Raw genomic sequence first — 144,179 nt, 5'->3', positions numbered from 1 at the left:
TTATAGAATAGGATATCACAAAAATTCCAAAAGTATGTCTTTGGCTTTGAGAAATGTTTTCTGGAGTCATTACTCTGTGCAGTAGAATGGTGGAAATGTTACCTGAACTCAATCAATCTCTTTGAGCATTCAACTGTCTATGAACTTGTATGTAAGTATATGTTATACGTAAAATATGTTATACGTAATTTATGTAACATACGTAAATATGTTTTATGTGATGTGTAATACATACACATAATACATATAATATATAATATCATATGTAAAATATGTTATGTGTAAAAGTGAATTCTATTATAAAATTGTTATTATATAGAGTAGATGTTCTTAGATTGTGTCTGTTTCTGTATGAACAAAGTTGAAGATTATTATATAACTTGTGAGGGTATTTCTGTTGGTGAGTGAACTTGTAAAATGGTCACGATGTCTGGTAGGAGATGAACAGGCAAAGGAAAAGTAAAATAATACAGTATATTTTTAAAAAAATATTTTACTTTTAGTTCAGTCATATAATAGCTATGCATGACTTTGGGCTTCTTAGTTGCATCTGGACATTCTCTTATCTTTTTTTTAACAGAAAATTTCCAAATAATATACACAAGGAATTGAACAATACTTAGTATTATATGTACTAGCATATTCAAAGTGCAATGAGAAATCTATAAAGTTACTCTTCTTAAGACGGAGACTATTGAAAATTTGGACAACTGTGTGCTCATGTAGTTATTAATAAAAAAATTCAGATGCCCATAATTTGCTGTATTCCTAAGACAAAAGGAAGTAAAACAGGACTTTTTTTTTTTTAAGAATGTACCTTTAGTCAAACTATTTTAAGCCCCATTACATAAACGTCAGGATAAAGAAAAGGTATCATCACATTGACTGGTGCTTATGGGGAAATTATACCATATTTCTTGCCAGAAATGCACATTTAGTGAACAAATAAAGTGCTAAAATACTATAGCAGAGGTATGAGTATATTTTATTAAAAATAAAAAACTCCTATCTCCAAAGCACACAGAATCTGAATATTTTTATTAGTATCACTGTCTACATATTCAAAGTGCTTTCTCAGCTCATCCTTCCACATAGTATGCATGTGTATCAAATCATCCCATTGTATACTTTACATAGCTCACAGTTTTATTAGTTAACTACGCCTCAAAAAACTGAATGAAAGAAAAGAAAATGGGAATTCACACAGAGAGAACTTCAAGAATTTGGCCAATACCACAGACTTCATCAGTGACCCACGGCGGACTAAAAATCTCTTTCTCCCTTCCTTCTCGCTCTCCTCTTGTCTCCCCCACCCCTTCCTCCTTCACAGGATATTCATTCATGGGCCTGTCACCTGAACACCGTGCTGGGAAATGCACGCATAAATGAGAACCTCCAGAAAATGACCAGATCTACTGCCTGTCCTGCTTTGGTAAGTGAAATAAAGCCTCTGAAAGGTAGGACTGAAGGCGGACTCATCAACAAGAAGGTTCAGTCTCCAACAAAAAAGGCATGACGTCGACAAATATGGAGATGAAAAGAGAACTCATGGTACACATGTTACAAATCTCACTGCGGAAAGCACACGTGGCCAGGTATGATGGATATGTTCCCTTGACAAAATAAATAAACCAAAGTGATTAAGCTTCACTTGGTAGGACTTCATGGCCCAGCCCCTACAGAAGTCAAGGAAAGAGGCCAGGATTACAAAATATATATACTTCTTCCTTTTTTTTTTTTTTTTTTTTTTTTTTTTTTTACGTATTTGTTCTCAAAATAACCATCTTCTTTTCTAACGCGTGTTCTGGAGTTTAGAACATCGCCTTCGTCAATAAAGAATGTTTATAAAATGCAATAACACACCTTTACTGAGCAAATTTGCTTAAAATGATATTATCTGCTATTTGTCTTATTTTATATTGCTGGTTTCCACCGAGTGCTAATAAGTGCTTGCCATTGAAGAGTGTCGCATTCCACATCTGTCACCAGCATCCAGCAACGGCACCTGGGGGGAACTGTCAGGGAGATCGCTGCTCTCCTTTATAACACCCCGAATCTGTCTCACATCATTTACACAGAGATAGGTACAGGCATTCATCATTTCATTATGCTGACGACTTCACTATTCTGATGTATAATGTCTCTTTAATGAGCCTCAAAAAATACAATATTCCTTGATTTATGACTGCTTAACTGAAAAATTATACAAATTGGCAGAAAAAAATACCCTCATAATGTATTTTCCTTTTTCTTCCACATTACACTTATATTTAACAGTGACTCATGAGTTAAGATCATGCTTCTTTGACAAAAGAAATGATCAGAACTTGACTTCCCATGTTTTTAGTGCCACGGCATTTTATGTGCATATTTCAAGCCGTACAGTAAAGCCAAGCTGACACTAAAAGGTAGGAAATTAAAATCGATCCTTTTTTTTTTTCTCCCCAAGAAAGAATGTGTGTTGTACACCCACTTCCAAAATCACTCTACGTTTCATAAGGCTTCTTCAGTATTCATTTTCCCTTCTACAAGTAAATATTAAGAACCTTGATACCAGAGAGAGCTCTGTCAACCAACAAAGAAGTCGTAAAGAGAGAAGGAAAAAAAAAAAATCCAAAAGGAAATCTGAAATGGGAACAGAAGCTTGGGAAAAGGTGAAGTTGCTATTTCTTTCACTGACTGCTAAATTGCAGCCCCCTCTCGAGATGCCGAGCCCCCAAAAAAGTGTCATCAGCCTTGTGTCCTATTCTCTTAAAGCCTATGCCATTGAAGGTGATGAAAAGTGTCCTATTTATTAATTAAAAATCGTTTCCCAAAAGGATCTGGTTATGCCTCAAACAGGCAAGAGTTCCAAAGAAGTATAAATTGTTCATGTGCTGCAAGTTTTTGCTAAAGAAAGCCTTTGAGTGTAGTGTAAATCGTATCAGAGTGAACACTACATACAATTAAGAATAAAAACAGATCTTGAATCTCAGAAGAGCTCATAAATCAGCATGAGTAAGGCATACAGAAATAGAACAAAATTTAAGAACTTGCATACTCAGATTTGATATCAGCCTCTCTTAGGCTTAGCTTGCATTCAACGTACCTGAGATTACTGGTAGCTTTCAGTTTAAAAAAGAAAGGAAGGAAGGAAGGAAGAAAACCAAGCTAAATTAACCCAGAATCATCAGGAAAAGAGTGGTTCAGGTTGAATGGAAGTAAGCACAGGACTATTCTCACGTAGAACAAGTGACAGGATTGCATATAGAAATCCCAATAAAATACATATGACGTATGGAGACATAAATACCCCGTAAGAAAATGCCCTTTTATAAATAGAGACAAGAAAATTGGTTCTATTACTTTAACACTACCTTTTTATTCCCAAGCTTGATTACTGCCTCTCAGGCTCATGATAAATTACCTTTGGTTGTATTTAAATATATGACTCACCACAGAGAAAAGATAATAACCAAAGTTGAGGGGGGGGGAATGTAATGTGATTACATTTATTTGGGTATTCTTAAATAGAAGCATTCTAAAATATATTTAAACCAATTTAGCACTATTCACAAAAAGACTTTTTAACTCCTTCTAGTAACTACATGGAAGGTGGGGGGATGGAGGGTGGGAAGGGTGTTAATGGTTTTCCTACTCTTTATATGTAGAAACTGTTTCAGGAGGGATTCCTTAAAGGGCCATAGAAGTTGTTGGCCTGTGGTAAAGAAAGAATACAAGTTGTACGTTTAAATTTGAATAATAGAAGATTCTCACCTCACTTACTGAAAAGCAAGATGTATCATACAAGGTATATATAAAAATACTCCCAATCAGATGCTTATATTTCTAGGATAAAATGGGTCTTAATGCCAAACATCTTTGAACTGACCAGGAGTTTATACTTCCAAGGTCAAAACAGGCCCTTGTTTCTTACTTTTAGTTTTTGCTTTAAAAAAAAAAAAAAAATCCAAAGGCACTGAAATAGTAATCTCCCTGAGCATCGTATTTACAAAACTGCCTAAAGAAATATCGATCATTTCCTCTTTATTCGAGTCTGGGATGATGTGCTCATGTACGGGCCTCTTCATCAATGAGATCAACTAGTTTACCCTAAATAAAAACAACATCAAACACGATAATGAGGTCTCACTGTCAATTACTTGCACAGGTACCGTAACCTGTTGTCTTCACAGTAACCCTCTTAGATGGGCATGATTTTATCTGCGTTTTAAGGATGAGAAAGCTTAAGTCTTGGGAGCTTACATGACATCGCCAAACGGGTCTAGTGGTGCAGCTGGCCTTGCAGTTGCCATGGCCCTTGGTCTCAATCTCAGATCCCGTGGGAATCCGGCTTTCTGCCTTTCCCCATATCTAAGCTTCGTATCACGCCCATTAACAACAACAGCAACAACAACAAAAATCCAACTGACCAACAAGTTCATGAACAATAAGAAAGCCAACTTCCATTCCTTCATCTCCTTCCAGTCCCACCTAGACCGCGTCTGTCCCATTGTCTTCTAAGCACTCTTCAATCCCATGCCACCTGGCCTGGGCCTCACTGCTCTGCTAAGCCTGCCCTTGCCAAATGGTGGAAACTGGGGGCCTCTTGGCTTCAAGAATCAGGTCAGCTTTGATCTTCACTGATATCTCTCTTTTGCACTGAGCTCCTCCTCATGATGGATTTCTCCTTCAAATTCATGCCACAATGACTTTACCAGCTCCCCTATGTCACCCCTTCTGACCTTTCCCCAGATGCCTCATTTGGGGGCTCCCTTTTCTCTACCTTCTCATTAGGTATCATCCTACCTGGGGTTCCATTTCTCTTCCAATCATTGACTCACTTTTTATTTTATTGAAATTCAATTAGCCAACGCACAGTACAGCATTAGTCTCAGATGTAATGTTCAACGATTCATCAGTGGCAAATAACACCCCTGACTCACATTTTTAACTGTCTGCAAACTACTTTTACCCAGGAGTTCCGCAGGCACGTGTTCGAGATCCCCAAGGCAAGACATATCATTTTTGTAGACCTCCTTTTACATCACGACCTCAGGATGAGGCAGCAGCATCCAACCAAAATGAAAAGACATGCAGGCCACGTTCTTGTTTCTCCTCTCCCCAGTTCTAGCTCACGAACACCCAGTATAAAACGGTGAGCCATGTGCTTGCGATCTCGCCGTCCCCATATTTCCATCTAGTCTCCATCCATCCCTTCCTACGTTCTCAGCCTCCGTTGTATTGCTCACTGTTTCACTTATCTTCTGAGACACTCAAAAGCTGCTTTGAACCCAGCGCCTGCTCCATCACACACTCCGCGTCTGCTCAGCTTAGGTAATGCTCGCTACTTCCCATGGAAACCCAGTGCCTCTTTTCAGTTCCCTCCTGACAGGTTACGCATGCCTCCAGCCTTCGGATGTATTTAAAGAGAAGAAAATGCAGGGGTCACGTGTGTGGCCTCTAGACTCGGCTTTACCACTCACCTACGGGTCACTTAACCTCTCTGAACCTTGCTTAATGGCTACCTCACAAGCACACAATGGAAGACAACCAGAATACATAATAACAGAGTAGTTGTGAGGATAAAGCAGGCCATTTTGAGCAAGGCTGGCATATATTAAGTGACTCTACAATATTGTTACAGTCATTTATAAATATCGCCCAGACTCCCTAGTAGACACCACGCTCCTGGGAGGTGGGACTTATCTAGGTACAACCAGCACCTCACACCAGGCCCAGAGGAAGGGCTTGGACTGAATAAGGCGATGTGACACAGTGTTTCAAATAAAGGACAAATATTACTGGCTTTTGCTCCCTAATTTAAATTCAAAGTGAATTAAGCAAGTAAGATGATAATCAATGAGGACTTTCACTCCGGATCAGAGCCGATGTGTGATTTTTCAGGACTGACCATAGGCAATTATGTGGGTCTTTCCTGGAGTGCCTCAAAGGGGACAGCAGCTGCCATCTTCCCACTTGACTGGATGCACAGCTGGTGCGCCCCATCTCTCCAGGGAGGTTCAGGACACCCTCCCCACCCCTCACCAGCCTTGCTTTTACACACATCCACAATTCTAGACCATATGCTTTCAGCCAGAAACCTCTTCACGTGGTGTCTTTGGCAGAAGCCCTCCTCCAGCGGCTCTGCCATGACCTCCTTATGGAGGAAACTTGAATGCACATCTCTCCTCTCTGACTCCGTACCTTCCACTCCTAGCTCTACCTCCTTTACCTCCCCAGCACCCTGGTCCTCTGAACTGATGGAGCTTTTCGTCCAGAGCTCTAATCGGCATAAATAAGCCCCACATCTGTGCTGATCCCCCTGACTCCCAACCAGTGTATCCCATGAATGGAAGTGAATTAGGGAGGAATCAGGGCTTCCTCCAAATGAGCTTCCTCCTTATATCACCCCAGCAAGTGAGGGAAGGCTTGACTGTTACTTTCCTTTTAGCTTTCTGTCTTAATTGACCACTCAGACACCTGGCAGCTCAGTCCTCTCCAGATCAGCCCAAATCCTGACAACTAAAGAAGAGACTCAAGAAGGTAGGAGATTGCAAAAGGAAAATATCCTGAAATACAATTTTTTTTTAATACCCCTCACCTTATAGGAAGATCCCTTTGATTGCTTCCATGATTTAGAAACAGGACGCTCTTAGATTACAAGACATGTTAGAGATTTCATAATATAATTTGTTCATGGATATTATGGACCTGGAATTCTATTTGACCCTAAAGCACAGTTCAGAGTGATGACAAGGCTTTACTGACTCCTAGTTTAAGAATCAAACTTCCATAGTGCTATGTATTATATCGGGTTGAATCTGGAAATATACCAACTTCCAGAATATTCTGTATTTTGTGTTCCCTTTTTGGAGTAGGTGTCTGTGATGTCCCTAAATCACCCATCGTGAAGATACTCCAAACCCCAGTGGTTGGAGGAAAATAAAATCAGAATAATCTGAAAGCAGAAATGTAACTAACTCCATGCGTTTGGGTCACACAAGTCTGACACATCAGCTTCTTCGGGTTTCCAAATGAATTTACCTCAGAGTGAAAGCTAAAGATTTAAGAATCCATCTATCACCAGAGATTTAAAATTGTCTAGATTTAGACAGAGGAAGAGTAGATATATTGGCTGACAGGATTTCGTATCCTGTTTTTAATCGGTTTTATTTGGAGACTTCTAAGAACCAGGGGACACAAACAGGAAGAAAGAGAGATGGGTGCACCTTCATGTGTGTGAATCCCTTGATGAGAAGCAGGGACAATACACACATTTCCCAAAGAACAGTCACCAGCCAGGCAGTGCCCGTGGGACGGATAAGGCAGGACGACGAGGACTCACCTCACAATAAAGAACTTCGAATGAGTCTGAGAAATAAGGCAGACCTTCAAAAACCTAGCACAGCACCTTCTACAACAGCTAATTGGCAGCTCCACTCTGGGTCTAATTTCGGAGTCTAAAACAAAGTTGAAATAAAAGAGAGGACATCAAGGAATTCATCTTTGAGGCTCGATAGTCTCTGAGACTCATCATTGCATCTCAGCGTTTTCCTTATTATTTTTCCATTTCCACTGCTTGGTATACTCAGTTTCCTCTGGCTATGTATGAAGCATTAATATTTTTTTTCTTTTTTAAGAAAGAAATACAAGTCCTGCTGGCATGAAGTTAAAACCTGTTCCTTAATAATTGAAACACACTTTGTAGATCTGCCATTGAAAGCCTCTACGTGCAGGTCTTTGATAATAAGAGCCAAAATTAAAAGAAGGGGGGAAAAAAAACCTCGATGGAAAAAATCCCTAAGTATGAATAAGACCATTTCCTTTAGACTTTAAATAGTATGAAAGAATGAAATATCTCAGTGAGAATTGTGAAGAGTGAGTCATGAGTCATGGTATACTCTTCATTGTGCTGTTTATTTAAATGAAGGTCCTACCTGATGTAGTTTTTCCCTTGAAAACTATTATTATTATTATTATTATTATCATCATCATCAGGCTACCATCATTCATATGGAACATTATAAATATCTTTTAGTATTAGACTTAAGGACAAAAGCAACTGATTCAAAAAAGAAAATGTGACTTATCACCACTGGGCTATTTATTACCTCAGTCTTAAGTCTATGCATTTAAAAATTTTATCCCAAGGTAAAGGTAGAAAAACCACCTGAAGTACAGTACAAATTATATGCCAAACGGAGCAGACAGAAATTTGCAAAAAGCTGATGTCAAGAGAATGTTAAATACCTATACTTGAAGAACAAACAAACAAAACAACTGCTCTTACTAAGCAAACATCACACATCACAATGAAATATTTTATATATTAATACCACTAGAGGGCTTGATACATTTTGCTTAATAGAAAGAATTTCTTACACCAGGCTGTCTTCTTGGTAGAAACGAATTTCTGTATATTCATCCTTCTGATCATAGTTATTAAGAAACACCTGTGTGGTTCATCGATCCAAAATATAATAAAATGTTTAGAGCCAAGGGAATTTTACAGACTGAACATTGTGTTAAACAACTTAAGTGTGTTAAACTCTATGGTTTCCAGTATCACTTAGCCTTAAGTGACACTGAGTAGTATTTCTGGTTCTGATAGATGGCCTAGGACATTTTGGAAGAAGATTGATAGCTTTAAAGCAACTCACAGATTTCTCTCAGTTGCAAGTCATCAACAGTATTAATTAAAAATAATTTGCTTCCAAGTAGTCTCTATATTTTACAGGAATATTTACTTCCATGAAAATTTTTTATGACTCTAAACTAGAAAAATTTTATTACAGAAGACATAAAATTGACTGTCTTTGAATTCCTTTTTTAGTAGAACAAGTAACATGTTTAATAAGTTTGATTTTGTCTCAAGGGATATTTGGTTTTAAATCAATTTCATTATTTAGTATTATTGTGAATATATATTTTTATGAGACAATGAGGGAATAAAAATTATTAGACTCAACCAAAAGAAACCAGTCTTAAGACTGATTGTAAAACTTTTACTTACCCATTTAAAATATGAAGTAGATCCATCATCTTCGAACGATGTAAACTACTACCATTGAAAAAAATGTTCAAATTTTGATGTGAAAAATCTAAGCTATCACTACTTTCTGTGAAATACTTCTGCAATTATGAATAATCAAATGACATATAAATGGTTTCATTTGCAAGAAATTTCCCAAGCTATGGATTCCATTTTAGGGAAAAAAAAAAAAGCTATATGTCATAGAACATTTAAAAAGATCTTTCATTATCTGACTTATTTGGGGGGTGGGTTAATAGCACAAGTCAAAACATAAGACATATCTGAACAGATACTGGGGGTACATTTAAAATGTGTATCCATCTGTAAAGCATGGACCCACCCAATGGGAAGACCCTACCAGTGAGCTCTGAGTATCAGAAGAGATATCTACATGTGATTTTAAAACGTAAAGAAACCCTAGTTGTCTGGAGGTTTTATGATTGAATACAATCTCCCCCAGACCTTATGTTTTTTTGTGTAATTCATGGGACTATCAAAGACATTGCAACCCAAGAGTGACAGCCAATCACCTCTAGTCTGCCAGCAAAATGGCTATCATTCCACCTTCTTTACCAATCATAATAGCACTTGCTAGTGAAATTACAGTAGAATCGCATGGAATATTATGTAGAAAACATATTTCTTCATTTATATGACCAAACCAAGCTCTCAGGACAACTGACAAGGTTTTTGCAAGGTTGTGTCTGCCTTTATCCTTTATGTACAGAATAAGTCTGTATGACTAGACTGCACGTGTGAGGAAAGAGCCCTTTACCTTAATAAGGTCCAGATTAAGCATTCGAAAAACAGAACTCACGGCGATTATCGCTGATAGTTTGATAGATTTTAAAATGTCACCAACATTTAAGCATCCTGCCTTATAAAAGTTTCTCATTTGTTATTCTTCTCATCTTATAACTCAAAATCTATTGATTGTTCATAGGAAGGCTATCATTCTTCCCAGCCTGGATTTATAATTATTTGACTTTCTCATCAGAAAACTGCCACACTACTAAACATCTCCTGGCAAAGATCATCATGACATAGTAAACAACTGTCATGTTGTCCTTCACTTCACATCTGTTTACCCCAAATATTTATATACTTAGAGAAATGAAGAGCTTTTAGATCCAGGATATTTCTTTTTTCTTTCCAAGGAGCTATTCTCTTATCAGGCAGTGTTCTGGGAGATTGTAGGGTCTGCCTATTACTGTTCCCACGTGACACACATTATTCGTAAATTCTGTTAAAGTGTACCACAGAGAACATTATCGAAACACATAAAAAATAAGCATTCTAATGTCATTAGAAAATACTTACTGTTATACACCTCTACAAGTGATCTTAATGCTTCATCCAGAATAAACATCACATGAGAAGACTATTCAGACGTTATTTTTATCTTCCTCTAATTTACATGATCACTGCATTCAAGTCTGAAAAAAAAATTAAATGTCTCACTATTAAATACAATGGCATAATTTCTATGTAATTTGTAAAACAATACGAAAATGCGAGAATATTTTCCCAAACACGGTGAAGTTTCTGAATACTAAATAACTACGAAGAATTTTAGAAATGCAATTTATATATGATGCAAAAATCATCAGGCCTCCCAAAATTATATGAAACGTGCATTGATCGGTGCTAAATATTACTCCTTTTGCTTCTCAGTAAGATGGGAAATGAATCTCTACACACTCCAAGTGATCTCAACTGCATATATTTCTATTCAAGATAAGTATGTTTAGGATACCAAGAAAGGTAGAAAATATATTCTTTTTTTTTTCTACCAGTTAAGTGATTTTCAAACGACCAATCTAGAGTATTTTGCTGAGTTAAACTAACTCTTAGTATCGAGGCAGTCATAGAGAAGTCAATTTTATTCCTCTAAATCCAATTAAGTTATGAATATTCATGTTATATTTAACAAAAAGAATCTATATTTGAACACTGAATGAAAGTGAGTAAGGAGAGGGATTGCCCATAGCTCAGTGATCAGTGAAAATCAAACCAACAGACTTTAATGCAAGGGACTGCCGATGGAAAGACTCTTTAAGGCTACTGACTTCTTTTAAGTTGTTTTAAGGGGAATAAACTTAATATCTAGCAATAAAAGGGACAAAGTTTCAAGATACAGTTGCTATAGTTATTAAACAAATAACAGCTATTTTAGGTGCAAATGCTGTAACACTCTCAACCCCACCACCCAAAGTCAGAATATGGTGCATTCATTGTTTTGGTTTCCATTAAGTTTGGCATTTGAGGTTAGCTGGAAAATTTACAGGTCCACGTGGTGAAATATATTGATATTAAACTTGAATCCACTTAAGCATTCCTTTTCAAGACTATTAGAGATCAATGACAGTGCTATCAGAAATGTTGAGAAAGTTCAGAAATTAGAAACTTCAATTACTATGATGGATTTGACTATTTAAAATGTCAAACTTCTGGGGGCAGCTGGGTGGCTCAGTGGGTTAAGTGTCTGCCTTCAGCTCAGGCCATGATCTCAGGGTCCTGGGATTGAGCCCCGTGTCAGGCTCCCTGATCAGTGGGGAGTCTCCTTCTCCCTCTGTCCCTCCCCCACCCCATACCCCTGCTCCTAAGTAAGGAAGGAAGCAAGGAAGGGGCAAAAACATTTTTAAAAAGAAAGAAAAAGGATACCATTACTCCAAATTTCACAAAACTACAATCAAGTCCTGAATAATTTTGAAACAATTTTTAATCCTGACATTTTGATCCAACTTCGAAGTGCTCAATTGTTTTGTAAGCCTTGAGTGGTACGCTGGTGGAAATATCTACTCCCAACAGCCACTAGAAGAACTTCATGTAAAATCCCTGTACTTGTTTTTTTTGTTTCTTTGGTTTGTTTTTTTCCAGCATGGAAGATCACTTTTCTTGTTAAGAAAACAACCTTATAACCTACGTGGTTACCTGCTGGAAAATGCAAGATTTTAAACTTGGATTCAAGCCCAGAAAAGGTGGAGGAAGACAGGGATTCTTCTGGTTCAACATCTGTGTCCTCTTCCTTGTAGCCCCACATTGTTGCTCATGACTTGTGCTCTAGCCCTGTCTTTCGCTCATGGAGAAGCAATCGATGGAAGTCAAGTCCATTTTGCTCTTCGCAAGGGCCCCCTACCCCCGCCCCCAGCATCCTCTCCTGTTCTTGGAGGACATCATGCTGCCCCACGGGAATGGCTGGGGTAGAACCCAAGTGCTTCCGGATTTGCTACCCACGCCCAAAATGGTTCTTAAAACCCCATGTGCTAAGAATAAGGTTCTTGCCAGTATGTAAACGTCCCCCTTACACCATATTTAGACTTGCCTTCTCTGACCAAAATTAAACAAGCCAAACCAAGACAAAGATGAAAGCCCAGTAGGGTCCGAATCACATTATAAACCAAATACTCTGTGATGTGTCCTTTGATGCTTTGTGCAGCGATTACTGGACCTAGGTTTTTTGCACAAGTAATTGTTGAGAGCGTTATGTACGAGATGAGATGCCTTTTGTCACTAGGCATACATTGCTAATCCTTCCTCATTTGATTAACTCTAAACAAATTATTTAAAAATGACCTGCTTGATTAACCAACATTTAGTGTTACTTGTTAGTTGTTATTTAATTTCAACATTTATTTATCGAGCCATATGGATAAGTGTCTTAATGTGGCCCAGTAGTATTTTTCTGGGTTAAATTTTCTGAAGTTAGTACCCATATTTTATTAAGAAATCTGTAATGTGTAGAAACAAATAAGTAATTTCAGCAGAATTTTAGAATTAGAAGCCCCTATGTTATCATTCAGTAAATTCACATGGAAGAAAGAGATCAGATTTCCAGGACATATTTGCAAGCTGTCTGCCTGATGTTTGGGCATAGTAGATCATCTGCTTGTAACAATGTTCTCAATGGTATTTAAATTACCAGAATATTCGACTAAAGTATCTACAGTTTGGCTTCATTATATTTTGGTAAGCATGTCTGGGAATCCAGCCACCACTGAAACCACAAATATGGTCAGAAATGAACACTGCATTCGACTTCTAATTTGGGATTCAATATGCAGCAACCTACTGTCCATTTTCCGTAGTGACTCCTTGGGGGAAGTCACTGCTATCTTCAAAAGGGTCCTCCCCAGTCGCACCCACTGAAAGGCAAGACAGGAGCCACGAAATGTTTGGCTAAAAGAGATTTTGCACGATCGGTAACAGTAACAACAAAATAATAGTAACTAACACCTATTAATAAGTCATGATATGCCAGGTCAAAAATATATATTCATTTTTTTATTCATATATGAAATAAGAAGTATCATGGTTAACTTCAAGTTACGTATTAGGGAAATGAGGCTAAAGGAGCACTAAGTGGTTTTCTCAAAGTCATGTACCTGGCTAATAGAGTCAAGTCAGTCTCATGACAATGTTAATCCCGCATTTTTTCAATTAAGTTACATTAGTTTGTGACTGAACTGTTTATGACAGAAAATGAAATGGTTTTTAACCAACTTAGTAGGAAATGTCATGATATATAACACATGATAGGCAATGCTTCAATTTTTAAAAATATAGTATACAGATCTATGATGCTTTTTTAACTATTAAGAAAAAAATACTGAATGAAACTTGAAAAGGCTGGGGTCCTATGAAGTATCATATTCACATTAAATTAAGTGATAAGGATATGAGTGTCAACATGTTACTGCTGAATTTCTGAGTTAAGTCATTAGAGAATGTACATGGGAAATAAAAATGAGATATTTATATGACTTGCAGAAAATAAATACAGTTCAAGGTATTCTGAATTTCTTACATTTCCACAAAAATGAGGAATGGTATATATAATATTAAATATACCTATTACGTACATATTTGTATATATTATATAAGTTATATAACATATTGTATAAGTTATATAATATATAATAATATATGTTATGTAATATATAATAATTAAAAATTCCTGATTTTCCAAAAGTAAATGTTAAGGAAGATATAAAACAAAATGTAAATGTATAAAAATGTTTATACATTGAGTAGTTTAAATCCATATCTAAGTAAGGTGATTCTAAGTAATCTGATGTCATTTGTGTTAAAATAAATAAATAAGTCTAATTAATTAGCACTGCACTTGTCCACATTGGATAGATTCCTATTTTGGTCAGGAAACATTTGTAAGATTTCAGATTATTCTTACAAGGTAAACCAGATTAACGGTGTATACTATATATACATGAGAGAAGAAACTGGGTAGACTGATGTAGATTGATTCTTAACGATGCAAATAACTTCATCCTACATGCATTGTTTTCACATCACTATCTCACATAAAATCTATATAGAATATATTTTCATAACCATTAATTACAACTAATTTTACAGAAGGAATGTCTGCTAGCTCTTCCTGGCTATAGTTTCTTGTTTGTCTGTATGTTTACTTTATAATCTCACGATATTTCTTTTAGTTAGTCAAGAAACTCTTGACTAACTAAACTCTCCCCAAACCTGGCATATCAATCAATGATGTAGAGATTTGCAGACAAACTTCAGATGCCATAGAAAAAAAAGAATAACATAAAAATATCTGCCTATTTAAAATCAAAGAATAGGTTAAGAATTTGGAAGAATGCACAAATTATACCCTTAAAAAGGATGTCACTTCCTCAGTAAGAAGTTTTAAAGTTAATCAGGGCTTATTCATGTGAATTTTTCTTTTCTTTTTTTTCTTTCTTTTTTTTTTTTTAAAGTTCTATGCCAGATAGTAGTTTTAAAACCTAAATTTCATCTAATCTTATTATTTAGGATAGAGATTGATAAAATCTTTTAAATGTGGGGGGGATACTTGAAATTTACAGTTTATTTTTAAAGATTAAAGATTTTATTTATTTAAAAGAGAGAGAGCGCACGCGCACAAGCAGGGGGAGGGGCAGAGGCAGAGGGGGAAGCAGTCTCCCCGCTGAGCAGAGAGCCTGATGCAGGGCTCCCGATCCCAGGACCCTGAGATCATGACCAGAGCTGAAGGCTGCGCTTAACCAACAGAGCCACCCAGGCACCCTGAAATTTACAGTTTAGTATCCAAATCAGCACAATAAATTTGTTTGCAAGGATGAGCCTGTAAAGACACAGCACCGACAAGACCTATAAGAGTGGTACGGAAAGGCCAAATGAACATTGGTCCAAAATGATAAAGTTGTCAAATTGTTGAATTGGTTGAAGATGCATTTATTTTATACAGAAAATAATTCAGCGGTTTTAACAAGTTACAGCCAGTGGTGCTTACATGAAAATCAGAATCATTTGAAGGAAGATCATTTCCTTTGTGTGTGTGTGCAGTGTGTGTATGGTTGTGTATGGTTCTGTGATCTTTACGTGTTTGTGCACTCACTAATATTGCTAATATTAATACTGCTAATATTATGCACTAATATTGCATAAGAAGAATGTGTAAATTGTGATTTTGTAGGATTGGGGATATTTTTCAATTTTCATGCAGTTTCCGTCATCTATATTTCATTTTCTGCCAAATATGCCAGCTCAATTTTCTGGATAATGTTGTAACAGAGTTCATAAAAGTTTGGTGACTTCAAGTAATTGCTCCAAAAAAGTTGTTTGAAAATGAATATTTCCAAGTTTCAGTTCATGCAGTGATAAAGTTTTCACATTCTATAGTGAGCTTTGGAAACTGTATTGCTAATTATGCCATTATACCTACTTTTTCGAACGTTTACTTTCAGAAAGAGACAAAAATTTTTATGTCATTTCACGCAATGATGTACGTATTTATCTGTTAACCATATTTCACTCAAATTATGTATTTCTTTTACATTTAATAAAATATTGTCCACATAAAAAATTTTAAAAAGACAATTAAAAAGTACTTCATGAGAAGAATAAAGTGATGTTTAAAATTTTTATCAATTTTCCCACAGAAAATTTTACATATTAAATGTCCTTTGCATGTTAAAATCTGAAATTGGGAAGTGATATTTATCTCAATCATTTAATTTAACTGCACAATGTACTGCTCATATTCAAAATCTTACCTTTTCCTTAACCATACGAATACAAAATTAGATAGCGCTGTTTCTTTTGCGTAGGTAATCCTAGGCATTATTGTGCCGTTTAACCTAAGAACAGAGCCTGCACAATTAGAGAAAGCTATTCCCTTAGTGAGAATGATCATTTGTTTTAAAAGTTACTCAACATTACTGTGTGATCATTATTTTTAATTGTACAGATGACACTAATACTATACTCTGAGTCTGATGAACTCTTTTTTTAAGTATGGACTACTTCTGCAAATCTTCCTAACCAGCACTTAGGAGCCTTAATTTTCTTCCATTTTATAGTTTAAATATTTTGTTTGGGTTGAACAGAATGGTTTGGATCATTTTTAACTAATTCGTGTACTTCAAAAATGATGAAAAAGTTATAAGAATAGAATGACATTTAAAATAAAAAATGCCTAATCTTTTAAATTACAAAAATATACTGTGTCAATTATTCATACAGAATATGAAAGGCAGAGAAGTATACCTTTAAGACTTTGCAATCCAATCGATGAGGAAGGGATGGGAGCCACACTCAAAAAAAAAAAAAAAGGGGGGGCGCCTGGGTGGCTCGGTGGGTTAAAGCCTCTGCCTTCAGCTCAGGTCATGGTCCCAGGGTTCTGGGATCGAGCCCCGAATCAGGCTCTCTGATCAGCAGGGAGCCTGCTTCCTCCTCTCTCTCTGCCTGCCTCTCTGCCTACTTGTGATCTCTATCTGTCAAATAAATAAATAAAATCTTAAAAAAAAAAAAAAGGCTAGGTTCCCTCTTTAAGTGAAATGAGGCATTGTTCCCTACAGGTCAAGATCACAAAGTCTTCCATCCTTATTAAATGCATCATCTGACATCTGACATGACTTACAGACAGCTCTTGACACAGTAGGTAAGTCCTCTCCTGAACCCATCCTGAAAGGGTTTTTTCACTGGACCTATGGAACCACTTCCTCTCTTAGTTCCTGTCGCTCACTGTCATTACTCCTTCCCATCTGCCTCCAGGTTTGCCCATCCTTGAATCTCAGGTCTGAAACTGGAACACCCAGGAACACAGTCCTGGACTACTTCTCCCCTTTTCATCACTACTGCCTGGAGCTGCTCTGTCCAGTATGGTAACAGTAGGCACTGGTGGCTTTTTTTTTTTTAATATTTTATTTATTTATTTGACAGAGAGAGAGAGAGAGAGATCACAAGTAGGCAGAGAGGCAGGCAGAGAGAGAGGGGGGAAGCGGGCTCCCCGCTGAGCAGAGAGCCCCATGCGGGGCTTGATCCCAGGACCCTGAGATCATGACCTGAGCCGAAGGCAGAGGCTTAACCCGCTGAGTCACCCAGGTGCCCCGGCACCGGTGGCTTTTTAAATAAAAATGTAAATGAATTCAACTGAATAAAATTAAGAATATAGCCACTTAAGCCAATGTTGGCTTATTCTTGTTTTTCTTGCATCTCCTACATCCAAAAAAAAAAAAAAAATTAGCATTCCATTTGGAATCTGCATTCAAAATATTTTCAGAATTCTGTCACTTTCCATCACTTTCAAAATTATCAACATGGAACAAGCTGCCATTCTGTCTTGCCTGGAATGATACCGTAGTCTTCTAAAGCTATGAGGAACGGCTCTGTCCTTGTCAGTAAGTCCCGTCCTAAAACACAGCGGTCCATAAGGGCAAGTGGGATCATGACACCCTTTCTGCTAAATCTGTCTAATGACTTCCAATCTCCATTAGTATGGCATGGTAGACCTCACTTTATCAGACCTGAAAGTCTTCCTCTCACTCGCATCTGTCCTCTGAATGCACCTAAATCACAACAAACATGTTTCTGCCACAAAGCCTTTATGCTTGCTTCTCGTTTTTCAAGCACTCTCCTCCACAGTCTCCCCTACTCCCACCCTCATGTCTAACTTCCTGGCTTCTCTTCTGTCTCTGCTCAAATATTCCTCTCTGGGACCCAATCACATTATCATAAAATACGATCTTTCTCCCTTGAACATCTCACCTTGATTTATATTTTGAGTAAAAGTATCCCTTCCCTCAATATTCTGACTTATTCCCTCACTTATCACAGATAATCATATTAATAATCTTACTTTATAAAAATGCAACTATTCTATTTCATGGTGTGTCTTTTTTTTTAAAGTGTAGTGTGCTCATCATTCTAATTTAATGAAGTTTGATCTACATAATCCAGTTAACTAACCTTATAATTGTTTTTATTATGTGTATTTTCTCACATAACATTAAATTTGTTTCTGACCTCAGAGTATTAAAAATAGCATGAAATGGGGGCACCTGTGTGGCTCATGTGGCATCTCTGACTTCTCAGATCATAACCTGAGATCATAACCTGAGTTATGATCTCAGGATCCTGGGATTGAGTCCTGCATCAGATCACTGCTGGGCATGGAGTCTGCATGCCCCTATCCCTCTGCCCCTCTCCCCATTCATGCTCTCTCTCTCCCTCAAATGAATATATGAAAATCTTTTAAAAAATAGCACTGAAATGAACATCCTGGTATATTTTTCTTTGAACACTGATCCAATATTTTACTCATTTCAAACCCAACTAGTAGAATATTCTTGATATGGCAAATAAAATCTATATGTTCAATCTGGATAAAGTATTACAAAATTCAACCTTCTTTCTACTTAAGACAGTAAATACAACCTCATCTTTTAAATCATTACTAGTCACTGTGTTTTTTATTTAATATTTTTGAGGTTCAATATTTTAAATGATGCGGTTCTGTTTTTTTTTTTTTTTTTTACCTTCTTACCCCATTATTCCTCTGCTTATCTTTCTCTTAAGTAATTGGATATTTTTCCATTGTTTTGTGTGAATTATACCTATATTTAGGTCTACAATCACTTTTCTGTACATACACACATACATACATAATGAATTAATACACATACATGTGTGATTTCATTGATCTTTCAAATGTATTTATTATATGTACTGCTTTTTTTCCATAAAGAAGTTTGACATTTTATTTACTTTTTATTTTTTTTATTGTATTCTATCTTATTTTTTATCTTTTTTTTTTTTTAAAGATTTTATTTATTTGACAGAGAGAGATCACAAGCAGGCAGAGAGGCAGGCAGAGAGAGAGGAGGAAGCAGGCTCCCTGCTGAGCAGAGAGCCCAATGCGGGGCTCGATCCCAGGACCCTGAGATCATGACCTGAGCCGAAGGCAGCGGCTTAACCCACTGAGCCACCCAGGCGCCCCTTATTTTTTATCTTTTTAAAGATTTTATTTGAGAAAGAGAGCATGAACAGGAGGGAGGGGCAGGGGGAGAAGGAAAAACAGACTCCTCCCTGAGCAGGGAGCCTGACACAGAGGCTCAATCCTACCACCCTAAGATCATGAAGGGAGCTGAAGGCAGACATTCAACCAACTGAGCTACCCAGGCACCCCCCCGAAATCTGGCATTTTATATAGTCAAATCCATCACAGTAATTTAAGTTTATAATTCCTGAATTATTATAAGCAATGAGTTTTCTCCAGATATTTAAATATAAATTAATTAATATAAATATTCATATAATTTATATAATATAAATTTATTTTATGCATAAGTATGGATTCTAGTTTACAAGTAATATAAGTATAGCATACACTTTACCATTCAAGCTCTTTGGAACTAGCATGCAAGGTGGGGATTCAACACGGTGCATCTTCCCTGCTCACCCTTCCCCAGTGAACAGACAGAAAGGTATCTTGAATATAAACCGAATCTCTCTAAATGCCAGAGCCAATTTCTTGGCTTCCTGTTTTGTTGTTGTTGTTGTTTCCCTAATTTGTCTTTCTACTCCATTTTCAGATTTTTTCTTTTTCTTATTTTATCTTTCTTTTTTCTTAGATTTTTCCTTACTATTCTTAAATAGTAACAGTTTATTTTTCCAGTCCAGAGATTCCCAGTTAGAGCGTGGATGCTGAGGCTAATCTACCCCTATGTTAAGGGTGATGGAAGAGTAAACCACACATGTTCTTCGGAGTTTCGGATACTTTTTTTAGGTACAATTCTTTGAAGTAATCTTGAAATTGGTGATCTCCAGAGGCCCTATTACTTCTTTCTTGAGTAAATTACAAACTGAAACAATATAATCCATATTTTAAAATTTATTAGGAAAGAAGTATTCCAAATTTTCCCAGTATTTTGAAAATACGATTTCCTGTTAATATATTTTAGACCATTGCCATAACCATATATGTTCATATATATTTATATAATATACATATAAAGAAATCTAGAAATTTTAAAAAATGATAAATTAGTAAAAAGTTTCAGAGTACTGCCTTATACAGATCCATTATGTTTCATTATGAAAAGTGTTGATTATAAAACAGAGAGGTTTTACTTAATATAATTAACCAAAACTTTGTAACATCAGTATTAAATGGCTGTGTTACACAAATATAAACTCAATTAACACAAATATTACCTTTAATACTGTGGTCATGTTTAAACAGGAAACAAGAAGCAAACTGGAGAGTAAAATGTAAATTTACAAAATATAAGTTTAACCATCTGCTGTGCTTCTCAATGGAAACATGTAGTTACAAGCGTTAAAACATAAAGGAAAATTTTGTTTTTCTAGTGAATATAATACAGCTAAACTGGATTAAAATATTCTCAACATATATTTTTCGTTTATCCTTTTCATTCTGCTACTTCTTACCGCGGCACTTCCCTGTGTCTGAATACTGTATCATATAATATTTTATTTCTTTTTTAGCCTTGGATATTTGGTTTTTGTTTGTTTTTTGGTAACTGCTATTTCATCACTTTAGTTTTTAATCACAAATCCAAAATACCCTGCTTACACATGCGATCAATAGAAAGAGGTAAAACACGAAAGATGCAATTTTATAATGGTTTTTAGGGAGGAAATCATTTTTAAAAATCCCATTGCTGTGGTATGATATACAATGGAAATAATTCTAAATGTATTTTATAGTGTAGTTGTTTAAAGATATTTAAAATGATCTCTAAAGACTATTATGTAACTTTCACAAAAGATAATCATACACGGGCCCTACATTTTAAAGTGCTAAGTTAAAAAATAGAATGCAAAATCACATTCTCATTAGAAGTAAGCACATATACAGAATACATGTAAATAGAACAAGAAATGAAGGGACATGCAAACAAGAAAATAATTAAGTTACTAATGTCATGGAAAATGAATGGATTTTTCTGTCATTTTTATGATTTCTTTTAATATTAAATTGTTATTTGTAAAGTAACAAAAATTTCTGAAAAATTACTTTTATAAGTAAATGCCCACAAGACTTGGGTTTTGGGTTTTTGTCACTGAGACTTTACTGAGTACACTTCCAAATCTAATATTTATAGGCGTGTGCATATGTGTACACATGTGTGCACACACACAGTATAACCATGACTCACACCAGAAGAAACCACTGAAAGTAATAGCTAGCTACCATCTTTTTGTAAACTCACTGACGTGTACAGACACCCACAGAGGAATTTTAAAAACAACACAACAACAACAACAGCAACAAGAACATCAAATGGTTAGATCAGATATTCATTATGCTACTCTGATGGTCCAGATGTATTTTAAACTTATGTATATCTACTTAAAACTATAAGAAACTTAATTAAGGCTACTTGAATTCATTTCTGCTTGTTTTGCATCTGTCCATAGGATCAAAATAATAGTTTAGTAGCAATTTTGTACCGACACAGAAGATATGTGTATTTATGTATATATTCTAATATATACATATATATTGAAAATTGATTGCATAGTTCAATTTAAACAATCACCTAAAGTAAGCAATGTCATGAGTCTCTAGAAACTGTTATGTGTGTCTCATGTGTAAACCTTGAATTACCATAAAATATTCAAATATCTTATATAAGTATCATATAAATAATACAACCAAGGCAAAAGTAATATGGGTAATCTAGGCCTGTTTCCTACATTTAAAAAAGCTACTTCTCTTATTCCTATAAGTCTCCTTACCCTAATAAACTTGTTTATTCTATTAATAATGTCATTTTTTTTCTTAGTAGTTGACTCTATGCTATGCCAAGTCAAACACCAGGAATGTAACTTTAAATATAACCATTTCACAAAATCAGATTCCATTTTCCACCTAAATTTTATTCATGGCAGACTTTTATTGAGGAGAAAAACACTGGCAGTAGTAATTCATTTTATAATGATGTATTTCTTCTCATGATTTTTATTTCTTCAATGTGTAAACTTCCAATATCCCGAAGGACATTCTTCAGTCATAGAAATAGGAAGCAACTATACAGTGAAATATTTCAGAACATAGTTCATGCATTTACAAACTTGACTACAGAGGGAAAAGTGATCATACAATCACCAATATCAAACTGTATCCACTCATTATTATACACACATTTACAACAACCTCCGCAAAGCTATAATAGCTTTCGGTAAGGGCGTTCATTCTAGATGAAAAGCTGTCAGCTGCAAAATTGTGGGTTTCATATGGAATATCATAGATTGTAAACACACAGATACATTACCACATTTTCTCAATTCTAATACCAACATTTCTTCACATTTTAACAGTTCCTAAATGTGGATGCATCCTACAATGGATTCTAAAAGAAACTTGCCAGCTATCTCTGCCCCCTCCCCTGGAAAGCTGATGTTAAATTGATGGTACCTTTTACAGATACTGGCATCTTAGAAATGAGGAAACACAGTTTAAACTGTGGCTCTCATAATGGCTGATGTTAGCAATAGCATCTAGCATTGAATTATTTCTACTACCACTAATTATTTTATTTTCTTAAATGCACCCATTTTAAAAAATACTTAATTATTTTAGTTTAATTTAGTATTTTATTTAATGTAGTATTTTACTTTAATTTCTTTCTTTCTTTTTTCTTTCTTTCTTCCTTCCTTTCTTTCTATCTTTCTTTCTTATTTATTTATTATTTATTTAAGAGAGAGGGGGCACATGTGCCAAGCCTGGGAAGGGAGAGACACAGCCGACTCCATGTTGAGCCTGGAGCCCAACAGGAGTTTCATCCAAGAACCTTGAGATCTTGATCTGAGCTGAAATCAAGAGTCTGAAGTTTAGCCTAACTGATCAACCAGGCACCTCCTGAATGTGTCCATTTTAAGGACAGTTCAGATGTTTCCAACATACATTTAGAAAAATGCCTTGTTTCAGTAACAATTATTTTTTTAAAGCCTTACCTCTTCTCAAACTATAACTAATGAAAGGTTACCAAAACAATTACCTTCAAAGCAATGTTATCTTAATACAAAGTATCTACATAAGAATTAACAACTCTGCATAACAAAGTGCTTTAAGAAAGGCAGCTTAAAAAGATCTCAGAACCGAATATGGCGGAGAAATAGCAGGCTGAGACTATTTCGGGTAGCGGGAGATCAGCTAAATAGCTTATCTAAAGATTGCAAACACCTACAAATCCAACGGGAGATTGAAGAGAAGAAGAACAGCAATTCCAGAAACAGAAAATCAACCACTTTCTGCAAGGTAGGACTGACGGAGAAGTGAATCCAAAGCGACGGGAAGATAGACCGCAGGGGGAGGGGCCGGCTCCCGGCGAGCGGCGGAGCAACGGAGCAAAATCAGGACTTTTAAAAGTCTGTTCCGCTGAGGGACATCGCTCCAGAGGCTTAACTGGGGTGAAGCCCAGGCGGGGTCAGCGCGGCCTCAGGTCCCGCAGGGTCGCAGAAGGATTGGGGGTGTCTGAGTGTCGCAGAGCTTACCGGTATTAGAACGGGGAAGCCGGCTACAGAGACAGAGCCGAGGAGTTACTCTCAGCTCGGGGTTGCCTTGAACCGGTCCCAGGCTCGGTCAGCTCGAGGCGGCCGGAGGCCAGGGTGACGGGAGTCATTTGGCGCTGTTCTCTGAGGGCGCACTGAGGAGTGGGGCTCCGGGCTCTCGGCTCCTCCGGGCCGGAGACCGGGAGGCCGCCATCTTTATTCCCGTCCTCCGGACTCTACGGAAAGCGCTCAGGGAACAAAAGCTCCCGAAAGCGAACCCGAGCGGATGACTCAGCGCGGCCCCGGGTAAGGGCGGTGCAACTCCGCCTGGGGCAAAGACGCTTGAGAATCACTACAACGGGCCCCTCCCCCAGAAGATCTACGGGAAACCCAGCCAGGACCAAGTTCACCTACCAAGGAGAGTGGCGGAATTCCAGAGGAGAAGAAAGCAAAGCACGGAACTCATGGCTTTCTCCCCATGATTTTTTAGCCTTGCAGTTAATTTAATTTTTTTTTCTTTTTCAATTTTTTTTTCTTTTTCTCTTCTTCTGCAAAATTTTTTTTAACTTTTACCGTTTTCTTTTTTTTAACATTTTTTAAATAGTTTATCTAATATATATATATTTTTTCCTCTTTTTATATTTTTTCTTTATCGGCTTTCTTTTTTTTAATAGTTTTTTTTTCTTCTTTCTTTCTGAACCCCTTTTTATCCCCTTTCTCCCCCCTCACAATTCAGGATCTCTTCTGATTTGGCTAAAGCATATTTTCCTGGGGTTGTTGCCACCCTTTTAGTATTTACTTGCTCCTTCATAAACTCTTATCTGGACAAAATGACAAGGCAGAAAAATTCACAACAAAAAAAAGAACAAGAGGCAATACCAAAGGCTAGGGACCTAATCAATACAGACATTGGTAATATGTCAGATATAGAGTTCAGAATGATGATTCTCAAGGTTCTAGCCGGGCTTGAAAAAGGCATGGAAGATATTAAAGCAACCCTCTCGGGAGATATAAAGCCCTTTCTGGAGAAATAAAAGAACTAAAATCTAACCAAGTTGAAATCAAAAAAGCTATTAATGAGGTGCAATCAAAAATGGAGGCTCTCACTGCTAGGATAAATGAGGCAGAAGAAAGAATTAGCGATATAGAAGACCAAATGACAGAGAATAAAGAAGCTGAGCAAAAGACGGACAAACAGCTACTGGACCACGAGGGGAGAATTCGAGAGATAAGTGACACCATAAGACGAAACAACATCAGAATAATTGGGATTCCAGAAGAAGAGGAAACAGAGAGGGGAGCAGAAGGTATATTGGAGAGAATTATTGGAGAGAATTTCCCCAATATGGCAAAGGGAACAAGCATCAAAATCCAGGAGGTTCAGAGAACCCCCCTCAAAATCAATAAGAATAGGTCTACACCCCGTCACCTAATAGTAAAATTGACAAGTCTAAGTGACAAAGAAAAGATCCTGAAAGCAGCCCGGGAAAAGAAGTCTGTAACGTACAATGGTAAAAATATTAGATTGGCAGCAGACTTATCCACAGAGACCTGGCAGGCCAGAAAGAGCTGGCATGATATATTCAGAGTACTAAATGAGAAAAACATGCAGCCAAGAATACTATATCCAGCTAGGCTATCATTGAAAATAGACGGAGAGATTAAAAGCTTCCAGGACAAACAAAAACTGAAAGAATTTGCAAATACCAAACCAGCTCTACAGGAAATATTGAAAGGGGTCCTCTAAGCAAAGAGAGACCCTCAAAGTAGTAGATCAGAAAGAAACAGAGACAATATACAATAACAGTCACCTTACAGGCAATACAATGGCATTAATTCATATTTCTCAATACTCACCCTGAATGTTAATGGGCTAAAAGCCCCAATCAAAAGACACAGGGTATCAGAATGGATAAAAAAACAAAAACCATCTATATGTTGCCTACAAGAAACTCATCTTACACCCGAAGACACCTCCAGGTTTAAAGTGAGGGGGTGGAAAAGAATTTACCATGCTAATGGACATCAGAAGAAAGCAGGAGTGGCAATCCTTATATCAGATCAATTAGATTTTAAGCCAAAGATTATAATAAGAGATGAGGAGGGACACTATATCATACTCAAAGGAACTGTCCAACAAGAAGATCTAACAATTTTAAATATCTATGCCCCTAACGTGGGAGCAGCCAACTATATAAACCAATTAATAACAAAATCAAAGAAACACATCGACAAGAATACAATAATAGTAGGGGATTTTAACACTCCCCTCACTGAAATGGACAGATCATCCAAGCAAAAGATCAACAAGGAAATCAAGGCCTTAAATGACACACTGGACCAGATGGACATCACAGATCTATTCAGAACATTTCATCCCAAAGCAACAGAATACACATTCTTCTCTAGTGCACATGGAACATTCTCCAGAATAGATCACATTCTTGGTCCTAAATCAAGTCTCAACCGGTATCAAAAGATTGGGATCATTCCCTGCATATTTTCAGACCACAATGCTCTGAAGCTAGAACTCAATCACAAGAGGAAATTTGGAAAGAACCCAAATACATGGAGACTAAACAGCATCCTTCTAAAGAATGAATGGGTCAACCAGGAAATTAAAGAAGAATTGAAAAAATTCATGGAAACAAATGATAATGAAAACACAACGGTTCAGAATCTGTGGGACACAACAAAGGCAGTCCTGAGAGGAAAATATATAGCGGTACAAGCCTTTCTCAAGAAACAAGAAAGGTCTCAGGTACACAACCTAACCCTACACCTAAAGGAGCTGGAGAAAGAACAAGAAAGAAACCCTAAACCCAGCAGGAGAAGAGAAATCATAAAGATCAGAGCAGAAATCAATGAAATAGAAACCAAAAAAACAACAGAACAAATCAACGAAACTAGGAGCTGGTTCTTTGAAAGAATTAATAAGATTGATAAACCCCTGGCCAGACTTATCAAAAAGAAAAGAGAGAGGACCCAAATAAATAAAATCATGAATGAAAGAGGAGAGATCACAACGAACACCAAAGAAATACAGACAATTATAAGAACATACTATGAGCAACTCTACGCCAACAAATTTGACAATCTGGAAGAAATGGATGCATTCCTAGAGACATATAAACTACCACAACTGAACCAGGAAGAAATAGAAAGCCTGAACAGACCCATAACCAGTAAGGAGATTGAAACAGTCATCAAAAATCTCCAAACAAACAAAAGCCCCGGGCCAGACGGCTTCCCGGGGGAATTCTACCAAACATTTAAAGAAGAACTAATTCCTATTCTCCTGAAACTGTTCCAAAAAATAGCAATAGAAGGAAAACTTCCAAACTCATTCTATGAGGCCAGCATCACCTTGATCCCAAAACCAGACAAGGATCCCAACAAAAAAGAGAACTACAGACCAATATCCTTGATGAACACAGATGCAAAAATTCTCGCCAAAATACTAGCCAATAGGATTCAACAGTACGTTAAAAGGATTATTCACCACGACCAAGTGGGATTTATTCCAGGGATGCAAGGCTGGTTCAACATCCCCAAATCAATCAATGTGATGCAACACATTAATAAAAGAAAGAACAAGAACCATATGATACTCTCCATAGATGCTGAAAAAGCATTTGACAAAGTACAGCATCCCTTCCTGATCAAAACTCTTCAAAGTGTAGGGATAGACGGCACATACCTCAATATTATCAAAGCCATCTATGAAAAACCCACCACAAATATCATTCTCAATGGAGAAAAACTGAAAGCTTTTCCGCTAAGGTCAGGAACACGGCAGGGATGTCCGTTATCACCACTGCTATTCAACATAGTACTAGAAGTCCTAGCCTCAGCAATCAGACAACAAAAGGAAATTAAAGGCATCCAAATCGGCAAAGAAGAAGTCAAACTATCACTCTTCGCAGATGATATGATACTCTATGTGGAAAACCCAAAAGACTCCACTCCAAAACTGCTAGAACTTGTACAGGAATTCAGTAAAGTGTCAGGATATAAAATCAATGCACAGAAATCAGTTGCATTTCTCTACACCAACAACAAGACAGAAGAAAGAGAAATTAAGGAGTCCATCCCATTTACAATTGCACCCAAACTATAAGATACCTAGGAATAAACCTAACCAAAGAGACTAAGAATCTATACTCAGAAAACTATAAAGTACTCATGAAAGAAATTGAGGAAGACACAAAGAAATGGAAAAATGTTCCATGCTCCTGGATTGGAAGAATAAATATTGTGAAAATGTCTATGCTACCTAAAGCAATCTACACATTTAATGCAATTCCTATCAAAGTACCATCCATTTTTTTCAAAGAAATGGAACAAATAATCCTAAAATTTATATGGAACCAGAAAAGACCTCGAATAGCCAAAGGAATATTGAAAAAGAAAGCCAAAGTTGGTGGCATCACAATTCCGGACTTCAAGCTCTATTACAAAGCTGTCATCATCAAGACAGCATGGTACTGGCACAAAAACAGACACATAGATCAATGGAACAGAATAGAGAGCCCAGAAATGGACCCTCAACTCTATGGTCAACTCATCTTCGACAAAGCAGGAAAGAATGTCCAATGGAACAAAGACAGCCTCTTCAATAAATGGTGTTGGGAAAATTGGACAGCCACATGCAGAAAAATGAAATTGGATCATTTCCTTACACCACACACGAAAATAGACTCAAAATGGATGAAGGATCTCAATGTGAGAAAGGAATCCATCAAAATCCTCGAGGAGAACACAGGCAGCAACCTCTTCGACGTCAGCCGCAGCAACATCTTCCTAGGAACATCACCAAAGGCAAGGGAAGCAAGGGCAAAAATGAACTTTTGGGATTTTATCAAGATCAAAAGCTTTTGCACAGCAAAGGAAACAGTTAACAAAACCAAAAGACAACTGACAGAATGGGAGAAGATATTTGCAAATGACATATCAGATAAAGGGCTCGTGTCCAAAATCTATAAAGAACTTAGCAAACTCAACACCCAAAGAACAAATAATCCAATCAAGAAATGGGCAGAGGACATGAACAGACATTTCTGCAAAGAAGACATCCAGATGGCCAACAGACACATGAAAAAGTGCTCCATATCACTCGGCATCAGGGAAATACAAATCAAAACCACAATGAGATATCACCTCACACCAGTCAGAATGGCTAAAATTAACAAGTCAGGAAATGACAGATGCTGGCGAGGATGCGGAGAAAGGGGAACCCTCCTACACTGTTGGTGGGAATGCAAGCTGGTGCAACCACTCTGGAAAACAGCATGGAGGTTCCTCAAAATGTTGAAAATAGAACTACCCTATGACCCAGCAATTGCACTGCTGGGTATTTACCCTAAAGATACAAACGTAGTGATCCGAAGGGGCACATGCACCCGAATGTTTATAGCAGCAATGTCTACAATAGCCAAGCTATGGAAAGAACCTAGATGTCCATCTACAGACGAATGGATAAGAAGATGTGGTATATATACACAATGGAATACTATGCAGCCATCAAAAGAAATGAAATCTTGCCATTTGCAACGACGTGGATGGAACTAGAGGGTATCATGCTTAGCGAAATAAGTCAATCGGAGAAAGACAACTATCATATGATCTCCCTGATATGAGGGAGAGGAGATGCAACATGGGGGGTCGAGGGGGTAGGAGAAGAGTAAATGAAACAAGATGGGATTGGGAGGGAGACAAACCATAAGTGACTCTTAATCTCACAAAACAAACTGAGGGTTGATGGGGGGAGGGGGTTGGGAGAGGGGGTGGGGTTATGGATATCGGGGAGGGTATGTGCTATGGTGAGTGTTGTGAAGTGTGTAAACCTGGCGATTCGCAGACCTGTACCCCTGGGGATAAAAATATATGTTTATAAAGCTGTAAAAAAAAAAAAAAAAAAAGAAAGAAAGGATGAATCCCCAAGTTTTGTAGCAACATGGACGGGACTGGAAGAGATTATGCTGAGTGAAATAAGTCAAGCAGAGAGAGTCAATTATCATATGGTTTCACTTATTTGTGGAGCATAACAAATAGCATGGAGGACAAGGGGAGATGGAGAGGAGAAGGGAGTTGAGGGAAATTGGAAGGGGAGGTGAACCATGAGAGACTATGGACTCTGAAAAATGATCTGAGAATTTTGAAGGGGTGGGGGGTGGGAGGTTGGGGGCACCAGGTGGTGGGTATTGTAGAGGGCACGGATTGCATGGAGCACTGGGTGTGGTGCAAAAATAATGAATACTGTTATGGTGAAAAAAATAAAAAAATTAAAGATTAAAAAAAAAAAAAAGGCATTCAATAAACGTTTAGTGAACCAAGCAAAAAAAAAAAAAAAAAAAAAAGATCTCAGAACCCACATGTAATTTATTTTTAATTGTTTAAATTCAAAGCTAGTAATATTTGTTTTTATTTTCAAAAATGGATTTGGTATTAAAACAAATATTATCTTATTACCATCTTAAGTATGATTTATAATGTTAGATACATCACACTCATCATCAAACCCACTACACCAAGAAAGACAGCTTAATTTTAATAAGGATATGTTGGTTCAGTGTTAGAATCAATTTAGAAGAATAATCATGCACAACAAAGGAAATCACCAAGAAAACAAAAAGACAACCTACTGAATGGGAGAAGATATTAAATGATACATCCAATAAGTGGTTAATTTCTAAAATATATAAAGAACTTCTACAACTCAACACCAAAAATAACAACAACAACAAAAAAAAAAAAACAAAAAACCTTAAACAATCCAATTAAGAAATAGGCAGAGGAAATGAATAGTCATTTTTCCAAAGAAGACATATGGGTCTTCTTCTTTCATATATGAAAAGATGCTCAACATCATTAGGAAAATGAAAATCAAACCACAATGGGATATTAACTCACACCTCTTAGTATGACTAAAACCAAAAAGGCAAGAAACATGCTGGCAAGGATATGGAGAAAAAGGAACCGTAGTGCACGGTTAATGAGAATATAAATTGGTATAACCACTGTGAAAACAGTATGGAGATTTCGCAAAATAATTAAAAATAGAAATACAATATGCTCCAGTAATTCCACTACTGGGTATTTACCCAAAGCAAATGAAAACACTAACTTGAAAAGATACATGTACCCCTATGTTTACTGCAGCATTATTTACAATAACCAAGATACAGAAGCAACATAAGTGCCCATCAATAGATGAATGGATAAGGAAAATCTGATACACACACAATTATTACCCAGCCATGAAAGAGATGAGACTGTTCCACTGGAGACAGCATGGTTGGATCCAGAGGGTATTATACTAAGTGAAATAGATCAGAATGAGAAAGACAAAAACTGTATGATTCCACTCATAAATGAAATCTAAAATAATGAATAAACAAAAAGCAAAATAAGAGCTATAAATACAGAGAACAAACTGATGGTTGCCAGAAAGCAGCGGAATAGGGGGTTGTGCAAAATGGGTAAAGCAGAGGGGGAGATACAGGCCTTCAGTTATGGAATGAATAAATCAGGGAATAAAATAGAGCATCAGGAATACAGTTAATTATACAGTAACAGAGATGGAATGGGGCAGATGGTGGTGGTGAATATAGCATAATGTATAAACTGGTCAATTCACTAAGTTGTACAGCTGAAATTAATGTAACATTGTGTATCAACTATATTCAAATGAAAAATCAATCAATCAATAACCAAAGGAAAGAGAACCCTGAGTGTAATTGAAAAATATGAAAAATAAGCATAGTTGAGTCAATACGTGATACCACCTACCACTTTTTAAAAAGTGAACCAACCAAAACTTCACTGAAATAAGTATAATCTTATTCACAAACTATTATTAAAACACTTGTCATTTAAAATGCTTTTTAAAATTTATTAACATGTAAGCACTCATTTCAATAAACCTACCTGGCTTACCAATAATTTGCATGAACCAGTTGTGGTGGATCACAGTTAATTTCTAAGTTTACTATATCAAAAGTAAATTTTTGTTACACATTGTTCCATATGCTGCTGCTTTTTCTCTGTGTAAGCATTAGAAGCTCATGGACAGGAAGTCTGCTCAGTGAGTCAGTTTTTCTATATGCTATCATGAATTTGCAAATTTGATTTGAAAAATCAAGATTGACTTAAACATCTCATAAAATTAAAAGCAGAGTAAAGACACTACTCTGAAATTTTCCATACCACATAATCAGCAACAAGCCTACCTATTACTTTTTAAACTTTCATTACAATAAAAACATTGTTGCCACCAAGCCAACAGTGATATGATTCTACTGTAGCCCAGCCTGGTTCTTGCTGTAATTTTTGTGGAAATGCATGTAGCAAATTCCTACTTTTCCCTAACACCTTTTGGTAGTTTCATCATTATTACATTCTAAACAAGACTGGTCCATAGACATAATGGAATATTATGCAGCCATCAGAAAGGGTGAATACCCAACTTTTGCATCAACATGGATGGGACCAGAGATTATGCGGAGTGAAATAATGGAGCAGAGAAAGACAATTATCATATGGTTTCCCTTACTTGAGGAACATAAGGAATAGCATGGAGGACATTAGGAGAAGGAAGGGAAAAATGAAGCGGGGGGAATAGGAGTGGGAGACGAAGCATGACAGACTATGGACTCCGAGAAACAAATTGAGGGTTTTAGAAGGGAGTGGGGTGGAGGGATGGGAGAGCCTCGTCATGGTGGGTATTAAGGAGGGCACGGACTGCATGGAGCACTGGGTGTTATATGCAAATAATGAATCATGGAACATGACATCAAAAAGTAATGATGTACTGCATGGTACATAGCATTAAAAAAAAATAGTTGTGTGAGGTCACAATTGAACCTTCAGATTCAGGGAAAAATTCTGCTTCCCTCTCTGCAGTGGACAGAAATTGAATGGTAGTTTCTGTTGTGAATATATTTTATCATGCTTCCTTCTGCAGCAGCAGAAACACGCAACATGTCAGAAACAGAAATAAAAACACAAGATTTTCAGTCTCCACATCCTGGAAGCTGACTTATAATTTTTTTCTCTCCATAAATTCTAACATTTTCTGAAAGATACCAGAAGAATTTTTTTTAAGCGAGAAACTATTAGAAACTCTGTCTCAAAAATTTTTAAAAAGTACTTAGGTATCATTTTCCAAAGACTTCACATAATCTATCCAAGGATTGTGCAGCGAAAATAAATGTCATAATATGAATCTTTCTGACTTGAACGGAGGCAAAATGGAAGCCACATTAAAGTTAGAAAGAAATTACCTTTTTTTTCCCCCAGACTATTGAGACTAATACTAGAAAAAGCATTACAAAACAAAATAAATATGAAATAAAATAAATAACAAAGCAAGGCAGTGATGGCAGGAACAAACTGAGTATTATGTGAATACAACAAATGATATGTACGTTTACAATTATATTTGCAAAACAAATACTGGAGTAAATCCAACTGAATATTAGTTTATTTTTATAATCAACAGATGTTTATTGAAAGCTACTATATTCAAATTATATTCTAGGTGACTAGTTGCTTACAATGGTATACAGGGCATAGTTCTGATCTCTAGTACTTACTCTCTTGGGAAAATAAAGAAAAGCATATTATGTACACAAGTAACGCCAATACAAGGCATTTTCTAGAGAATATGTTTTTAAATTATTGCATTTGTTTACTTCAGGAGCAAAAAAAAAAAAAAAACTTAGCTAAAAAAAGTCTCCATAAGTACAATATGTTGATATAATCTTCTCACATATAATAAATTTTCCTCAACTATACCAGTCAGTTCTCAATATTTTTTTTTCAACATTTCTGAAATCCTTCATTCTTCCTGGCCCTGTTTAAAACCCTGATAAAATAATGCTCTTTAGTAACTGGGCCATTGACTTCAATCTATTGGCCTCAAAACCAAAACTGTCCAAAATGTATATGTTTCTTTGAATTCCACAATTTGAAGTCCATAATGATGTCTTTCTGTTGTGACTTCATACCTCTTCTTGAAAAACTAATCCCTGATTATGAATTAACATGTATTTGCAAGTATCGTCTATTATTAAGGTCATCATATGCCCTGCTTTTATTCTATTCCTGTCTTTCAGAAAGTTATAAATGATAGACAACTTCAAGAGCAACCAAACAAGGATACCCACATTTTTACCAATTAATACTAGCACAGACCCAATATAATTTGGACCTCGTACAGTTGGAAATAGAATGAGGATAAAATACAATCACACCGGGGATCTCAGGGAATGAAATGGCATCAGACACATGCTAATGATTGGGGAGGAAATCCAGTTGGCTGTTCAGAAATCCAAGAAATCTGCAGGCAAGCATGGACCATGGCAGGCACCTGAGAAATTCTGAGATGCTACGTAAAATCAACTGCCAGGACGACCCACTGACAAGACCACCTTTAAAACCCAAATGTAAGTACTTGCCACTGTCTACTGGCACAGGAAGGGAATGGTGGCTCCCACCATAGTCTTTTAACAGGGTCACAGTGGAAAGGAAAAAATGGCTGGGAACAGAATCTGGTGCTTTTGTTTCCTTGCAGCCTTGGACAAGGGGTTGAGGGAGGTGGCCACACCATGCAAGCATTTTGAGTGACAACCCTCTTGATCAGCCTCTTCCCTTTGACTCTATCAGGAGGGACTTTACGGATATACATAAATCAGAGCACACCAGGGCCCCCTGTTCACTAGGCGTGTTGAGAGCTCCCGGGGTGACACGCTGTGGAGCACTTGCTCCAAGTCACACGGCTTCCATCTGATAGAGAGATTTACTTCCTGACAGCTGACAGTGCCCGCCGATATCTGACGATACCCGGTGTGGCCGGATCAGTAACTCCAGGATGAAGTTTTCTGAACTCTCTGAAGCTCTGAGTCTTGCTTTTACTTAAAATGACTATTTCGGTACTTTGAAAGATCTAAGTGGCTTATTCTCTCATCTCTCAGAAATTCAAACCACTCCTCTTTACCTTTAAGCATAAAACTTCCCTTGTCTCTGTGTTCCTTCTATCTCTTGCACCTGTGGTTTTCTTTTGTGGTAGAATGTGTCACCCTGAAATAAAGCTGATGTCAAACCCAGGCAGTCCCAGGCAGGACTGTAATTCGACAGCGATCTTCCAGTGTAGTTTGAAGGACCTCATGAAAATCTGAACTATATGACTACGGTCCATGGATTAGGCAAAGTTATGGAAACCTACCCACAAGAACTATCTCGCCCATTCCCTTAATTATTAACAACTATCCTAAAAGACTGATGTGATAGCTTTAATCATTTTTTAAATATAATGCACTTAATAACCTACCCCTTTTTTTTTCATCTAAATGAGCCTAATTATACTGCAGGATATGCCCAAATTTTATTGGCCCTTGCTTTAGTGGAATTAGAAGTAGTCGTGGTCCTATTACTTCACCGAGGAAGCTTTTGTGTAAATCACTTGTAAATTTTATTGTTATTTTTAAATTTTTTACTTCTCTAGAAATACAGTTGATAATAAAACCAGAAGCTAATGTCATCTCTTCTACTCATTCTTAACTATAATATTTTATTATTATAATGATTACATTAAGATATCTTTGATTGCATTAAAATTACGTTTTAAAGATGTTTGCCTTCCTTTTCTGAAAGAAAAATAAGAGCATATAAATATATTAGTGCCTTAAGGAGGATCATAAAATTTTAGGTTTAAAATATCATTTTAAGAGTCTCCTAACTGTTCCATCTTCCGTAATTTACAGAGTGAAGAGACCAGACCAGAAAACGTTAGGGACTGGCTTTGCGCTCTGCTGGATTCTAGTATACAGATCCAGATTTCAACCCTGGTCTACTGATCAGACCTTTTTTTCTCTCTTTTAAATATTTCATCTACAAAAGAGGCCGATATTTTCTAAGTTTAAAATCACACTATCATATATTTCAATCTCACTAGTGCTAAGCAGATGGATTCCCTGTCCCGTAGTTCACTTGAGAGAAAAGCAAAAGCAAGAGATGTTTTACCCCAGACAGATGCCGCTAACACCGCAGAACTTAGAATTCCCTGGGTTTTGTCCGATCTTTCTCATGTTTATTTGCATGCAATTCAGTCTTCCTTCATAGGAGTTCTATCCAGAATTGGCTTTTATTGGATGTCTCTCTTCTGGACCACAGATTATAATAGTCGTTTTGGTGATGCTAGCATTTTCATATCCGTATAAAACAGAACAATTAGTAGACAGAGCAGGCACATATATCATTCAAATTTTTGATGAAAACATGGAGGAGGCTGTCTCCGTGTCCCCATATATGCTGTTTGCAGTGTTAACGCAGCCAATTCAAGGACAACACTTGGGAGTTTGCGCTTCAATCAGTAACATCTTTACTCTCATCCGTCACCAAGTTTTATTCTGCCTTATGTGACAGCAGGTCACAGAATCTTGATCATAATGTTCCCTGGTGCCTAGTCCCTCCTGGTAGAGAGAATATTTCTACTCAGAGAGAGAGCAGGAGGGAGGGAGGGAGGGAGGAGGGAAGGAAGGGAAGAAAGGAGGGAGGGAGGGAGGAAGGGAGAAGACACTGAATAGAGAACTAGAAAAGGATCTATTATTCCGTTGACTAGAAGTAATAGAGTTTGCAGTTAGAAGTGGATGCACAGGGCACCTGGGTGGCTCAGTGGATTAAGCCTCTGCCTTCAGCTCAGGTCATGGTCTCAGGGTTCTGGCATCGAGCCCCGCATGGAGCTCTCTGCTCAGCGGGGAGCCTGCTTTCCCCTCTCTCTCTCTCTGCCTCTCTGCCTACTTGTGATCTCTGTCTGTCAAATAAATAAATAAAAATCGTTAAAAAAAAAAAGTGGATGCACATACGAATAAGATGAAGACCCCATTTCAACATTCTATATATCAGTGTTTCTAAATCAGTCAGAACCTGGATTCTTTTCAAGGATATCTATAAAGGTGCGTGTCCATGTCCTAAAATGAAAAAAAAACTCAAACTTCAAATTCTGGCCTATTTATTTTATTGCAATTATTATTTATTGCATTATAAAGTTATTTTTTCACATGGACATAATTTATAATATAACCTTCAGAGATGCTCACTTCTTTCTCTTTTTATTTTTTCATGAAATTATTTGCTTCTTCCTAAAAAGACAGTATTTCAAGATTTTCCGAGTAAAACAAACAAGAAAACCCCACAAATTTTATTTCTGCATCAACAGAGATTTCTGTGAGATTTTGTGGTTTGTCTTCCTGAAAAAGAAGCTGAAAGATACAAGTCTTAGACTTAGTCTTGATAATGTATGTTCCATCTTTGTTATTCATCATTTAATATTTCTCATTCCAAAAGTAATGGAACTACATACTTGATTGCTTTTCTCAATCTCACTCCCCAGAGATAATTATTATTATTAATGTTTTGGTATGTACTGACAATTTGTCCCTAAATCTGAAAACCCTGCATAAGTATACTTAAACATACTTATGGTTGATGGTTGTGTGTGCGTGTGTGTGTTTGTGTGTGTGTGTGTTTGTGTGTGTGTGTGTTTAAGTATCTCCACACCTAGTGTGGGGCTCAAACTCATAACCCTGAGATCAAGACTCGCACGATCTACTGACTGAGCCAGCCAGGTGCCCTTATAGTTGGTGGTTTTAAATAAAACTGCAATTAAATTCTTCAACAAAACTATAACATCATTTTTTAAAACACTATCATCTAATCATTTTTCAATTTTCATTTTGATATGTAAGAGAACCTATAATATCTGGGTAATTAAAAACAAAAACCCAGGGGCGCCTGGGTGGCTCAGTGGGTTAAGCCGCTGCTTTCGGCTCGGGTCGTGGTCTCAGGGTCCTGGGATCGAGTCCCGCGTCGGGCTCTCTGCTCAGCGGGGAGCCTGCTTCCTCCTCTCTCTCTGTCTGCCTCTCTGCCTGCTTGTGATCTCTGTCTGTCAAATAAATAAATAAAATTTAAAAAAAAAAAATCTAACTGAAGAAATAAGACAAAAGACAATCCTACCACATTTCTGATCCCAGTGGACTCTGAGTCTGACCCAGCTGCTTGGGGCTTTATAAACCACTGGAGAGGGGTCACGAGGCCACTTCTGTTCTGACAAATTAGCTATGCTGTTGACCCTGCCACAACTGCCAAAAACGGTGTCCCTCTTAGTATGTACACAATCACACATATTCTAGATATCCTATCGGCCCCCCAAAATCTGGAGTCCCAGAGAAAATAGTGGAACTGTATTTATGGTACATTTTTCCTGATTCAGAATGGAACTGATGACTTTAAATTTACTTTCCCTTTACTGAAAAAGTATCTACACTTTAAACACTGAAGAATATTTCTATGAAAATGCAATCAATTCCATTCTAGAATAACAACAACAACAACAAAATTAGAACTGGGGGGAAAAATATGAAGAAACTGGAAGCTGGAGGGATGTAAAATGGACAGCTGCTTTGGAAAACAGTCTGACAGTTCCTCAAACACTTAAAGAATTTCCACATGACCTGATAATTCGACACCTAGTGATATACTCAAGTAAATGAAAACATGCATCTACACAAAAATGTGGCCATGAATGCTCACAGCAGAATTATTCAAAAGAGCCGAAAACCAGAAATAACCCAGACATCCATCAACTGAGTAAATGTGGCATATCCATGCAATGGACTATTATTCAGAAAAAAAGAGAGAGAGAGAATGGAGAACTGATTCACACTACAATGTGTAGACACCTCAAAAACATCTTGCTGAACGAAAGGAGTTCATCACAAAGGACCCTATATTATAAGATTCTTTTTATATGAAATGTCTGGAATAATCAAGTCTATAGAAAATGAGGTAAATTTGTGTTTTCCTATAGTCTGGGTGGGGAGGGCACAGATGGAGTGTGATAGTAGCACAACTCTTGAAATCTACTCAAAAGCCTTGAATAGGACATTTTAAGTGGATGAATTTTATGTTATGCAAATTATATACCAATAAAGCTGTTCAAACAAATCAATCTAGGGTTTTGTTTTGTTTTGTTTTACTTTTTGAACATACTGTATATCTTTCTTCTCTCTATATTGCTATACATATCAATAAACAGATACAGTCATCGACATTTGTAGGAATGGTCTCATTTTTAATTGACTATCTTATTAATCGCAAAGATGGTAACACGACATCAACTACACCACCACAACTTCTTGAAAGTTTCAAACACTGATTCACCCACCTACCCTTTAATGCCCTTCCCTCTTACCCTCCCATGACCTTCCCCACCAAGTGTCTGCATTGCCTTCATATTTAAAGAACGATGAGTAGCCTATCCCATTGTCTCCACTTCCAGACCTCCCAGGAATTTCTGAACTGCTACAATCTGGTGTCTTACCCTCTTCTGACCCTACCATTCTACTGAAACCCTTCTACTACCTCAAGACGGACAAATCACTCTTATTTTCCTTTATACCTCTGCCTCATCTAACATGTTAATCCCTCACTTCTTAATCAGATCCTGTGGCTTCTTAAACAATGCTCACTCCCTTATATTCTTGCAGTCCGCAGACTAATTATTTTCAAGTGTATTTTCAGTTTTCTCTCTATTTCTTAAGCGCAGATGTTCCCAAGGGTTCATTCTTATCTTTCCTCTCTTCTGCCATCCAGTCTCACTATTTGATCACATTGATCCCAGGTCTTCAACTTCCACCAACTAATGTATTAACCCACTCAAAGATGTGTATGTCTGTCAACCAAAATAACAAGGAGTAACAAAAACTGTAGATACGCCCAAAATACACCTGCTAGGTAACGCTCTGCATGCTCTTTATAGGTTATAATATTCAATTATCATGGGGACACTATATGGTATTGTAACTTCATCCATTTGACAAATGAACACAATGGAATTTAAAGAAATTAAGTCATTTTTTCATACTTACAGAGACTTTAAGTGGTCAGATTGGGATTTAAACCAGGTCATTGTCTCCAGAGCCATAGCTAAACTCTGTCAGGCTCCAAAATTGTATTTTAAATGGTTTATTGAGTATATCAGTGTTCCTCAGGCATTTAAAATAAAAAATAACATAGGAAATGTATTCTCCTAAAAAAAAAACTGTTTTTCCTATTAAATTCCTAATAGCATACAATCCTCTCGGTCATCTTAACAAGAATCTGGGTTTTATTTTAAACTCCTACCTCTACCTCAAGCCCCACATCTAAGCAATCCATAATTCCAATTGATTTTACCTCCAAAATATGTATTCTGTCTCTAACGCTCTCCACGTGTAATCCCTGTTTCTGCTTTCAGGACCCTCATCACCTTTCCACCGGAATATGCCAGGTTTCCTAAGGATTTCTTCCTTATTCCAATCTTTCTTACACCATGGTTAAAGTATAATTTTGCTGAAATACTTACTTAACAGGGTGGTTACCCACAGGATTCAAACCTCTTTGCATTGTACACATCTCTGTCTCCCCACTCAATGTCTGTCCACCCTCTTGCAGATTCTGCGTTCTAACTATTTTGAAGTGCTTGCATGTTCTAGAAAGAACCATTTTTTTTTTCCCCCTCAGCCTCAGTTTTGCACTTCCTGGTCCTTCCAGATTCCGTGTAATACTGTCTCCAGCAGAAAGCTTTTTCTGACCAGAGTGCTCTGATTAACCCTTCTCCCCACACAGGGCCCTCTTTTCCATCCAAGAATTCTTTCATTTTGGAAAGGCAGCATGAGCTTCGAAGTCATATATTCTCACCCTAGGAACCCATTTTCTACGTGTGAGATCTTGAAGAATGAACTTATACCATCTGATTTCCAGCTTTTCTGTCCACAAAATGATCACACTAATGCCTACATTGAAATTCTATTGTGAAGATTCCATTGATACAAATAGTCCTCAACATAGTACAAGTCCAGAAATACTAAGTATTACTTTAGTCTCATAACAAACTAGGGAGTTCATTTTATATCTCCCTACTACTATGGTTGTAACTTCTTACTACTCTTTCCGTTCTCTGGTTCATTGCATAATAGGTATTTAATTAAATTTTAGTGCAAAAAATGAAGCTTTGATATAAGTGGCTTCAAGCTTCAAATATTCATAAATATATATTTATGTTAATGTGTTCTTTTTAGTATGTTCTCTTTTATTATAATCATGTATCTTTATTCTCAAAACACTACAATTGGAAATATAAAATATTTAGCCATAACTGATGCACAGAAACCAGCCTAACAGAGGCTTGTTCCAAACAGGAAAAAAAAAAAAAAAAACACAACAGGGGAGCAGGCACAAACACCATGAGGTAGAATAACGAGGCAGATTTGTGGAATGTGAAGAAAGCCAGCAAGGCAGAAGCCTGAATCATGAGGACTGTGTGGACAGGCTGGCAGAAGCCTGGGGGTGCTGGGTTGGAGGAGGATGTTACGTTTAGTTAAAGAGTAATGGGAGTCCTAAGAGGACCAGGGATAGATATCAAGGGTTTTACTCCCCTGTGGAGAATGTGCTGTGGAAGGAGAGTGGGAGCAGGAGGATGAGTCAAGATGGCAATGGCAGTGCTTGTGGGAAGAAATATTGTACGAATAAAACATCCTTGATGATAACGCAGCTTTTTTTTTTCCATCCCACTGGACTCAATTCGCTGTATTTTTTCACAATATCAAAATTTCTCTTCATGACTTCACTTGTCAACTCCTATTTAGTGAGTGTCCACTCTCTGTCAGGCACTATTTCAGGTACTGGAGACATGGCAGCAGACTAAAGTCCTTGAAACCAAGTCATCTTACGTAACTTTCATCCTAGTGGGGTTGGGCAGTGTGGAGACAAACAGAAAAGGAAATAAATGAGTGAAATAGAGGAGATATTTAAGAGCAACATATTCTAGGGGGAAGGATAGGAAATGCCACAATGGGTAAAATTCTGGAATTTGCGTAGTATGAACAGAGACATCCTCACTGAGAAGGTGATTTTTGAATCAGGACTTGAACTGGAGGGAGAAAACAACGCATCAAGATAACTTGAGGAAGAACATGACCGATTAGCAAATGCAAAGAAAAACTACAAAATACTAGTCTGGGTGTATACAGGTGATTTTGCAGGGTAATCATTTGAGTTCTTCCGACGGGGCCAGAATTTGCCATTCTACATGCGGCTGGAAAGCTGAGAGCGGTGAAACTGGAAGTCCCCAGCTCATACTTCAAAACATTCCCAACCGATGCTAAATCTCTTGTACCAAAGCTTGGGTTCTTACCATAAATCTCTTCCACCTCTGTCTCCCTCACACCGACTTTAAGAAGAAGCTGTAAGCAATACGTCAGTAGTGTAACCAGGAGTTGGTCTGACTGCTTTTGACATGCTATCATGTAAACTTTCGTCTTGAAAGAACTCAAGTAAAGCAACTTATATACAAAAAAGCCTCGTGTGTGCTCTGTGTCTGGACCCATAGAGATCTAAAAAGGGAAGAGTCTGAGAGGTCACTAGAATCATCTATGTGAAGGTAGGCAAAACCAAGAGAAAATAACCCTCTGGGACATACCCCGGAAACAGCTCCACTCCCTTTGGTCCTGTGTCCACTGTCTGTCTTCCCTGATAATTGTGGCTATTGCTTTACAAGACATTGATTGTGCTTCCCTGAGAACAACGGTTTCTGCCCAGCATCAGGATTATTAAACCAGTTGCTAGAATCTCCAGCCTTGTTCTTGCATGGCTCCTGACCAAGGAGGACCCCTAAAGAGACTGCTGTCTCTACAAGGTCCTGCTGCCACTCCCCGCGGATACTCCACTAGGCACTGTCATCCATAATATAAATTTACAGGCCTCACCAGCTCTCTGTCAGTGATCCCCACTAAGTATCTGACGATGGCAAGACCAAGGTCTTCTCTGCTCTTAGTGTGTTGCTGTTACCGTTGATGACCTGAATCATCGACACCTTTAGATAAGTTATTTACACAGAGGCTTTCAGTCGAATTCATGAGGAAGACCTTATGATGGTTCATTTTGTCAACTTGACTGAGCTAAGGGATGCTCAGATAGCTGGGGGGTGGGTGTCTGTGAGGGTGCTTCTCAAACAGATTGGAATTTGTTACAGTAGAGTGAGTAAAGAAACCTACCCTAAGCAACACGGGTATGCATCCTTCAATCTCTTAAGAGTCCCAACAGAAAAACAAACAAACAAATAAAAACAAACAATAAAAGGGCAGAGGAAGGACAAATTCTCATTCTCTTTTGTTGAGCTGGGATGTCCACCTTCTCCTGTCCTACAACACTGGAGCTCCTGATCCTGGGGCCTTCAGACTCTGGGACATAGGTTCCAGAGTCAGTGACCCTCAGGTTCTCATTATAGCACCGGCTTTCCTGGTTTCTCAACTCTGCAGAGGGTGGGTCCGCTTCTAACTCTGCAGATGGCGGGTCTACTTCTAAGCCTCCAGAATTACATGACCAATTCCTATAACAAATCGGCTCTTCTGTATGTCTGTTGATCCTGATTCCCTAAAGAACCCTGACTAAAACACATCTATTTCATCTTCTTTCTAGTGCATTATTTTAAAGGTATTCCAAAAGTGAGGTTACTTGCATACTATTATCAAGTTCATAAAAGTGTAATTTCCATTTTTACTTACAGTTTTGTTTTCTTCAGGCCTCATAGTCCAAGAAATACAATTGTCCCCCCTTATCTACAGGTACTGTCCTAGATCCTCAGTGGATGCCTGCTGCACATAGCACCAAATCCTATCGATACTATGTTTTTACATATACATACATATCTATGATATCTACGGTATCATTTATCTATGATAAAGTTTACTTTACCAGTTACACACAGCCAAAGATTAACAACAGTAACTAGTAATAAAATAAATACAATCATAATAATATACCATAATAAAAATGCTGTACATTAAAGTTGATGTGAATGTGGCCTCGCTTTCAAAATATCTTATTATCCTGTACTCACCCCTGTCTTCTCCTGAAGATGTGAGATGATAAAATGCGGGTGACCAGACAAAGTGAGATGAATCATTCAGGCACTGTGAGGTAGCACCAGGCTGCTAGTGACCTCACAGTTTGTTAGGACGAGGACCATCTGCTCCCAGACCACAGTAGATGGGGAAAGGATACCACAAAAAGCGAAAATGGGGAGAAGGGCGGGGAGTGGGGGGACACTATTTAATTACACTAGCCAGTGGCCGAGCTGCACTGAGAATGCCATCTTCCTGCGAAAACCAAGACCTCCTCTCTGAGCCAACCTCTTTATGCCTGGGACTTTATTCCTGCCAGAGGCTTCATCCCCTGACAAATAAATCAATCTTCCTGCAAATGACTTTCTAGTTGGCCCATCCTACTTGTGCGTTGGACATTTCCGCATACAGCCATACAGCACAATTTAATACAGACACAAACTGAAGGCCCTGCTGCAAATCAATGGAGGAAAAAAAATGTATGTAAACAGGTACGTGGTTTGTGCACCAAATAAAATTACATAGGTGAGATATCTGTAGTCTATAGGAAAGATGGTTAAGATATCAACAATGACAAACGAGCACCCACTGGTTTCTCCATTTTATTTTTCCCTCTTGCTCAAGGATACATGCTTAGGACTCCGGACTAGGTCCAGCATGTTACTCACTGGACCTGATTTTAGTGCAGGCACGTGGTTCTAAAGTTTCTTCTCTCTCTACCCTGCACGGACCCCGAAGGGCGTTCTCCTCCTAACTGAGGATTCCCATCACCAGCTCCTGCCTGGGGATCTACTTCACACATCTCCCTCTTCCATTCTCTTAGCTGGATCCCCGGACATATTACACACTCAGTAAATGGCCACTGGTTGCAGAACGTATTACTTAAGACAGATAAAAGACTGGTTAATTCAATTATAATGGGAGCCCTCATTAATGAATTTGTGATCTACTCTTTACGACAGCTGTCAGCCTTCCAGCATCAGCCACGGTGTACGGCTTTTATTGGAGTAGCCCCTCTACTTTATCATGTCCTCCAGATATTATAAAATGCCAGTGTGGTTTTTATTGTACGATGATGTGAGAAAAAATGAAATAAAATGTCACTAATTTCTACTTCATTAAATTTGGGATTTGTGATCATTTAATATGCTCTGGCCTAAAAGCTCTCTTTCATAATATGATAAACAAACGAATAGCTTAAAGTATATAACAGGCGAAATGGTAAAAACCCTTGGAAAAAGCACATTAATTGTTATATGCCAGCTGATGACACTAATTATAAATGAAATAAGGTTGAGTGCATCTACTTCGAAGTATGCTCTGCTTAACAACTAAAACCCAAACCAAAAACCCGTGCATTTTTTAAAAAATTAGACTTCATTTAATCACAGCAGATATTTCATTTATTCCTAATAGTCTTTTATATAATCATAAAAATTGTGAACTGGATGGAATATTACGAGTAATGTAGAGCACACTCTCATCTGTAGATGTGGAAAATGAGGCCAACTGCAGTAATTTACTGGCATTCTCAACGTGACACGTCCTCTTGCTGTCTCAGCCTGGTCTTCTCAGACTTACTGCTATCCTATTTCACTTCTGCCAGACTTTCTTCCAATTAAAACAAATAATGTACCTTCTCAGGACTCCCAGAACAATTTTTTATAACAGACACATGAAAAAATGTTCATCATCATTAGCCATCAGGGAGATTCAAATCAAAACTACATTGAGATACCACCTTACACCAGTTAGAAGGGCCAAAATTAACAAGACAGGAAACAACGTGTGTTGGAGGGGATGTGGAGAAAGGGGAACCCTCTTACACTGTTGGTGGGAAGGCAAGTTGGTGCAGCCACTCTGGAAAATAATGTGGAGATTCCTTAAGAAATTAAAAATAGAGCTTCCCTATGACCCTGCAATTGCACTACTCGGTATTTACCCCAAAGATACAGATGTAGTGAAAAGAAGGGCCATCTGTATCCCAATGTTTATAGCAGCAATGGCCACGGTCGCCAAACTGTGGAAAGAACCAAGATGCCCTTGAACGGACGAATGGATAAGGAAGATGTGGTCCATATACACTATGGAGTATGATGCCCCCATCAGAAAGGATGAATACCCAACTTTCGTATCAACATGGACGGGACTGGAGATTATGCTGAGTGAAATAAGTCAAGCAGAGAGAGTCAATTATCGTATGGTTTCACTTACTTGTGGAGAATAAGGAATAACGTGGAGGACATTAGGAGAAGGAAAGGAAAAGTGTAGGGGATGAAATTGGAGGGGGAGATGAACCATGAGAGACTATGGACTCTGAGAAACAAACTGAAGGTTTTAGAGCAGAGCGGGGTAGAGGGATGGGTGGGTGAGCCTGGTGATGGGCAGTAAGGAGGGTACGGATTGCATGGAGCACTGAGTGTTATATGTAAACAATGAATCTTGGAACACTACATCAAAAAATAATGATGTACTATAGGGTGATTAACATAACATAATAAAAAACAACAATTTTTTTTAAAAAAGGAATTTTAACTTTCTATCATATACAGCAAATACAGGTCTATGTTATAAGTCTTTTAAAAGATTATAGGAACTTGCAAGGCAAATGGTTCCATTAAACAATCCACAATATTTGTAGAAAATGATGCAAAGATCCTAAGTCCTCTTTTTTGAGAATAGATAAATCCAGTTTAAAAAAAAAAAACTATGACTTCAAATATAAAATATCTTACTCAGTCTAAGACAAAGAGACATTTCCTCCCTATTGTGAATTGTTCACATTTCTTAAATTGAGCTTTTGATTTCAAAAGAACTGTGAATAATCTAGTGTGTACTAACGGGAAATCAAAGTTTTGCTTTAGGTTTTTGTTGTTGTTGTTTATTTTTGTGTTGTTGTATCATCACATACCTATATATCCCAATGATACCTCCAGTGGAACTATCAATGATGTTTCAGTCATAGAGTTAAATACTCTGATTCATTTAAACTTTCTGCTTGCAGTAAAACCAAAACCTATAAAAATATATATCACAGTTACCTGAAATATTTTTGTCTTTAATGGTGACCAGTTTTCAATAGATGATATTTTTTTAAAAAACTAAGATGAAAGATACTTACAATCAAGATAAGACGGAAATGCTTTAAAGTTTTAAAAATTATATTCAGTAAAAGTTCCACAAACTAATTTAACTTTGAGTTCTCTCATACAACCCCAGTAGGGTTTCCTCTGGCATTTCCATTGGCATTCCATTTGGCAAGTCATTTATAATTAATGAAATATTCACTCACAGCTATGTATTATTATACGTTGAGAGGATTATGTAAAGAAAAATTAAAATGTGGTTGGTATTTACAGTTTTTATCAAACTACTCCAACAATTACTACTTTTACAAATAATATCTTTGTTGCCTAACAGAAAATCTTTCAAAACATTAAATTCCTTTCATTCCTTTGTATTGAATCATTCCCTGAATACAGGCTATGGGTTGGCACAAGAGATATTGTCTTGAAAAAATGAAGTCAAACAGATCAAGTACCTATGAAATTATGATCCATTGTCTGAAGTGTTCCTAGTTAAATGTAAACCCCTTTTGTTCAATTTTTATCTTGAAGCTCTTAAAGTCACGGCACCAATGAGAGAGCATGCGGGAGTTGTACTGGCCCACTCCATGTCTACAGAAATGATTGAAGTGGCATCGGGATCGAGCCTGTGGTTGGCAGAACAGGAGTGAGGGTTATCCCATCTCTCATTTAATCTCAGTGCACTGGTGTGTTTCTGGAAAGGGAAAAACTGCTTTATTGAGCTGTCTCCAGACATGAGGCAAAGGACTGCATGTACTGCCAGCTACTTGCTAGAAACCCTCTCCTGTTAATTCTTTAGGTGGAAAGACAATGAAGAGAATGGCCTCCCTGCTTCTTGAACCCTTGCTTTCTTTCTTTTCCTCTTTCGTTAATGAGAGCATATGTTCAGTAACCTTTGTTGCCTTTTAATTCTTTTTGACTTCCATTTCTTTCATTTTTTTTTTAATTGGCCCTACCTTTTCTTTCCTGTTTCCATCTACTATTCTGCATTCTATCTCCTTCACTTTCTTAAGTCATAAGAAAAGGGGGGGTGCCTGGGTGGCTCAAGTGGGTTAAAGCCTGCCTTCAGCTCAGGTCATGATCTCAGGGTCCTGGGATCGAGCCCCCCTGCTGAGCAGAGAGCCTACTTCCTTCTCTCTCTCTCTGCCTGCCTCTCTGCCTACTTGTAATCTCTGTCAGTCAAATAAATAAATAAAATCTTTAAAAAAAAAAAAAGGAAAGGAAAGAAAAGGGTCACAATTCATGTAAGCAACAATTCCCATTTTCTCCATCAAAGTTTCTGTCCTTCAACCAGGAGAAAGCTTGAATAATTATGAGAATCAGGAGAAGAAGGAAAATATCTGTATAATAAGCATAAACCCATGTAACCAGCTGACATGTAAAGATCTGTTTTATTCATCTTTTCCTTTTTTTCAATAGAAAGTAATAGAGGCTCAATGTTGCTCAAGAGGAGATGGAAAATCTGCTTGAAGAATCCATGGTCCCTGCTACAAAGGACGGACCAAATTCTTGCACTTATCCCTGATTACGGTGTTAAAGGAAGTTGTTAAAGCAGGTGTTCTTGATGAGAACAAGAACAAGTAGGGACACTACATAAGAACAAGTAAGAACAATATAGCAACCGAGGTAAAACAAATAATTAGTAAATAGAAGAGACTGGGGCCAGTGATGGGCCACTGTACAAAGCTGCATTCTAGGAGTCACAGGTGGCTAGGAGTTCACAAAAGGAAAAGTATTTCACCCAAATTTGCTTCAGCACACTGATAGGGAGTATGGGGAAAATACCGTGCTTATGTTCAAGGAATGGAAATGAGAATCCAGGCATCCCGGATTAGAAAGTATCCTAAGAGTAATTCTGAGGGGACGCAAAGTGTTCCTCCTTAAATACTGAAGAACCACTTCCGGTGTCTGAGAACCAAAGACTTCTGGAGCATACCTTAAGGAAGCACACAGAATCTTTCTGCGTTGCTCTGTGGCCCATAAACCCATTACGCCCGGGCCATGTCTGCGGATTCAACAGAGATTTTCTGTTACGTATGTTCAAAATACTGCATGGTGCATAGAAGGTACCAATAAACGTGCTTGATAGAAATCTAAATAATGGCAGAAGTATGTTCTCAAGATGAAATAAATGAATACATAAATAAATAAATACATATATACATACATAAATGGGAAAGCTGAGACCTATTTTAACCTAAGCATATTAATAAACTGGTGTAGTACCAAAATGTCTTCTGCACCAAACACGTTTCATAATAACCTCCACCTTTAAGGTGAAGTTGTACATTTCACAAATTATTTGTTTCTTGACTTAAAATACTTTACGTTCTTATTTTTTAAAAAGAGAAGGTATGAAGAAATATATGATTTCCAAACATTAAAAAAAAGTATTTTCTTAGGCTGGTTTGTATCAATCATTCTATTGTCTGTAGTAATTAAATATATAGATTATAAAGAAAATAGAGTCAGAGATTCCTTATATTTTGAAATGTGTTGAGTAAATGAACTTTTGTTTGATAAAACCACACATTTTTTTTTTCAAGGATGAGCTTTATGATTTTCTTATTTCAACAGTGGGATTTTTAAATTGCAGACCTACAACTGAATGTTTGAGATCACATATAGATTTAATGTTTTTTACATAATGTACTCTAGAACTTGAAAGAAATTCGAAAAGTCATCCAATTCAATTCTCATATTTTGTAAGTGAGAATAGTGAAGATGAGAAAAGTTTAAAGAACTTCTTCCAAGAGCACAGGAAAAGCTTAGAATAGAAACTAGATTAAAATTCAGCCCTAGGGAATCTTGCCTCAGTCAGTGAAGCATACCACTCTCGAACTCAAGGTCCTGAGTTCAAGCCCCACATTGGGTGTGGAGCCTATGTAAAATAAAATTACAATAAAATATAATAAAAAAATCTTTAAAATAAAATAAATAAAATAATAAAAATGCAATTTAGCAGTACACCAAGGTTAAAACTGGATTATCACCATACTATCTAAGACACTCCTGAAAAACTGAATGATTATACTTAGGTCGGAAGACACCCAAAATATGACTTGCAAACTGAACACAAATTTGCAGAACTACTTCTAAACCACACAAGATTAAAAGATGAGTAGATGAAAACTATTGTACAGGAAGTTTGGTATAAGGAACGACATACAGACGCATATACTTTTGATACGGTGACTGGCTCAAAATTGGTAATAAGCTAATGCTGAAAATTTTCTACGTTTTCTTAAGCTTTATTGTGTTATATTCTTACAATGCTTTCACTTCAAATAAATGTAACTACGAGTAAAGTAAAAATGCATTTTGTTTAATTACCATGAATGTTAACAAATAGATTTTTTTCAGAATTCATACTTAATTATTACCATATCCTGTGTGAAATAAGATAATATATTTACTTGGCATGTTTGTAGGAATTTTACTAAATATAATTTAAAAAGATACACTTTAGCTTCACAGCTTAAAAACTACTTGAGGGGAAAATTTACAAACAAATGAAAAACTCTAGCTGCACTTTAATTCTTACATGCTTTCAATAAACATATACTAAATGCAGGGAATAAAATGTTGAATAGGATTGACATATCCCTACTTCTACATATTTGAAAGGGAAGACATCATAGAATAGTGAGCCCCCAGACCAGACAACTACAGATATCATGCAAGAGCATAGGAGATATCCCTGCCCCTACACGCCTGATAAACGAAGATGTAGAAGGAATTTTACAGAAGTCTGCAGTAGGTAGAAGGTATGTTTTGATGGGAAGAGATTGTTCCACGTAGAACAATCAATGTGTGCAAAGCCTCACCAGCTCGAGGAAGGCTAGATTTTATGGGTAAAAATGCAAATCCTAACTAGACTGGCTATATGAAGTATGACTGAGAGATGCTAATATTGATACAAGAAGAGGTTGGACACTACCGATTCTTGTGAGCCATAACTGAAATTTTAGCTTATCATGAGAATAATTTGGAAATCATTAAAGAGTTTATCGACATAAACCCAGTGAGCAACAAAAATTAGACGAATTATTGAGAACTGGCTTTGGAAAATTCCTTATGTGCTACATGCCTACAGAAAAGGTGACAGTAAATGATCACTAGAGGTGTAAAGTCTTCCAAGAACAACTGGACTTCGGGGGTCTTACGAGCTAAGAGATATATGGCCAGTAGTGAAGAGGAGTAACACAAAAAGGTAACTAATGATTAAAAACAGGGATCACTTGTGGTACAGAAATAAGATTTGATTTGACAAAAACAATTTTAAGGAAGAGGGGATAATAAGATATACCAAATGGGCTCAACCATGGAAGACAGAAAATGAGGAATTATAATTTATCTTTGTACTAAAACTTGCATGGCTTTTGAGTCACGTATTATGGGATGGTGGAGATGCCTTCAGAGCCCAGGAAATCAGTGGAGAAATTATTTCAGAAACTAAGCTGGAAATGCCAAAGTCTTCCTAGGTTCGGAAAGGAGGCCTGGAGGGTCTCATGGGATGAACGCAGGGTTAATGTGAGTGCAGCAGGTCTCTGACCCATACGAAAGCAGGACCCACCTCAGTCACATCACTGCTGCTTTCCCATACAACACGCAGGCAAATATGGCAAGAAGAAAGTTGGAAGGTGGAACTCGTTTGTCTACAGAAGGATGATGCATTTGTTTCTGGACATGTTTTCTGGATAATCTCAAGGTCTAAGGAAGGAAAGAAAGAAAGGGCAGAGGTTGAGACCTTACAAGGCACACCAGCTCCAAGGAAGAGTATATGAAGAAATGCATAATGTCTTCCTGCTGATCCTTTAATCATCTGGACAGAAGTAGGAGGACTAGGAAATAGGCGAATTTAATTCCTCTCTAAGTAATGAAGTTGTAATAGAAATTTGGCACTTCCTAGATTAGAAATTTAAACAAGATTTCAATAAAACTTTGCCTCAGCTGCAAGAGACCAAATTATTCTTGAAATGATTTTATAGCAATAACTCAAATCATAATTTTCACTTTTCCTTATTGTCTGTTGATCATTTCTGGTTATCGATCTCTTCAAAACTGAAAAAGGCAGCAAAGATGTAAAAATAAAAATAACGCACGTATCACTTCTCTTAGGATTCAAGAATTTTTTCTTTTCTTTTTTTTTTAAAGATTTTATTTATTTATTTGACAGACAGAGATCACAAGTAGGCAGAGAGGCAGGCAGAGAGAGAGGGAGAAGCAGGCTCCCCGCTGAGCAGAGAGCCCAACGTGGGGCTAGATCCCAGGACCCTGGGGTCATGACCTGAGCCGAAGGCGAGGCTTAACCCACTGAGCCACCCAGGCACCCCCCAAGAATTTTTTCTAAGAAATAAAGATAAAAATAACTACTTCCCTACTGACTGGTGGACATTATTCTGAGGAAGAAAAATTAGGGACAATTTAAATAAATACAGGTATTATCAAAGTAACATTAACTATCAAATAGTGCCTGGTAAAGCACATGGGTTTCTAATAAATAAATTATAATTAATATATATTTTTGCCAAAAAATTTTTGCTTCAAATGTGATATGAAGGCTTTTTTCCCCTAAAATAGGTATTTCATATTTTCTATTCCACCTTGTTAGCAAACTTCTTTCCTTCTATGTAACAAAAGTTAACTTATATTTAATACTAATAAATTATTATAAATACTAAACTCAAAAAATATGAATTAATGACATTTTATTAGCCTTAATAAAATAGTTAAATCCTTAACTAAATTTTGCCACCACATTTCAAATTTGTTTTCCCTGTATCTCACTAGTATCTGTACTTGGAAAGTTGTTATTTGGTGAGGGGAAAAAAAAATCACACAAAAGATTTGTTTTATATAGATAGGTCAATGTAGATCTATTTCTATATTTAAATATATACCATAACAATTATTTTTACTATTAAATCTCACCTCAGCAACAAGGAAGGCAGGAAAATGTCTGAGATTCCCCTCCTTGCTTTTAAATTGAAAAGTTAACAATGACAGAAAAGCAGTTTGCACAACTACCCCCATAAACAAGTCTCCTCCTGTTATTGTATAAATACACATAGAGAGAGACAGATAAATAATAGAGAAGTTTATGGCACTTGATTGGACAGGCACCCTTTAATTTTTGAAATCCTTCTATAGACTTCAGAATAGGTACTATGACAAGACCCAAAACTCTGAGCCTGTTTCTAAGCAGATAATTAAAATCAAGGAAATCATTTTCTTCTGTCTCTGAATAAACCTACTTCAACGTAACCAGGTCTTATTTCCATTTTCACAACAGCTGCCAAACCTCCAAGGGCAGTTTCTATTATTTCATGTTTATTTTTTTGCTGGGAAAATATTTTTCTGGAAGTAGCAACACATTCTCCTCCAATCTGGTTGTTCGTAGAAACATTTCATTTCCTAATTCATCAGCCTATCTTATTCCAGCAGTCCAAGGAGCTTAAACTATTTTTCCTTAACATATTTCTTCACTCATATGCTGTATCCAAAAAAAAAAGAAGTCCATGAAAAGGCTGATTAATACTACCGCAGGATTATTAGAGATGTACATGCATATCTTAGAATAATCCAATCGACCTGAAAGTTTTTGCAACTTTAACAAGAGTTTAATTATAAAAAAATTTCCTCAAGAAATCAACGAACTAAGGCAATCAAGAAAACAAAACTAGTATTTTAAACATTTGATTAAGTAAGTCATAAGAACTATCAATAACGGTCGCCTGGGTGGCTCAGTGGGTTAAAGCCTCTGCCTTCGGCTCAAGGTCATGATCTCAGGGTCCTGGAATCGAGTCCCACATCGGGCTCTCTGCTTGGCAGGGAGCCTGTTTCTTCCTCTTCCTCTCTCTCTGCCTACTTGTGGTCTCTCTCTGTCAAATAAATAAATAAATAAATAAAAATCTTTTTTAAAAAAAGTATCAATAACAAAATCATAACAAAAACTAAAATACAGGGTACTATTTCAGAATTTAATTGATTAGATAATGAAATTTTCATTAAAAAATCTTATTTTCCAAAAAAACGATATGTAAACATTTTAAAGAGTGATGATTTTCTGCACTGTTAAACATTTCTGCTTTCCATTGTTTCCTTCGTAGGGTATTTTTTACTCCATGTCTTCCCTCTGTGTTATACACACACCACATCACCATCATCACCATCATCCTCATCATTTTTGCTTAACTTGAAAGAGCAATCCTTACCTGTCATTTCTTTCTTAAAGATTTTTATTTATTATTTGTCAAGAGAGAGGGAGAGAGAGCGCACAAGCAAAGGGAGCGGCAGGCAGAAGGAGAAGCAAGCTCCCTGCTGAGCAAGGAGCCCGATGCGTGACTCGATCCCAGAACCTTGGGACCATGACCTGAGCCAAAGGCAGACACTTAAGTGACTGAGCTACCCAGGCGTCCCTGTCAGTTTCAAAGGTGATGTGAGCAACACAATTTTTGGGCACTAACCTCATTGAACTCAGGAATTCATGAGAAATGACCCAGGCAGAAATGACTCTGGCAGAAGCCAGAGGATATACTGCCATGGAAATACATACAGATGATAACAGCTCCCTTGAGTTTTGTATCTACTGGAGGTACATAGTTGGGCAGGCTTTTCAAAGTTACAATTGGTCCTAAGCGGGTAGTAAGGACTTGCACTACTTGGAAACATACTAATTCTTGTGATAACTGTGGGCAGAATAAAGGTTTCAGATCAGAGAGAAAATCCCAAAAAAAGACTGCTACTTCTAAGGACAGAGTTTCGTTTTCTTCCTTTTTTTTTTTTTCCCTGTACAAGTCTCGCCTTCTTTATTGTCTACAGAAATCTAACATGATGATAGCCCGAGGTGTTATCAGTGCAGTTGTTTCAATGATATTTAACTCACACAAGAAATAGGCAGAGAATTTATTATTATGTGAGATCAGCATTTGCCTGAAGGTTGTGTGATGTTCCTAATCTTACTGTCGCTTTTTAAAGAAGCATTTTTCCTATCCTTCAATTATAAGTTTTTTCTTAATTGGGTTTTTAAAATTTTAAAGGTCTTTAATAATAAATTACCCACAGCATGTCTATTGCCAACCACAGATGCCATCTCACCCAATGCTGTTTTAAAGTACTTTATAATTAATCACAATATTAACTGATTTTAGGAAATAGTTTTGTTTCTAAACCCAGACCATTATTGTCCCTTTCTAAATATACACATGGTTCTGGGCGCCTGGATGGCTCAGTGGGTTGGGCCGCTGCCTTCAGCTCAGGTCATGATCCTGGGGTCCTGAGATCGAGTCCCGCATCGGGCTCTCTGCTCGGTGGGGAGCCTGCTTCCTCCTCTCTCTCTCTGCCTGACTCTCTGCCTACTGGTGCTCTCTGTCTGTCAAATAAATTTAAAAATCTTTAAAAAATAAATAAATAAACACATGGTTCAAGAAAATTACAGTGTAGAATACACGGTGGGAAATTTCATGGAGTACTGTAAACACAAATGCTAGACAGAATCAAATTAGTCCCAGGGATGGTGAAGCATAGGTTCAAATATGGGTCCTCTCCTCTATTTCTAAGCCAATTATTCAAGGTCCCACTCAAAGTTCATCATCTCCTCCATGAAGTCATACTATTACTTGAGGAGAAATTAATGAACACACTAAGGTAATATGGTGTTCTGGGGCCAGTCAGTAGAGGACAAGAAGAATGTAGTCCCTGACTGGGACTTTAAGAAGTCCAAATTAGATAGAAATAGATAATTATAAAACAAGCTTACAAGTTCATTAATGGAAATATGCAGAAGTTAGCCTAGAAATAAAGGAAATGGATACTCATTTTGTTCTTGGAGTCAAGGAAGGAGTTCTATCGTTTAGAAGGAGCAGGTATTGGACAGAAGGAGCAGGTATTGGACAGCTGACTGATTGGCAGGGGACAGGAGGTGTTATTTTAGTTCAGGGGAAAGAAGCCAGGAGAAGGTCTTCCAAGAGGACCTGATAGCAGGAGCAAAGGCCCAGGGGTACTTACAGCAACAGATGTAGGAAGAACCGCGAGCAGTTTGCATTACTAATGAAGAGGGAAACCAGGAATTGGAGCAGTGGACGGTGAGGCCAGTGTACGCACAGAGGTTTGATCAATATGACCTTGCAAATTACATTTAGATGTTTGGAATCTATCTCAGAAAACAATGAAACCATCAGAATACTTCGAGAAGGGAAAGATGTCCTCAGATTTGTGTGTGTTTTGTCTTGGTTTGTTCTTTACCGTGTTTTTTAAATCACCGGAGGGTGCTGGAATAATGTATCTGAGAAATCTAATTCGGAGGAGATAAGGGTATCGATGCACTATTTCAGCATAGTGTTAATGAACACATAAATAAGGATAATTTGGTGGGATGAAGAGATTTTTGGAGAATGTGTTCAAGAAATACTGGGGAAGTAACATAACAATTCAAGGTGCTATTTTAGAATGGAGGATTAAAGAGAAATCAAAGACCACTCTGAGGAAGTACCATATGGTTCAACATGTGTCCTCAATTACATTACAAATGCCACCCTTCCCAAATGACTTTGGCACATTATTTAACATATTTAAATTCAGTAACAAAAATATAAATTGGAAATGAAGTACCATCAGCTTTACAGACTATTAATATTAGCTGAGATAGTTCATATAAAGCACTTAATGCAGTCAGCTACATACTACAAACTCAATAAATGTTAGCTAGGTATTCTAATTGATAATATTGGGAATTTATGTAGATACTGTTACCACTGACCAAAAAAGAGAAAAATAGAAGACATTTTCATTTTAGGGAAAAAGACATGATGGGTTCAATTTTGAAACTTCCAAATAACTATGGAAGAGGACATCCATGTAGAGATGGTCAAGATATTAGAGTGCTGACCTAATTCCAGGAAGAGAACGATAGTTGAGGACATCAATCAGTATGACGTTAACAGAACAATAAAAATGAGGAGCAATAAAATTTAGGAGCAATGAAAAATGATGAGTCCTAAGGAGACAGAGTAAAAATGGGAGCAGTATGGGGCACCTGGCTGGCTCAGTCAGTAGAGCATGAGACTCTTGATCTTGGGTTTAGGAGTTCAAGCTCCACACTGGATGTAGAAATTACTTAAAAAATAATAAAAAAAATAATAATGGGACTTGGGACTTTGAGGAAGAAGAAAGTGACTAGCAAAGATAAAGATCAAAATAAAGTCTAGTAAGTTAACTGAAGATGTCCAGTGGATTTGGCAAATAGGAGTGGAACAGAACCCTATAAAATAATTCTATGGATTAAGGATGGGAAGACACAAGGCAACAGGTTGAGCAGTGATCAGGACTGAAAGGCCAGAGGCAGTGACTGGAAAATGTTCTCTCAAGGAAGTCCACTGAAGTAATAAGGAGGTACACTGAGGCGGGGTACATGACTCGAGGAGAGTCTTGAGTGTACACATAAGCACATTCATGCCAGAGCAAGGTGGCTGTGTCTCTTCCTAACTGTAAATATTACAGAATTGAGATCATTTAGAGAACCAGTTCTTAGAAAAGAAGTGACTAGTGACACAAAACTGAGAAGGGATGGATTAGGTAAGGCCTCAGAGGAAGCAAGAGAGGTCTGTGCTCCTCACCTGTGTGAATGATGTGGCTTTGAAGCAGCTCTAGTCTCCTGAAAGTAAAAGGAAATACCTTAGAAAGGTAAAGATGGTCATAGGTTTGTAAATTTTATTGGAGATGGAATAGGGGCAGGAGAAATTTAAAAAAAAAAAAAACACTCCAGTTTTGCTTGAAATAATTATAAAGTCTTAAGAAATGATGGAAAAGTTATCCACTAGGGGCCAGGAGGTCCGACTTTGAAAAGAGATTTGAAGGCCTGAGATCATTGTAGGCAGAAGGACAGGGTGAGCTGACAAAGGACAATGAATGGACTGGGGAACTCTGACAGCTATCTGGCTGAAACTTCAGACAGAAGAGTTATGATGGGCCCTAGTATACAACTGTGTGATTTTTTTTTTTCCAAATGGATTAGTGTCCTGGATCTAAGAATATGAAAAGTGAATGCTGTTACTGATGCCATGTTTTTGGATATTGTTATGTAGGACAGTATCCTCCATGAAAAACACCAAAAATTGGGGTGAAGTAGCGGTTTTGATGACTAAATATAGGCCCCTGCTCGGTAGGGAATGAATAGTTTTGGAGGGACTGAGGATATAGAAAAAAAACAGAACGTTCAACAGACTGGAGGGATCAATGAGGTTGACTAGAAATACTTCTCATTTAGACCTCTGGCTCTTTAATGCTATTTAAGAGCTGATATGCGCAACACTTCACCTCTGTGGCCACTGGGGGCAGCATCTGTCCCAGGCTGGAACAATCAGTACCTGTACCTCACCACCGTTCTCAGGACAGGGTACTCCTTATTCCCCAACCAGGTCAATCAGTGTCCATCCTGGGATTTTTCTTTTTTTTTTTTCAACTGGAAAAGGTGGAAAGTCTCTCTTTTCCTTTGGTGAGGTTCTGAGTACTAAAGTTCAAGGGCACGAGGCAATCAATTTAACATTATTACAAAAGCAGGTATGAGAGAAGAGGACAGAAAGAGAGGAGGGAAAGAGAAAGAGTGAAGACAGAAGAGAGAATACAGAGGGAGAGAGAGAGAATGGTGATGATGATATTATTGCCATTAGGGCTTTATATTCTCATTCTGAAAAAAATACAGACAGCAACAGGGACTAGACCAATGATGCCAGGTCCCCACACACAGCTGTGTCACTGGGTGAGATTTCATATGCATATACTTTTTGCAAGAGCTAAGTCTTTATTTGTAGTGTAATAAAGGTAACTGAATGAAAATTAAGCTAATTAAGTGTCCTATATATTTTGAACACTTTAGTAAAGCATCCTGAAGAGAAAGTAACAAGGAACACTACCTGCTCCCACATAAAAATAAAGAACCCTTTATTTTTCAGTTAAATGACTGTTTTCATGCATTTTTTACATTGTCCTGAAGTTGTATGGAGTCATATTAAATTAAACTCAAAGAGGACAAGTATTGGAGATTGTCTACCTGGTCTAACGAAACTATGAATTAGTGTTTAATAGAAGTTAAAATTTAGGGTAGCTAAAAGAAATAATGGAATTCTTGCATTTGGTCCTAGCAGAAGTTAACAATGCTTTCTTTAGGTTAATCTTATATAGATGATTCTATAAACGTTCACTTTAGAACTTACAAAAATGACTGAAATTAATAAGGTGCAGACCAAATAATCCAATTTATCAGATACTCATCATGTAGTAACTGTTCAAATATTTATACAATGCTTACCATATTCTAATTAATCCTTTCACCTAAATACACCTACAGATTATTTCTCTCTTTCTCTCTCCATAGATATAAATATATAAATGTACATGCCCACTACATGTACGTAAATATAAACATACAAGTTTGATTTTGCCAAATTTATGGGCCTAAAAACGATGTTAAAATTTATTTGAAAATTGGGGTGCCTGGGTGGCTCCATGGGTTAAAGCCTCTGCCTTCAGCTCAGGTCATGATCCCAGGGTCCTGGGATCAAGCCCCACATTGGGCTCTCTGCTCAGCGGGGAGCCTGCTTCTCCCACTCTCTCTGCCTGTCTCTCTGCCTACTTGTGATCTCTGTCAAATAAATAAATAAAATCTTAAAAAAACGATTTATTTGAAAAACTTAAACATGAAGAACAGGAGATACCCAGTTTAGTAGGCTCTCCCTTCTGGTTACACTTACCTTTATTCATAGTTCAGGCTCATTTCCATACCAAAGCTGAAGTATAAGGTTGATTAGCAAATTACCCGACTTCTGGACAACCACGTCTGTACCCCGCTCGCTCTCGACAAAACCTCCCTTTGGAATCAAGTTGTTTTTCCTACAAGATGGCCGCTGCTTTCAATCTTAGCTGGAACCAGCACATCACTTCTTTTAAATCACTGAGATATTTTTCTCATGAGACTAGTAAGATTTCCAGTACAGTGAGTGAAGATTAAAAAAAAAAAAAAAAAGTGCCCTAAACTAAGCCCTGGGTCATTCCAACACGCAGATGTCAGGAAAAGAGAAAATCAAGTAAGGAAACCCAGGACTGACCAAGAAGATGGTAAGAAAACAACTGGGCCAACTGTTGGACATGGTCAATTAAGATGAGGACTGAGGAGTGACTTTCAGACTTAGCGATACGGTAGTTATTGATGATTCCCCCATAAGCAACGTGAATGGAGAGAGGTGGCAAAATCTGATTTGCATGGGCAAATGAGAGCAGAGTAATTGATGATCATGCCTAAAGAGAACTCGTGCGAGGGGTTTTGCTACAAAGAAATGGGGGCAGTAGCTGGTAGAGGAATGGTGTCAAGAAAATACTGTTTCGAACGTAAGAAATAAGAGCTGTGAAGAAGGATAGAATACAGAACAAAATGTGATCATGAGAGAGGGCAGAGAATTGCTTCTTGATGTCCTTGGGCATGTGGCAGAAGTTAAAATTTAGTGCAGGTAGAAAAGAAGAATGAATGCATGAATCGTGGAAGTTTTTATTTTAACACTTACAAAAATTGTATTAAAGTACTCATAAAAAAGCAAAATAAAATGATAACCCATTCATAGCGTCTTGAAAATAGTAAGGAAAAGGATCATGTTACACAAATATTAAATCAATTAGTGTTTAGTGAGCCTCCTACAGATAAAGTAACGTGTGACACGCAAACGAAAGAAAAGTTGAAGACACGTTTGCTACCCTGAAGGCATGCGGCCATGTAATCTACTAAGTTGTCTGTGTTATTTAGTATATTACCTATTACCTAATAAATATGTTTAGTGTATTTCATATTACTTATATTGATCATTGATGCTAAATATTTTTATTAATACTACTTACAATTACATGATTATTATCGTTATTTTTTAAACTTGTGGTCAATTGCTTCATTGATTTGAGGTATAAGAACACAAAGAGTGGGAACTACTATGATACTCAGTAAAGAACAAATCGTCTTTCCTTAGGCAGATTCATTTATATCCAGGTTTCAAACTGCTCTTAAAGTTCTGGTAATTTTTCTCTTTTGCCTAGTGTTCTCCTTGGGACTCAGAATCATTCCCCTTAGGACTATATCATTAGGAGTGTTCTATTCTTCCAAGGCAATCTACTGCCCAGGACACCAATTTTTCTTTAATTGTTGCTTTCTTTTTCCATTTTCCTAGCACAGCCATTCTACAGCAAACTGTTCATGTTCGAGTCGGGCACTGTTCACAGCTCGGGCTCAGAATCGGGCTGGCCAGGGTCTCACGCCACTATCCGTGGGGATGGTGAAGCATGTATTAACCCCCTTGTGCTTCAGTGAGCTCATCTGTAGAAGGAAGCTAATGACAGCACATAACTCGCAGAGCTTTTGTGAAGATAAAATGAGTAAATACATGGGTAGTGATAGAGGACTGTATGGCACATGGTAATTTCTCACAGAATCTTATTCATTTTTGTTTGATAGGAGACTTGATAGGGGATTTGATAGAAGATATGAACCGTGTCTTCTATACGACACCTTCTATACGAAATTTCTTGGAAACATGAGAACTGGCTTAGGTTTGCCTCCATCCTCTAGGAGGAAAATAAGTACTACACCAAGTCAAGCAACAAGTGTAAAAAACGGGATTCAAATTCAAGACTATTCATAATCAGCTATGTAAATATTGAAAGATACATCCCAATTTTCGTATTACTTTTTGAGACTTCATACATTATCATGGCTTGTACCATGCCATGTGCATAGGTAATTCCTAAATTACCTACATTTTTCATGCACTCTAGGTTTATTTCCAAATACCTTCTTGATGTCTCTACTTTGAGGACCTGCTAGAATATCAAGTAAAACAGATCCAGAACCAAGCTAATATCCTCAACTGTGTACATTTCTTACTTCCCAATAGAAAAGCCCTACGTGCGAAGTCTTCCCCCTGCCCCCAACAATATCATCACTGTCCCCATCTGGGCTTTTTAAAATTTTTTTTAATTTTTAAAATATTTTTATTAACATACATTGTATTATTTGCCCCATGGGTACAGGTCTGTGAATTATCAGGCTTACACATTTCACAGCACTCACCATAGCCCATACCCTCCCCAGTGTCCATCACCCAGACACCCTCTCCCTACCTCCCCACTCCCCCGGAAACCCTCAGTTTATTTTGTGAGATTAAGAGTCTCTTATGGTTTGTCTCCCTCCCAATCCCATCTTGTTTCGTTTTAAATTATGAAGTCATCCTGAATTCACCTCCATGTCTACACTCACAACAGCTAGATGTGTTGTGCCCAGAGAATAACCTTTAACAAGCGGCAGTTTTTACTCTGAAAGCAAGATATGGGGCATGTGTGTATATGGAGGTGGGTCTAAAAATCGTCATTTGGAATTATATGTGAATAAGCTTGGCAAGGTCTAGGCGTGCCTCAGACAAACATCTTAATATAAGTCTATGAGGAAGATATAGACTATTTCCACATATGTCAGAATTCAGCGTTTGGAAAGTAAAGCACATAATAAAAATCCTTGGGAATGCAGGAAGAAGGCCTACTAAACGGTGCTAGAATCTTTTTCTAATTGTCATCTCATTGAGTTCTTGAAACAAGCTTGTGAGCCATTAATAAGCCCATTTTGCAGATTAGGAAAATGAAGTTCATGAAAGCACAGAATACCGCACAGCCATTAAAATCATGTTTTAAGGGTGCCTGGGTGGCTCAGTTGGTTAAGTGACTGTGACTGCCTTCGGCTCAGGTCATGGACCCGGAGTCCCAGGATCAAGTCCTGCATGGGGCTCCCTGCTCAGCGGGGAATCTGCTTCTCCCTCTGACCCTCTCCCCCCCCATACTCTCTCTCTCTCACTCTCTCTCTCCCTCAAATAAATAAATAAAACCTTTTTTTAGAAAAATACTTTTCAAAGAGTTAGTTAAATGTGTGAAATTCTCAAAAATTTTTAAGTAAACAGTAACAAGGAAATATTTTAAGCTGTAATACTAGAAGACACTACATCAAATGGGAAGACAAGTGTAGCAAATTGCTAACAGCGATATTCTCTGGTGGGGAGGAAATTTTTGAAATTTTACATTGGGCATCAATGCTTGTCAAACTACTGTGAAGACAGTGGTAGGTGGATAAGGGGACTGTACAGAAGGTAACAGGGAGTAATGTAGTTTGGTGCGTGGGGAGCAAGAAGAATCGGCCACCAATTACAGAACCATAGGCAGCCAACTAGAGAATCAGTGCAGGGATCAGAAGGACACAGAGTTGGGAAGAAAAAGAATGCCTTAGTATTTGAAGAGTGACTGATAAAGAAAATGAGCTCATTTCTTCACGGTAAGCCAGGGACTCTGACGTCTAATTAAGAGACTGTTCTCTATGCTATTGACTCAAACATTGCTACCCTGTATCTTGTTCATACCACTTGCCCATGAGGAAATTCCCTCCTTGCCTCACCCTGCACACATGACTCTGGCTCCCCACTTTCTGTAGTTGGCTGAGTAACGGGGAGTTTTATCACATTTGAGTCGCTGTGACTTTTTTTCTGGTCAGCTTCAATAATATTAATTATATAGTGATTCTACTGACGTACAAATATCACAGTGTATACCTTACCCCTACAACCAGATTGTGTTTCTTAAACATCAGGACTTTACCGTATGTTTCTATGTCATGACATAAAGATTTTAATGAGATGCCTCACGTTGAGGTCTATTTGATAAGCACCTGCTAATTAACGTACTGACTTTTTGATGCACAAGAATTTTTCACAGGAAAAATGTTGGCAGAAATAAAGGCTAGATTATGTTCTCTACAAATTATTTCAATACAATTAATGTGTATGAATTTAAGATAAAACCTCACATTAAGAAAGTGTTAAAGTTGAGATTTCCATGTAATGAATCAAGGATTTTAAAGTAATGTTTCCGTTAGTCATCATAATTCATTCCTTTATGCACATATAATATCCCATTGCTATTAATTTAGTTACATTTTATATAAAAATACATATGTAATGAATAATCCTGACAATAAAAAGAATATATAGGCTATTATAATAATGTCCTAAATTATAGTATATGGGAGAGCTTTCTACCTACATTTTAAAATTAAGACTATTTTTGAAAATTTTCCCAGAAGTGGCTCTCTAGAGTGATACCTTCACATGTGATACATGAGCACCTGTGTTCCCTACTTCTCTGTTTGCTGAGGTCCTCCCAGTGCAGTAATTTTCCCACATATGCTTCTACGTTACCTTCGCATTTTAACATCTTTTGCCTTTAACACTGAAAATTCTTAGTAATCATATTTATATTTATTGAATTCCTTACAACATTTTAAAATAAATTAACAGTTCTTACTATAAGCTAGTGATTTATTTTAAAAAAGTATTTTCATGATAACATTAAAGTGGACAATGTAAATGTTTAAAGACACACATCAAAGAACTTCAAAGAGACACAGAGAGTAACCAAATTCATGTTTTCTGATTGCTTTTCTCATGCTCGTCGCACTTACCAAGGAGGTCTTGAGAATCTTAGAAAATATCATTTTATAATCTTCTAGTCAGTCTCATGAACATTTTCATCTATGTGCTTTAACTTCCTAACCAGATTAAATGACTCTACAGTTCAGAGATTTTATTTTAAGCTTTTGGTTTCCACAGGTGAGCAAAGTAGCAAACAAATTGCAGCCATTTGGGAAATAGGTGTTGTTTTGAAAATGTTGGTAATCATTCCCAAATATTTATAATGACTCATCAAAAAGCAAAACAAGAACAACAACAGAAACCTCCTTCAGTATTGTTGATAGAGGTCAATTTCTAAAAATAAATATCATAGCAATCATTAGACATATATCTGACTATAAAAAATTTTTAAATGCTCACATATGAAGATAAAAGAGGAAATTATTCACATACTACATGTCTCAGAATGGTCTGTCTTTTTTTTTTTTAATTTTATTTATTTATTTGACAGAGAGAGATCACAAGTAGGCAGAGAGGCAGGCAGAGAGAGAGGAAGGGAAGCAGGCTGCCCACCAAGCAGAGAGCCTGATGCGGGGCTCAATCCCAGGAACCTGGGATCATGACCTGAGCCTAAAGCAGAGGCTTTAACCCACTGAGCCACCCAAGCACCCCTAGTCTGTTTATTACATGACTTGTTTATTTAAAATAGAGATCTGTGAGCCCCTTCTCATACTGAATCAGAATCTGGGAGGGGTGAGGCATCATAAGGATTCACATTTTTATGAAGTTCTGCCAGTTCATTCTTATGTCCAATAAATTTCAAGGGCATAAACCTACACGTTGAAGGGTAGAAATTTTCACATCATCTTTTAATTTGCTTCTAGAAATAACTAAATGGTACTAACACAGGTAGTCATTTCATTGATTAATTTTTCTTTTCTGAACTTAAGACTTTTATTCAATTTATGCTAAAATCTTATATTACAATGTAATTTTAATACTGCATGTTCAGTTATATAGGAGATGAGATGGGAAGGCAGCTGTACTCCCTATAATGATTTTTTTCCCCTAGGAATACAGAAGAAATATAGCTTTGTATACTGAATTTCACATTAAATGTATTATGCTTGTAATTATTAGCCTTACAAATTTGGCAAGCCATTTATTGACTTACAAAAATCTGTTTAGGTCTGTCCTTAGAAATTCACCTAGATTGAAGTAACAGTGCACACACTAAAATCTCCACAGTTTTCAGGACTGAAATATGTCATATCCTCTTATAAAAATAGCCAAGTGGGTATCTTCTTTATTTTTCACAGGTAGGTTACCTTTGAGCAAAGAATGTAGGCACTGAAAATGTAGACCTACCTCAATTTAGCAAGGTTATAGGTATGTACGAAGGGTCTGTTGGTAATTAATCATCTAGCATGAACTTTGCTATATTTATAAATCATATTTGCTGTTACTAAGATTTTTTACGTGTAAAATGACATAATTTTGGAGAAACCACTATATTCAATTTAAAAGGTTTTTTTTGTTTTGTTTTTTAGAAGTAATGCAAACATTAGGAAAATGTCTTTCTTTTTTTTTTCCTGGACAGATATTGGCACTTGGGAGACATATTTAAAAAATAAATTACCTTTACTCACTTCTGTCACAAACACGTCTACTCAAATAATTTCTACTAAATCCTCCTGTGACTGGTATGACAAAATATAAAAGCATACGGTGGGCATTTTCTTCTGGATGCTGAGGCATTTAAAAAGTATAAATGATTAAAAGACTAATCGATACAATCTGCATAATCAATAGGATCTAGGATACAAGACCCTTGTGCTTTTTGTCCCACATCTATAAAGAGGAAGACAGATAGAAGGAAGGAAACAAAAAAGCTCTGACCCTCTTCGTGCACATTTAAAAGCACAGATCATATAAAATGACTTTATAAGATTCAGACTCAATACTTTGCCTGTTAATACACTAAGTTCTAAGGTCAGACGTTATGAAATATATATAGAGTTGCAAGAACACACGGTGTGTGCAAAGGTCAATTAATATAACATTTAAGATATTTTCTGGAATGACTGATTAATGTCAACTAATATAAGAATAAAGTGTAAGTAAATATGGGGTTTGAGCAAGAGTGAGAAAACATTTATTTCATTTTACTGTCTAGGTAAAGCAGTGTTCTCTAGAGAAATTGGGCTGTTACATTGTTTTGTACCTGAAAATTGATACTCTATTCCATTGCCTCTGGTAAAGCTGGCCTAAATAGCTTAGAAAATGAGTAGATATCCTATTTATAAGGTCAGGGAAAAATCAAGGATAACAAAGCATTGTGATGAAAATATTTGTAATTACATTTATGCAGAACCAGAGTTAACGGAATATATGAGATAAGGTCTTCTAATGACTTTGTATATTCTGTACATGCTGGAATGATGGAGAAGGTCATTCTGCCCCCAAAATCTACCATAATGAGTGTCCAATGCCTAAAACAGCTACGCTAATTCTTTTCTACATATTATTTAATTAAACAAAAATACTAATAGAACTGTCCTGTAACCAGACATCCATACCTCAGTATGAGCTTTTTCTCTGAATATACTTTCCAGTCTGGCAGCTATCTGAGAATATTCCTCTAGGGAAAAAGATGAGGAGAGTAGAAAGGAATAAGGTGGGAATGTGTTACTCATAGTCAAAGCATAGCATTAGTGGGTCCTCAGAATTACATTACAGAGCTGAGTTCTGGGAATATTAGTTTCCTCATAAATTTGTTTTTTCAGGTTTCATATTCTATTTTCTAAGGGTCCTGCAATGTCTTGGAAGGCTTAACATCTCTGAGGGAAAAGAAAAAAAAATAATAGGTTCTTGAAATATTTTGATACTCTTGATCCTCTTCTTTTATACATAAGAGCAGAGATTTGGGAGTTAACAGGTGCCACAGCTCCTGCGAAGTACGTGATTACTACCTTTCTCTTGAAACAGCCACAGGTTGCGTTCTCATCCACAAAAAAATCAAGGAAAGACTCCCCTCCAGGGCCACAGGACAGAATGGTTTTCACTCTTATGGTTCACCCAGAATTAAGTCATGAGGTATCAGTTCATGCTCCTTTCAAAGTCTTAAAATAAGAACTCCTCAGAAATTATTTTGTAAATGGGATATGCACATATTAAACAGTTCATTGTGGACATTGTGTGACTATCTGATTTTTAATACTCGATAGCACTTTACACTATATTAGATGGTATGAATGCCATATATGTGCTCTATAGCATTTTGATCAAACCAAATATGTAGGGATCATCAGCAAGCTCCAGAATGCCACCATGAGAACTGGAGACTAGGCATACCGTAGGGTCTACATTGTTTTTCAGCAAAATCAGAAATGACCTTCTGTAGTGAAAAAACAACAAAGGAACAAAATATGTTGAGGATGATTTGGGAGAAAAAAAGTCAGGAGCCTTTGAGAAAGAACAACTAAAGTCCCTGTTCTGCCACAACTATTGTGAAGATTTGTAGATGGCTGAGTTACCCAGAGAGGTCAGTATACAGTAGACATCCCCCAGTAATGCTGAAACATTCTGGGAAAGCCAGAAAGTCTGAGAAGACAGAATCAATCTCTCGTTCTCGATCTCTCTCTCTCTCTCTCTCTGTTCCTTACCCTTAATACCAAAGGACACATTTTTGGCTATCACGAGGAAGTGAAACCAAACCTAAAAGTTAATGATTTTCTCTTTTGGCAAAGGCGAGGTGGGGGAGGCTTTCCATTTCTATGTACGATCTATATTGCCAATGATAGATACTATAACTAAAACAGTTTTTAAAAGATATTCTTAATGGAGAAAGAATAACATGAAGTTGGTGGCAAAACATTCTCCCAGGATTAATATATACCAAAGACAGAAATGTGAAAAAGACATCTTAGAGCCTTGCTGTATGCATGGAATTTGCAAATTCTTTTGTACTAAGACTCTTTGCAAATCAGATGGCTCTGGGTTATACATAAACAAAGAATGTGTATTTTATTCTTGCCATTCTGGAAGCAACAGGGTTTATTTTAACAATGACTAGACCTTCTAAAAGTGAATGCCAAACAAATTAATGCATTAATAAATACATAAAGATAGTAGACGTTAAACCAATGAATACAGTCTTATAGAGGTGTGATTACATTCATTTACCCCCATGTTGGTCAAACATGGGGGTACTATTTTGGCCAACAGTAGACACTGTTGTGTATACTGTGAAAGAGTCCCTGTTCTCACGCAGTTTGCAAATGCAAAGTCCTATTACTACAGGACCATGTTTCTGAAGGGATAAGATGTGATAAGGTAACATTTCTGAGCCTCCTCTGGCTCATTTCTGAAGAAGAGGGTTTGGAATAATTATGAACACCTCTAATACTGTGATCCTCTAACTGCTGTAACTATGATGATTAAATGGACATTAAGAGAACACTAAAGGAGACGTTTTCTCTTCCTTTTCCATAAGCCCTATCGCTGAAAAACTTAGAAAATGTCCCTTTAAATTTCCCTGACAACAGCTATGTTTTCTGCTGACAAAAAAGTGGAGCTAAACCTATAGGGACTGTCCTGTGTAGCACTGTTCTTAAAGGCAGCCATAATAAATAGAATTTTTGGTAAAGTGCCATTAAAGTATCATTAAAATAATTTTAAACTACATAGATTCACTTGGGAGTTATTTTATATGGATTTCCATTTTATATAGACGATCCAATTATATTGTTGCCTAACTATGGCATTGTTCTGTAGATCTCTTTTGTCTTTTCTCTCTTAACTCCCACGGTCCGTGAGTGTGAAGTGTCTGTCTCAGCTGACACCTTGTCCTTATTTTTGCAGTACTAAACACTGTGTAAGGTACAGAATGCATACTTAATAAACACTTAACTGAAGTGGTATCATCCTTATCAAGCATAATTATTAAACCAAGTAAAATACTTATTGAGGTATACAATCCTTCCAGGTTATACATTTATGCTACTAAGTAAATAAAAATTTTACCTTGATAAAAATTGAATGTTATCTCTTCCTGATAAAATTATACTTGGTATGTCTTTCTTTGTATTTGTAATTTTTCTGAATTTTCCAAGGTATTTCCAAATAAAACTATTACTTACATAATCAGAAAAAAATTGCACAGTATTTCAGGAAAATCCCTCCACAAAACTATGGGAATCTACTTAAGTTAATGGTCACATAATTAGCACTAAGAAAAAAAGATATATACATATATAAAAATGTTAACATAATGCATAATACGTGTTAATTATTTTGGTAAGTGAAGAGGAGAAATACAAAAAATTCTTTTCACAAACATTTCAAAAGATAATATATTTCTACCACTTTAAAGATTTCCCAATTAACCCCATAAACTGCATAAAATTATTACGAGTGTTCACCATCTAGGTGGTCCCAAAGAATGGATAATGAAATCAGTAGGATAATGTTAAAGTGTTCAGGCCCAAGGGCAAAATCAATTATTTCAGTGAGAGGAAGCACATAGTATTGCATAGATCAAGAAATGTGTCTGATAAACTATTCTCAGTTCTTTTTGGAAGTAAGGATGTAAAATCCACATCCAAGTTTAATACTGAGTCTCTCCATCAGATTTACTGTTGTATGAGAGTCACTGTAATGAAAGGGAAAGTCTTTCAATGGCTTAGAAAAGCTCGCTTTGAAAAAAATCATTAAACATCAATTAAGAAAAATTCATCTTTATGTCGCACTGTCCAAAACCAATAGTCTACATTGGTGCTCTAAGGACAAGATTTCCCGAAAGCCACCGGATGTGACAACTCCCCAGCAACTCAGAGACTCCCTGAGAAGTGGTGTGCCTCTAACTCTGCTCTTATCCCCAGAAAGGTAAAAAGATAAAGGATGACATGCTCAGAAAGATTTTTAAGGGCAATGTAATAACCGCCCCTGTGATCAAAGACCCGTTCACTTCTCCCTCGCTCACTGAGCAACTTAGGTTTTGACTTGTAATAGGAGGATAACGAGTCAGTGGAAAGTGGAGTCCTGAATGGAAAGAGACATTATCTGTGGCTTCCTTGCAACTTTTCCCCACATATGGGAAGTCTTCAGAAGCTGAAATTTAGGATAAGCCGAAATATGCATGCCTTTTGATTCTTTCATAAATTCTTCCTTCCTTTCTATTGTGCCTCAAAGAAACTTATTTTATTTTAAAGATTTTATTTATTCATTTAACAGACAGATCACAAGTAGGCAGAGAAGCAGGCAGAGAGAGAGAGGAGGAAGCAGGCTCCCTGCAGAGCAGAGAGCCCAATTCGGGGCTCCATCCCAGGACCCTGGGATCATGACCTGAGCCGAAGGCAGAGGCTTTAACCCACTGAGCCACCCAGGCGCCCCGAGAGAAACTTATTTTAGAAGATGTAAATCTTTAATGTACTTAAGTAGCAAAACCTGCTTTTATCTGCTCACTCCAAATGGAAATTGGATTAAAAATAATGAATAACATCTTGCCTTTTACACATTTGGCACTCCAAAAAGAATGTGTTAGATAACTAAGTAAATCATCAAACAGTTAAGGAAGTGAGGTCTGTTATTTAAGTCATCATAAAAATAAAAGCGCACTGTGTATTGAATATATATTCTTACAGCAGTATTAACCTATGCAAGCATTAATCTTGGTTTGTAATGTGTAACATATGACATAAAAGATTAGCTAGTTGAAATGATGTATAATTGCGTATTGTAGACTACAGTGAAAATAATCTGTTGTAAATACTAAGTATATTGCCCTCATTTTTGCCATCTGGGCTTCCTCAAGGAGTCCAAAAGCTACAAGAAATCATATTCCAAGATTTATGGACATAGATCTCTACATATGGTAGCTTTCCTGAACCAGAACATAGCACAGAATGAAAAGGTCTGTTTTATGAGCCAGAACCCAAATGTAGCCACTGGTGGTATATCAACGTCACTCCAGTTACTTGATAATACGAGGTCACCATGGTGCCTGTGGTCGTTTCATGCTCAGTGAGCCTCGTGGGGCTGGGAGAGCAGTCTATTTTTCCAAATGTCATCTTCTAAGTTACCACTTACATTCATAAGCTGGTTATAGAAATGATAAATCCATTGGACTTTCTAGGATTAAAAATTAGGTAAATACACATAAAGAGTTCTGGAACTGTTTGCTGTAAATATCTTAAGTTTTAAGAAATACTTACTGGCATGGCAACTTTTTTTCTGACCAACAAAACATACTAGAAGTATTTGATTTCCTAATGATTAGCCTTTGATTAAGTGTAATAACATTATACTGATTTGAATTACATTTTTCTTCCTTTTCTTAGTCATTGCTATGGAGTACAGGCACACAAGTTCTTAGCAGACAAAGACTAGTCACCACCATTTTAAAAATGGTGACTGGACAATATAAATATTTTGTTTGGATTAAATGAAGGATTATATAAAACACCTGTATTTGGAAATTCACCATAAATTAAGAATTGCCTAAAAGGAGAGACTGTTTGCTCCTAGCCTTTCATTAACTTTGAGCAATTGTCCTTTTATTTCATGACTTTCTGTCAATAGTGTTACCTCCCTAAATATAATTGGAGGAATTAAATAATCTGAACTATTTCTGTAACATTATTTGGTAAGTATATAGTTTAAAAATGTAGGGGGTGCCTGAGTGGCTCAGTTGGTTCAGTGTCTACCTTCAGCTCAGGTCATGATCCCAGAGTCCTGAGATCGAGCCCAGCAACAGGAGCCCTGCTCAGCGGGGAGTCTGCTTCTCCCTGTGTCTCTGCCCCTCCCCCTGCATCTGTGCTCTCTCTCTCTCTCCCCATCTCTGAAATAAATAAATAAATAAACAAATAAAATCTTTATAAAACACATTTTTGAAGAATAATCTAATGAGAATCAAATAACACAAAGAATATAATACTGATCTTCAAAAACATCACATAGTATTCATTTCTGAGAAGTAGAGAAATACAAGAGATACGCTATCAAATATGCAAAACAAAAGCAAGCAAAATACACATATGAACATCTGAAACAAAGTAGAATAAGAAAAACATCAAAATGTAGTTTATACATATGTTAGTATATACTGTACATATAGAAAATTTGTTTTATTCTCCTTTAAATAAGGAATGTTATGAATTAGTCATGTTCTCACAATTTTTCCAATGGTTTTATGCTGAAAGACAGTACAAGAGAAAGTTGATAAAGTTGATGGGACACACAAAAAATATCAAAGTGAGAAGTAAAAAAGTTTTTAAAAAACTTACACCAAAACAAGAAAACTTCAAAATTAATTATTTTCATTTCATTTCACTCATTGAACTAATTTTTCCTTGCTACCATTTTCAACCAATAATGACAAGTTAAAAATCACTGTGGACAAAAAGCTAATAATGGTCACTGAATTGCAGATAAGAGAAACCATTTCACAGTATTTGCCTTTTAAAATTCTTGATGGTTTCAAAGCGTCAATCCTAACTATATTTTAGTTATATTGAATTATGAATTATTACATTAGTAAAATTTAAAGTTTTTCCTCAATTCATTAGTATGAAGTAGAATTAAAATAAACTATAAAGTGCCTAAAATATAGAAAGTGGATTTTTGCTTAAAAATCCAAATAGAAGGACAGAGAAATTGCAGGGACACAGGAAGTCTCTAAAGAGAATCTTCTTTCCTCCCCTTCCTTATGGACATCAGCTAAAAGCTGATCAAGGCAATACAATTCCCACAGGATTAATTTAGTTAGGTCTGATTTTCCTCAGCAGTATAACCAAGGAATCAACGTTTTATGCAGTTGATTGTATTTTTATATGTAAAAAATGTTAAACCTAAAAGTTTGGCCCACTGAATGACTCACTAAATAAAACCACCAATGCCTACAGATTTATTTAAGGAGCAAATATGCCATTATAAGTAGATATAATAATTCAAACTTAGTTAATTCAAAATTGTTTTCAGATTACTAAACAAAGCCCACTAATATCACCCAGTGAGTACTTCATTTGTAAATAAAGTTTCACAATGGTCCTGTTCTAGGAGAGCCACCGAAGAAGAAAACCACAAAATCAGAGGTCCAAATTTGGCTTCATCTTTAGCTATATGTGTTGATATTGGACAAGAATATTATGAATTTTTATTTCCTTATCTGTAAAACAGAAATATTGAGAGCTATATTATGATAGCGGTGTCTTACAGGAGAGAACTCATTTAAAATATCTTTCAGTACTTAGAGCCATCCCCCCAAAAAACATAAAGAACATCTTTGAAAATAGTGAATTGTTAAACAAATTTTAAATTTCATTATTATTAATACACAGTTAATATAAGTAATATGATTTTATCATTCCTTTACTATAATCTATATTTACTATATATAATCTACATATATGCTATATGTAGATTATATAGTATAAATATAAATATATATAGTATAAATTCCTTTACTATAAATAATAAAATATTAATGTCTGTTTTCATTAATATTTTTTCTTTATTGTTAATTTAAAAAGATAGGGATTATGTGGAATCCCAAGTCTTAAAATTCTCAACAGACTGAAAGGCACAATTTATTTGATCAAGTATACATTTTTCTATTTTAAAAGAAATCTTCAAAATCACAAGGTAATCATGAAGAGGTGAACTTGAAGTCTGGATGACTATTTCTAAAAGTATCTATCCTAAACCGAATTCAAATTCCTTCCCCAGGAAGTAATTTTCTTACTTCCCCAGGAAGTAAAAGACAACTGTTTCAAACATGTATCTTCTCCCTTTCCTACCCATTCTGTTCCCTTCCATACATTTAAAGATAAACATCAGGAATCCACAGAACAGGTCTTTGGAGGAGAGGAGTATCTGTGGAAGACAGGCCATGGCCACAGTAGATCTTTTAGGGATTTACGGCTTGAAGAAATCCATAGAGAGATGGAGATTAAGATCTCAGCCCTGACTCTGGGAGCTATTGTTAATGTCTCCTGATTCCTCCCTCAATGATATCACCTGACCCTCCTCTAGGAGAAGCTACCATATAGGTATATGAAATCAGAGAGGGCAAACCCTGAAGACTATTTAAATAGCATCAAATGCCAACAACAAAAAAGGTGGTCAGCTTCTTTGAGGGACCCCCAAGTACTACTCTCCAAGGCAGTGTTCCTCAGTGGGCAAACTCCTGATTAAGAAAATCTTCTCAGTACGTGTCATGGAAAGAAGACTCCAAACTTCCACTCCCCAAACCCAAATTTTGCCAAAAGGTCCTCATAATCCCTGGAACCTGTGAATATGTTACCTCACATGGCAAAACAGACTTTGCAAATGTGATGGTGCTGAAGGTTCCTGAGATACAGAAATGAACCAGGACTATCGAGGTGGACAGATTCTAAGCACAAGGGTCCTTAAAAGCAAAGGGTCTTGGTCAGAGACATACAACGTCCCTGGCTTTGAAAACAGAGGACTGGGGCCTCTAGCAAGGAAGGTAGATGTCTTCTGGAAGCTGGGAAAAGCAAGGAAAGTAAATTCTCTCCTGGAGCCTCTAGAAAGGAAGGTAGTCCTGCCAAGACCTTAATTTTAGACTGGTCAGGCTGCTTCTGGACTTCCATGTAACCACAGGATAACAGACTCGTGTTGCTGGAAGCCAATGAACTTGTGGTAATTTGTTACATTGTGATAATTTGTTATAGCAGCAATGGGAAACAGATACAGTGCAGGGCTGTCATGAACACCGCTGGATGACCAGCTTCCTTACCCCTTTAGTCTAGAATCAGGAGCCATTCCTGGTTATTGCTACCACGGAAAGTACCCTCCCAAGTTTCCAAGTGGCTGCCCCGTTGCACAGGACCAGCTTCTGCTCAGAACCTCTGCATTAACGAACACTTACTTGCAATAAAAACTGGCAACAACATAGCTAGATTCTAATGTATAAATTAAAATCTTTTGACAAACCTTTAAAAGTCACCTTTGATGCATGTGTAGGCCTCAGTTCCTATGATAAATAAAATTGCTGAGTCAAACCCATTTCACACTATATTGTTTACATCTTTCAGTGAAATCTGTGAGCGAAGCAATTTTATTTTTAACTCTCTGGACAATACCAATTCATTTACCAGGACAGGCATTAAGGAGCCACCATTAGGAGGGAATCCAGTGGAGACCCAAAGGAAGGAGAGAGAAATATCTGACTCTAAAAAAATATGAACACTATTTAAAACTATTTAAAATTAAACACTGCATGATGAATTTCATCATTAAAAGCCCAGACAATTTTGAATTTGTGTTGAATCTTAATTTTGTATAGGAAATAAGGAAATAAAAGATTTATTTAATCTACCAAGTAATTAAGCAAAGAATCATACTTTGCTATTTCAAAATATTGCAACTAGTATTTTTTAAAATATTAAACTATGCAAATAAACACACTTCAAATTTAAACAGAACTCATGTTAATATTACTTGTATACTTTTTCAAATACTGAGACTTCAAACAAGCTCTAATAAGCAACCCAATTTTAAAATAACACAATGAGTGTTAGCTACCCAGTTAAAAATCTGAAGCAAGAATGCTGGAGTGAAAATTGTGGGCTTTTTGTTTTGTTTTCTTCTTAAAATACGTATCATTTAAACAAGCATGAATGTGATAGTTTAAAAATCACTCATCACATCTTAGTGAAGGTGAGTACCACAGAAAGAAATTAAAGTATATAATTGGAGCTTCAAAGTTTCAAAAATTTGAAAATTTAACTAGATAAAGGTAGATTAGATTAATGTAGGTCTTGGCACAACTACCTAGTTTACTAGTTTCAAAAATTCGGGCTATCCTCCGTGGAAAGGTAAAGCTAACAGAGCTCAGCAGAAAAAATTAAAATGATGTTATATGCTTTGTTTCCAACCTGGATATAAACAAAATACTTTATGTGATAATCTACTTAAATATTTATTATTTTAACTATAAATAATAAATCTATCATCTCCTAAAAATACATACACTCTTCACAGGAATGGGCAACACATTCTATTTTCTAAATAATTTATTCTCTATTAATCAGATAGAAATAAAGATAACCTCATATCCACTTTGTACCAAGAAAAAAATAGCACTTGATCTACACTTTGAAATATTCTTAATCAGCTTCAAGCCATATATATTTCAGGAAAGAAATGCTATAATTTTATTTATCGCAATGCTTATTATGCAGTCTGATGGTTTTCATCAGAAAAGTCTAATACACTTTCATCTTCACAGAAAAATATAAAATGTCCTTTGAAATCAAACAGACCTTCCAAAGACATCAGTCAGTCCATTGTGAAAATATTACAGCTTTGTCACTTTCACCCAAGAGATTTCTGTCAGTCGCCAATCTGGTGTCACTATAGAATTACAGTTGGAGTGTACTATCAGTGCCTGCTGTGTCCTTTGGGAGACAAAGCTGGGCTGGTTGAACTTTATGATTTAGTCCCAAAGGCAGAAGAACAAAGCTCTGAAAAACAGACAGGACACCTTCTTCTTCTGAAATTCTAAAGAGACAAGATAGAATCTATTTACGATGGTTTGGTGTATTATAGATGAAATTGAATATTAAACAAATTTATCTGGTTCATAATTAGTATTAGTGGTCCCTTTGTGTTTGTTTCAACAAATTACATTGTTCTAGAATTCTCAAAAGTACCTGTTTATTTTTAAAGTGTTCCTTTTGGCCTTACTGAGCAGTTCCCAGCATAACAATGATTTCCCTCTATAAAAAATGCAGGTAAAAAGAATAAAGCTTTCCCGTTTCTGCTCTTAAAAGTATAGTCCCAAAACCATTTCTGAGGCCAACTATGGTATTTCAAATTTTATGATAAAATATTAAGTTAAAAAATCATTATCCATTAATTTCTCTTTAAAATGTCTAGTATTGGCGCACCTGGGTAGCTCAGTCAGTTAAGCATCTGCTTTGGCTCAGGTCATGATCCCAGGGTCCTGGGATCCAGTCCCACACTGGGCTCCCTCCTCAATGGGAAACCTGCTTCTCCCTTTCCCTCTGTTATTGCCCCTTCTTGTGCTCTTTCTCTTAAATAAAAAAAAATCTTAAAATAAAAAAATTTTTTAAAAGTGGGATTGTATATAGTTGGTAAAAAAAAAAAATCCCCTTTAAAAAAATAATATAAAACATCTAGTATTACTATCATTTTACTATTACAGTTTCAAAAATAATAAAAATCTAGGTTTAGAAACAGTTACTTGGGTGAGTCTAAACGTATTTTTTTTTTTTCAAACAGAGAGTTTTATGTATCTATAGTCTATTTCCAAGGAACACATGTTGTTGCATGGATCATAATACTTTTATTTTGTTCTGTATGTGGCTGGATATTGCATACCTTGAATCTTCAATGATCAGGGGCTTTCCCTTGTCCTTTTTTTCTATGTGATTCATAAATTTATTTTTTTTTAAGTTCTTATTTAAACTCCAGTTAGTTAACATACACTGCAATATAGAGAAGAAACTGATGGGTTGGGTTTTTTTTTTTTTTCTTATCTAATATATTTCCCCTTAGATTTAACTCAGTCTCTTAGAAAAGGCTACCACATTGGCTTGTTACCTTCAAGAATAGTGCCTCACCATCAATGACTAAATATTACTTACTAGGGTAAAGGAAATAAAATTGTTTTCTAGTAGCTAAACAAATGTGAAGAAATAAACCAACCAGCTCACAAATATTTTGTTTCTACTAAATTTAGATGCGCTCTTTGCCATTAGTATTAAACCTTAGCTATTAGTATTAAATCTCAAAACATATGCCAAATAATTCTTAAAATAATTAGAGTTAATAGTAAGCACTGAAGAAGAAATTGCCCAATTATTTAGAAATAGAAACAAATTAAATTCATGTTTACATAAACCATTTTCTTCTTAATTTATAACTAATCAATGCTGTTCTATCTAAAATTACATATCATATATATTTATATTATAGCCATAGCTTTAGTACTATCTAAAGAGATGAAAAAATGAAAGAGCCTAACATACGAACTGCCTTATAAAATTGAACACTTTTTCTTGCTTTATTCAAAAATTCAGTAAAGTCAAAAGACAAAGGGACTTCCAAAAAAAAAAAAAAAAAAGACAAAGGGACTTCCTTGGTGTTCTTATTTTATATTTGACCATAACGAGTCCTGTAAGCTTTTCAGACTTAGAAGTTAAAAATGTCCCTACGGATTAATGTTCTGCCTCTTTGGCAAGAATATATTCAGAGAGCTCGGAGAGTTCCCAGAGTGTGCTGGAAGATGCTACATTTTCAGAGAACACCCAGTTTGCCAAAGTCTTCAAAATATCAGGAGGTAATCGATTTTTCAATCCTTTGAGAATTACACCCTGAGTTGATTGAGATCTCTGAGGTTTTCTGGAGTTGGTTTCCTCTATCTGTAAATCTGAGTAATGTATTGATCTGCAACTAACGAATGTGTGTGTGCGGGTGTGTCTGACTTTCACAGGACCGCTTGGAAGAACTGGTGATCTTCTGTGTGACATGATTTTGTGTACGGGCTCAAAAGCCTGTCTGAACAAGATATATTCCCAAATCGACAAAATTCCTACTATTACAGAAATAAGTTATTGTGGGCTAAATCGATTCTAGGACGACTTCAAATCCCTCATATGTTCACGTGCTCCAGTAGCACACGAGCAGAGATGGAGATCAAAATACAAGATTCACAGTCTACACTGCACTCTCCAATCTGGTAACCACCAGCCAGATGTGGTTAGGGAGGACCTGAAATGTGCCAAGTTCTGGCAACATAGGATACGCACCAGATTTTGAAGACAGAGTGTGAAAAAAAGTTTGAAAAGCATCCCATTTATTATATTGAAATGATATATTTTGGATGTATGGATTAAAGAAATTATTAAATTAATGTAATCTTTGTCTAACATTTTATTTTTTACTATTTTTTCCTAATACTTTTTTTTTTTAAGATTTTTTTTTTTTTTTTTTTTTTTATTTGACAGATCACAAGCAAGCAGAGAGGCAGGCAGAGAGAGAGGAGGAAGCAGGCTCTCCGCGGAGCAGAGAGCCTGATGCAGGGCTCGATCCCAGGACCCTGGGATCATGACCTGAGCTGAAGGCAGAGACTTTAACCCACTGAGCCACCCAGGCGCCCCCCTAATACTTCTTTAATGTGCTTACTAGAAAATCTTAAATTACATATGTGGTTCACGTTATATTTCCATTGGAAAGTGCTAGTCTACCTATAAATTTGAAAAGTTGGTAAGTGTTCAGAGAGAAGGGGGGCATTAGGCCAGCATAAGCACTTTAGAACACTACCAAAAAAAATAAATAAATAAATAAACATTGCTGATTGGTCATTCTATAGGTATTTGAAGGCTTTTGCCTTTTTTGTTTGCTTTTTATTATTTTATTTTATGTTTTAAGATTTTATTTATTTGAGAGAGAGAAAGAGAGAGGCAAAGAGCACAAGCATGAGCGGCAGAGAGGGGCAGAGGGAAAGGGAGAAACAGACTCCCCGCTGAGCCAGGAGCCCTGCCTGGGGCTTGATCCCAGGACCTGGAGATCATGACCTGAGCTGGAGGCAGCTGCTTAACCACTTAACCCACTGAGCCACTCAGACACTCCTGCTTTTTGAATAACATACTAATTTAATGGTCAAATAGGAAACAACATCCTGATTTAAATGGTCCAAACTGGAACAGGACACAGAAGCTCTTAACTCCCTGGGTGTTTGTGAACCATTATACACTAAACATGGAAAGGGTACATCAACTTGTATTCTAGAGATTCACAGAAAGATTGTGGAAGGTGGGTTTTACCAAAAAAAAAAAAAAAAAAAAAAAAAAAAGTTGAGCCACAACTTCACTCAGAGCAAAAGAACAAGACTGAGGTATTTGCTTCATCTGATGGGCAGTTCTGCTTCTTTGACTGTTGTGTTGTGGAGAAAGATTCAGAAGATGCACCAGACCATGCAACACAGTAGTTGCATGCCTGATCAGCAATGTCTTCAGTGGGGAAACGGTGGAAAATGGTGTTAACTGTTCCAGCAATTTACCATCCAGGTCTGCATAGTCACTTAGCCAATTCCTGACTGTTTTTATCCTCATTAATGTCAGACCTAAACCGAAAGTAATTTATAATGCATCCCCCCCACCATAACTACCAAGGGCTCTTTAAAAGCTCTTCCTGGATCCCTTTCTTCCCAATTTGCATAGCAGCAGGTTTTTCATAACTCCATTTGCCTTGCTGTATTATCTCCTTAGCAGGTGCTTTTCTGATGAACCAACGCAAAGTCGTCAGCCAAGCACCCAAGTACTTTGCCCTCATTCAAGACCCTCCGCAGTGCTTGTTACTAGGGGTACTCTCCTTTTTTACTTATTTGTATAAAGAGTCTCCACAACCACAAGTAACATTGATGAGATACGGTAAATCTCTCTGGTTTACTGCCAGGTGCCTAAAAATATACTGGCACAGAGAAAACACTGAATGAAGATTTACGGTATCACTGAATTAAAGAACAAGTGAATAATACCTTTTTAGGGACTACGGACTTTGTAGATGGAGGCTTTATTCAAAAGGAAGCTAACTTAAAAAAAAGCCTTAATATTATAATTTGTGATTTATTTGCATTGTTCTGAAGTGAATTATACTTTCTGGTAAAGGAAAATCTTGAGAAAGGTTTTCCTGATGTCAACCTCTAATTTATTGAAATCTTATGTGAGTGTATTTATAGGCAAACTGTAATGATTTGAGGTGCTGATTTTTTCTTCTGGGATCATAGACCTTCTAATATTGACTTCTGAATGCTTGATTGTGAGCTATTTCACTTATGATGAAAACTGCACCAGGTAGTGGGCTAAAGCTATAAAAAAAATGCAATTCTAATTGGCAATTTTGCATCTTCGTAGAAATACAAATAAAACATAATGAGAGATAATAATGAAGACTGGATATAATCTGAAATTTTATATGACCTTAATCTGCATTACTCTGATTATCCCATAGTTATTTCAATTACAAGTTATTGAACTCCTAATTCTCTCTAAGTCTTGGAAGTCTTTTGAACATAACAGAAATTGCCAGTCACATAGGAAAATATTACTTTTGGTAAGTAACCAGAAAAAAAAAATCACTCTACTCTGAGTTTAAATTAAAATAATCCATTGCCAGATATTTTATCTTCAAAAATATTATCTAGTTTGATTAAAATACATATAAGTCTCCATGTACAGCACCTTTATCTTAGAAAGACACAATGTGTCAGGCTGATAAAGTAGGGTTATGAATGAGCCCCTTCAAGACTTTGCTTTGCTCTATCTTCATTGGAACCACTACACTGACACGGGATGAAACAGACATTGGAAGTTACGAGCAAGAGGTGAATGAAAGATGAGTGAATGATTTGGGAACTTTAAGACCATAAGCATCAAGAACAAACCACTGCTGTGATAAAATGCTTTTGGATGAAAAAAATTTGGAGACTATAGAGAAAATATTTACAGGTTGAAATATGAAATATAATCATACAGATAGGTAAGAACCTACACAGTAAGTACATTTACAAATTTCACCAAGCAAATATGCAAAGTTTTCTTAAAGGAAGTACTGCCAATTCAAAATTCAAATGGTTAAACAAAGAAATCCTATTTTTATTTGTACATTGATGGGACATTCCACATTTGCTCAACCCTTAGTTTTACCTCATCATTATGTGCTTTATTCCTTTATTAACTCTTTAATAAAGGCCAGAGTTCTTAAAATAATGCCTCAAATTCCTGATCACACAGTCTTTCAGTGTGTGATACTGCTTAACACCATCAAGCTATTTCACTTACCGAAAAGAAGGTGTTTAAAAGTCATAAAACATTTATTATGCTGACAATCCTTACTAGAAATAAACCATCCAGTACTATGTCCCAAATCAATAATCCTTCAAAGACATAAAGCATAGTAGGATAGTCTCCCATACTCTGCTTGAATTTAAGTGTCAAAGAAGAAAGGGTGAGCAGAAAAGAATACAAAATCCAAAGGAAAATCCATTTAAAGCACTAACTTAGATGTACGTACTAAAAAACACTGGCATAGGCCCTAGCTTCTACTCCCAGCTCCCCCATAGATAATTAGACACTGAGTAGATGCCCTTCAGCTACTGAAGGAGCTAGAGTCCTTCCATCTCAACAATTAAGAGGTGAAAAAGAGTCAATATTGAAGTACCAATCACACGCTTTAGCTTTCTGAGTTGCACATTTTTTCAAAAGAGAATTGTAGAATTAGGGGTAATAGGATAATTCTGTCCCACTATCTAGGAAATCCAATAAGACACACCAATGTTTACCCAATCCCCATTCTCTGAGTGAACCAGAAGACTGCCCAGCTTTAAGGTCACCTGCCTTATCCACTTTGGGTCTGCCTGTTTCTAAGTGAGTAATAAGTAAGTGATTAATGGCCTTGTTGGATTTCAACCAGTGAGAGAAAGTATCAAAGAGAATGGCTCACAATAAAGTACCTTAATGTGATAATTGAACTACTAGATAAGATAGATGAAGTGATTATTGACTATGAGAAGCTTTCAATTCTGTAGAAAATGACATTGGATAAGAGGCCTCCAGAGTTACAGAGAGAGGTTAGGTTTTGGTTCTTTAAATAATGGTGAATTTAAAAAAGGGGGGGGCAACGAGTGCATATACTATAAGTGAGCCAACAAAACTGTCTCATTTTTCTCAAAACGAATTTGAAATGCTTTTCTTTATTTTTTAAATGCATGTATATATATATATATATACGCAGATTTCTGTCAAATAGAATTATGAGAAAGCAACCAAAGTTCTTATATAAACCATTTTGAAACTATCCAAAGTTGCAGGCTAAATGGGTTCCCTCCCAAAATGATGAAATTCATTCTGCATTAAATATATTATCAAGGAACATCTATGTTTTTCATACTATAAACACTTAAGGACAATGCTTTGGGGTCTCTTTGTTTTTAGAAATCTCTTCTTATTTATTGTTTGTTTTTGAGAGAGAGAACACGCACGTGAGCGGGGAGAGAGGGGCAGAGGGAGAGAGAGATTCTTTTTTTTTTTTTTAAGATTTTTTTTTTAATTTATTTATTTGACACACAGAGATCACAAGTAGGCAGAGAGGCAGGCAGAGAGAGGGAGGAGGAAGCAGGCTCCCCGCCAAGCAGAGAGCCCGATGCGGGGCTCGATCCCAGGACCCCGGGATCATGACCTGAGCCAAAGGCAGAGGCTTAAACCACTGAGCCACCCAGGCGCCCCGAGAGAATCTTAAGCAGGCTCTACACCCAGCGCTGAGCCACACACGTGACTGGATCTCACCACCCTGAGATCAGGACCAAGTGGAAATCAAGAGCTGGACCCTTAACCGACTGAGCCACCCAGGCACCCCTATTCTTACTTATTAATTGCCTTGTTAATTATTGAGTCTTTATTCTACACCTTGTGCTATCCTTCATGTTAAGTATAAACTTGTATTTGAAACAATCATGGGACGAAATATATGTTGTCACATTTTTTTCTCTGTATGTATGATGGGTCATTCACCCAACCACTGATTAAATTAAAACCTGTCTTGTGGGGACGCCTGGGTGGCTCAGTTGGTTAAGCAGCTGCCTTCGGCTCAGGTCGTGATCCTGGCATCCTGGGATCGAGTCCCATATCAGGCTCCTTGTTCTGTGGGGAGCCTGCTTCTCCCTCTGCCTCTGCCTGCCACTCTGTCTGCCTGTGCTCGCTCTCTCTCTCTCTAAAAAGAAAAAAAAAAGTTTAAAAAAAAAAAAAACCTGTCTTGTGAAAACAAATGGACTGGGAAGCTACCTGTTTTACGCTACGAATATTTACTCAGAATTATGCTTCCATTTTTATTTGATTTAGTGATCTCATTGTTTATTTCTTATCAGAAAGGATTTTTTTAATTTTTATTTTAATTCCAGCTGCTTAACATCCAATGTTATATTAGTTTCAGATGTACAATATAGTGATTCAACATTTCCATACATCATCCAGGGCTCATCACAACAAGTGCCCTCTGAAACCCCATCACCAATTTTACCCATCCTCCACCCCTTAAGGATAATGTTTTGTAATATATTTTTAAATGTATCTAGTGAAATATTTGTCCAAAACAATATAACCGGTAACTTCAAGATTTCTTCTTCACAGAGAAACCTAGATTATTCCATTAAAAAACCTAATTTATACTGTAACTTTGAGAGTAGACAAAATTGGCAGGTTCTCTGTTTGTGACATTTCCTTTACTAAATGGCATTCAGCCTATCCTGAAAAGTGTTTTCTCTGTAACAGGATTTACAGTCTGATTCTTATTGTCTCCCACAGAGACCTCACTTGCATTCTAAAGGATTTGGGATTTTCCTCCAAACTCCGTCTTCTCAGTATCTCTGAGAACAGAAACCATAAATGACATCTCTGACCTTCTGAAATTGAGAACCTCAGTTCTCATTTAGAAAATAAGGAGGACTGCACTACATGGCCCCCAAGTCCCTTGCAGTTCTAAAAATTTACCAAGAGAGTCAGGAGAATTTGAATAAGCCCCTGGTCTTCTGATTCATCTCTTCACAGCCGCAAGGATTCCCTAAACCAGTGCCCACGGTCTTGAACATTCCACCTTCTCAACCAGTTCAGAGCCTCTTAATTTGTTTGAAATGAGCAATGCCTTGCTTTTTTTTTTTTTTTAAGACTGTATTTATTTATTTGAGAGAGAGAGACAGCATGAGCAGGAGGGAAGGGAGAGGGAGAAACAGACTCCCTGCTGAGCAGGGAGCCCAACGTGAGGCTCGATCCCGGGACACTGGGTCATGACCTGAGCCTAAGGCAGCCGATTAACCAACTGAGCCACCCAGGCACCCCAATACCTTGCTTCTAAGATGCTCACATCATGGTACAGAAACAGCTTGGGTAACGTGGCACCTGGATGATTCCTTCATACTCTTCATGTCTCAATTTTTACCATCTAAAATGATGCAGGTTAGAGTAAAAGGGGAGTGTGGTATGGTGAAAAGACCATAAAAACTATACCTGGAAGTCTCTGTGGCTGACCCGTAGTAGGAATACAAAACAGGCATTTTTTAACTGAATTAGCACTGTATCTCTCAAGGAAATTTTCTTCTAACCAGGATCACTGCTTTCAGACTGAGTCTCTTCCTAACGGTGAAATTTTAAGTAACAAACCTTGACATGCGTGGATGCTATTTTTTCACAAAGTAAATGTCCCTTAAATTTTCATGTCACTGACTCTTCCTGGACTATTAGAGTCCGGCTGCCTGAAGTTCCTACATCTAACAAATCCTTCCAGTAGCCAGGCATCTTCTTGATAACATGGACCCCTTGAAAAACACAGTCAAGGGGAAAAATTAAAATCAACTGAGAATAATGACCATAACAAGAAAATAACATTTAATGAAAATGAGGTAGATTCGTTGGCTAAGCGAGGCCACAGTCAAGAGATATTATTTCCCCAAGTAGAGTTTTAAAGAGTTTTGGAGAAAAGAAAAATGTAGCGCTAATTGGAGGGGGAAGAAACCTGAGGTAGAGTATGTATCTCTAAAACGAGGTATCATGACTTAATTTCCTATGGACCATGGTATATCTTTCCGCACAATCACTCCAGATCAATAGAAGTTCACAACAAACACTCTCAGGGGAAGAAAAAAGCTTTGCAATTCAAGTCTTGATATTTATCTTCCTCTTAAAAGAAATAAAATGCATGTGATCATGGCTAAAATGAAGAGCAGTAAGTCACTGCAAAGCATGTTCATTAAGCATTATGCTTAATGTACTTTTAAAAAATAGGTCCCTATAAGGCCTGATCCAGGAAGAAAAAGCACAGATTTTGAATCCTATGCTAAATTCTCCCCAGCCTTAGATATCCGACCACATTTTGGTCCCCTAAAATTACACCTGTAAATAATTTTACAAAATTTGCAGACTCTAAGAGTTTCATTTTGTGGGTAACATTTTATTGACCCATTCCACATTTACGTGTGATATCTACCTTTATTTCTTGTTTACACCATTTATTATTTTAAAAAAAAGAAGATAACCTCTCTGGGAAATATACAGTAAGAATTTTTCTCTTAAAATGTGCCATTTCAATTTAATTTGAATGTGAAGGGCAGAGAACTGGCTCCCGATCTAATATCTTGAGCACCTACATGCTCCCAACTCTGCACTATGTAAGGCACTTAGAATTTGGGATATGAAAGAATAAACGTATTCTAAATAGTGTCTCTCCAAAGCTGGTGTGTAGACCGCCTGCATCAGATGCTTACTTAAAAGGTTGACATTTTGCCCCCCACTTAAGACCCCCGGGATCAGAATCTCTGGATATGGATCTCAGATGTCTGCATTTTCAGCAAGCTGCTCGGGTAAATCTTAGAAATGTCGTTATAGAAAAAATACACCTGACTTCATCCATCCAGAAGGGGATGTTAACCTCAGGAACACAACCTAAGTGATACTTGGTGAAAACTTCTCACCATAGGACTAAGGTCGTTGTGATACAATCTCTTTCCTCTACAACCTACCCCAGCCTTCAACTCAATACTGACCCATGACGCCAAACCGTATACTCAATTTTGAGCAGCGTATGCCCGGCCCTCGCCTGCCTGATCCCTTCACCAGCCTAAATTTGGATTCTTCCGAAGCCCCGATGACACCCTCCACTGCTTCCTTTCCTAACAGTGCCCAAACCTTGTCTCCACAGTCAGGTAAAACGCTTATTCATCTGACTTTTTCGTTAGCATCTTTATTTAAATAGAATTCACATACCATAAAATGCACCCATTTAAACAGATGTACCACCTACGTTTAAAAGATTTTTACCACCCCAGAAAGAAACACCACACAAATCAGCAACAATTCTAGAGTCTACTACCCCCTCCGCCCTACCCTCAGCGATGTGTCCTTTATTTTCTCTTGCAGCAATTCGACACATTTCATACACAAGGTAGCTGCAATGTTTCCAGCTACTTCCTTAGACACCTGCCTTTCTGACCAGACTTCTAGAGACTGAGTTTCCAGGCCCTGGCCTTGAGCACGGCATAAAAGGAATGATGGGTAACGGATCCTTCAGGATTCCTTCATCAATATCCCTTTCGCTTCCCATCACAGGCAAGGAGAGACAGAACTTGGGCGTGCTGTCTCCACTTAAATGGAAAGGATTAACCGGGGTCCGGAGAGTCGGACTCAGACAGGATGGGAGGAGTGTGGCAAACCAAATGGTGGGATATACCACAGCCACTGCTACTAGAACTTGGGGAGCCCGTACATTTTTGTTCTTGACCTTGACCTCCAGCACCTGTGGACTCTCCCTGGGCAAGGGGCCCAGAGTCAACAGGTTGTGCAAAGCCTCCTTCCCTGTAGGTATCCCCAGTTTGGAAAAGCAACCTTTCTTCCCTTTCTTCCATTTCTTCCCTTTGATCTTAATCAAAATTTCTACTGCCTAAGAGCTATTCATATCACAGTGATGTGATTCTGAACACGTCAAGTGACTGACAGAACTGATTAAAAATTAGGCAAGATATCAGCCATTAAGTAAAATCATAACACGTGTGCTTCATAAAGAACCATATTAAAAAGAAATAATTAAATGACCCAAGGGTTGCCACAAGGGGCAATGTTGTCCCTGTTAACGTTTTTCCGAATGGTCCTTTAAGGCAGCTCTCTCTGAGGCCAAATACACATATACATACACAGATATCCATATGTATATAAATATTATCTGCACTTCGTCATATCATGTGCAGATTTTTTCATTTCAGCAAATAAACAACTAGCATTCATTATATATATTTATATTATATATACTAATTATATATATTTCACATATATAATGCACAATTAGTTGGTTATCTCATTGAATTACACTTTTATAAAGAGAATTTCTGCAGCACAGCATATCAGGTTTTATGTTTTGATCAGCAGTGTAAGTGTGCTCCACAAAAGGCTGTGTACCTTTATCCTCTGGTCAGCAGGTGTATACATGGCCACCACCTCCCTACCCTCCGGCCAAGACAGCATTTTCATTATATTTTTAGTATTTAACAACAGGCAAGAAGCAAAGCAAGGCCTTTTGACACTGCTGTATCGACTGTCAAATCAGGGTTCTATTAACCTTTTTATTACAAGTGATGTGCAAAAACCTCTCTGTTGCTTTCATCATCCTTGACCCTCTCTCCGTCCCTGACCCGTATCTTCCCGCAAGTCCACACGCCACCTCTGTGGCAAACATGGGGGTCAAGGCAGCTGTGGAATACACGCATTGCCTAATAATCAGAAGTATGGAAATTACAGCGTTCTAGGTTTTTAAGGACCCATCAAAACAGAAATCCAAAATTTACACTTTATTTGCATTTCTTTAGTTCATATTTTTACCGATTTTTATATTTCTTTTCTGAAGTTCAGTAAATACTTGCCTATGAGGATATTTACCTTGTGATTTTAATACAATTTTTTCCCACTGATTTTAAATGCCTTTGTCATCACATGTTAACATTCCATATATACATGACATATTTATTTCTGGACTTTCTATTCTTTGCATTACCATACTATTTTGAGTTGTGGAACTTTCTAATGAACCTTAGTATCTACTAGAGCATAACTCCTCCTTTGGGTCTGCCTAATAGTCCTTCATTTGTTGTACACATTTTTTTAAAAAGGACTTTAAAACCACTTGACATTTTTTTTTTTAAACCCTAGCCCGATTTTGTTTGATTTCTTTCATTGAATGCACAGATGAGTGTATTGGAAAATTCATATTTTCAGTGCTTTAAACTTCATGGTACGTCACAGCAATCGAGGTATGAGTAGCAAGAGTGCGAAGAATAACACGGGGTAATCAAACGTTTAGTATATGGGCAAGAGGATCTTTCAAACACTTTACATCATTATCTTTTATCCATCACAACTCTGCAAATGGAAGGTTGCTTATCATTATCGTTTTACAGTTGGGAAACTGAGGCACAGAAATTTTTGTCAACTCATCCATGGTCAAACGACCAGTGAACGCTGGAGCCAGCATTTCCCCCCTAGTATTCTGAGAGGAGCCCCTATGTGGATAACTCTGCAACTAGGGTATACCCACCATTCCGTCTGTTTTTAATAGCTTTATTTAAGAAAAAAAATTTTTTAAGATTTACTTATTTATCTGACAGAGAGCGATCACAAGCAGGCAGAGAGGCAGGCAAAGAGAGAGAGGGAAGCAGGCTCCCTGCTGAGCAGAGAGCCCAATGTGGGGTTTGATCCCAGGACCCTGGGATCATGACCCAAGCTGAAGGCAGAGGCTTTAACCCACTGAGCCACCCAGGTGCCCCTGTTTTTCATAGTTTTAAATGTTCTTCAGCCCAACGCTGTACAGATCTTGTTGAATTTATATCCCCACAATTCATGTTTTCAGCTGCAGTTTTTGTTTTCAGTTTTCAATTATCATATGCCCTTGGTACATTTTTTTTAAAATATCAACATTATGCATATTATCAATTACTTATTTGGTAGGTGGCCAAATTATTGAATGCTCATTGTTTCTAGTTATACTTCAGTTGCTTTCTGTTTCCAACAATTACTATTGTCTTTAAATAATAAAGTGTGTGTGGTTTACTGTTTCCAATATTTATACTTCTAGAGTTTCTATTGTCTGATTCTTTTGCCTAACAATTATATAACTGTATTATATAACAGGACATAACAATGGTTTTATTAGAAACCAACATTAAAATTTACTAAATGCAGGGCGCCTGGGTGGCTCTGGTTAAGCTTCTGCCTTTGGCTCAGGTCATGATCCCAGGGTCCTGGGATCAAGCCCTGCATTGGGCTCCCTGCTCAACAGAGAGTCTGCTTCTTCTGTCCCTCACCCCACTCATGTTCTATCTCTCTTTCAAAAATAAACAAATATTTACTAAATGTATTTATTGTAATGGTCAAGTGATTTTTTTTTACACTTTACTGCTATTGATCAGGTTAATTTAAAAAATTGATTCAGAAAATTTTCTCCTTTGTCTAGACTCCCCAACAGTTACAATAGCTTAGGCTTCCTGACCACTGAAGGAATTTAACAATAACTCTTTCAAGTAGGAACCTTTCTTGAGGGGATAGCTCAATAGCAATCTTCTTATTGGTAAATTTATATTTTATAGGAGTTACTGGGACAATTCTTCCAATTTACAACCTTAAAATATCAATTTGATTCAGGTTTCCCGTTCATCATTTCCAATTTTATGTGTTTTCTCATTATCTTCTCATATTTTTTTGATCAGGCAAATGTCCTACATTTCATTTATTCAAAGAATAAATTTTTGAATCTTATTCAGGAAATGTTTCCTAATTTATATTCGAATTCTGTTATTTCTCCTAACTTGTTAAATTACCTACTAGACTTGTTAAATCATTCTTTGTCATTTCCTTCATTTATTTTGTTGATATTTTTCAGATTTTTCAATTAAATTATTTTCTTTACTTTCATTTTTGTGTCGTCGTAAAGTACTTCAGATACTGAGCTCCTTTTAATTACATTTTGGTTTACACCCATCAAATTTGTATGGTTTCTTTTTTTTTACATTTCCACAAATTTCTTTTTTTTTCCATTTCCACAAATTTTGCAGGGTTTTTACTGTTATTTTCTAAATAGTCTGCAATGACAGTTTTGTTTTATTCTTTTGGGTTAGTTATTTCTAAATTTATTACTTTATTGATTTATTTTTAAACTAGAGAACAGTCTACTATTACCAATTTTTCAAAACGCATTGGAGGGCTTTCCTTTCTTGCCTGTGTGTGTGTGTGTGTGTGTGTGTGTGTATGTGTAGTTAAACGTATGGTAACATGAGATGTATATCTTGCTTGACAATAAACTTTTATTTTGTATAATACATTAGCTTGCTATTCATCTTTTGGGTAATCTTATTAATTACATCAGAAAACCAACTTTGCTACAATTTAATTCTTGTGTATTAATCTTTCATAAACTAAAGTGTGCTGAACGCAAATACTGTGTCTCTCACTCTTCCCCTATATTTAGCAGTTTTGTTTTTTTTTAAGATTTTATTTATTTATTTGACAGAGAGAGAGATCACAAGTAGGCAGAGAGGCAGGCAGAAAGAGAGGGGGAAGCAGGCTCCCCGCTGAGCAGAGAGCCCGAAGTGGGGCTTGATCCCAGGACCCTGGGATCACATGACCTGAGCTGAAGGCAGAGGCTTTAACCCACTGAGCCACCCAGGCACCCGATATTTAGCAGTTTTTTGTTTTTTAATTTTTTTATTTATTTGACAGAGAGAGGGAGATCACATGTAGGCAGTGAGGCAGGCAGAGAGAGAAGGGGAAGCAGGCTCCCTGCTGAGCAGAGAGCCCGACGTGGGACTCGATCCCAGGACCCTGAGATCATGACCTGAGCCGAAGGCAGAGGCTTAACCCACTGAGCCACTCAGGTGCCCCATATTTAGCAGTTTTATGTGACATTTTAATTATATGCCATACATTGTTATAATGCACAATATTAGATGGAGATGGATATTGCTATAATCAAAAATTCTTCTCTTCCCAAGCAGAGAGAGTCAATTATCATATGGTTTCACTTATTTGTGGAGCATAACAAATAGCATGGAGGACAAGGGGAGATGGAGAGGAGAAGGGAGTTGAGGGAAATTGGAAGGGGAGGTGAACCATGAGAGACTATGGACTCTGAAAAACGATCTGAGAATTTTGAAGGGGTGGGGGGTGGGAGGTTGGGGGCACCAGGTGGTGGGTATTGTAGAGGGCACGGATTGCATGGAGCACTGGGTGTGGTGCAAAAATAATGAATACTGTTATGCTGAAAAAAAATAAAAAATTTTAAAAAAAAAAGAATCAATAAAAATAAATTTTGATCATTTATGTTAGAGGAAAATTAAATTGGTTTTCTTCTTTTTCATGGAAAATGACAGTTCAAAGTTGTATCAAGTGATGAGGCATTCAAAAAACTATATGGCCTAAAATTTACAAAAGTATTACAGAGTATGGCAGGGAGTTAACTAATAAAAATATTATTATTATGAAAAAAAAAAAAAAATTCTTCTCTTCCATCTCCAACCACTTTCCAAGAAAGAAAATCATGAAATTTTGTATTCTGTAGCCACATACAATCTACATCCATGAAAATGATTAAAATAAAATGAAATTGGCTAAGAGAGCAATGACTACTTTAATCCATAAATCACATATTAGAAAGTACAAGATGGGTCTTAACACGCACCTTCGACTACAATAGTATCCTTGAGATCGACATCACTGAGTGATAAATAAGTCAGAGTATATCAAGTTGAGTTTTCATATTTTATTATTTAAATCATGAAATGGGGAGTCTAAGAAATTATTTATATTTCATTTTCTTTTTTATAGTGCTATATTATAGTGTTATATAACCTTTGAAATCAAAGGTTATATGAATATTATTCCCAATATTGTTCTATTTCCAATATTTTTCCAACTGTGCTTGTAGAGGATATTTAAAATTTACTAAAATCAAGACATATATACCAGCTTCTGGCCCCCTTAAAATTTAAATAACCCCACCTGCCTAAAGAGAAAGAGAGAGCGAGAGAAAAGGAGGAAGGAAAGAGAATGAAAATAGATATTTTTTCTGTATGCAGGCAATTTCGCCAGAGTCATTGTTCTGTATGATAACCTGTAAGCAGATATTTAAATTCAAATTAATTAAAATTAAATACATTCCCAGTCCTCACCTTGTGGTTAGTGACTACCATTTTGGACAGCACGGGTAGACAATATTGCCATCATTACAGAAAGTACTTTTGGACAGCACTGAGGACAGATGCTTTTCTTCCCAACCATAATGAAAAATAATCCTTACTATTTTCATTTCCAGATAGGACAACTGATGTTCAAATAAAATAAACAGCATCCATGTACAGAATATTAGTAACTGACAAGCCCAAAGACTTCACCTTGGTTCTGTTTGGTTAGTGAGCCTCTGTTTTTTCCACTTACTATGTAGAACTGATTGGAGAAAAGAAACCCTTAACATGAGAAATGGCCATGGGAAGCCCCTGCCCCAAACAGGTCAAGGTCAGAATTCTCACTAGAGGTGCCACAACTTCTCCCAGGAACATGTATCCTCCTCCTTGCTAGACTCTTCGCCTAATACCAGATTCTCTGAATCGTGTTAGAGGTTCTTACTAGCACGTGTGTTCCGTTCTCAAATTCATTTCACATCTCAGATTTCTGCATTATACCTCCTGTCTCTGGCAAAGATTTCGCAACCCTACCAACCACTACATTTATATTTTATACTACCTATAGAGACAATTTTTGTAGGTACACAGTCCAAAAGATCTGCCCATATTTAACCATTTAAGTTCTACCAAAGTTGCCCATTTTCTTTTGTAGGTTGAGTAGTGTTCCCAGAGATGCCCAATTCCTAATCCACAGAACCTCGGAACATGACCTTATTCGGAAACAGGGACTGTGCTGATGCAAGGACATGAAGGATCTAAACACGAGATCACTTTGGATTTAGGACGAGCACGAAATCCAAAACCCGGCATCCTCATAAGAGTAAGGAGAGGGGCAGGTGGCACGTGCAGATGTGGAGAAGGAAACAAACCCAAGGGGAAGGTTGCATGATGTTGGAGACAGAGAAGGCAGTGATTCTGCAACAAAGCAAGACGGTCAAGGCTTTCTGACCACACCAGAAGTGGGGACAGAGTCATGAACGGACTCTCCCTCTAAGTCCCCAGAATCAAGTGTGCTTCTGGGCCTCCACACCTGTGAGCGAACAAATGTCTGGTCTTGTGAGCCACCAGTTTGTGGCAATTTGTTATGGCAGCCTGAGGAAACTAACAACCCCCCTTCCCCGTCGGTATTTCCTCCGGCGCTTTGATCCCCTTCAAAGCAGGCAGGGCTCCTTCTGCATCTCCCAAGGATGCATCAGGAATCTCCTGTGACTGACTTCCCAATTAACTAAAACAAGGTAGCGAAATCTGGGTGAACACCTGAAGAAAAATGTCAAAAACGCATGCATGTTAGGTTTCAGGAAAATAACTTTGCCTTTTAAAATTTGGTTGACTGGCTGGATCTAGAGCAAGCTGTTTCCTTTTTTAAAGTTTTGAACTGCCTCTGAGGCAAGAGAAGTCTAAAGAGACTCGATGACAAGACGTGTGAAAACGTACTGTTGATCAAACAATGCTGGAGAAGTGAAAGGAGCTTCATGTTACCGACAAATAAAAGAATGGTTCATTTAATATGACATACACTTAATGATATGCAAATAAATTATTATGCTGCATGATGATGAGGAAAAAGACACAGAAGATAAAAATGTATGTTTTCTTATTGATCTTATTGATACTCTTATCTTGTATTTTCCCTAGCATCCGCAAAACTAATTTTTACAACTTTCCACGCCATGAATTTTTAAATATCCATCGCATTCTTTAAACCCTATAGAAAGACTCTCACAGATGTCTTTTAATTTGTCCTAAATCCCTAATTCTGTGAACTGTATTTGGTTTTCTCCTAAGGTCTAATGTTGAGAAGTATTATTTTTTTTTTAATTCTCAAGATCATATTCAGTTTGCTGCTTACTAAAAATGATAAAACGGATGATCAGAATGGAATGAGCGGGTTCTGTGCTGAGATGGAAAGGAAACCTCAAAAAGGGAAAAGGGTGGAAAGACTTCAGCATTTCAGCCTGAAGTGTAGGAAAGGGTGGGGAGATCAAAAGAAAGGAATGATTTGGGTCAGCTCAGTGTTTAGAGACAATGGAGCTGATGGCCCAGAGACAAAAACTTCTCTGTAAAAAGGCCTTCACAGACAAAAGAACAAATTGCCCAAGGCCCATGGATATGTAAGTATGAATAAGTGTAACAGTATCACACGATATTATTTTAGTGGGGTAAGAAATAAAAATGCATCCACTTCCAGAAAAAGGAGGCAGAGGGGTTAAAAGAAAGAAATAAAGAAATATATTTACTTCTAGTTTTGCAGAACCAGGTTTCTGGGGCAATTTCTGAGAAGAACACACAAAACATTTGAGGCTGTTTAGAAAATGATTGGAAGGCATTCAAGACTTGATCAGTTAATTTACAAAGTAACCTGCGATCATGTGTTTATTTTTCTTGAGGTAGTCTGTACAAGGCAGTGGACTCAAAGGGAATGGCCCTTATGATCACTTTGGCCTAATTGAAATTTATGCCACCCCACAGCCTCTAGGACTCTAGTTAAGAAAGACCAAGTATTCGGGTAAAGAAAAAAAAAAAAAGTACTGGAAACAACAAAAGAACAGACTAAAAAAACAAAAATACTGGGGCGCCTGGATGGCTCAGTGGGTTAAGCCTCTGCCTTCCGCTCCGGTCAGGATCCCAGGGTCCTGGGATCGAGCCCCACATCAGGCTCTCTGCTCAGCGGGGAGCCTGCTTCCTCCTCTCCCTGCCTGCCTCTCTGCCTACTTGTGATTTCTCTCTGTCAAATAAATAAATTAAAAGAAAAAAAAAAAAAAACTGACTAAAGACTAACAGAGAACATAGTAGGAAACCGAGAATGCCCCTAATCTACCTATCCACTCTCACTGCACACTTCAGCCACACACTTGGGAAACTTTTCACTGCTTCTTGGCTTTATAAGAAAACAGCAGACCATCAAATAAAGAAATGAAACCTTTAAAAATAAATAATAATAAATAAATAAATAAATAAAATGCTGTTTGATTGCCGTCCATGAGACTATACTCATTTTTTTCCTGTATTTTACATGCAATTTGATCTGGCAGTAGGATATACCCCTGAAGTTCTGCTATTACGGGATCAACTCATGACGACAGAGAACAAGAAACTTTATCATCAAGAGTACTGTTGGTACAGTGTATGTGGAGGTGGAATGGGACCCTTGGTATGGGAACCGGCAAAAATTGTATGATTTGTGTAAGTGTCTGTTGTTTGAGTGGTTACCTGCACTTACATACATTCTTACACACACACACATGCACACACACGTGCGCACGTGCGCACACACACACACACACCCTCTGGTTTAGAAGACCAAAGTGAAGAACAGCAGGGTCTAGGAAGCACTACAGAGTATCATTTAGAAGAAAGTAGGACCTTCATATGGCTCCAAATATATTTGCAAATTACATTTACTAAATATTGCTATATATCCTTTTTTTTTAAGGTTTTATTTATTTATTTGACAGAGAGAGAGAGTGATTACAAGCTGGCAGAGAGGCAGGAAGAGAGAGAGGGGGAAGCAGGCTCCCTGCTGAGCAGAGATCCCGATGTGGGGCTCGATCCCAGGACCCTGAGATCATGATCTGAGCTGAAGGCAGAGGCTTAACCCACTGAGCCACCCAGATGCCCCAATATTGGTATATATCTTTTAAAAACAAAAGCCTCTGGAGAGACACAGCATGTTGACAGACCAAAAGGAAGACAGGCACTGACAGGGAAAACAGATTATTTTTGAGAATATGGCCCTGGATGATCAGGTGCAGATCGAGCACCAAAGAAACTGGATTTAGGGCAATGAGTAAGGGCGAATCTAATCTGTAAATTCAGTGAATAGCATATAGTAAATACTTCTGAACTTTACTTAATCTCGTGAAAATCCAAACATAATGAAAGCATTCTTTTTCTGGAATCTTAAAGTGATTGTGAACAAATATTTAAAAAATTTAGTGACAAAATGGTGCCAAATATTTACATATTTTAAAACCTATTTAAGTCAAAAGTGCATGTGAATGTTGGCCTATAACATACATTAACAAAATTTGTGTAAGTTTGTGCAAGAATTACTATATATATGGGAATACACATGCACACACTCACACACGTATAAAATGAAATAACATGCGGAGTTAATCATTGGTATGTATCTCACTATCTATGTGCCTATATTCCAAAATATTATGCAGTCAGCTATGAAATTATTTACCTGAGGAAAGCAAAAAAGAATGTTAACTTGCAGGCTAATTTAAGCTTCAGTCCAAATAATTGGATCTATTATTAAATATTACCATAAGATAACTGACAAAAAATATCTTACAACCTTGTAGCTGGCAATAAATTACCTAATGCCAATAAATCATGGAAACATAGACTTCTTTTTATTCCTAGACTATTTTCTCCAAAATCAGAAGTAGGGTTAGAATAATAAACTGTCAGTGGTGACCATGTTCTATTAAGCATAATTACAAACTCCTTGGCTTAAAGATGAAGAATTAAAACTAAGATGTATTAAAGAACCGACCCAAGATCACACAGATTTGAGTGAAAATCAAATCTCAGATTCCAGCAGCATTCAGCGTTATGTCTATGATCAAAAAACATCAAAATTCTTATTTTATAAGTAATAATTTACTTAAGAGTCAACCGCAACACTACGGTGGTTCCAAATATTTAAGAACATGCCTTTATGAAAGCTATAGCTAAACATTAATTATATTTAAAATAAAAAACGTCCAGGCATACCCTCTAATGTAATAATTTCAGTTTTGAGAATGTATCTTAAAGCTTTTCATATGTCAACAAAGAGACAAACAACAATAAAACTGCTCATTTTGCTTTTTCTATTATGAAATTGGTTAAAAAATAGGAAAAAAAAGAAATAACCGACTATAAAAGACTTGAATAAGTTCCATTAAATCTAAATAATGAAATAATATGCAGCTACTAAAATGATGCTATGGTTGAAAGAATTTAATGGCAGAAACTGTCAACATATGATTGGCTAGAAAATCAGAAATAATTTTCAGGTAGATATATCATTTATAATTTTTACTTGATGTTACATAGCTCGCAAAACCACTGTCCTTTAATGTTGTTACCTTTGGATTTGTTACACATTTAAAAATTGCCTTTCCATAATTTCACTAGGGTTGTGAAAGACTATCCTAGAGAACTAAGAAGTATTGCAAAAAATCTAGCAGTTTTATTTAAGAGCTGTTAATAACAAGGTGATTTCAAATAAAATGAACTAAACTAAAATGACCAAGCTCCAGAAACAGGAAAAAGCAAAGAATCTTATCATTTCATCACATTTTCAACCTAGACTTTATACAAATCACTTTGTCCAACACTTAAGTATTAAATAGAGCATTAGACAGATAATCTTATTTATATATAATTGATAGCAAAGCTGATATGGGGGTTAAGTCAGTTTTGAAGATGCTTTGTAATCTCATATTTTTTTCTGTTTGTTTTTCTCTGGAAAAAATGATCATTATAATAATTTGTTTCATTTGGACCACTGGGACTTATACACTTTTATTTAAATGTACCAATAAAAGAGGGTTTTTTGTTAAGTACTATAAATTAAAATTTTAAAGCAAATGTGGAAATTATTAATATTATAAAATTCAATATTGGTTTAAATATACTTTCAGAAAAATAAAGTATAAATGATTCTATGTAACTATTATTAGCATAGCAATTTTGATGCAAATCTTACCAAAACCCGTCTCAAGAATTTGAAAACTTAAGACTGTTATTAATATTGTTTCTGTAGTTAATTATTTGAAGGTTATTTTCCTTTAAAATTTGTGGAATTTTCAAGTACTGAGATTTCTATTTTTTATATCATTTGATCTAGGTCATCATCAAAATTTTCATTTAACTGAAATTTATTTTTAAGTATTAAACCAACCATTAAAAATTTGTTTTATTTTTTAATTCAAATCAGTTATTGTTGGCTGTTTTAAAAGCAAAATCTTAAAAAGTGTAATATGTCTCATAAGCTTATTAATAAGGGACAATATTTTATTTAAAATTATTACTAGATTTCTAAAAGATGCAGACTATAGGCAGAAAAGAAATATCACTGGACCATAATTACATTAAAATTAATAAACTTATAGTTTGAGCCCATAGCTACCAATACAATTTTGAAGAAATGAGTAGCAAATTAGATTTATACAATTAACTTTAGAAAAAATATATTTTAAGGATGTTAATACTTGTAATGTATTTTTGAGTCAAAGTAAAATGAAGTTGGCAATAGCTAAAATATTATCAACTATGCTTTCAATTTTATAAGCAAAACATTGACTTGTATGTAAAAGTATTGTGAAATATATGAATAAGGAACTTCACAGTGATAAACAGTTCTTAGATCTTTTAGCAAAGACCGTCAGTATAAATAATGACACATACAAAATGTAATTTTTGTATTTTGAAACTCAATATCTACATGTATCACACATAAGAATGCAAGGTATTTTATTGTGTGTGATTTGAACATAGAACAAAATGACTTTGGGTAAGAAATCTCTATATACCACATGATATTAAAATAAAATAACAAATGTATAAGAAAGACAAGCAGAAAAGAAATTACAATACATCCTATCACAAAACAAATAGTATCCTGTTATGCTGTTGGATCGTCACATACCTATTTAAATGAAAATATATATGTATATAATACATATATATGTACTGTTCTATTTTATTTTTAATTTGATGCTAGAACAGAACTAAGATAGGAAGAGCCTAATATTTATAAAGCATTTAATTTGATACTTATCCTTTAAATACTTTTTATCAAGCTTATGGATACTCTCTAAATTTAGGTAAATACTCTTTGGGATAAAAGCTAAGGAACAGAAAGTAAATTGACATATTTATTTTTCAGTAATATAACCACTTAACTTTTAAAATCTATGTTCAATAGGATACCATTATGCTTTCAGGATATCCTATTCTACTGATAGTACATACTAATTAACACAGAAAATTAAAACACATACACACACAAACACAGAGACCCATTTGTCATTTCTAGTTGTCATATTTGCTGAAATATAGGTGTGCTTGTTTATGCTGATGTTAATTCTGCATATAATCACAGCTTAAACCTAGAAATATTTATCTTCCAAATAATAGAACTAATCCCCGAAAACTCCATTAACATCTACTTAGTTTCAGTATATAACTATCCAAAACCAGTCCATGCTGATATAACATGTAACTGCCAAAATACTTTCCATTTTTAAAAAGTAATGTGAATACATTTTGCTTTAATTAACACTTAATGAAAAACTGATTGGACTATAACACAAAAATATTAAGTATTGATACACTCTACTGATGAATTGATATTTGTAACATAATTAGTTCTCATTAAATATACCTCGGTTTAAAAAATGTAAAAATCAAGTTTATTTAACAAACTTGTTCTGGAGCCTAGGAAGCAAACAGCTCTGGTTGGAAACAGGTGTCCTCACTTACCTTGCTCCCACCCTCATGTAACTGAGACTAAGGATTGCAAGTTTTCCATTCTTCCATGCCCACCTGACTGGGGGAACCAGTTAAATGAGTTCTATAGCCTCAGAACATTTTTTTTTCAGATTGTCTGTTTTGCATGAGAATGTTCTAAACCTGACATCAGCATCAAAGATCACTGTCTTAAAATAACGATAATCAATATATTTTTTTAATTATTTATTTGACAGACAGAGATCACAAGTAGGCAGAGAGGCAGGCAGAGAGAGAGGGGGAAGCAGGCTCCCCGCCGAGCAGAGAGCTGGATGTGAGGCTCGATCCCAAGACCCTGAGACCATGACCTGAGCCGAAGGCAGAGGCTTTAACCCACTGAGCCACCCAGGCGCCCCACAATAATCAATATTTATTACAAAAGTCCAGTAAAAGACCAGCCGATTCCTAAACACCTTGTATGTTACTAAATACAGAGAGTTGAACAGAGCTGCAATACGATTTATATTTTGATTAAAATTACTAGCAAAGAAGTAATAATTCTCAGTCTTTGTGCCTTTAGTTTTGGACAAAGTTCTGGAATTGATCAAATATTTCAAAACCTTTAAAAATATTCATATTAGAAAGAAGAAAAAAATCATTTTGAGCATGGGGGCACTGTAAAGCAATCAAAATCATAAAGTTATCCTAATATATATTCTATCAAAATATAAATACTAGACCCCTGTTTTCTTCTAATAATATCAGGTAGTGAATTTTTTCTTGATTACACTCTCTATATTCTAATTATGCCTCTCTCCATCCCTTTAAATCTCCTACCTCTTGAAAAAAATAACTAGAAAGATAGCTTATTATAATAATTTATAAGTGATTCTGCTAAAGCTCTAATTTTTCACTGATTTGATACTAATTTTTGGCCCATCCAACTGTTTCATTAAAATTTCTAAATCGAAGTCCTATAAAAAATGTGGGAGATAGTTTTCCACCATTACAAAGAAACACCTGCATTTGTCTTATCCAACAGTTTTAACCTTTAAATAACATTATAAATAATCGATATAATATGCTACACTTAGGAGATTAATCTCAAAAATTATGGTAGTTGAGTGAAGAGTAGGGTGGCTTACCCAAACGTATTTCTATGACCAAATATCTCTAAAGCCATATGGGAGAACTACTAATGAATGCCCTACGCAATCAGATAGAGGAAATCATCTGAAGTAAAAAAGGCTTTTGGATAACCAATGAAACAAAAGCTATCCTCAAATATCAATATTATAAGCTCCTTAAATATAAAGGTATATTCATCTAACACATCATTAACGCCATTAAATTAGAGTCATAGTCAAAGTTGGAAATATCATTCCAAATATATTTTGAGATCCTCATCATTTCTGCTCAGACTTGTATTTCAAGATAAATTTCTGTGCTTATTCAGAGTCATTCTTTTTTCTTATATGAGAATTGTTTTCTTGGAGTCTTGCTTAAAACTCTTCTCATTTAGAACTAATGGTGCCCCCCAGAAAACCTAGCTTCAAATATATATGCATTTTCTAGAAATTATAAGTGGAAGTCATATTCAATCATACTTTACATTACAGGTGAAGTCAAACGGGCTAGTGACAACAAAGAAATTAAAGGATAAAAAGGCTTCATCTTGCATTTGATCTCCACCGACTGAGAAACCTATTCTCTCTCTTAGAGGATAATTTAATGGAGAAAAAAAAAAAAAAAACCAATACTCACAGCTTCTTCATAAACTCTCAATCCCTCTATATGTTTTTGAAAGCTTAATTTAGTTAAACTACATTTAAGGTGAAACCTAACTGCTATATTTTATACTGTTGGAAGAACACCGCTTCGTAGAGCTACAACAAAATAAGTCCTGAAGAAATGGAATGAAGGTATGAATAATACAACACGTGGATGAAAATACTGTAACAACCAGTGCAAACACTTGTGGTTGCCAACCTTCAACGATTACCCTAAAGCTTAGGTTAAAAATAGACACACTATTTAGGAGATTCTTTTAAAGAACAGAATTTTGACCCCATAGCTTTTAAAATAAGAATCAAAAAGTTAATGATTAAATATTTCCCCAAATCCACCAATATAGCACACTACCACTGTCATTACCAAGAGTCCGAATCCTATGTACCTAGCCAGTGCTTCCCCCCCTTGAACTCAACTTCGGGAGTGTGTTACATAATCCTGCTGGCCAGTAAACTTAACTGAGAAAGCTCACTAATGTATGCAGAGGGACTTGAGTACTTTTTTAAAGTTCCAAAATTCAATTTATCTATACATGAATATAAAGAACTATCTGCATATGAATTTATAGATATGAATACATAGAGAGATTGAGTTTACAGGAAGAAACAAATACATTTGGTTTTCTTTGGAAATGTATCATGTAAGCAATGACCACACTATACTTACTTCTAACCTATTTTACTAAATTAACATTGTTGTTTCAAGCTGACTTTAAATTATCAATGTTATCATGCAAAAGGAATTTAATATGTTTAACAAGAAGAAGGAATTAGTAAATGTCTATTTCTTATATTTTTGAACATTGAAGCACGACCTCAAACTTTCAGCATTTTACAGTGAAATCCTTTTGGTTTTGCATGTGTGAAGGGGTATGGAATGTGACATTTTTAAAACCCCCAGTAATTTAATCTCTGTGGCAACAGGCAGGATAAAAATCAGTTCCTTCACAAAGATAATTACATTAATTTACAACATGGAGAGTTCCAAACCTTCCTTAGTATTATATGAATATAAAGGAAATGCAGTTTTAGAATGCACAATTAAGTACTTTCCTAAAGACATGACCTGATGATTGAGACAATCATAACATATATGTCATAAACATGCACACTCAACAGAAAGCATGTTTTGTTAGAATGATTCCTGGTACTACCCTTTGCAAAAGCATCCTGCCTGTCTCAAAGTCCCTTAAAATGTTTGATATATAGTTACCATTTTAAATTGCTATACAATGATATTAAAATAAGACCTAAATGGATTCTTCCAGACTAGTTAAGCATAGTTCTACCCCACAGTAAAACCTACAGCAAATCAGAGTGAAAGAGCAGAGACTGAACATGGGCAGAATAAATTCAAGAACCAGCTCTTTTCCGAAACAGTGCAACTAAAAACTGAATTTAGGTAAGCCTTTGCTGCTCTGTCTGTAAAACGGGCAGCCTATTTTTCTCTCTTTGCTTGAAAGTTACATTGTCAGATCTCTGACTGTTAAGTTTTTAACTTTATATGAAAAGGCAGATTATCTCTCCACATCGCTATTGTTGCCATAATTACCAATGTAGAGATACAGGTAGCTTCTGAAGATTTTTACCTTTTTACCTGAATGTATGCCTAATGTGCTCAGGTAAGAGCAATTCCAAAATTCACCCCATTCATTATTGGGAAGGACAATGAACAATTCATCAGAATTACTAAAAAGTTTTATCAACTTTTCCCATTCGATTTCAGCTATAGTAGACTACTCCAAGAAATAACTGTATCTCCCTATCTTCTTTGTAAAACACAAACCCAGTTTCATTCAAATTACTCTGAAGTATTCAAATTGATGTTTACTCACTTTTAAATACAAGTTTATGTAATCTTTTAAATTTAAACACAATAGACTTTTATTATGGCAGAATGCAGTTTCCAATTGACATTTCTGACATAAATTAATCATTTTATACTCTCATCTGTGCAAGAAACTATTTTTAAGAAGAGCTTTATGGAAGAAAAAAAGCTTAAAGAATTGAGGTTTCTACAAATAGATTCCCACTGTATTTCAGCTGGCATGATTCTTTTTTTAAATAGGACAAAAAATCCAGTGTCGCTCCTAAAATGAGCTCCATATACTTTTTTTTTTTATATATATATCATCGTGATTGAGTCGGGATAAATGAGTGCTAGATAGGTTCTAGTACAGTTTTCCACTGCTCCATCTGCTGGATATGCCTACATCTCCTGCACCAAGTGGCAACCTCTAAAAAGTAATATGAACTAATTCAGCAGGTGGCTTCAAAAGGCTCAAGCACATTGCTTGAGAAACTTACTGTGACTTTTTAATTCTTGTTCCACTTAGAGTTCTCACTTCACTGGAAAATAATAATGACAGTAATTATAATAATAAATTAATAAGAATGCACAATCGTCCCTAAAATACGAAGGCAGAGAAGATAGGCTTCCCAGTAGTTGATCGAATACAAACAAGAAGGAACTAGGCTCTCCGCTGCAGGTCTGTGCACTGCTCCAACCGTACGGAATGTGACACGAATCCTAGAGGTCCTAGAGTCGTTCACCCAAACTACATCCGAAAATTCTACGCACAAAAGTTTTAAGAAGATTTTTAAAAGCACTTCTACCAGTTAAGCACAGAAATACCACAAAAGGAAGGAATGCCTCTCCAGACATGATTTACCAAGCGATTAGGAGCCCTTAGCTTTTTCCTCCGCAGCATCTTTGCGGGCAGCTCCAGTGCCGCGCTCTCGGACCAGGCAGCCGCACTTTCCCTCCTGCTCCTAGTCACCGACGGGACCATATGCAGTGGCCGCCACCGGCCAGGCCGCTGTCCCCGCCGCCGCTGCCGCCGCCGCCGTTCAACACCGAGGCTGCTGCTGCAAAGAAAGGGTTACTCCTCTCTCGGAGGCGAGTGGCTGCAAACTTCCCTTGCTTTACATCTACCTTTTTCTGCAAACTTGTACGTCCTTCCGTGCAGAAAGGCCAAGGAAAACCATTACCAGCATCACAGGGAACATCATAATAAAGGGCACCCCCGGAAGGTAAGACCTGCGACTTACTCGGAAACGCGGTTTTAAGCCAGACGGGAACCACCGCTAGCCGCGGATCCTCCCCCCGACCCCCCGCTCGGTTCCCTCCGGCAAGCGGTGCCCACGCTGCCGGCTAGGGCGGCTGCCACCGCCACGGGCAAGTGCGTGGTGGGAGGTAAAGTTTGACAGAGGATGACCACTCCTGGAAAGGGAAGAAGCCAGGCGGCCAGAAATACGCGCGGGGAGTGTTCGGGTGGAAGCCGTGCATGAAAGTGCCACGTACCTTTCTGCGGTCGCCAGGCGCGGAGGCTGAGGAGCGAGCGTCGCTGGAGGTGGCGGCCCGAGCGTCCAGCCCCGGCCGCGGGCTCCCTCCCGGGGTGCGCGGAGCCGCCGCTGCCGCCGCCGCCGCCGCCGCCGCCGCGCCCGGGCGCAGGGCCGAGCGGCCGCCGCCGCGCCAAGGGCGCTGGACAACGCCAGTCACTTGGCCCAGAGAAGTTGGGCAGCGTCGTCCGCGGCCTCGGCAGCCGGCGACAGCAACACGTTTAGTTTGAACTTTCCAGCTCCAGTCCCAGCAAATACACACTCACGCACACACACGCGCGCGCAAGGAGAACCTCTCAGCGGCGAGCGAACAGGCACCGGTGGCTCTCTGGCCGCGTCTTTCTCTCTCCCTCGCTCTTATTGGCGCGGAGGTTATTGTTTTATTTATTTATTTCCTCCTCCTCGCTCCGTCCTCCTCCGCGCGCCTCCCGCCCTCCCCTCCCCTGCTTCTCCTCCCCCAATCTGCGTGGCCGGCCGCTGGCGCTCCAGCTGCAGCGTGGCGGGGCTGCGCGCGGCTGGCGGAGGCTGCGGCGGCCGCGGGTGGGTGCGCGCCCGGCGGGGGCGCGGGGAGCCTCGGCGGAGGGACCCCGGAGCCGGGCGGGGCCGGGGCGGGAGAGGACGCCAGGGCGGCCTGCAGGGCTTGGTGCGGGGAACGAGAGGCAGTGGAGGCGAGGACTGGATGCTCCGGCCCGGGGGACCCGGCGGCGCGCAGCCGACGGGCTGCGGCGAGGGAGAAGCGGCCGAATCCTGCGCGGCGACCTCCCCGCCGGGCCGCGGCACTGGGCGAGGGGCGGCTGCCTCTGCGCTCCGAGCCCCGGCGTCTTCCTGCGCCCCGCAGGCCGGAAGGCTCACTCCCTTCCCGGCCCTCCCTGCTCGCTGCCCTCGCCCCTCCGGGACGCTCCGATGCGCACCGCCACCGCTTAGCCAGGGGAGACGCGAGTTTGCTTTTTGGGTGGTTTTTTTTTTGTTGTTTTTGTTTTTTTAATTCTTTTTTAAATGGTGGTTGAAGTGCTACGCAGTCGGGCTTCCCCCGCTCCCCACCCGTCCTCTCCCGGGCGCTCCGGAAAGGTGCAAGTCCACCCCGGTGCAGCACCGAGCGCCGCGCCTGGGCGGGCTTAGCCCTTGTAGGAAATGAAGTAGGTGTCTCCAGACCACAGCCTCCGGGCGCAGGGGGGAATCCTACGTGCTCCAAATCCGCCCACAAGCTGCGGAGCGCCAGGGTCTTTGCTGCTACCGTTCGCCCCAAAATGAGCTCTCAAGCGTCAACTGACCGCTGGTGCCCCGTCTCTCGGGGACAGTCTACCTGGTTCCCAAACCTGCAGGAGAGATGACCTTAAAGCCGGCCGCCCTCCCTCACCCCATTCAACCTGAGAGCTGGGCTGGAAAGAGCCCATTTCTGATTCAATGAAATCGCTCTGCCACTGGCATCTTCCCGACCCTACTTCGGAGAAGCCTCTCCAACGCAAAACCCCTTCCAGGCTTCCCATTAGGTAAACCTTTTTGTTTGTTTTATTTTTATTTTTATTTTTAAAGGGTTCATGAGCTCAGTCATGGAAAAGGGGGAAAAAAATCAAAAGAAAATAATTCTGGCATAGAGCTAGATAAATAAACGCAGCCTGTAAACTAAGCTTTATCCCAAAGGCTAGAATGTAAATCCCACCACTTGGGATTCTGAAACAAGGTTCCTCTCTTTAATGATGTGTCCTCCACAGTCTCTGGCTTTTTTTTTTTTTAAACTGGGACTCCAGAAACACTGTGAAACTAGGGTGCTTACCATTATCTCTTATGGTGTAACTTACTATTATTATTATTACTTTTTTTTTTTTTTTTTGCTTTCTTTTCTGGCCAAGAATATCCTCCAGTTACTCTGAAATGTCTATATAAGATACCCATTCCTTAATGTTTTAGATCTTTTCTTAGAAATTCCCTGTTATGTGTAAAAGTACTCCGAAAGAGCTGACATTTTACATATCTACTTTACATTTTCATGGACATCTGGAGTAAGCCCCCCAAGGGGCAAGGCATAGGTGAGGTTCTGAGATGGGAAAAACTAAAAAACAACAACAACAACCCTACTCATCTTTTCAGCATGATGTTGTTCTCTTGCTCCATCTGTAATGTGCACTTGCCATTTCAAAGAGTACAAAAGAAAAGTCTCAATATATATATATATATCTAACTTCCCTTGTTCAGGAAGCCCCATCCTACTACTGAGAAAAAGGGCCACTGGTGGTTGAATTTAAGACCCTCCTACTGAATGGAACAATCTTGAGATCATCTCCCCAAAGCAGGAAAATGGCTCACTGATCAGCTGAGTGGTGGTCATGAGCATGTGTGGGTTTCTGATGGCATCTGTGCCAGTAAGGTAGTTAAGATTTTTACTCACATCCTGAAAGGACAACATATAATTTTAAACCTAGGACTTTGCAAGCATTGGTATTTCTCCAGAATTCTCCCCTGCTCCAGAGATAGCCAGCTTCAGATATAGGGAACACTTATCCCACATTGATACTTAAATGGAGCTTTGCATACAACTTCTTCTGCATATATCTTTTTTTTTAAACCATTATCTGAACAACAATTAGAATGGTATTTTTCAAAATTTTGTCCAGGAAATTCAGTTGTTCCCAGGTATCCCCTCTCCTTACCCTTTCTACATAGACTTGCTCCCAGTATGCTTCTCTCTGATGTCCAAATGTTCACTGCAAGCTGCTGGCTATACTATGATGGCCATGTTCACTATCACGGGAACAACCCACATTTGGTGGCAAGAAAGATCTTGACGCTAGATTCATCAAATATCATAGTCCAAGATATTGGATGGAGCAAAGAATTAAACCAGGAATCGAAATTAATCATCACAGTAAATTACTGAATTTGTAAAATGTCTATTTTATATGAAATTCATCTGTTTCAAAGATTGTATTAATGTTTGTACCCAGAGCATAAGGCGTGATTCATAGAATGTAAAAATATATATATATATGTGGGGTGAATTCAAATTACAAAAACATAGGGGTGCGTAATTTTTTTATTTGTTAAGGATCACTGAATCAGAGGGAATATAATAGTAAGTGTTACATAGAGATTAAAAATGTTTTAAGAGTATTTTGAGAAATACTAAAAAAATCCATTGTTATATATTGAATATAAAAAATATATAACTCTTGGATTGGTTACATTTCTTTTAAAATGTTCTTCAATTTCTTATTGTAAGCAAGGAAATGGGGTGGGGGAGGAAAGTACGGAAGGGAGAAAGGATCTGAAAGACCCAGCAAGGAGGGAAGGAAGCTAGTGAGGTGGTCAGGGGCAGCATAGGAAGAAGCAGGTGGGGAACGGGAGAATGAAAATGATCAGAATCCCTTTGTTTCTGACAGACCATCAACAGCAATCCTCAGAAAACTTGTTCTCGCATTTCTGCTGAAGATCCTGAATTTATGGAGGTTTGCTTAGACCATGGGTTGCTTGTGTCATCACTGATTATATTACATCAAACAAGGGAGTGAAAACAGTCCAATAACCCACTTCCACAATCAAGATGCCCACTTTGCTCTTTTCATAAGAGGTAAACTGAGTCATAACTTTGTTTGATGAGAAAATACTAGTGCAGTTTGTTCTTTTTTTAATTTGTGACTGTGCATTAGCAAGTCAATCAGCAACACCCCTTTTCCAGAATCCCCCTACTTGTAATTTGCAACCAATAATCTGTGTGTGTGTGTGTGTGTGTGTGTGTGTGTGTGTGTGTGAACATGTGTATATGAACGCATACACATTATCAACATCTTGTCTGACTCACTGTAATATGTGATCACCTAGGTTACAGATATACAATCTCAGGCTCAAGTATGAAAAAGATTATTTTGTGGTAAAAAATACATAAACACTGTGATTTCTTTTTTTTGAGTACTCATGACTAATACTAAAGTATTTGCATGTTTCAAATGACTACCAAAAATCAGTTAAGAATGCATTCTTAATATTTAGTGTGCTACACCTCTCACTTTTCAAATTCTCCAGCATTTATAATTATTGTTAATTTTCAGGTCTAAAATAATAAACTCATCTTTGACACCTATTTGCACATTGCAAAGAAGATGATCTATCCAACTATCCAGGTTTATATTTCCTATGCTCTCCTCACTTGTCAAAGTTGAAAAGGAAGTATTCTCTTCCTCACGTTTCCACCAGCACCCCCAGTCTCAGCCATTTTTCCTACTTCTGGCATCTTTAATCGCTATACTCAGGATGACCTTGGGGCAAAGATCAGGGAGTCTTTGGATAAGTCCTGCAGTTATATCTCACATGGGGACAAAGAAGAGCAGTGGATTCACTGTTAGCAAATTTAAGGTTATAGAAATTCTGGGTATTGAGAAACTTAATTTGTCAGATACGCCAGTGCCTTTTCTCTTCCTCTGTGTGCCAAGTGTGACTGTGCTTAATCCTGTGGATATGAGCTTGTGAATTATAGTTGTCCCTAAAGTCAAGGTGTCCAGACACTAGCCTCATCCTCACTAATCTTCTCCATCCTTCCTTCCTATCTCACAAGTTAGCCTCCTTTGATTCTCACTGAGTTTCTTCCTTCCTCCTCAGGACCATTGTCAATGCTGTTTCCTCTGCTTGGAGCACACCCGATTTTTCCAGCCACCCACCTAAGGTAATTCTTACTCATCGTTCAGCGCCACACAAAGACATAGGCTAAGGGTGACAGATACTTCCTCGACTGATTCTGGATGTCCTTTATTTGTCCTGAGTCCCTTTACTTCTCCAGCAGAGTATACAGGACAACGTGGCAGTTCATACACCTGAGATATTTAATGGACACATTTTCTCTGACTCTGGACTCTATATTCCAGGAGAGGAATGTATCTTCAGCTCTAAGCAGGGTGCCAGTCACAACCGAGTACATACTTATTAAGTGACTACATGAAAGGAAAAAATATACAATTCAGGAAGGCCTTAGTCTGGGCAGCGGAGTGCTGTACAATTGGGACATAGGAGGATTAAAAAAAAAAAAAGACAAAAGACTTCTTTTAATCCTGTATACATCATTATTATGCAAAACCCTGATATTTTTTTCAAAATCCTACCATATCTTCAAAAATAAGGTATTTCATTTCATTGAAACTTTTATTTTGAGGGGAGTCCAGTTTTGAAAAGAATTAACAAAAACGAAATAGAGAATCATAAAGAACATAAAATTTGTAGCATTTTGACATTCCAAATGAATCAGCCCTTATTCTTGGTCAATCTTGTGAGATATTTTCCCTGTTTATGCTTTGATTTTTTTTCATATTAATAAAAATGTTCAACTATGTTCTAAGTTAGTTTTAGTGTATTCTGTACAAAGCTGGGAATGGCTTGGGGAAAATTCATTTTACTGTTAATACAGAGTATATGAGTAAGGAATAATAGACTAATTTAAATGAAATATGTAAAACAATGATTTATTATGAGATAACAATTATATTACCACAGCACTTATTAAAAAAGGAAAAATGAATATGAACCTTCTGATTTCAGAAGGGTCTGTGAACATGATAGCTTATGAAAAGTATCTGTTAAGATCAGAACTTTTGAGAGAGGACAGTAGAAAAATAGGCAGTTAAGATGAGCTTACAGTACAAAAGATTCAGTTTCAAACATATGTAAATGGTCTATGTAAAGACTCCCCCAGTGAGAAGAGAAACTTTATGCTCTAAATTTCCACAGGTCTTTAAATCTGCATTTTATAATCTGATTTTTTATAAATGTTATATTTGGGGATAACTTAGCATTAAATAGAAGTGAAAATTAGAAGTTTTAAGCATTTATGCTATTCTTGGTTTTACAATTCAGGGAGTTAGAGGTTTGGGGTTTTTTGTTTGTTTTCATGGAAGACACCTAAAAGGTACTGTACACTCAAAAACGATCTACAAATTGATCCCTTCATGAATGTTTAACATAAAAGAAGGGATCTATATACTTTGAAAATAATTTTTCTTTTTGATAGGGAGCTCCACGAAAGTACTTGAAATACTATATGTATCAAAAAGGTTACTTAAACATTACTTTCCTCGTATGTAATGATATATTTTAGTTTTGTTTTTACCAAAAAATAGAGCCCATCTCAATATGTTCTCCTTCAGTGATAGAGGGATCCAACAGACTAATATTAATCATGCCAAGAACCAACCAATATCTTTTCAAAAGGTGAAATTTCTCAGAACTTTTTGGTGTAACTTTTCCAAATATGACTTCCAAATATTCCAAATAGTCCTACTAAAATCATCTTTAAGACTAAAAATTTGACAGCTGTGAATGAGAGGGGAGGAGAGAATTCAAAATATAATAGAGAATGGGAATATCACGGTGGTTCCATGTTACCCCGGAACACCGTAGACTTTTCAACCAGTAACTGAAATCCACTTTAACCTGTCCTACAAGAGAACACACAAGAAGTTTAGGGGAAAAGGAAACAGGTAAGCAATGTTTATTTTATACCCTATGAAGAAAACAACCACTGAGATAACCCTGTGTGGGGCCAGGAGAATGAGTCCAGTGAAACTCTCCTCTTAGGTGCACACTTAGAGTGGGATGCAGCAAGGGAAAACCCCAACACTTGACTTAAATCATATTTAAATGCTATATTTTAAAGTTGTAGTAAAATATACATAAGATATCATTTAAATGATTTTAAGGGGAATGAGGTACATTCACATCGTTGTGCAACTATCAACACCATTCATCTCCAGAACTTTTTTAATCTTCCAAAATTATACCCACTAAACAATGACTCTCTGTCCCCTTGCTCCTTGGCCACTGACAACCATGATGGCACTCTGTCCCTATGAATGTGACTATTCTAGAAAATTCTTAGAAGTGGAATCATACATTATTTCTCCTTCCATGACTGGGTTATTTCTCTTAGCAGAACGTCTTCATTGTTCACCCAGTTGTAGCATGTGTTGGAATTTCCTTCCTTTTTAATGCTGAATAATATTCTGTTGTATGAATAGATCTCATTTCCTTTATCCATTCATCCCTCAGTGGATACTGGTTTGCTTCCACCTTTTGACCTTTGTGAATAAGACTTCTGTGGACATGGATGTACAAATATCAGTTCAAGTCCCTGCTTTAGATTTTTGGGGGTATAGACCTAGAGATGGAATTACTTACAGTAATTCTACGTTCAATTTTTTTTTTAAGGAAATTTCATCCTATTTTCCACAGCAAGTGAGTCATTTTGCATTTCTTTCTTTCTTTTTTTTTTTTTTTAAAGATGTTATTTACTTATTTGACAGACAGAGGTCACAAATAGGCAGAGAGGCAGGCAGAGAGAGAGGGGGAAGCAAGCTCCCTGTCGATGAGCCCATGCGGGGCTCAATCCCAGGACCTGGGATCATGACCTGAGCGGAAGGCAGAGGCTTTAGCCCACTGAGCCACCCAGGCACCCCTCATTTTGCATTTCTACTTGCGGTGTGTGAGTTCCAATTTATCCACATCCTGTTCAACACATTCTGTTTTCCTCCTTTCCTTCCTTCCTTCTTTCCTTTCTTTTTTTTTATAATAACATCCTAACGGTTGTGAAATCATATATCATTGTGATTTTGATTTGCATTTTCCTAAAGATTACTGATGTTGAGCAACTTTTCATGCACTTATGATCATTTGTATATCTTCTTTGAAGAAATGTCTTTGCCTATTTTAAAAATTGGGTTGTTTGTTTCATTTTTCTTTCATTGTAGGAGTTCTTTATATATTCTGGATATTAACCCCCTAACAGACATATGATTGCAAAATTTTCTCCCATTCTGTGGGTTGTCTTTTCACTCAGTGTGCTTAGATGCATAAAAGGTTTAATTTTGATGTAGTCCAATTTATCTATTTTTTAAATATCATATATATTTTTAAATGATAACTAATTCAAAACCATAATGAACAAAATGCCCAAAATTAAAATACAGACAGGTCGGTATCACTAAGTTTTCTTTGCTTGAAGCTCCAATATGGCTCTGCACAGTATTACTGTGCGCATTTTCTACATTATGCACTGTGAAACCTAGAAAATCTTATGGGTTCAAACACCTCTGTTAGCACAAGTAAATAAATCATGTAAAAAAGATTCTATAGGAAGAGTTCTGCATTTTGAAATAAATAGCACCTGATTATTGTTAGTTCACAATCATCTTTATTTAGGTCTTCTCTATTTTCAGAATAGGATAAAATATAAAATCCAGGTCTACATTTGCAGCTTTCTTTCTTTCTTTCTTTCTTTCTTTCTGTTTCTGTACAAATCTGATTATTCTTATTAGCTATAAAATGGTCTTTTTTCTTGTTGGGAATCACAACTAGAAATGGTACCCCAGGGGTATCCCAGGGGAGTTGCCCCAGGAGGAGATGCCCCAGGGGGCAGAGAGCAAAGTCTGTAAAAAAAACTATTTTGCGTATGCTATTGTGCCTACAGCTTTTTCTAACCCTAAGAAATCATATTTTCATGTTTCGTAGGGAAATCACAAATCAAGAGTCTGCAAATGTTCTGAAAGCTCATGGGAAGTTTGAGATGTTAATAGATTTAATAGATTCCTTTCTAAATATCAGCATATGGCTCTCTAAAGATTCCTTTTATCTGAACCACTAGTGACTATATGTAGACTTACCTGCTGAACAGAGCATACACATTTCTCATTGTTCTATAACTCTGTACCTCTACTTTAGTCAAATGAAAACAATAAACTAGATTAATGAAAGTTTTCTTCTTTGTAGTGTTTTCCATTGTCAAACACTGAGACCTTCTTTTTTTAAATGATTGGATCAATGGTTGACTTTGTTTTGAAGCTTGTATTTAAGAAGGTATTTAAGAAGAATGAAGTTCACGCTCTTCATATCCTTAGAAATCAGTCCTCAAAGACCACTGCATCACTTGTCAATCTAGCAGACACTGCCACGTAACAACAAAGACCATGAAAGTTGCTTGTAAACTACTTTGAGTTGGAGCAGTTTACTTTCTCAACAGATGACAACAGAGGACTTTTTTTTAACAAAATGAGACTCAATTTTATAAAGCTATCTGAATCTTTTTAACTGCTTTCTTTTAACACGCACAGTAAAATCTTTCATGTGAATTTCATTAAGCTTCAAGGTCATTTAGGAGAAAATGGTAAGCATATCAATGACAGAAGTGCTTTGCATTTAATGCAAGTGTTTGCCTATCCAAAGAATATGTGTTAACACAATAGATTCATTCATTTTCTGTTATTGACAGAATATTTGAAAGAGATCATAATATACCAGATATCCTCTCACTCTCTTTTCTAACCGGGAGCGTATCTACCATACAATATACACTTTTGTGTCACTATGGTTATGTTTACTTTCAGTGAATTACAGGAAAGAGAAAATATAGTCTATTTTTTTAAATGATTTTTAATTATATCTGAAGATTATCTCGATAATTTTGAGAAAGAAATGTATGTGTTTTTAAACAATCCAAGACTGGACTTTTACATCACATGGATATTTTATAAGTGTATGAAAATTAATAAAATCCACAATCTGAGCATATTGTCTTTTTGTAAAATAACATTCACAGTTTTAACTGAAACTTATGTCCACAGCAGAGAAGATTATATGAAAAGTAAGATCTCTTTTATATATACATAAAAATAAATATAAAGTATTTATATTAGAGTAAATTTAAATTATATATATAAGTTATATGTGTATATATATAAATTCTTGACATTCCTCATTCCTGTATGGACAAGAATCTAAGATCTTACTTAATTATTTTATATATGCTCATCTCAAAAAATTATGTTGCAACAAGGCTTATATACATATTAATGCACAGCAATGCAAATACAAACTCTGTTATATAACATAGCAATATATAAAAATTTTTAATATTTGTGAATTTCAGATATAATTTACTGGAGCAATTTGTTGGAATTTCAATGATGATCATGAAAAGAGATTTTCTTCAAGTAAGTACATAATCAGCGTTGTCAATTAATAGTGTGCTATGTGACTTGTTAATTGTACATTGCTGATCATTGTGACTGGTATATACAATTTTGAAAACATATTCCTAGTAGAAAAAAATCTTTACACTTCAGGAAAAAAAAAATCTCTTTAAGTCAAAATAATGAACAATACAAAAAATGTATTTTGCATTGAGGTGATCTGATATATTTCTCAAAGACCAAAGGATAGTTATGATAATGTCTTGCTTAGCTAGAATATTCCAGAATAGCTGGTATAATTAACTATATTTTTGACGGAGAGTTTTAACTGGCAGAGCTCTACTTTCAGTTATTTATTAATTTTGTATAAATGTATTAGAATAGTTCCACCCTTAGTCAATAAAATATAATACGCATTCTCAGCAACATGATTTTTAAGCCAAGTTTATAAATTTTTTTAAGGTATAAATTGATTTTGTATTTTGTTAGAGAATGGCTTGAACATTAGAAATACAAGGATGAGGGACACCTGAGTGCCTCAGTCAGTTAAGCATCTGCCTTTGGCTCAGGTTGTGATCCCAGTGTCCTGGGATGGAGCCCTATGTCAGGCTCAGCAGGGAGCCTCCTTCTACCTCTACATCTATCCCTACATCTACCTCTATGTCTACCTCTGTGTCTACGTCTATGTCTACCTCTACATCTATCTCTATGTCTGCTGCTCCCTCTGCTTCTGCTCTTTCTCTCTCTCAAATAAATAAATAAAATCTTAAAAAAAAAATACAAAGATGAATAATCCTAGTTTACTATCTGTTATTATCTCACATTTAGTGGTCCATTGGAAATCTGAGAATCAGAAGGCAATGCACGTTGGCCAAAACAGGTGTTAGCAAACTTTTTAATCTTTGACAATCTCATAGGTAAAAATATTCATTATAATTTGATATTAATTTATTAGAGTCTGTTCAATCATTTGCATCTTTTAAAGTCCATTTGTAGGGCTGAAACTGATATTTTCATATCCATTCCCATTTTTTTCCAGTTGGGCTGTTGTTTTTCTTAGTGATATGTAGAAACTGTTTATATATTCAACTGGGATTATGGTGACTTCTTTGCCATATAAATTTTTTTGTTAAAAAATATAGTCCAATTTATTATTTTCACTTATGATTTTTAAACATCATATCCCACTTAGAAAGGTTCTCTCTATTCTAGCATTCTATATGATCCTCCCGATTTTCTACTATTAATTTTGTAGGTTCATTGTTCTTCATTTAAATATTCGGTTATTATGAGACATAGTGTCAGTATGGATATCATGCATATATTTTTTCCTAGAATTTTCTCAGTGATTTGCTGGTCACTTAAACACTCTAAATGAAATTTATCTTTTCTGGATTTCTACTTGATTCAGTTGATCTGAATTTCTCTTCACGTTCATTATTTCCCGGCTTTAATATTTTTGTCATTACATAATATTGTAATTTATTTCACTATCTAAAACAAATACTACTTCTCCTCCAATCCTAATTCCAAGTGGTTCATTTCTCCTGACCTACTAGAAGTAATGCACCACTAAATGAAATCAGGTCTGGAGTATTTTTTGGATCCCAAGAGAAAGCTTCATTCCCTGAGGATTAAGAAACCACAGGAGAGACTAAATCAGACATGTAGGGTAAGGCCTGATAATTGGCACATTCTTGGACTTGCTTATAAAGTGGAAACTTTCAAAATCCCCTGGGGAAGACCAGCATTAGCCCCCGATAGTATGTTGAGTCTGTCTTATTATCAAAAGAATGAATTAGATTAGAACCCACGGAGCGATTACTCTTTTCTCTTGAAGCTGAACGTGTACAGAAGCCAGATACAAAGGAGCTTCCTCCAGTTGTCCCAGACAGTCCATGTCTCCAGACATGGACTGATGCCTGGCTCACTATACCACATTCTGTCCCCTTTGTGGCTGGTGTCCCTAAATGTAAACTCAAATCTACACCTGAACCCCAGTGCCCTGAAAAGCAAAATCACCACATGTTGAGAGGGTCTGTATTCATGTACTATTGCTACTACAGCAAATGATCACAAATTTAATGACTTAAAACAACCCAAACTTACTATTGTATAGTTCTGAAAGTCAGAAGTCTGAAATGGGTCTTATAGGACCAAAATCAAGGGGTCAGTAGAGCTGTCTTCCTTCTGGAAGCTCCAGGGTAGCTTCTGTGTCTTTGCTCTTTCCAGCTTCTCGAGGTCATCTGCATTCCTTGACTCATGGCCCCTTCCTCCAGTTTCAAAGCCAGCCACTTAACACCTCCAAATCTCAGTCCCCACCCTGCCTCTACTACTTCTGGATCTTGACGTTGCTTTCTCTCCTTCTGCTCGTGTTGTCATTGGCTTTCTCTAACTAACCTCTTCAGCATTCCTCTTAAAAGGGCCATTGCTAATCATCAGGAGTTAGCTGCCCAGACAGCAAATCCAAGATAATCTCATCTCAGATCCTTAACTTAATCATATAGGCAAAGTCCCTTTTGCCACGTAGGGACACATATCCATAAATTCCTGAGATTAGTATGTGAACACTTTTGGGAGTTATTACTTAGCTTACCACAGGCCAACAAAGCAGATCTACCATACGTTTCTCATTGAGAATGAGAGAATGAGAGAGAATGAGATGAAAACCCAAAAGAAAAATAGGAGCACTTGTGGAAACTCAAGAGCAGTAGTATGCACAGACCGCCACATGATTGGTGCCCACAAGACATCTTTCCAGTTAAACAATTAAGTAGGCGATTGCAAGGAGAGACTATCAGCCTTGAGACCAAATTCAGATCGTGAAAGATAAAGGGTAAAAACGTCTGGTGACGGAAATCCTGAAGGATAATAAAAAGACTGTATGACAGATCCAAGGAACCCATAATAAAAATGAAAGGCATTCAGAAAGGTAAAATGGAACAGATAGAAGAAAGGCAATAATTAAATAATAGGAGGTAATTCATCCGTGATGAAAAGAGACCTGCATCTCCAGACTGAGAGAGCTCACTGAGTTCCACACTGTACTGATGGGAAAAGACACACACTTGGAATATCCTGTAAACTTCCTGAATGATGAGGACAAAATAATAATAATAATAATAATAACAGCAGCAGCAGCAGCAACATAAGCACGGGATGAAAGTACAGATTCCTTATGAAGGTAAAAGAAACTAGTGTGTGGGGTTGTCTTGGGCAACACTGAGAGCAAGACAAGAATGAACGAATATCTACAGACACATAAAACTCTGCAACCAGAGGCTCCTGTGCCTGGTCAGGAGAGAACTCATATATCAGAAAGAAGGAAATACCATACAGGAAATCATTAGAGCATAACATGCATGTGCCCCATAGGAAGAAAGGGCTTGAGAAAAGACTCTTCACACAATAAAGAATTGATCTGAAGCAGACGCCTCGAGATGAGGGGAACAAGAAAGCAAAGAAATGTGTGAAGAGCACCTCATTATACATGATCACGGACATATGTGCATAACTGACAATTAATCTAGTAGATAATGAGTGACTGCCCAGGAATATGTCACACGATTGTGGAACAAGGGCTTTTCTAACAGAAGGGACATACTGTTGATGAAATTCTGAGTAGCACATAACCCAGCAAAACACAAGAGTCTCGGATGTGGGAGAGATGGATGGAAAGGTAAATGGTCTTCAAAGCTGTCATCTGGCAGGCATGTTGGTAGGAGTGAGGAGAGAAGTAAGAGCGATCAGAAAGCTCTATTTATTGGGGCAGGTGCATCTATCCACAGAATATAGACTCTTGGCGGAAGAAATAGACAGCACCTTGTTTTCAAATATCCTGAATCATATGGGTTTTAATCCATGGGCAGAGAAAAAGAAAGTGATAACGGAATAGAAAAGTAAAACTTTCCTCATCAAACTGGCAAACATTAGGGGGCGCCTGGGTGGCTCAGTGGGTTAAGCCGCTGCCTTCGGCTCAGGTCATGATCTCAGGGTCCTGAGATCGAGCCCCACATCGGGCTCTCTGCTCAGCGGGGAGCCTGCTTCCTCCTCTCTCTCTGCCTGCCTCTCTGCCTGCTTGTGATCTCTCTCTGTCAAATAAATAAATAAAATCTTAAAAAAAAATAAAATTAAAAAAAAAATTTAAAAAACTGGCAAACATTAGGAAAGTGATAGATGAAATTGACTCACTGGCCTCAGTCCCTCATTGTTGGTGATCCCTAGGTCTCGACCCCTTGATCACTGCTGTTATCCATCCATATCACACCCTTAATGAGGTCAATTAAACTCAAGGCTCCAAATACTATTTATATGCTAATTATTCCCAAAGTAATATCTATGGCCTGGAATTTTCCCTCCAACTATACATATTATTTCAACTACCTACTTCTACCTCCACTTGGATATGTAAGAGATACCCCAAAATCACCATATTCAAAACTCAACCTCTAAGAATCTGCTCCCCAACACACAAATACACCCTGTCAGACACCTATTTCTTCGTCCTCTAGAATATCTTTGCTTCTACCGCTACGTGACTCTGTCTCAGCATTCTAAGCCTCTGTGGTCCTACCACCTTCATCTCTTGTGTGGAATACTGTCTACTGTCATAATCTCCTTTTTTTTTCTTCCTTTTTAAAGATTTATTTATTTTAGAAAGAGCACAAGCAGGAGGGACAAAGAGGGAGTGAGTGAGAGAGAATATCAAGCAGACTCCATGCTGAGTGGGGAGTTGGACTTGGGGCAGGATCTCATGACCCTGAGACCATGACCCGAGCTGAAGCCAAAAGTCCAGTACTCAACTGACTGAGCCACTCAGGTGCCCAGTACTGTCATTGTCTCCTAATGTGTGCCCCATTCCCACCTTTGCCCCATCCCTCCCGCCTCTCCCTCTCTCTCTATTTCTCTATGTCTCCCTCTCCCTCCCTCCCTTCCTCTCTCACTCAGCAGCTTTGTTGAGATATAATTCATATAACACAAAATTCACACTATTAAAGTATAAAATTAAGTGGTTTTTAATATAGTCACAGAATCATGAAACCATCATCACAATCAAATGTGAGACTATCTCACCACTGCAGAAGAAATGTGTACCTAACAGGAGTCACTCCTTGTTCCCCATCTACCTGAAGCTTGTGGCAACCACTACTTCCTGTCTCAACGCGTTTTGCTGTTCTTCATATTTCTTATAAATGGAATCATGTAACATGTGGCCTTTTGTGACTGGCTTATTCAATATGCATGTTTTTGAGGTTTATCCATGTGGTAGCTGGATCGTTACTTCATTCCTCTTTTATAGAGGAAGAATACCCCAGTATGTGGCACACCACATTTTGTTATCTGTCAGTTGATGGACATTTGTGTTGTTTTACTCTTTGGCTGAATAATACTGCTATGAGCATCTCTACACAGGTTTTTTGTGCAAATGTCTACTTTCAGTTCTCTTGGGTATGTACCTAGGAAAGGGTTTTCTAAGTCACAGGGTTATATTGTGTTTAACATCTTGCCAAACTGTTTTCAAAGTGACTGCACCGTTTTACAATCCCACCAGCAAAATAAGAGGGTTTCACATCTCATCCATGGTTTTTCTTGTTCTTTTTTTTTTTTTTCATTTTAGCCATCCTAATGGGTGTGGAGTTGCATCTCATTTTGGTTTCCATTTGCACATCCATAATGACTAAAGATCTTGATCATTTGATCATCTTGTCGTAAGTTTACTGGCCATTACTATGTCTTTTTTAGAGACCTATGTTTCCAAATCCTTTGACCTTTTATTTTTATTGTTAAGTTGTGAAAGGTCTTCCCCCCGACCCACTTTCTTAAGATATCATTGTGTGTTTCGGGTGTATCATGTAATGATTTGCTACATTTACATATTGTGAAATGTTTACCACAACTAGGTTAGTTAACACACCCATCACATCACATAATTACATTTTTTTTTGTAATTTATTATTTCTGTCAGGTATGTTTTGAGTGAACTCAGAACGGTCACAGTATAAACACCTGGCACAGTAGGCTTTCTGGAAATAATTTATTATTTTTAAAAAATTTGGACTAATAAACCAATAATATTCTAGACATCTGTCTAAGTAATCAGACTCAGGTTCCATACACATGCACCTTGTGGGGCTCTTTTCTATCATCTTAAAATACCCAAAACCCTGGATGTAAAATACTGGCTTATTGATGAATTTGGTGAACAATAATGTGATTGAAAATAAGTCTAAGCAGTTGAAAAGTAACCACAATGAATGAAATGAATTTAATGGTCTAGCTCAGAAAAAAAATTGATTGTTTATGCATTGTTTTCCCGACTTTCTTTCAATGTCTATCTGTATTCTCTTGGATTTCATCAGGTTTCTTTAAGGTGATTATTAGGTGATTATTTTGAATTCTTTATCATATATATGCATTTCCCAGGGGTTGGTTACCAGAGCCTTAATAGTTTCCTTGGGTGATGTCATATTTACTTGATTCTTTATGAACTGAATAGCCTCACATTGGTGTCTGTGTATTTGAAGGAGAAAGCTGCTCTTCCACTCTTTACAGACTGATTTCAGTAGGTAGGCATGCTAGATTCTAGAAAGTTACAAGGCTCTTTCTGGGCACCACATTGGGATCCAGTTGGAGGGTTTCTTACAAGAGGCTTGGGTAGGCATGGGTCCTGACCTATCCCTGTGTTGATGTGACTGCCTCCAGCCCTTTGTTCAGGGGGACAGGAAGACTTCAGGGTCCACAGTTGGATCCTCAGATAGCTGAACTATGACCAGGTGCATGGTAGGTGTGGTTCCCACCAGGTCCCTGGGAGGGCTACTGCCTGGTCACTGGATGGTCCCTTTTGGGCAAGACTGCCCCTTGGCTATGCCCAAGGGGAGCTGGAACCAAGCCCCATGGTTGTTTCAGGTTCTACAGCCAAGTTTAAGATATGCAGACCTGGGTCTGGAAGCAAGGATTGGTATGTCTCTCACGAGGTCCCCAGGTGGGCTGGACTTCTCCCTGCCCGTGACTGGAGGGGCTGCTGCTGCTGAGGATAGGGCCCTTTCAGGATCTCCTGAGGTGTAGGTGTATGTGTCTCCCACCTCATCCCAGTGCCAGCAAGCCTGCTGGTGGGATGCAGCTGGAAGGCCTGGAGTCGAGTCGAGAACCCTTTCAGCACCTTTGCGGGGGTACTGAGGGGACTCAGGATGGCTGTGAGGAAGGTGGAGCTATGTACAGGGCCTTTTAGAATCTCGCGGTAGGGGGTGCAGATGGATCCCTGTGCAAGACCATGGACTATGGCTGGAATGGGCCCTTCTAGAATCAAGAGTCTGACCAAGTTTGGAAGTTGGAATTTGGCAGACCTACCTTCAGGTCTTCACATCACAGCCCAGACGGCCTGAAGCTGGATCAGAGGCTCCTTCAGAGTCCACTGCCAGGACTGAGGTCTCCTTACCTGATGCAGAGATGGGCCTGACTCTACCCAGGATCCTCGTGTATGGTACTAGAGGCAGACCCATAACCAAATAAGACTGTAGCCAAGTCCTTCAGAGGTACAGAGCTATTTATGCTTCAGTACCCAGGACTGTGGTTGGCAAGTCAGCTGCCAGGGTCTACCTACTCAAAATGGCTCTTCTGTCTTGGACTATCTCCAGGTTTCAGAATCTGTTCCATGAATCTCAGAGTCCCCACAAAGGCACTTTTGTCTGTGGATAGGTTCCAAATTACTGTTGTTCAGAGGGGATATGAACAGGGGGTATGTCTCATTTGGCCATCTTGCTCACCATGGTTTTTTTTTGTTTGTTTGTTTTGTTTTGTTTTTTAATGCTAACATACTTGGTAGAGTGAAATCGTGAAATGCTTGTTGGCTGATATCCTTCCCTTAAATGTACATTTCACATAGGAGGCATCTGTTTACAGACTCATTTACCCCAGGGATGGATATGTCCCCAGTGAATACTTGTTGATGGAATGAATGAATGATAAAACTGGAAATAAAGGGGTAATCCAGGTGACACCAGTCAAATGAAACACACAGAAGAATATAATGTTATGTTTACTTAACACAATCACACTGAACATTTCAAGGACAGTGGCAATGGAAGATGAATAGTTTGTAAATATGACAACCAAAGAGATAACTACATAAACCATCAACAACCATGGTTAGAATATAAAGAGAACATGCTAGATTTAAGAAGGTAATTTTAATAACATGTTCAATGTACTACTCAAACACGAAGTGAAACATAGGGTAAGACTAACAATTACCAGCCACCCAATGCAAAAGGTGTTGATTTGTCTGCAAATGAAAATCAAAACCCCAAGTCTAGTCTGTCCACATTTTCTTCAAAATCTCTCTGCCTAGAATTTTTTTCTATATTCTTCACTTTGATTTTTAATCCTTCAAAACTCAGGTGAAGTTCAAGTTTGCATTTAGACACTTTATTTATTTTTAGCTAATGATAAGCTCTCAATTTGAGTTCATAATAGTATTGAATTGTTGAGAGCACATAACATAGCAGATCATTCTTATAACCTAACACATAATTTAATTTTTATTTACAATTTTATGTAGAGAGTTGTACTGTGGGGAGGTTGGAAAAAAAAATCTCTGGTAAATCCAGAGACTGGATTTACCCTACCACTTGAAACCTCCAACAAACAAGTAAAGTATAGGAAATAATGGTGTTAACAATACTAATATCAGAAAATGAAAGACAGTGATTGCCAAGAAACAGGAAAACAGATGAGGTGATCCTTACAATTCCCCCAAGCTTACTTTTCTGGGAAACTTTCCGGACCACGTGACAGTAAGGGAGAACCCAGGCAGACCCCGGTGGATTCTATGAGTTGAGAAGATGAAGCTGAGAATCCAGAGAGACAGACGGCATTTGCAAAGACAGAGAAGAAGAGAACTTCAAAGAAAGTGAAGTTCTGGACAGAGAAGAAGAGAACTTCAAAGAAAGTGAAGTTCTGGAGATCGGCAGGGGGGACCCTCAAGCTGAGCACCGAGTGCAGGCATGTGAGGAAACTACCTAAGCCTGGAAAAAAGCCCAAAGGAAAAACTTCAAGGGACCAGTATCAGATGCTCAAACAGGGCTGGCAACAATGCTAGTTCCCACCATCTTGACTGGAAAACCCTACTTACAGTGCATTAGGTAGAATTCTCAAATAGGTCTTACCTCAGAAGAGGGTAAACATTGACCCTAGGGAAAAAAATGCTGATTTGATCCTATGTAATAAACTTTAAAAGCAAGACTTAAAAGGATTAAACTATTTCCAAGCAACATAACTACATCCCAGAACAAAGCTCATGGTGAGTAATAGAAATATAAAATACTTAGCACTCATCAAGATAAGATTCACGATGCCTGGCACCTAACTAAAGGTCTCCAATATGTGAAAGAAATAAGACTATATGATCCACACTGAAGGAAAAAAAAAATGAATAAATCAAAATCAAATCAAACTGACACAGATGTTAGGATTAGCAGAAAAGAACATGAAACAGTTATTATAACTTTTTTCCATATGCTTAAAAGATAAAGGCCTGGAATATATCTTAAAAAGACCTTGACTGTAGTTCTAGATATAGAAATTATACTAACTGAGATGAAAAATATCCTACCTTGAATTAACAGCTGATTAGGTATTGCAGAAGGAAAGATTCATGAACTTAAAGGCATAGCAATGGAAACTATCCAAAAGGAAATACAGAGAATAAAAAGAAACACGAAATAAATGAAAGCATCAGAGAGCTATGGGGCAGCTTTAGATGGTCTAATAAATATACAATATGCACACAATTGGTGTCTCCATAGGAAAGGAAGGAAAAGGTATAGCAGAAAAAAAGTTTTTAGAATAATGGCCCCAAATTTTTCCAACATGATTATAACTACAAATGTGTAGGTTTTAATATGCATTAAAAAATTAAGAAAACTATATCTAGGTACATCAGAATCACATTGCTCAAAGTCTGTGATTGGTAGAAAAATCATCTTTAAAACAGGGAGGGAAAAAGTTTCATTAGACACACAAGTACACAGATCAAGAGAACAGTAGATTTCTTGTAGAAAACCATGTAGATAAGATGAAAATGGGACCATAGGAAAAGAAATAAAGTCTATATATCAATTGTAAATTCTATGTCAAGCTAAAAGGCCATTCAAAGCATTTGATACATCAAACAAACAAAAAAAGGTCAACCAGAGGACTAGCAAGAAAGACATGTTTAAGAAATTCTTTAGGCAGGTTGGAAACAAGAACCCATAAAAAGTACAAAAAGCAGGAGAAATGATAATTGTGTTGCTAAATGTATAATATAATTCATATTATCTTAAACTATTTAAAAGACAATGCACTTTTAAATCAGTAATAGTAATACATTTTGGGTTTTATAGCATAAAAGTCAAGAAAGAAAATGGAAGACTGTTTTCAGGTTTATATGCTATATATATATTGGTGTAATTTCACTTGAAAGAATACTGTAAAGCTCAAACTTTATACTATAAATCCCAAAGCAACAACTAAAACAACAAAGCAACCACTGAAATTACATATATAAAATCAATGAAAGAAGCAACAAAGAAGAGGAAATGGAATAATGAAAAAAATACTCCAAAAGAAGGTTGAAGAAAATGAAGGGGGGCAGGTAAAGCACAAATGGGACATACAGAAAAAACCATGACAGACTTAGGTATGATCACGTTACATGTAAATGGCCTAAATGCCACAGTTAAAAGGTACAGGTTATCAGATTGTATGAAACCAAATATTGGGTTGGAAGACTCAGTATTTTTTTTTTTGAAGACTCACTATTTTTAACATGTGAATTGATCACGAAATTGATTCACAGATTCGACATAATTCCAATCAAAATACCAGCAAGATTTTTTTTTTTTGGTAGAAATTGGTAAGTTAACCAATGATTCGAATGGAAATGCCAAGGACTTGAAAGAATTAAAAAGAAAAAAAAAAAGGAAAGAAAACTTTGGAAAACTAAAAGTAAGAAAAGGAAAAAAAAAACTGAAGTTGTTATGGAGCAAATACTGAATTCCATCCCCTCAAAATTCATCCTGAAGTTCTCCTCACCAATGTGGCTGTTTTAGGAGATCCAGCCTTTAAAAAAGTAAGTAAGGTGAAATGAGGTCATACAAGAGGGCTGCAAGCCAATAGAACTGATGGTCTTAGAAGAGGGAGACATACCAGGGGTAAGAGCCCACAGAGAAAAGGTCATGGGAAGAGGCAGCAAGAGGGCAAACACATGCAAGGCAGGGAAAGAGCCTCAGATGTCTCCTGCGGACACCTTGATCTTCAACTTCCAGTCTCCAGAACTGTGAGGAAATCAGTTTCTGTAGTTTCAGCCACCCAGTCTGTGGAATTTTGTTATGGCGGCACCAGCAAACTACTCTACGTATCTTCAAGATTCATTATAAAGCTACAGTGATCGAGGTGGTTTGATATGTTAGAAAGATAAGTGAATTGGTAAATAGAACATAACAGAGGATAAAACAGCTGAATATATACAGGTAGCTGTTTGTTTTGTTTTTTAATGCAGCTGATTTTTGACAAAGGTGCAAAGTCAAATAAGTTGAAAAAGGATAAGCTTTTCAACATGTGGTATTGGAACAATTAGAGGAACACATGCAAAAAAAAAAAAAAAGAAAAGAAAAGAAATTTCATCCACACTTCACACTCATACAAAATAAACTTGCACTGGGTCATAGACACAAATGTAAAAGTTAAAAGTATAAACCAGGGGCGCCTGGGTGGCTCAGCAGGTTAAAGCCTCTGCCTTCGGCTCAGGTCATGATCTCAGGGTCCTGTGATCGAGCCCCACATCGGGCTCTCTACTCAGGGGGAGCCTGCTTCCCTTCCTCTCTCTCTCTCTGCCTGACTCTCTGCCTACTTGCGATCTCTGTCAAATAAATAAAATCTTAAAAATAAATAAATAAAAGTATAAACCATCGAGAAGATATTTATTTGTAAGCAACTCCAACTAGACACAAATGTCCATAAACAGGTGAACAGATGAATGAACTACGGTCTATCTCCCGGGGTCGTGTAACACAATTCAGCCATAAAAAGGAATGAACTAATAATATATGGAAAAACATGGATTATTATCAAAATAATATTGATAAGTGAAAAGTGCAGGACCAAAAAGAGTACATATTGTATAATTCCATTTTATGAAATTCTAAAAAGGAAAGGAAAGGAGTGGTTGCCTGGACAGGACACAGCAGGGGAGGGCTGTGAGGTGAGGACTGTAAAGGGGCATCAGAAAACTTACCGAGGTGCTGGATGTATTCACCATTTGATTGCAGTGATGACTGGTTTCACAGGTGTTGACTAATTAAATTGCATTGAACAAACCAAATTGTACACTTTGAATTTGTACAGTTCACTGTCTATCAATTATACCACGATAAAAAAATGGGATGTACTGCACCTGGGTATATGTTTCCTCTGCACAGAATGGTCATACCTAACAGAGTGAAACTAACTGTTAAAATCAACACAGTATTCGGCCCTGATTGATTTCAACATCTAGGAAGATCTCATCAAGTAATACAGAGCAAAGAAGGTCAGCTTGTCCTCCCAGAGGGTACACAGTGTGACTTCAAAGTTTTCTGTTAAATATCACATCCAATGGCTACAAAGTAGTCCTGGGACCTAGTTGTCTACCTGTCTTTAGGCTTAACATCAACTTCATTATATTCACATTATCCAAAAAAAAAAAAGTATCAGTATTATACACAAGCTACAGTGTAAACAAAAAAGCAAGAGACATGGTCCACCAAGAAGTTCCTAAGAGGCTTCTTGAAATTTTTCTAACACATAGTAGGCATTTGATAAATATTTTGCAATGTGTAAAGGAGGCATTCTAGCATTGAAGCTGCACTTTCTTCATGGCAAGAAGGAAGAACAAGGGCAACTCTCAGCAGGCCAGAAAGAAACAATACTATATACATGGCTAAAATTCTACTTAAAATTGCGCATTATAACTGGATACCCGAGATATGCTAAACCAGGAAAAAGAAATCAGAGACTAGGTTGTCTCCTTTAAGCAAAGCATCCAAAAATGAATGTAGTTTCCAAATTGCAGTCAAATCTACATAATTACTCACTCTTAAGGATTCTGCTTTATTTGAATATGTTTTTTTGCAAATTTCCTTGTAACTGCTAAGGACAAGTAGAGGCTCTCATTTTTTTATGTATCAACATCAGTAGAGTAGATCAGTAGAATCCCTACTTGGCTTTCTGTTACATAGTTTTCATTTCAGTTTAAGAAAAAAAGATGATATTCAAAGCAGAATTCTATATTTTCACTTTTATTTTCAATGTATTTTATAAAACAATACTTTTATGCCCGGTGTCACTGTGATTCAAGTTGTTATCAATATTCAATGATCATTTATTCATTTAAAATATTGAACACCTACCAAGTGACAGGTGCTATTGCAGATAATGACACGAATAGTAACAAAAGACATTCTTCCTTCCCCATGGAGTTTACAATCTGGCAGGAAGAACTTAAAACTACAAATTGGTATAAAGTATCAGTCAGCAAGGGTAAAGGAAGACAGAACAGGGCTTTCTCCGGAATGTTACTTTCAGCTAAAGTCTGAACATGAGTAGAACTTTACCAACAAAAGGAGATCAAGTTTCAAGATAAACATGTGATAGAATAAGGCACCTCTGAGAAATTGTCATAGTTAAGCTATTGCTCATGGAAACAGAGAAGTGATTCCATGAACAGAATTGCTTCTTAATTTCAATCCATACTTTTCAGTTTAGAATTTGTGTCCTCCTCAGCAGTATAGATTGTGATATTTTCATCAAAGTGAGTCTAGGTTTTCCTATACTACATTCTAGGGAGATGTTTTCCTTTGATTTAAATGTGTTACATGTGTTACACTTACCCAAATTCAAGCCATAAAACTGATAGCATGTTGATATCTTACCTGAAATGAACTAGAACACTGTGTTTGCAAGATCTTTATTCCCCGGTCATAAAATTCTTTATATAATGAGCACAATGTATGTTATTACTTTGCCACAATTAACAAAGTTTCTAAAAATACTAGTGTGGTAGATGGCTATAGTCCTAGAAATACACAAAATTATAGAATAAACATGGCATAAAATTCTGGGGAGCTTATTTTATTGCATAGTGTGCAATTTAAAGTATTTTATATTAAAATAAATGCAACTGCATTATGGAGGAGAATGTGACATCTGTATGATCCTTTGAGATAAAACATGAACATTCAAAGAGTTTATATGTATAGTGGGTAATTTAAAATTATATTCCCTTGCCTTTTATTCTATTGTCCTGTAAGGGCAGCAAGTGATATATTAGTGATAAAATTTGAGAATGGAAATTGATCATTTTGACTTACCTGTTTTTCATTCATTTGGTAGCTGACTTTGATTATTCAGTAAATCCTCTTCTATTTGAGAAAATGCTTAGATTTATATACGGTTTCCATGAGGCAGATCTGACCCTTCTTCAAGGTAATTACCAAACTCAAACCACTGATTCTTTAAAAAAAAAAACATATTGTATATGATAAATTATTTTGGCTATATTTGCAGAGCAGAATGATAAATATCAAACAATTATTCTTTTTTTTTTAAAGATTTTTATTTATTTATTTATTTATTTGACAGAGAGAGATCACAAGTAGGCAGAGAGGCAGGCAGAGAGAGAGAGGAAGGGAAGCAGGCTCCTTGCTGAGCAGAGAGCCCGATGCGGGACTCGATCCCAGGACCCCGAGATCATGACCTGAGCCGAAGGCAGCGGCTTAACCCACTGAGCCACCCAGGCGCCCACAAACAATTATTCTTGATGGATTGTTTCAAGGACACGTGTGGAGGTTTGCAGTCTGCTCAGGTAAATATCCTCCCAGAAAAATTAAAATGTTATGAAAGATTAATTTATTATCAATTATTAATTTATTATTTGCTATTTATTATTGATTTATTATTAATAAATACGTTAATTCTTTCATTATCAAGTATCAGTTTAAACTTGACAAAATAAAAATATATTTTTGGTGTTATTTTCTATTAATAATAAATAAAGGCTAATAGATAAATCATAAATATAACTAATTCTATATCTTTCAGAATAATCCATCCTAATTTGTCTATTTCTTGTCTTCTATAAATTGGTTTTGCTCCAGAATTTTTAATGCATCTTAAGATAAAATCATATTTGTTAAATAAATAAATAAGTCATTTCCTCAGATTGATTATAAGCTCTTTAAGGAGTTGTTTATTCACTATGGTAAACCAAACATCATTCTGAAGGATTTGTGCTGCCAGGGGTCCTACTACAATAGATTGTTATTGTCTTCCATTAACTTTTACTACTGGAAGCACTCTAGAAACTCTCTTGGGTTCCATAATGGTCTTCTCTGCCCTGATTGTATAATAGCAGCCATATTTCCCCATGGTAAATCAGGATCCGTCACCCCACCCACTACCATAACACCTTCCTATACCTGGTGTTTCCGTGGTATTAACAACACACAGTGCTCATGGACAAATGAGAAACTATAATACAAAGGAACCATTGTTCTATCTACGGACAAAAGACTCTTACCTTGGGAACAAGGAGAGCACAAAGTTGCTAAAAGAGAAGCAAAAGTTTTTGAATGGATTATGAGGAGTAATAGTCAAAGGAATTAACCCCACTTTTAGCAGTTGACACATATCCTTAATTTTGGAGAAATTACATCTCATTTTAGACTTGGGTTCAGAACATAAGCCACATCCAGCAGAACTGCTCACGCCAGATGATGCTGTCTTCTGGTAGGTACCACAGTATTATCTTCCACATGCCATTCCAAAATTCCATAATGATGGCAGATTTGAGTGAAGTGCCGTGAAGTGAATCCAGCAAATTCTATGAAGATAATGAATTTTTATTTCTCTAAAATGAATTCTCTACTCAAAATGTTATTTTATAGGATGCCAGGAATGTGAGTAAGGTAGCCGATCAGTATGATATGGTAGTGCCAACAGAGAAATTTACAGCAGAAAAGAGAAATGCTTATAAAGATGAATGTCTGTTTCGATGAGGATGACCTGTTACCTTCCCAATGAAGTGAAGGGAACAAAAGTGATTTTCTTCCCGTCATCTCCACTGGGCAAAGGCTTATATAAGAACTCAACATTGACATCTGTTGGCAGCTTAGGCATTCAGCAGTAGGGATAGCTAGAATCGATTTGACCTGGGGTACTTCATGTTGTTTCATCCCTTTTACAATGACCACTTTGCACATGACCCTGGAATGGCCAAGGAAAGTGGATGATGCACTTCCAAAGAATGGGTCATCTTTCCCCCCTGATTATTAAGAGCCTCCTCCTCAGTGGACCTCTTGGTGAAGATTTAATTGCATACAGATGCCTTCCACAATGCTGCTGTACTTAAGACTCCATCCGTATGCTTCTTTCCTACATATCCTAGTGCCCAGTGCAAAAAAAAAATCATGTTCTTTTCAAGTATTTGTTATCTGGAAAACATATGACCCTCTGCTCATAAATTAGTGTAGATCCATATCAAGGGCCATTTTTCCAACCAGGCAAAATAGATCAGTAGATGCATTGCTCAGATTTTTCATTACTAGTTGGATTTCCCTCAATAAATTCCAAAAAGCTGAGATTAAAAAAAAGAAAATGCATAATTACATTAGAGATTTTAACACCACTTTCTAAGTAATAGAAGAAGCAGATCAAATGAAGTTCAATAATATACAGAGCATTTGAACAACACAATTAACCAACTGACCCAATTGATATTCAAAGGACATTACTTCCAAAAGCTGCAGAATATGCATTCATTACAAGTACACATGGAATATTCATTAAAGATACTGTCATGCCATGAAGCAAATTCTCCAAAAGTTCAGCTGATTAAGTCATACAAGATACACAATTAAAAACTAATAGAATTAAACTATAAATCAATAACAAATAACTAGAAAACAACCACATTTAGAAATGAAAATCCATTTCATCATAAATATGTTTAAAAGGAGAAAATACCAGGTGAACTGTGAGAAAATATTTTGAACTAAATGATAATGAAAATACAGCATATCAAAATAGAGCAGTACAGCTAAAGCTGTGTAAAAAATTTACAGCTTTGTATACACACAGTAGAAACAAATAAAGCCACCAGTTAGAGAAGTGAGAGTAACAGGGGCACTGAGGTGGCTCAGTCAGTTAAATCTCTGACTGTTGATTTCAGCTCAGGTCATGATCTCAGGGTCTGGAGATAGAGTCCTGTGTTAGGGTCCACACTGGGCATGGAGTCTGCTTAAGATTCTATCTGTCCCTCATCCTCTGCCCTCCCCCACTTGTGTGTGTGCTCTCTCTCACTCTCTCTCAAAATAAAATGAAATAAAAAATTTATTAAAGAAAGAAAGAATAGCAGAAAATGAAAGTCAATATATCAAAAAAAAATCATAAAACCAGAAATCAGTTATATAAAATTCAATGTAGAAACCAAGAGACATGATAAGTAAATGTAAGGTCACATCTAATTTGGGATCCTGGAACAGAAAAAGGAACATTAGACAGGAACAAAGGACATTTGAATGAACTATGGATTTGGTTAATAAGGAACCAGTATTGGCTCTTTAATTGTAACAATTATACCATACTACTGAAATAGTCAATAATAAGGCATTCTTTTCTATAAATTTTTTTTCACAAATATAATATTGTACTAAACAGCAGTCTTGAAAAATTCTACAGTTAAAGATATGTCTCCAAAGGCAAAGGAAACAAAAGCGAAGATGAACTTTTGGGACTTCGTCAAGATCAAAAGCTTCTGCACAGCAAAGGAAACAGTCAACAAAACAAAGAGGCAACCCACGGAATGGGAGAAGATATTTGCAAATGACAGTACAGACAAAAGGTTGATATCCAGGATCTATAAAGAATTCCTCAAACTCAACACACACAAAACAGACAATCATATAAAAAAATGGGCAGAAGATATGAACAGACACTTCTCCAATGAAGACATACAAATGGCTATCAGACACATGAAAAAATGCTCATCATCACTAGCCATCAGGGAGATTAAAATTAAAACCACATTGAGATACCACCTTACACCAGTTAGAATGGCCAAAATTAGCAAGACAGGAAACAACATGTGTTGGAGAGGATGTGGAGAAAGGGGAACTCTCTTACACTGTTGGTGGGAATGCAAGTTGGTGCAGCCACTTTGGAGAACAGTGTGGAGATTCCTCAAGAAATTAAAAATAGAGCTTCCCTATGACCCTGCAATTGCACTACTGGGTATTTATTCCACAGATACAGATGTAGTGAAAAGAAGGACCATCTGTACCCCAATGTTTATAGCAGCAATGGCCACGGTCGCCAAACTGTGGAAAGAACCAAGATGCCCTTCAACAGACGAATGGATAAGGAAGATGTGGTCCATATACTCTACGGAGAATTATGCCTCCATCAGAAAGGATGAATACCCAACTTTTGTAGCAACATGGACGGGACTGAAAGAGATGATGCTGAGTGAAATAAGTCAAGCAGAGAGAGTCAATTATCATATGGTTTCACGTATTTGTGGAGCATAACAAATAACATGGAGGACAAGGGGAGATGGAGAGGAGAAGGGAGTTGAGGGAAATTGGAAGGAGAGGTGAATCATGAGAAACTATGGACTCTGAAAAACAAGCTGAGGGTTTTGAAGGGGCGGCGGGGGAGGGTGGGAGGTTGGGGGAGCCAGGTGGTGGGTATTAGAGAGGGTACGGATTGCGTGGAGCACTGGGTGTGGTGCAAAGACAATGAATACTGTTACACTGAAAAGAAAAAAAATCTGTTTAAATACTAAAAATAAAAGAAAGCGAACATACAATAGAGAAACATCAAAAATGTCAGATATTGGTTCTTTTAAAAAATTATATCATGGGGGGCGCCTGGGTGGCTCAGTGGGTTAAGCCTCTGCCTTCGGCTCAGGTCATGATCCCAGGGTCCTGGGATCGAGCCCCACATCAGGCTCTCTGCTCCGCGGGGAGCCTGCCTCCACCTCTCTCTCTGCCTGCCTCTCTGCCTACTTGTGATCTCTGTCTGTCAAATGAATAAATAAAATCTTTAAAAAAAATTATATCATGGGGACACCTGGGGGGCTCAGTGGGTTAAGCCTCTGCCTTCAGCTCAGGTCATGATCTCAGGGTCCTGGGATTAAGCCCCGCATCAGGCTCTCTGCTCGGCGGGGAGCCTGCTTCCTCCTCTCTCTCTCTCTGCCTGCCTCTCTGCCTACTTGTGATCTCTCTCTCTGTCAAATAAATAAATAAAATATTTTAAAAAATTATATCATGAATACTAATTAAGGAAATGTAAATTACAATCCCAATAGATGGAAATTCATTTCTACCAGAAAAGTTATAATTAGGAATGCTGAAACCCACAGAATAAATGAAGATTGGAGAAACTTGCTATCTTTACAATACTGTTGGGAGTTGAAATTTGTCTAATGATTTTGGAAAACCTTCTGTCAATATTCATTAAAAATAAGTATCTAGTATACTACTGCTACCACTTAGAAGAGAGAAAGGTACAAACAATGATGTTCACACAAATAATGAAAGAGAAAGAGCTCAATAATCTGCAAGACTATAACTTTTCATAGCATATTAGAGAGAGCCTAGGATGCCATAGGTAACCTGAAATCCAAAGAAAGGCTTTACAGTAGCTGTAATATGTTAAAAGATTAGCAGGTGTCCACATCTTGCATAAAGAGATGAGGATTATAAGCAGAAAAGTGGAAAATATAAGCAAAGGTCAAGTGGAAAATCCTAGAAATGAAACCGTAATATCAGAAATTAAGAACATCTTCAAAAGAATATCAGCAACATTGAAGATAAGTCAACATAGTCATTGAAACTAATGGACAAAGAAGAGAAAAAAAGAATGGGGATAATGAACTGAAGAGCCAAGAGCTGTGGAACAATATCAAATAGTCTAGGATACACCGAAGTTCCAGAAGGAGTAGGAAGAGCATAGGGTAGAAGAAATATTAAAAGGGAAAATGACAGAAACTGTTCCCAAAGTAACAAAAGATAGCAAATCACAGATTCAAAAGACTCAAAGAATCCCAAGGAAAACAAGGACCTGTATATGTAATGCGTGCATACACATCCTCTTAGAAACACCAAAAATTAACCGAAAATGTTATAGAGAAGAACAAAAGAGATCAGTCTCAATATTTCCATGGTTATGTACTCAAGAGAAATTCAGTGTGAAGAGAAACAGTTCAGATACAAAAAATTACAAACTGTATGGTTCTGTTTATATAAAGCTCACAAATGAGCAGAATAATCCATGGTGATGGAAAGAAAAACAATGACTTGTAGTGAGCACAAATGAGCCCTCAGGTCACTGGAAGAATTCTATATCTTGATTTTGTATTTGAATTTTCTTGCTGTCTTTGTAAATTTGGCTGTCTATTTCTGTTTGATCTGTAGATATTCTTTTTATTTTTTGTGTGGTGGTCTCCTAATGCATATATATTGAAAATATCTTCTTCTACACGGCAACTAAGCTTTTAATTTTCTTAAAAATTTATTTCAATGAGCAGAGAGCCTTAATCTTAAGGAAGCTCTGTTTATCATATTACATTTCATTGAGTTTACTCTTCTGATTTGTATATTAGTAGCTTATAACTGAGTAAAAATTGAATTAATGTAATAGGAAAAAGGAAGAGAATTCAAGATCTTACTGGAAAGAAAATGAAAACCTAAGAAAAATTAATATACACTTTAAAATCCTAATTACATTCTCACCAGATTCTGTTGTAATTTGACAAAATAAAGCTTTGAGTTTATGGGAAAAATAAATACTTAGTATTAACAATGTAACTTATGCAAATGAAAGACTGGTGAACAGAGATCCACCTTATGACACATTAAAAATAAAATAGTCAAGTCAATATTAGCATAGACTTAAGAGAAGGTAAGAGGAAGAATGGAGTCCAGAAATAGTTCCAGAATATATAAATTTTTGATATATGAAAAGGAAGATATTTGAATTCAACAGGAAAATACTGTCTAATTTAAAATGTATGGTTGGCAGAAAGGACTTTTTAAAAAAATTGTATAGGGGCGCCTGGGTGGCTCAGTGGGTTAATCCTCTGCCTTCGGCTCAGGTCATGATCTCAGTGTCCTGGGATTGAGCCCCCCATCAGGTTCTCTGCACAGCAGGAAGCCTGCTTCCCCCTCTCTCTCTGCCTGCCTTTCTGCCTACTTGTGATCTCTGTCTGTCGAATAAATAAAGAAAAATCTTTATTAAAAAAAATTTGTATAGAACTTCACCTCACATTATACACAAAGCAGATTTCAAGTTAATTAAAGATCATAATGTAAAAATAAAATTTAAAAAGTTGTAAGATCTTAGAGGAGACCAAGGAAGTAACCTAGAAATCAGGGAATTCTTTAAAGCAGGACAGGAAAATTACTGGCTACAAAAAATACGTAGAAATATTTTTTATACAAAACATAAAATTATAGGACAAGATACATTGTAACCAAGAGACAACATATAGATTGGGAAAAAATATTTGAAATGCATACAATTTGCATATCTTATGATATTTATGTTACCTCGGCTATTTATTAGGGTTGCTCTATTTCACGATCACGGTATGTAAAAATGGCATTGTGGTTTCTATAAACCCCCGGAGACTATGATGTGAATGGAAGCATGGTTAGGCTCCCAGGAGTTGTTCATTATGGCAGTCACGAGAAAGATTTCCTATCTGCTCTTTTTAAAATTTTTTTTTTAGATTTTATTTAAATTCATGTTATTGTATTATTAGTTTCAGGGGTAGAATTTTGGATTCATCAGTTGCAAGTAACACCACAGTGCTCATTCCCTCAAGTGCCCTCCTTAATGACCATCACCCAATTTCCACATCCCCTCATCCACCTCCCCTCCCTTACCTGCTCTTATGTGATAGTAAGGCTTGCACGGTGTCTTCAGCAAACAACTTACAGAAGAGACAACAAAACAACCACTAAAAACATAAATATACGATGAGCCTTATTAGTGGAAATTGCAAATTTAACTGCAACTTTTAATTATACTTTAAAGGAATAATTGATAACTACACAAATTATAAAGATGAAAATATTAACATTAGTGTTGACACCCATAAGGTTAACAGTTAAATGAATATAAAGATGGGGTAACTGGTGTAAGTGTAAATTTATATAAACTTTTTTTAAAAATCTAGCAATGATCATTTATATTAAGAAACAAATACTTCTATGACCAGTAATAAGACTCCAGGAAACCTATAGATTTATGTATAATTATTCATGTGTACAGTAAAAATTTGAGGGAAGGGATCTCTAAAATGAATGCTATGAGAAATCTCATTGTAATGAGGACAAGTCTGCAATTGAACTAAGCAGTAGTAAATAAAATTATATCTGATAAAGTTATGGGACATGCATACCATGCAAAATCTGAGGCAGTTGCAAGGACTTAAATATATACCATTTGCCTTAAGGAGATTTCACAATACAAATTTAAGTCATAAAATTAAGGTGCAGTCTGCTGGGTATTTACCCTAAAGATACAAACATAGTGATCCGAAGGGGCACGTGCACCCGAATGTTTATAGCAGCAATGTCTACAATAGCCAAACTATGGAAAGAACCTAGATGTCCATCAACAGACGAATGGATAAAGAAGATGTGGTATATATACACAATGGAATACTATGCAGCCATCAAAAGAAATGAAATCTTGCCATTTGCGACGACGTGGATGGAACTAGAGGGTATCATGCTTAGTGAAATAAGTCAATCGAGAAAGACAACTATCATATGATCTCCCTGATATGAGGGAGAGGAGATGCAACATGGGGGGTTGAGGGGGTAGGAGAAGAGTAAATGAAACAAGATGGGATTGGGAGGGAGACAAACCATAAGTGACTCAATCTCACAAAACAAACTGAGGGTTGATGGGGGGAGGGGGTTGGGAGAGGGGGGTGGGGTTATGGATATTGGGGAGGGTATGTACTATGGTGAGTGCTGTGAAGTGTGTAAACCTGGCGATTCGCAGACCTGTACCCCTGGGGATAAAAATATATGTTTATAAAGCTGTAAAAAAAAAAAAAAAAAAAAGAAAGGATGAATACCCAAGTTTTGTAGCAACATGGACGGGACTGGAAGAGATTATGATGAGTGAAATAAGTCAAGCAGAGAGAGTCAATTATCATATGGTTTCACTTATTTGTGGAGCATAACAAATAGCATGGAGGACAAGGGGAGATGGAGAGGAGAAGGGAGTTGAGGGAAATTGGAAGGGGAGGTGAACCATGAGAGACTATGGACTCTGAAAAACGATCTGAGAATTTTGAAGGGGTGGGGGGTGGGAGGTTGGGGGCACCAGGTGGTGGGTATTGTAGAGGGCACGGATTGCATGGAGCACTGGGTGTGGTGCAAAAATAATGAATACTGTTATGCTGAAAAAATAAAAAAATTAAAAAAAAATTAAGGTGCAGTAACGTATATATGACATGAGCCCGATTTCATCAACAGACAGGAAAATACCAGTATAAAGTATAAAGTTTTTACTTGACTTATGAATGAACAATGAATGTATGTGTATTAGTGGAAAGAACAAGCAAAAACCATAAAACAAAGAGGATAATTTTTAAAAAGACAACACCCCAGGGGCACCTGGGTGGCTCAGTGGGTTAAAGCCTCTGCCTTCGGCTCAGGTCATGGTCTCGGGGTCCTGGGATCGAGCCCCGCATTAGGTTCTCTCTGCTGGGCAGGGAGCCTGCTTCCCCCTCTCTCTCTGCCTGCCTCTCTACTTGTGATCTCTCTCTGTCAAATAAATAAATTTTAAAAATCTTAAAAAAAAAAAAAGACAACACCCCAACTACAATAAAAATACTACAACAGAAAGAAGTAATTCCATCTAAAGTAATCATCCTTGTGTCAAAATAGTATATATGTGTATGTGTATATTTCTTCGTCTATCTTGTGGAAGGTTCTTGCTGATCATCTCTGATAATTGAAAATTTCAAGTGATTTTTGACTTTCCTCTTTCATTTTGCTATACTGCTTGAAGTATTTACAATAAGCATGAATTATTTATATAATCAGAAAGAAACAAGGAAGCTTTTTTTATTTAATAAGGAAAATGTGTCGCCCATGTATAATATGTAAATTTATGACTCAGAATAAGTTAATCATCGCAATACCCCACCCCTATGATTGGTCACATTCAGAGAGCTTCATGCATAGGTAATTTTCTGTCTATAACAGTGTGGCTGTCTTTCTGCCTATGAGGGTTATTATCACAGCAATTCCCTCCGACACACCTTGGAGCCACTGCCTACTTGATGAGCAGGTTCCACGCCACAGGTAATAAATGATGTGGTTCTGCAAGCCAGCTCCTCCATTTGGGGCTCTCCTTGGTTTCACTGAATGCATTTGCTCTTCTCAGTGACCTCCAGTTCTGCCTTCTCCCTTCATGGAGTGAACAAGTTATTATTCGTTAAGTAGTTCCGTACAATACCATGTGTGGCAATCTGAAAATGTTCCATTATCTGTGCTGCAGTGGGACTGCTCCTAGTCACCAGTGGCTACTGAGCCCTTGGAATGCGGCTGGTACAGTCAAGGAACTGTTTTTTTTTTTTGTTTTTGTTTTTGTTTTATTTGACAGACAGAGATCACAAGTAGGCAGAGGCAGGCAGAGAGGGGGGGGGGGGGGAAGCAGGCTCCCCGCTGAGCAGAGAGCCCGATGCAGGGCTCGATCTCAGGACCCTGAGATCATGACCGGAGCCGAAGGCAGAGGCATCAACCCACTGAGCCACCCAGGCGCTCCAGGAACTGGCTTTTAATACCTTCTCTAATTGGGACTTCTTTAAGGTTAGATACTCACGTGTGGCCAGTGGGCATCCTATTGGACAGTGCGGCTCTAGAGTGACGCACTCAGTGCCCTTGGATGAATGAGGACACTTCTTCTTTGGCCACCTCTCCCACTCTCCATGAAGACACAGGCCTCCAAGGTGTGGCTGTGCTGGGTGGCACCGTCTCGTTCTAGTCATTACATTACTCTCAAGTCTTTTCTTCATTAATGATTATTTGGGTTTGGGGAATACCTTCTCTTCTCCTCCAAGCAGGACTCTGTTGTGTTATTCTTATCATGTAGGGAAATCTGTTCATAGCAAGGGTTCGCTATGGATTGTATATGAATTTCCTTTCACAGGGATTCCGGATCCCAACAACTCAAGGGCTAGGACTAGGCTTCCTTTTCAGTGTTAGTGAATATTTGTGATAATTGCAAGAACAAATTACAGAACGTTTTTTGAAAGGGGCTGGTCTGCTAGAAGCATATTAGAGGTGGCATTCTCTCTGTGAACCCCTTAAAGCTTCATCTCTGAGCCAAGCAAAATTGTACACACAGAAACATCTCTCAGTTGGGGATGCTTCCATATACTTATGGTGTAGGGGAATTTAAATGCTTTTTCTCCAGCAGGTGCCACAAAAAACACCAGGGACAGCATTAACCCTGGGTAGACTGGGAACCTAGGAGTGGCCACCATAGGACTGGCCTCATGTTCATTTTCTCTGACCCAATTCTGTCTCTTTCCAGAAGGCAAGCCAGCTCCATATGCAGGGTCAGAATTTGCTTACTCATTTGCCTCACCTCAAATTCACCATGTCATTTAATTTCTCTTATTATCTCTGTGGACGCTTGGCATCCACTACTTTTACACCCTCAAAACACAAGTTGCACACCCCTTTCTGAGCCATGGGAGGCAATGCATATAGCACACCGGTCCAGTGTGAAGACATAAGCCGGCCAGCCTAAGACTGACCCTGGCTTCTCCAACTTACGTCATTCTATGTACTTGAGTGAGTGTTTTTTTTTTTATCTCTGTCTCCCTGTCCTCATCTTTAAATAATAAAGTGTATGGATTTCATAGGGTTGTTGAAAGGGTGAAATAAATTAATATGTAAAGCCCTGATAACAATGTCTGGCAGTATTACTGATCCTATTACTTGCAACATTAATTCTTATTATTTCTTGTTCACTTCCTAAAGATGAATATGATTATGACATTGAGGAAGAGAGCCATGTTGTTTAGAGATTTTCCTTCTGTGGGCAACCACGTGTCTTTCATTTTTGGCAAGAAAAATATGCCCCCCACACCTACATACCCATCTTCTTAAGGTTAATAACTATATGACTTTGGTAAATAAACTGGCAGTTGTTCTGTTATGTTTCCTATTTGAGATGAAGACTCAAATATTAAAGCTGAAAAAATGCTTTCATTCAGAATAATATTTACTCATTGATGATGAAATTAGCTCCATGTCCCGTTTTTACAAGTGCTGTATTGATAAACGAATGGTATTCAATTTGTAGCATAGCACAAACATTCTGTTTTTGTAGAATCCAATATATACAGGGCCAGGGCAAGGGTGTGGAAACTGTAACCCACGCCCAGTTTGATGTCTGACATAAAATGATTTCAAAACCTCTTTGCCATGAAAATTACGCTCTTAACTATTGTTGAGTCTCTATGTACATTAGGATACAAAAAACTAAGGCTGACAGACACATGAAAGAATGCTGCTAGTGAATAATGGATAGCTCTCACAGTCTTTGAAAATCATGTGACCTGCTGGTTTCCAAGACGTGTCTGGTAAAGGTTGTCTATAAAGCAAAGACAGGGTATTTCATCCGTCTTGTTCCCAATGACAGACCTGTAGAGACGGCATTCTAGAAGGGGGAGTCAAGCTCTGACTTGATTCAAAGTTTGGAAGGGAGATATTTATTTAATTGGCCTAAAAAGCTGTATGATTAATTCAGAGGCAAAAAAATAAAATAAAATAAAATAATAACAGGATTGGCAGGTGAAAAGACATGAGAAAACCAAGAGACCCAATTGCCAGAGCAACGTAGGTAAGAGGCTGTTGGTGAAACATGTCTAAGTTGGCATCTGAAGATCCATGGCCCCAATCTACTGCATGAATTTAGTTTGTGGGAGACACAGCGAATGACATAGCTACCTGTTCGCTACTATGGTAAAAGCCACTTCTAAAGGAGAAGAGATACACAGGAACATTAATGCATTTCCACAGTCGATGTCAACAGAGTGAGCGTGTTTAGAGGTGGGATGGTTAGACCTGCACTTCAGTGTTCCAAGAGACAGGACGGCACTCCTTCTGGGCACCCGTACAGCCGCTGTCTAGATACGATGCGCCCCAAGGGTGGCAGGGAAGACTGTCCAGTTCAGCCTTAAACTGCTGCTGAGCCTGATTTTCTAGTCAGGCTGGCAAGGATTTTAGTTGCTAGCCAAACTGAATGTATTCTGAGCTCACAGAGCTTCTCTCCATAGTGATTTCTGCCGTGCTGCTTGCTGTCACAGCGCAGGACTTTTATCAACGCCTTCCACCCTGGAAGAATATGGGATGGTCATCAAAGTTTCTTTTGTTCTGGAGATGCAAGGCCAATAGAAATATCCAAAAATTCCTGTAGCTGGCCAGATACCACGACTTCACTTTTTTATGCACATTATTTTATGAACGAGACGACTTAAAATTAGTGTGTCCAAACCTCTAATGTAGTTGCCACTAGCCAGACTCTAAAATCAGCCTGCCCTTGTAGAAATCGCAGGCCTGGGGTATGTTTACTGCATGTTTTTGGGCAAGGTGCTTTGCTCACCGGTAGCTTCACATCTGAAAATGGGGAGGAGTGTTAACAATGATTCTTAATAAGGTTATTATGAGGTTAAATGAGCTGATAATGTTTAAAAAAAAAAACACTGCCAAGAATAAAATAAAGAAATAAATCATAATTATTTTACATATTATTGTCTTGGCTTTCAGATCTGGTTTCTCTAGTCATGATTTTCGATCTTCTTTTTAGGCTATGGCATAGATCTTTCCCATTAATTCTTCCCACACAGGACTCCCTAGGATGATTCTTACTCATTTCTGGAGAGCCAACTGTCAGCTCTAATCTGTGAGTTATCTTGCATTTAAGCAAGAAGTCAGAAGAAGGGCGGGATGTTATGAGATAGGGAAGCAGGAGTGGTTGTTGGAATCAGACACAATGGGCAAAGTACTGTTCAGCTAGGGGTCCATGTCTTGTACAGATTGGTGAATTTTGTCCAGCTCGGGAAAGATTCTTAGAGGCCAGACTGTGCAGGCACTGACATAAGCTTGTTTGCAAATCCAAGGTGGAATTTAGTCTTTAGTGTTGCTGGCACGGGTATGGAACTCCCATTGCAGCCTATGTCAACTAGCGAAGTTTTAGCAAACACATTCATATGATGCGAGCACTGCTCAAAACTTAGATATTTGGAATCATTCTCTGTTTCAAGTCCAACACCCCCAACACACACACACTCTCCCCTACACAGACACACTCAGACACACACACGTTTACTCACCCTTGTAACCACACTTTAAAGACATCTCTTCACGCATACAGTCCATAGTCATTTCTAACAAGCATTTATGTCTGTGCTTCATTTTATACACTGAATATATGTCTGATCTCCTTCTTTGACTCAGAAACGGTGTGTTGCC

The sequence above is a fragment of the Lutra lutra genome, chromosome 2, assembly GCF_902655055.1.
Source record: "Lutra lutra chromosome 2, mLutLut1.2, whole genome shotgun sequence".
Classification (NCBI taxonomy): domain Eukaryota; kingdom Metazoa; phylum Chordata; class Mammalia; order Carnivora; family Mustelidae; genus Lutra; species Lutra lutra.
The sequence above is the reverse complement of the archived record's forward strand: the minus strand, read 5'-3'. Positions refer to the sequence as shown.